This window comes from Notamacropus eugenii, chromosome 4 (assembly GCF_028372415.1).
Source record: "Notamacropus eugenii isolate mMacEug1 chromosome 4, mMacEug1.pri_v2, whole genome shotgun sequence".
In the NCBI taxonomy this organism is placed as follows: Eukaryota; Metazoa; Chordata; class Mammalia; order Diprotodontia; family Macropodidae; genus Notamacropus; species Notamacropus eugenii.
In genome coordinates, this window is record NC_092875.1 from 91,069,480 (window position 1) to 91,213,658 (window position 144,179).

The 144,179-nt window shown below is 39.4% G+C and overlaps 1 protein-coding gene across 5 annotated transcripts; it reads left to right on the forward strand.

The window, feature by feature from the left end:
• Positions 1-2,166: 2,166 nt before the first annotated feature.
• On the forward strand, positions 2,167-117,054 carry LOC140500386 (maestro heat-like repeat family member 5). 5 transcript variants are annotated; one of them, XM_072602904.1, is made up of 27 exons: positions 2,167-2,501; positions 7,679-7,836; positions 11,733-11,881; positions 20,123-20,215; positions 26,611-26,727; positions 28,823-28,942; positions 30,454-30,600; positions 34,456-34,578; positions 43,547-43,626; positions 44,855-44,990; positions 46,350-46,445; positions 47,584-47,688; positions 61,224-61,356; positions 63,478-63,581; positions 67,698-67,847; positions 77,870-78,024; positions 80,360-80,513; positions 84,050-84,234; positions 91,060-91,197; positions 92,054-92,165; positions 95,550-95,693; positions 97,527-97,703; positions 104,130-104,285; positions 105,127-105,249; positions 115,650-115,752; positions 116,162-116,236; positions 116,861-117,054. In XM_072602904.1, exons 1-27 carry the CDS (start codon positions 2,416-2,418, stop codon positions 116,956-116,958), a joined length of 3,417 nt encoding a protein of 1,138 aa, XP_072459005.1. In that variant the 5' UTR covers positions 2,167-2,415; the 3' UTR covers positions 116,959-117,054. The 5 variants fall into 5 exon arrangements, with proteins under 5 accessions (XP_072459005.1, XP_072459006.1, XP_072459009.1 ...); XM_072602907.1 differs by having other exon boundaries at positions 2,168-2,501; positions 116,166-116,236; positions 116,861-116,947; XM_072602906.1 differs by having other exon boundaries at positions 2,426-2,501; positions 7,665-7,836.
• The last annotated feature ends 27,125 nt before the right edge of the window (positions 117,055-144,179 follow it).

The following is a 144,179-nucleotide window of genomic DNA, read 5'->3' on the forward strand; positions in this document are numbered from 1 at the left end:
GATGAAGGAACTGAAGCTTAGAAAAGTTATGTGACTTGATCTTACTAAGCCTATAAAGTATAATAACTTACAATTATATAGCTTTCCTTATTACAAAGGGTTTATGTAATTTAATCTTTACAACAACCTTATGAGATGTTGGGATCCACCCCCATTTTACATACTAGGGTTGGCTGAAGAAACAAGAGATATTTTGTCATAGACAGAAAAACATGATCAGTTTCTTGCAACATAATAATGGCAGATGTGGAAAAAAGCCATCCAGAATAAATATGGTTCCAAAGGGCAAAACTAGGGCCAAATGAGTATAAGTGAGTGTCTGATCTCAGACAGATGGAAGAACATACTTGCTACACTCAGAACCATCTCCTTGTAAGTATTCTGTAGTGGAGGTTGAATGACCACTTTTCAAGCATATTGCAGAGTGCATTACTGCATGAAGGAGAAGGTTGGCTTAGGATAGGTAGCCAAGATCTCTGCAAATTCCCTTTTCTATGCTTCTACAATAAAGAAGAAAGATAAGAATGAGTGCAGGAGAAAGAAGGGACCAAAAAATATGCTTGGTATTTGTTCAGCTATTAATTAACTGTGTGACACTGAGTGCATTTCTTAGCCTCTTGTAGCTCGATTTCCACAGCTCTAAAATGTCGCTAAATAATTCTTTTATTGCTTGTCTGACAAGGCTTTTGTGAGATACAAATGAGATAATGGATAGGAAACCACTTTGAAATCCATAAGGCATCATACCCAGCTGAAGAATTATACTTCAGTATATTTGTGATTTCACTGATGTGCGCCCACTCTCTGCCCATGTACTGATCTCAAACCATCCATGCTTTCTCACTCTGTACAATTCTTTTTTGAGTCATCTCCCAAGCCCTTCATAGAGGATTTCCATAATACACTGGAAGCCCTACTTGCATCTCAGCTCTTTACACCTATCTTTTAAAGCAATTTCCTCTTCACCTTTCTCTCTATTCCTCCAACTGCTTTTCTTTTTCCATGTTGATACTCATGGCACTCACAGCTAGGATGGGGACAGTATGGGGCAGGCTCCCTTCTCTTCTCCTCCTTCTTCTTTCTCCCAGCTGCCTGCCCTGCTTGCTTCTTAAGCTCTTTGTCTGCAGCCAGGGTTTCAGCAGAGAAGGTGCTGTGACTATTAAGCTTTGCAGTTTTGGCACATGCATTTCAAGATCTCTGGGAAGGCAGCTGAGTTCTGGATCAGGGCTGATTTGTGATGCTTTATGGTGTGGATTTGGGGGAAATGCTTCAGAATGAAAGTACAATATTGACTCAGCTTGCAAATTACCCAGATGGAGGGCAGATGGACTCAGTCACCAGTGAGGCTAGTTTCCCAGAACATTCAACCATAGTACAGTCTCATGACTTTGGGTATTTAGGGGCATTTGATTCATTTGGGAATGCTCCTCACCCCCTCACCTTCTCTAACTCTCTCAGACCAAAGTACTTAAGATTTCTATAGAATGCAAGATTCTTGAGGGCAAAGATTATTTCATTTTTTCCCTCTTTTTCCATCTCCTTCTCTTCCTTCCTCTCCCATTCCTTAATTCCCTTCCCCTTGTCTTCTTTTTTCTTTCCCCTCTTCTTTCTTTCTTTCATTCTTTCTCTTTTCCTTCCTTCCTTCCTTCCTTCCTTCCTTCCTTCCTTCCTTCCTTCCTTCCTTCCTTCCTTCCTTCCTTCCTTCCTTCCTTTCCTTCCTTCCTTCTTTCTTTTTCTTCCTTTCTTCCATTTTTCCTTCCTTCCTTCTTTTCTTCCTTCCTGTCTCTCTCTCTTTTTCTCTTCCCCTTCTCTCTTTCCTCCCTCCCATCCTTTCTTTCTTTCCCCCCTCCATCCCATCTTCTTTCTTTTCTTTCTCTCCCTCCTTTACTTTCTGTCTCCTCAGAACCTTACACAATGCCTAGAACAACTTAGCAGCTTAATACATATTTTTGAATTGATTTGATTGTGTCTCAGTATGGTGCAGTGGCGAAACAACAACAACATGGGACAGGGGATTCTTCAAAGACCAGGATGCTCCAAACTCCCTGCTTTACCTCAGGCGAGTCCCTCCCTTCTCTGAGCTTCAGTTTCTCAATCTGTCCAATGGGGGATTGGATTCTGTGATCTCCAAGATCCCTTTCGACTTTGGTTCTCATGTCCCTGAGCTATATGAGTTTCTGCTTATCTAGAACAAGGTCATCAAACTTGGGGCATGGATAAAGGAACAAGTTGTCTGGCCAAAGATTGGGAGCATCCTGTTAATGATGGGAGAAAAAGACTAGACTACCTCTCAACACCTCCCTCTCCTGTTTACCAAACGCTGATAAATCCTCCCTCGTGGGTCCTGGGGATATTTAGGAAGCATAGATAGATGAATCCATCCTGTGGCCGAAGGCTATCCCAGCTTCGGTTGCTATGGAGACCACAGAGGATAGGCTCTTCCTCCTCCCTCCCTTGGGAAATGAATCTTCTCTGCCTGCCTCCTCGGGAGAGATTTCAAGGTAGAGAGAATGTGTTTCCAGGGGTGGGTTAACAGAAGGTGTCTCCTGTCTGTGAAATCCAGTATTTGAAAGCCATGGAGGGAACAAGGTTTTAATGAACATGAGTCTTCACAGGGAATTGGGGACCTGAGGTGGCAGAGCTGTATTTTGGAGTGAGGAGCCTCAGCATAGCCATATGGGATACTTTTGTTGGTGTGTTGAGACAGAAGAGAGGAGATGTCATTGAAGGTCTGGAGGTGGTTTAGAGAGAAAGCAAGCATTTAAATAAGAGCCTGGGGGGCAGAGTACATTGGGGCTGAGCGTCCCTCAGGATTTCCATAAAAAAGGCCTGTGTGAGCTCACTTGGGGAGAAAATGTGTGTGTTGTGAGGGGAAGGAGGGGAAAATACTGTTGTTTTTGTGGGTACACGAGGAATTTTTGAAGGGAATGTCAACTTCTTTGAGGAGGGAAGGCTGGGCTCCCAACAGGCCTGTTCTTTCTCACCACAGGCTGAGGTAAAATGGGGCCTTGTTTAGGCCCTGATGCCTAGCTGGGGCCCTGATCCCAGTTTAAAATTCTCCTTAAGGTTTCTCAGCAGCTCTTCAGGAACTTAGAAGCAAAGTAAGGAAAATGATTCTTCCCTGCCTGCCTCAAGGTCTGTGGTCTGCCTTCTTCAGACTATTGGTCTAAGATATTTATTTTTCTTCAGGCCTTTACAGTGTTACCTTTAAAAACCAAAAGTAGTTTCATAAACTGGTAGCATATTGTCCCTGGGTAGAGAGGCAGCTTTGGTAAGTGGATTCGAGAGAGCCTGCATAATTGAAAGCCTGGTGTCTCCAAGTCCCAGGGTCACCAGTGAAACCCTTTATTTTTCCTTTTGAAAAAAATTTTCCTGTCATTTCAGTTACATTCAATTCCACTGAGGCCTCATCTATTGAGTTTCTACTGTGTACAAGGCCCTGTGCCAGACACTAGGGATATAAAGATAAGAAAGGCAAGCTCTTTTTCCTCTTACTGCTTTAATTCATAAGACATGGACTCTTCTAACTGTAATTCAAAGGGACAGTATGTAAGAGAGGTGCAAAGGATCATGGGAACTCCAAAGATAACGGCATTTCTTTTGACTGAGGGAATCAGGGAGGTGGGGGTGGTGGTACTTGAGCTGGGTCTTGAAATAATAATAATAATAATAATAATAGCCATTCACATTTATCTAGCATTCTAGGATACTTTCAAGTAGCTAGCTTAAGTTTTATTATCTCCTTTTTATGAATGAGAAAAGTTTCAGAGGTTAAGTGTTCAGAGTCATATAGCTCGTGTGAGCCAAGATTCAGACAACCAGATCTTGCTGAACTCCAAATTCAATATTCTTTTTGCTATACTGGGCAAGCTTGGACTTGGATGAGGTGGGAAGGACATTTTAGGTATAGAGAATGAGTTTATTAGTGTCTACTCATATCATTTGAAATAGGAAAGAGAAAATATGGCTCCTACCCTAAAGTAGCCTACAATGTGGTTTTAGAGTTGAGATGATAACATATAAAATTTTTGGAAAACAGTCTAAGATAATTCCCTGTCTGAGGGGAACAAATTTTAGGGATCCTCTCAAACTGACAAATTCATGAATATTTTATCTGGAAACAAAATGTTTCTGGCAGCCATTGGCTTTCTCACAAACTCTTCGATTTTCAGTGTTCTTTTACTCAATATGTCTTGTACCCTTGTTGATCCTTTTTTTTAAGCAAACAAATAAACAAAAATTGTGTGTCCTAAGGAGAGCTGAGGTCTGGGAGAAACTGGGAAGAGGAATGTTGGTGGACATGTAAACAGAGAGCAAGGGCTGTATGGTATTCATACAAAACAGAAGTAAAGCAAACAAAAAAGAACCACCGTACTTGGAATCTGAAGGCCTGACTCAATGCAGCTCTGTTACAGTATGGCCATAGACTAGTTGTCTCACCTCTCTGGGCTTCAGTTTTCCCATCTGTAAAATGGAGATAATAATACAAGGGTAAGGCTGCTTTGATAAAAGTCCTGAAAGTCTTATATAAATATGAACTATTATGATTATGCTGTGCTGAATGTTATTTACAAACCTGAATCATAAATCCTTGATTCAAGTAAGAGGTTTTTAGTGGAATGTCCTAGGAATTTGTCCTTACCAGCAGCAGACCTGTGGTCCTTTCAAATAGGGATTGTTTCATTCATTGTATTTTATACACGTATAACCCAGTGTGTGGCTTATAACAGGCACTTAATTATTGACTGATTGACTGCTGTCCAAACATTTTTAGCAATGACGTGAATGAAAACATAGACAGCATGCATGCAGATGACAAGACTAACTAATTAGCAGGTTGGATGAAAGTCAGGATCCCAAAAGAGCTGGACTGGTTAGAAAGATGAGCTGGGATTAGTAGGACTAAATTTCTCAGTGATAAATATAAATTCCTGTGCTAAGGTTCAAAAAGTCAACTGTACAAATCCAGATAGCACAGGTGAGGCAAGATAACAGTGTAGGTGAGAAGGACCTAGGGTAATAGTGCTACGAGCTCAGTCTTTGGCTATGTTAGTAGATGAATAGTTCCCAGAATAAAGGGCTGAGAATCTAGCTGTTCCCTGTACAAGTCAGACTTTATCTAGAATTTCATATTCAGTTCTTATTCTTCTTAATACTCTATTTTATTGAAAACTTTTACCTTTTAAGAATCACAGTCATTTTCCAAAATATTATAACTCCCTGAACTTAATCCTCCCTTGTAACAAACAAAATAAGTTATGCAAAATCAACCAACATAGCAACTGTGTTTGACTCCATATGTAACACTCTATGCCCATCCTCCTCCTCTATTGTGTTCAACTTGGGAAACCACAATAGGAAGCCCAACAGACAAGCGGGAGAGTAGCCAGAGACTATAGTTCCTAGGATGATGAGGGAGAGGACCGAAGACAATTTAATTCAATCCAATGAACATTGATTAAATATCTAATATGTGTAATCAAATTGATGCTTTGTATGGTCATGCCATACAATGGTCTACTGAAGGAATTTAGGTTGTTTAGCCTGGGGAAGCATGACAGCTCTTTTCAATGTTTGTAGGACTGACACACGGAAAGCAGTTTAGACTTCTTTTGTTTAATCTAGGGTAAAGAATTATGAAAAAAGAAAAATTTTGGAAGATTTCTAGCATGGACTATAGATTTCAGGGGGTGTGTGAGAAAGAAAAATTTTAAAATAATCATTTGTGATAATCCCATGTACTTTGCTTTATGCATTTAAAATGTCACTATCCTGGGAAGGAATTCTTATGCTTTATCACACTTCCAAAGGAGTCCATTACAAAAACAAAGGTTAAAAAATTCTGGTTTAGAGAAAGGATAGGAACCCTTTTATTAAACTTTTGTGAGAAAAAAAAATACCAGGGGGATGGAAAATTCTCAAGAAAAGAATTCTAAAGACCAGTCCAGTTCTACTGAGAAGTAGGAACTGATTGACAAAATTGATATGGATGCATAGGGAATTCAAGGACCAATTTATGTTTTAAAAAGACCTGTGCAGAAAAATAACATTTGAATGGTACTGTCAGATAAGAATGCTAGGTCAGTGTGAGCTGTGGCCAGGAAATAATGTTAAAGATGGCAAAAAAGAGCAGTGGAATTTTGGTTGGTTGAGTTTTTTGTTTTTGCTGTACTGGGAAAAAGAAGTGCATTCAAGAAGGGATAGGACTCTTAAGTCAGGGTGAAGATTACACAGTGGTGAGAAGACAGACCTACTTAGCTCTTACTTTACTTCTATTTTGTCTGCCAAGGAAAATTCTCCTTAGACTGGTAAAGTCAGAACAAGGAGAACAAGAGTTTAAATCTAAGATGAGGAAGAAAGTACTCAGTATGTTTATATGATTTTGTCACCATGAACCTGACAAACTGCATCAGATCTTATCTGGGCACTATTTAAGAAGGCTAAATATACTGGAGAGTACCCTGATGGTAATCATGGTCTTGAGATCACACCATAGGATGATCATTTAAAGGAATTAGGAATATTTAGTCTGGAAGAGAGAAGACTTGGGAGAGTATCATAATTGTTTTCAAGTGTTCAAAGGGCTATCATGTGGAAGAGAGAGATTTGATTTGATCTTCTGGATTCAGAGAGGACAATTAGGGGGAATTTGCAAAGGGAGAATAGGGGAGAAATTGCAAAGAAGCAAATTTAGACTTGTTTTATGGGAAAAAAACACTCCCTAACAATATAGAGCTGCCTTAAAGGAAAATGGGTTTCCTTCAGAAACAGTGGATTCCATTTCTATTCATGACTTCAGGTAAAGAACAATTTTAATCCCTTTCACACATGACAACCCTTCAAATTCTTAAAAACAGCTATTATGTATTCTCCTGAAATCTTCTTTTCTCCACTTGCCATCCATGTTATAAGGTTCATCCTTATTCAGCTTTGGGTTGGTCTCTGAGGTCAGTCAGACAATCAGTCAACAAGAGGTTTTAAGTGTACTTGGTAATTATGTGTCAGTCACTGTGCTAACTGATAGAATGTAAAAATTAAAAGAAAGATAGTTACTGTCCTCTAGGAGTTTATATTTTAAAGGTGGGAGCAACACAGAAAATGGAGAAGAAAAAGTGGGAAAGGGGCACGAGTTAGGGCAGGTGGTGGGAGTGGGGTGGAGAAATCTTGAGTGGAGCACATCTTGGAGAGGAGTGAGACCTGGCTGGCCCAGGTGGCCTCCACTGGAAGCTTTAGGAGGAGTCATTCCATCAGAGGGAGAGGCTGACCAGGCAGAGGACACTTCCCATGTGTGAATCCCAGGGCTGGAGTGAGGCTTCAGGATGAAGGAGTGAGTCATGGCAGAGGAAGTTTGAGGTGCAGCCTGGAAAGGAATGAGGCCATTGCTTTGTCCACCATTGTATTTCTTCGTTGGAGCAGTCAGGTGGCCCAATGCAGAGAGCAGTGGATCTGGAGTCAGAGAGGCTCACCTTTCTGAGTTCAAATCCAGCTTCAGACTTATACTCACTGTGTGACCCTAGGCAAGTCACTTAACTCTGTTTATCTCAGTTTCCTCATCTGTAAAATGAGAAGGAAATGGCAAATGGTGGATGATCTTTTCACTCAGCTAGAAGCATAATTTCTGGATCAACTCTCTCTCATGTAATACTGCACTAGCCACTTCTCAGCTCTCTGTCTGCAGGCCAACAGGAAAACTTTCAACAATGTTGACGACAGCCAGTGAAGTTCCACAACCATCTCATTCCCGAAGGAGGTTCTGCTTCTGGAGGTCCAGTCGTCCCTCTCCCACCTTGGAAATGGAGCAGGAGAAGCAGCAGGAGAATGAAGTTGCGGATGTAGGTAAGAAGTGTGTTTGTGTTTGTGTCTGTCTGTGGATGTGTGCTGATCTCTTCAAATATCTGAAGGGTTATAATGTTGAAGATGCCATGCTTGCAGTTTTTTGGCTGATGATGCTTTGTTGTGAAATTCTGTCCTAGAGAGATTTTTCTGATGGGTATCTTCAGTATCTAGGCAGATTAGGGAGACGCTTAGGAACAGGTAGGTTCTCTCAAATCAAGACCACATTAGGTTAGTGATATTTCCTGGTCATTTTTCATGGTTATTTGACTGACTCTTGTCTAAGAGTCATCAAAGGGTAATTTGAAGCATTGCCCAACTGGCCACCAGGCACTTAAATTTCCTCTCTTAGAAACTTGCCCCAGACTAAAGGTCAGGAGATTTGGATTCTCATCCTTACCATGCTACTTTCTAGCTTGGAAAAGTCACTTGACTTGTCTGGATATCAGTTTCCTCATAGAGTTATGAGTTAACTCGTAAGGTTCTTGTAAACCATAAAGTAGTATAGAAGTGCAAGTGATTCTATAATCCAGTGATAGATTGATTGCATGGAGGAGCAGCCTAAGTTCAGAAAACTTACCACTAGTTTGGTCTCATGGGATTGAAGTTTTCGATTGTGGTAACTCTCAAAAACATATATATCATAAGTGTCTTGTTATATTAGAGAGGATACCAGCATCAATTAAATTATAGAATCCTAGGGAAAGAAATAAATACTATTACTACTCTTCACAACAGGCTTCTAGAATCATTTCATGAGTAAAGTTATAAATCCGAGAGGAGATACCCTCCCATGGGACTGTGGGAGGCAAGGGGGAGCTGTTTGGGGAGAGGGTGTCAGAGTATCTTCTCATAGACAGCTAAGCACCTCAAGTCGCCAGAACCAGTCCATGACAAAATGATGTAGTCAAATGTTTTCTGTCGGCACCCCTTTCTCTTTGCCACAGTCACCCTCATCTACCTTCATCCACCTCTATCCCCATCCAAACCTTCTCTCAGGAAAGACCCAAATGTTGCTGTATTCCCTAGAAAATATTAAAGGATCTAGAGGGAAACTTCCCGTGTGTTCAGTCAAATGGCTGATGGAGAATATACAGGAAGAGATGCATAAAAATCAGATAGGATAACAAGGCATCTCTGTGTTACAGTCTGTACTGGTAGATTGTTAAAATTCCCAGATCCAAAGAAAGCCATCAAAGTCTATATTATTATGTACATTCAAAAGATGGTCATCCTCTTCATTGCTGTTGTGATCATTGCCATCATCATCAAGTGTTCTCTTTCTCCATGAAGTTTAGGATCTTAGGAAATAGTATTGGGAACGGGAATGGACTTCAGAGATCACTTTATCCATTTTCCTTCTTATCGAGACTGAGGTCTATTAATGCTGGGTGACTTTTCTAAGGTCAGAGCTAGGACTTGAGCTTTTACCTGATTCTAAATCCAGTGACCTTCTCGCTGTATCACCTCAGCTGAAAATGGTCTCTCCCTCTCCAAATTTTCCTCAACACTTTACTTGGATTGTTCCTTTGCCTTTATCACATCTTAACTTACATCATACTTATTTTGCCTTTCCAAGAAATTGCAAGACCCATGTCTCACCTGAACTATATGTTCCCTTAGTGTTAAGCCCAGTGCTTTGGGCTTTCACTCAATATTTTTCAAATGACTGAACTGTAAAATCCTTAAGGGCAGTCACCAAGATATTTTGTGTCTTTCTACTTCCAGCATAGGCAAGGGTCTTACACAAATCAATAACTGAAATAACTCTGATCTAATAATAATATTAGCTTAACTTTAAGGTTTGAGAAGCACTTTGCAAATAATTTCTCATTTGATTTTCAAAACAACCCTGGAAATAGATTCTATTAATATCTCCATTTTACAGATGAGAAAACTGAACCAAACAGAGATTAAGTAACTTGTCCAGGGTCATACAACTAGATAGCTGTCTGAAACTGAATATGATCTCAGGTCTTCCTGACTCCAGGTTCTATTCTCTATGCACTGCACCAACTAACTGCTTCAAATTAATTGCAAGATAGAAATAATGTAGTACCTTGTGTAATTTTGCTTGTGAAAGCCTGCTCATTCCTTTTCTATGTATGTGAGTGCTTGTATTATATATGTATATATATGACTATATAGGTATATAGGTCTGTAAGTACTGATGCACTTTCAGTCACCCTTTTTCTGCATCAATGAGGTCAAAAGTTTTTCTATCCCTTTGGCATCTTTTCCTCCTCTGTGAGGGCTTGCTGAGCCCTTGTTAGGACTGCTCATCCATCTTTAGTGTCTGCCTCTCACCCCACTCTGACCTGTGACTTCAAGAAGCTGTAGCAGGCACAGCAGCCACACCCCAGTAAAAGCATCTCAGCAGATGAACTAAACCAGGCTGAGGGTAACTGATGGGTTTGAAACCCATAGATGAATTAGGAAGATGTATACATCAAGTATGTGAAGATTTCCCCCAGCGGAATGGGTAGATGAGAACAGTTTTTTCCAATGGCTGCGAAGGCTGCTGAAGCAGGGGCAGTAGAGTGCTTAGAGCTGGTCAGGCATCAGAGATGCTAATGTCATCCACTGCTTCTGGGGCCATTGCTAGCTGTCTTTCTTGTGTTCTACCACTGGACTTGGATGACTCTGGAAGAGAAAGTGAGGCTGATGATTTTGTGCAGCTCTGCCTCACTTAAATATAATTCACATGCGCATTTGCATCACCACAGATGTCATTGTTCTTCTTCGATAATAAGCTCAACAACAACTTTCCCATATATTCCTTGGCATCCTCACTTTTTCCCACCTTTGCATGGAAGTTATAAAGTATCAGTGGTGTTGACTTAATTTGGGATGTTTTACGTTCTTTGTAGAATTTCTCTACCCTTTCATTTTAAGGAACAGAGGTGCATAAACTGCAATTATTTTCATGATGGTATTTTTGCAAATATGTGTCATGAGTGGTGCAATCTGTCATTACCAAGTGTCCGAGGAAGTAACATGTCTTGTAGTTTTTGAGTATACAAACCCCACCAACTCCCTTATTTGCTTCTCCAAGGAGTAGCCATGAACCATCCTTCCATTTAGCTTCTACTTCCTTTTTCCTTCTGGTTTCATTTATAGCAGGAGTGTCAAAGCTAAAGCATTCAACTACTCCATTGATTTATCCACCCATTCCTCATTGAACAAAGATCTTACCTTTAGGGTACCAACAGTCAAAGTGAAGTTTTTTGATAAGCTAAAACTAATATGATTCTTATCACTTTATGTTACTTTTTCTATCACTCTGCCACCATCATAACAGAATGTGGAAGAACTGTACACAACTATAGGTCATTTTAATAATCATTTAAAATTGTTTTATGAATTGGCATGATCAAAAAGTTTCATCATTAGGTGACCAGCCTACTAGAGATATGCCCTTTCTGTAAGTAACTAGGTTGGTCCTTGGAGAATGACTTGGTTTATTCCTGGGGCTATATTCAAAACTTTTCCAGCATGATAGAACCATGATAGAACCAGCATGGTAGAACCCAGCGTAGAGCTTGTGCTCTAGTAAAATAGCTTCCTAGAGCCTAGGGTCATCTCCATCATAACATGATGAGGCATCAGAGTAGGATTTTGTGAAAGCCCTTGAACATAGCATGTGCTTAATAAGTATTGCTGAATTGGTAGTAATGTTTTAGTGGGGAAAATGTAATGAATTTTGAGTCAGAAGACCAGGGTTTTCATACCGGATCCAACACTTGCCAGCTGTGTGACTAGATGAGTTTTATCTACCTCCCTGGCTTTAATTTTTTTTTATTCTGTAGAATGAAGGGATTGAATTAAGCACAAAGGCCCCTTTCAGCTTTAAATTATGAGTTATTATTATTGTTATTATCAATGTCTTTCTGCTTCAGAATTGGATAGCAAATCATCCTTTGAAAATCTGTTCAATGACCAGCCCTCCTGGGAGCAGTTACTGGTGACTAAAATTCAATCAATGACTCATATTGAGAAGACTTTGGTGTTGAACTCTATCCGGCATCACTTAAGAGACTATCTGCAGGTAGGATAAAGATAGTTTGGCTTGGGATGACTAACCTTTCTTCCCTGAACCTTCCTTCCCTGAACCTTCCTTGGCATATTCACGAGTTGCAGACTTATTCCTCTTCCACTCAAACTTTTCTGGCCTTTGTCACAGCTTTTCTGTACATTTTCAGTTATAGAATAATAGCTATGGTTAGCATTTATATAATTCTTTAAGTTTTGCCAAATGCTTTACAAATATTATCTCATTTGATCCTCAACTCTGGGAGGTAGGTGTTATGACTATCCCTATTTCACAGATGAGGAAACTATCTGCTAGAGGTTAGATGACTTGCCTAGGGTCACATAGCTAGTATCTGAAGTGAGATTCAAATTCAGTTCTTCCTGATGCCATATTCATCTATCTGCTGCACCACCTTGCTGCCCCTAGAGTCCTAGAATGCCAGGGATTACTGGGAGCTCAGGAAGCATCTAGTTCAATTTTTACCCAAAGCATGAATTTGATTTATGATGTGCCTAATAAGAAGTCATCCCCCTTCTGCCTAAAATCCTCCAGTTATGAGGAATGAGCTTTGGATGGAAAAGCTTTGCTGATGAACTTCTGGTGGCTGGGAGAGGTTACTTGTAAAATCATAGCCCTCTTGAGGACTTGTTTCACTAAGTATAGCTTATATTATTACATTGGATCATAGTCTTATCTGTGCTGTTTCAATCACTGCTCACAGCGCTCTCCTCTGGGGTTAAGTACAACTGGCCCAATCTTTCAATATAGCACTCCTTAAAACACTTGACAATATTGGTTTCTAAGTAATATCGAGAGACTGGGAAGTAGAGGCTGACGTGGAATGCTGAGTCGGGGAAGCCCCCCTTTGGAGGCAACTGATACTGGGAGAGGATCCAATGAAAGAAGAGAATGTAAGTGCTGGGAAGACTTTTATATTTCCTTTAGTCAAGTGTCTGTATTTTATACATCAAGAATTTAAGGCCCAGGGAAGGTAAATGACTTGCTTTAGGTCACATATTCAATCAACAATTTACTCTGACTAAACAAGGGAGTTGGGTTATATAGTCTCTGTTCTGGAAAGGACCTTGGAGAGCACCTAGTACATCCCCCTTATTTTACGGATGAGGAAACTGAATCTCAAAAAAGATTAAATCACTTTCCCAAGGTCTCCTGGCAAGTTAACAATATTTGCCTCATGCTTTCCCCCCAAATGCGTGCTACCTTCCCAACAGAGCAACATCATGTCGAGAATTCATCATAGAGCTAATCCTTTTAAAATTCCATCATTCCCCAGGCTTGTTTCTTCAATCAGCACTATTTAAAATATATTTTGAACACCCTTTGTGAAAAGGGTGGCCAAAGAGGAGAGAAAAGGAACCTAGCCCCTGCCTTCTTCCCATTAATTCTTTTAAACCTTGTCTGTAATTAGAAATGGGGAGCATTTGTGTGACCTTGTGAAAGGCCTTTTTCCCTCTCTGGACCTCGGTTTCCTAATCTAAAAATGAAAGGGTTTGGACAAGATGACCTCTAAGGTTCCTTCTAGCGTGAAATCTGGTCATGAGATTTGAACACAAATTCAGTATTTCAGATGATCCAGCCCTTTTCTTCTCCTTTCAATTATCTGTACCATCGTCCTTAGCTCCTAGAGAGAACTAAGATATGACCAGCTCTGAGCCAATTGAGAAAGGACATTACTTCATTTCAGCACACTTCCCGTAAGCTCAACATCAGTCCATTCTCCTTGGCTCATGTAGAAGGATCACTGTCTGCAGTCTTTTGAGTTCAAATCTTGACTGACACATTTTAACTGTGTGATCCTAGATATGTCATAGAGCCTTTCTGAACCTCAATTTCCTTATGTGCAAAATGGAAATAATATTTGTACTGCTTGCTCCACAGAGTTTTTGTGAGGATCTAATGAAGTATTATATGTAAAGCTCATTGTAGTCCTTAAAGCACTTTCTAAATGATAAATATTATTGTTACTATTATGGTAGTGACCCTGAATTCTTAAAAGGCTATGCCAGCAGCAGATTGTAGACCCTGTTAGCAAGTCAGTTGGGGTATATAGGGTGTTCAAGGAGGACTAGAATCTCTGGTGTGAGAGCTGCCAAGCCTTGTTTCAGGTCTGCCCATCCACCTTTGGTGTCTACCTGCTACTCAACTCTCACCCGTGGCTCTGCAAAATTGTAGAATGCTCAGGGGCCCACAGCCTGGTAAACTATCTCAGCAGACAGGCTAAACCAAGGTAAGGGTAACCGAGAGGCCTCAAACCCTTCAGTAAGTTAGCAGGATGTCTACCCCAAGCATCTGAAGACTTTCCTAGCAGAATGGCAGGTGAGAACCATTTGTTCCAGTGGCCGTGAAAGCAGCTGAAGCAGGCATTGTGAAGCTCTTAGAGACTGATCAGACATCGAAGTCGCCATGGTCATCTACTGTATCCCAGGACATTGCTTAGTTGTCCTACTTTCATCTTGTCATTGGACTTCAACGACTTTGAAAGAGAGAGTGAGATTGATGGCTTTGTGCAATGTTTAAATCTAATTCATACAGGAATCAAGACATCAGCCTATGGTGTCCTCTTTGAAAGCAAAAGACAACCAATAAATCAGTTATTAAACATTTACTAAATGCCTACTATGGAAATATAAAAAGAAAAAGCAACAACAACCACAAAAAAACCAAAACCAGAAAGACAAACCAGTCCCACCCTGAAGGAGTTCATAATCTAATGCCAGGGACGACAAGCAAAGAAATGTGTGTAAACAAGCTATATACGGGATAAATAGAAGATAACTAAAAGAGAGAAGGTGCTAGAATTCAGAAGGGTTGGGAGAGGCTTCCTATAGAAGATAAGATTTTAACTGAGTCTTAAAGGAAGCCAGGAGGCAGAGACGAGGAAGGAGAGCATTCCAGGTCAGAGAAAATACCTGAAGCCAGGAGATGGAGTGTCTTGTTTGTGAAACAGCTAGGAGACCAGTGGATCAAAGAATATGTGTCAAGGGATCAAGGGTAAGAAAACTGCACATTTAGGAGGGAATAGGTTATGAAGGACATTGAAAGCCAAACAGAGCATTTTCTATTTGATCCTGGAGGCAACAAGAAAACCACTGGAGTTTATTGGGTGAGGGCTGAGTGGGAGGAAAAAGGAGATCAGACTTGTGTTTCAGGAAATCACTTTAGTGACTGAATGGAGGATGGATTGGAGTGGGAAGAGACTTGAAGCAGGCAGACCCACCCACAGCTATTGTAATAATTAGTCATGAGATGATGAGGGCCTGTCCTAGAGAGGTGGCAATATCAGAGAAAAGAAAGGGGAGTAGTCAAGAGATGTTGTGAAGGTGAAATCTACAGGCCTTGGCAACAGATGGGATTGGGGCATCAGGGTGAGAGAAAGTCAGGAATCTGGGATGACCTCCATGTTGTGAGCTTGGGGCACCAGGAGGATGCTCTTCCCTTCTACAGTAGCAGGGAAGGTAGCTGGGGGAGAATGTTTTATTGTTAATGTTGTTCAGTTGTGTCCAACTCTTCATGATTCCATTTGGGGTTTTCTTGGCAAAGATACTGGAATGCTTTACCATTTCCTTCTCCAGGTCATTTTAGAGATGAAGAAATTGAGGCAAACAGGGTTAAGCGATTTGCTTAGAGTCTAACATTTAGTAAGTGTCTGAGGCTGGATTTGAACTCAGGTGTTCCTGACTCTAGCCCTCACAGCCTATAGGTAGCAACTACCTACCCAAAGGAGGAAAGATAATGATTTTGGTTTGGGATATATTGAGTTTAAGATGTCTACTGTACATCCTGATGTCTAAAAGGCTGTTGGAGATATGAGATTAGAGGTCAGTAAAGAATTTGGGGCAGGAAAGTTAGATTAGAGAATCATCATTAGAGATGTTGATTAGGAGCTAATGAGATTACCAAGTGAAGCAGTATAGTAGGATAAGAGAAGAGGGTCCAGAACAGAGTCCTGTGAAAACACTCATGGTTAGACCTCTATGAGGTGATTGCCAGCTCTCTGAAGATCATCCTAGTTCATTATCAGAATTTCACAACTAGGTAATTAATTTTTATGAGGCAGCTAGATGACTCGGTGGCTAGAGTGTTGGCCCTGGAGTCAGGAAGACCTTCACTCAAATCTGACCTCAGGAACTTACTCACTATGTGACCCTGGGCAAATCATTTCACCTCTGCTTGATTCTGGAGAAGGAAATGGTAAATCATTCCAACATCCTTGCCAAGAACACCCCATGGTATTAGCATAATATGGTCCATGGGGTGACAAAGAGTTGAACATAACTAAACAACAATTGACTTTTTGGCCTTGATGACCATGAAAACCAAATGACCCTCTATCCACTTGTATAAGGACTATGGTAGTATGGTAGGAAAGGGAATACAAGTGGCTACCACACCATTTTTAGATTGTACCAATATTAATTTAACTATGAGTACAGTAGGTATGTGATCTTTGTCCAGAGACTAGCAAGTTGATAACTGTAGGAAATGAGTTGTAGCCATATTGACATTCTTGCCATAAATAAATTCAGGAGACATCCAAGTTGTAGCTAAACAGAAGGACAACTCAGTGGCTGTCATATAGGCAACTAAAGGACAGAGCAGGGTCTAGAGGAAGGAGCTCAGAGAGTTGGGTTTGAATGCTAGTTCTCCTATTTACTGCTTCTATCACCTTGGGTAAGTAATTTCTCCCATCTGGGCCTCAATTTTGTCATCATAAAATGATGGGCTTGTATGATTAAATGACTTCTAAGGTACCTTCCAATTTGAAAACTATGCCTTGAATGTATGGCTGTTTCTGCCTCAGATGGTACTGGATCCCATCTGTAGAGGACAACTTGATTAATTAACAAGCATTTATTAAGTTCCTTCTATGTACCAGATGATAGACACTGTGGGATAGTGGATAGAGAGTTGGCCTTAGCCTTGGCCTCATATTTGAGAAGACGAGTTCAAGTGGCTAATTTGAAGCACACTGACTGTATAACTTTGGGCAAATTCCTTAAACTTTTAGCGCCTGTGATGCCAACTAATATAAGCCTATAAACTGCAAGAAGTTTGTCTTGGTAGAAGTAGTTTCTTCAATGGGAGTTCTAATCATGAATGAAATTATAGTTCTAGACACCCATCTTCAAATGTTAGGCATTAGGGATGCAAAACCAAAAGTGAGACAGGAGTTCCTTCTCTTGGTGCCAAATAGAATGTTTGCAGGTAAGGAAGAATAAGTGCATGGAAAACAAACAAACAAATAAAAAATAAATCAATGAGATGCAAAGAAAATAAATAAAAATAAAGCAATTTCAGGGTAAGAGTACTCAATTATCTATATTCATAAAGTAAAGTCATTGTGTGGATAATCCTCAGAGGTATAATATTCAGTCATTTCACAGAATCAAGGAGGAAAGGCCCTCAGAAAGCTATGTCATCTAACCCCTTACCTTCATGGAAATAAAATATTATTAGTCTCATTTTATGGATGATAATAACTTATGTAGCTTATTAATATATACAGATTATTTTTTCAATAAAACCCGGTGCTGTAAGTAGTACAATATTAATGTCCCCATTTTACAGATGGAGAAATTGGGGTTGTTAACTTAAAGGGACTTGCCCAAGATCACACAGCAAGTAAGTGGAAGAACCAAAAGTGATCCACAGCCGGTGCTTTTCCCTCTAGACCAGAGGTCCCCAAATTTTATTTGGCCTACTATTGACGAAAAAAAAATACTTAGAAGCCCTCCCCTGAAATCTACTTTCTTTAAACCTTTAACAGTTTTTTTAATGAAATTTGTGTAATTTTGAAAAAAATGTAAAATAATTTTTAGAAAAATGATGTATTTTAAGTTTAATAATTTATTGTAAATTTGTAGGTTTTTTCCCTGCATCGAAATATTGATGACCCAATATTGCATCATGTAATCATATAGTATCATATTGTAAACAAGTCATTACATGCACATATTCCAGCCAGTGCATACTGGACGTCCTGACAATGAGCTCCTTTGCCTGCCAACACTTGCTTGTTAAGACCTGTCAGCAGACATGATCACTGATAGGTTATAATTTGCATTTTGTGTGTTTATTTGGAAAATAATGTAATCACTATGACTTCAACTCTCTTACACATCAAACAAAACATATACAAATGTTTTTCAAAATTTTCTTATCTTTCCTTCTCTCCTTATGCTTCCATCACCCCCTTATTTTTATTCAATGCTACTACCACCCCCCTGGATCTTTCTAGCACCCCTGGGAGGCAGTACTACCCACTTTGGGAACCTCTGCCTAGAATATACTCTCCTCAAGCCTGTACTAAAGTGCTCTAACATCTCATTATGGCATGGAGTTGACCCTGAGTTTTTGAAGGCTGTTGTGTCAAGTGATGTTAGGTCAAGGTGGAAAGACATAGGAGTCTGTGTCTAGCAGCATAGTTTGTGACTGTCATTTGGGTACCAGCCTTGCTAAGTTAGACAGATTTGTTCCCTCTGTGATGACACTAATAAACTGAAGTTTTTTGTTTGTTTTTGTACTTGTTTTGGGTAACTTTATAAGTCAATAGTATGATATGCTAGTCAAAGAGCAATATGATCTTGACCTGAGGGATAAGAATAGTTTCCTGGGATAAAGAGATGGTGGTTCTGCTATACTTTGCCCTGCTCATACCACATCTGGAGTATCAAGTTCAATACTGTATGCCATGGTTTGACAAAGAGATTGATATACTGGTGAGTGCCCAGAGGAGGGGGTTTTAATGAGATTCTTTTTTTCAGGAGTACGTTGGACTAGAAAATATTTCCAACTCGAAAGTTCTATTTTTCTCTAAGATATGGTCTTTTAGGGTCCATTATAAGCAATTCATCTCTCTTTATTATCTCATTATCTCTTTTTGTTGCCTTATTACACTATTGACTTGGATTGAGCTTGTAGCCCACCACAGTTCCTAACTCGTTTTTGTTATCTAAACAGTCTCCTCTTGTCTTCTACTTGTGAATTTGATATTTTGGATCCAAATGTGAGACTTTACATTCATTCTTATTAACTCCAGCTTGATGTTCTTGCCCATCAATATCTTTCAGGATCTTGCCATCTGGTGTGTGAGCTATCTTTCTGAATGCATTAGGGTAAAAGAACTGCACCTTGAAATAGCAGGCAGAAGGGAGATAATGGTTTATGTGGGCTAGTAGGCACTAAGCTGTCTCTTGGAACTGAATAAGGATCATGAGACTGAGTGTATAGGGTATGACAACATTTATGTGCTTTCCCTCCTCTGCATCTCCTTCATGAACTAATAAACTTTCCTATTGTTACCCAACTCAAGAATGTTGAGTGTTTTTCAGATTAAGACTAAGAAGTGGCACAGCAAGTCATGTATAGTGTGTTAGAGTTGGTGCCAGAATACTTGACCTGGTGTGCCTATCTTTGGAGCAAGTCACTTCCCTTTTCTGGATCTTAGCTTCCTCTCCCCTTAAAATTATGGAGATTGGGCTAGATGACATCTTTCCCAGATACCTTTTAGGTCTCATACTTATAGTTCTTAGGGAATAAAGTGATGTTGGACAGCTAGGTCATTTAGTGGATAGAACACCAAACCTGGAGTCAGGATGACCTATGTTCTGACATCACAGACACATACTAGCTGTGTGACCCTGGGCAAATCACTTAACCCTGTTTGTCTCAGTTTTTTCATCTGTAGAATGAGCTGAAGAAGGAAGCAATAAATCATTCTAGTATCTTTACCAAGAAAACCCCAAAAGGGATCATGAAGAGTCAGAAACAACTGAAAACAGCTAAACAAAGTAGTAAACAAGGAGGAGACAAAGTAGGCACTTTAGTAGAGAGAGAGAGAAAACTTGAAACAGGCAGCTTGACTTTGCATAGCCTCCCAGAGATTCCTAGTGATAGCTAAGGCTCTATAGTACTTGCTTAATAGACACCTTAGTAGGCACCTTAGTAGAAACCAGGGTAGATGGAGTAGAGTATAGATCAGCGGTCTCAAAGCCCTGACTTCCAATCCTGTTTCAATGACTTACTAGCTGTGTGACCCTGGGCAAGTCAGTTAATCTCTTTCAACCTCTTTTTCCTCATATGTAAAACTGGGATAATAATAGAACCTTCCTCTCAGGGTTACAGTGAAACTCAAATGGGATAGCGTACATAGAGCATTTTGTAAATGCATGTAGCACTAACGTTATGTAAATATCAGTTATCATTATTATTATCAGGTCTGTGCTTGACCCACAGGTAGAATCACAGTGCTTCTCGTTAGAGGCTTTTGACACCTATCTCCAGGATCTCATTTCCATAATGACAGAATCTACAAATTCCCTGGACAAGGTAAGTGGTAAGGCTGGAGACCTGATCAACCATCAAATGGTTGAGAGTCTCCTGTGTGCCTGGCCCAGGCCCTATGCTGGGAAATGGGGGGACTGGAAGACAAAGGAGCTTAGGAAGAAAGCATGGAGAAGAAGAAGGCCTGAGTCCTACCCTCAGGAACTTGCCAACTTATCTAGGAAGATGAGGCACATGCTGAAAAGCAAGGAGAGAACAATAAAGGTAGGACGTGATGTGACATGGATTGTAAGTGTGGTGGAAATGATGGACACAGAGGGTCATCAAGAGAAGTTGTAGCCTAAGAAAGCTTCTTGGGGAAAGTGAAACTTGGGGCCGTGAAGGTTAGCTGGATTTAGACAGAGGGGAGAAGGAAAGGCATTGTAGTGGGCAAAATCAGGTGAGCAGAGGTACATAGATGGAAAGAGTGACAATATTATATTAAAGTCAGAAGGTCTGAGTTCACAATTTTTTGGCTGTTAATTTGGGACAAGTCAGATTAACTTCTCTGAGCCTCAGTTTCCTCAGATAAAAAATGTGGATAATAATACATATACTCCCTACCTCACAAGATTGTTGAGAGGAAAGCACTATGTGAATCGGGATCCCTGCATAATTTTTGGTTATTACTCAAAATGTGTGTGGGTAATTGCCAATGACCTCTTAATTGTCGAGTTCAGCCTTTTCTCAGTCCTTATCCTTTTCAAACTGTCTGCAGCAACTGGCATTGTTGAGCATTCTTGCTCTTTCTCTCCTTTTCATACATTTATTTTTTTCTCCCTCTCACTTCTCCTTATTTACAAGAAAGAAGAAAAGGAAGGAAGGGGGAAAGAAGGAAGAAAGAAAGGAAGGAAAGAAGGAAGGAAGAAAGGAAGGAAGGAAGGAAGGAAGGAAGGAAGGAAGGAAGGAAGGAAGGAAGGAAGGAAGGAAAGAAGGAAGGAAGGAAGGAAGAAAACTTGAATCATATAAACATTACCAAGCAAAACAAATGTCGGCGTTGACCACACCCAAAAAATGCATTTATTCTACATATTAGACCAATCTCTCTCTGCTGCAAAGTAGACCATGCTCTCTTCAACAGTCCTCTAGAATCATGGTTGATTATTTGGCAGAGCAAAATTCTTAAGTCTTTCAGAATTATTCATTTTTTACAATACTGATGTTACAGTATAAATTGTTCTGGTTCTACTCATTTCACTCTGCATCAGTTTATATAAGTCTTTCCAGATCTCTCCGAAACTATATCTTTATTTCTTATAGCACATTCTTTCTTCTCTGGGTCATCATGGCACTAGCTTCCTTTGGATCTTCAACTTATTTGTCAGCCTCCTTTGCTGGGTTACCTTTCATATTATGTCCCTGTCTGAGTGTTCCTCAAGGCTCTGTCCTAGACCATCTTTATCTTTTCTTTCTACGCATTCTCTATTAGTGACTTCATTCACTATCATTTAATATCTAAGCAGAAGACTCCCAAATCTATATACTCAGCACTAGCTTCTCACCTGACTTCCTATTGTTAATTTCCAATTGCATGTTAGATATTTCAAACTGAGTGTCCCACAGGTATCTCAAGCACAACATGTCTAAAATTGAACTAATTTTCATTCTCCTTAAACCTACCTCTCCTCTGAACTTCCCTGTTTTTATTAAGGGCACCACCATTCTTCCATTCACACAGGCTCACCGTCTTGGCATGATCCTTGACTTCTCACTGTCCCTCATTCCACATTTACAGTTCCTTGCTAAATATGGTTCCTTCCTCCACAGTATCTCTTGTATCTGACTCCTTTCTCTACTCACATAATGACTATCCTAGGTTAGGTCCTTTTTGTCCCTTACCTAGAGATTGAAATGGATTCCTAATTAGTTTTCCTGCCTTAGGTCTGTCCCTACTCTTTCTTACACTGAGCTGCCAAAATGATATTCTTAAAACTCAGATCTGTGCCGCTCCTCTATTTAGTAAACCTCAATGGCTCTGTAATGCCACTAAGATAAGCTGTTTGGCTTTTAAAACCCTTCTTAACCTGGATTTCCAATCTTACTAGACATTACTTACCTTTGGGCATTCTATGGCCTGGGCCAACTGGGCTGCTTGTTGTTCCTGATACTTCACACTCCTTCTTTTGTCTCTGTGTCTTTGCAGTGGTTGTCTTCTATGCCTGGAATGCATTCCCTTGTCACTTCTACTTCTTAGAATCCCTTGTTTCCTTCAATACTCTGCTTAATTCTGGGTCACATCTTCAAGCAAGAAGGAGAATTAGACACTTTCTTCAAACTTCACAATGTCTCAAACCTCTCCAAAATAGGAACTATATGCAAGAGATAATACAATATTTGATGTCTCCAAGGCTATGAAATCAAGAGCCCTAAAGAGGTAACAACACAATGAACCAACAGTAGAGAGTAATTCTCAACCCCTAATTCATTCAATCAATACCTTCTCCCCTATCAACCTCTACTTGCTGGCAGGATTGAACAAGTTGAGACAAAGGCTTGTAGGTTTGCAACAGCATTTAATTTTGCTCACATAAATTTGCTCCCCTCTTCTAACCTCACTACTCACCCTCAAATCAGAAAGGTGTTGAGCAGGGTCAGACTTGTGCTTTAGAACAGCACTTCTTAAACTGTGGGTCACAACACAGTAAAAGGTTTCTGAATGCACAATTACCAAAAATTAATTAAAAATCAAATGTGTAATGAGTCCAAGGTGCTTCTGGCAGGACTTGCCTGTTTTGCCTCATAACTTTATTGCAGACCTTGGTTCTGAACACACAATGTGTGTACTTTCTACTGTGCATGTTGTCACAACATGCAACACCAACAAAGACTGCCCAAATGCAAAAAGGGGTCTCAAGTGGAAAAAACATAATAAGCTCTACTTTATTTTTTTAAAACACATTTTTACATCGCTCATGTTGCACAGAAGAATCAAAACGAATGGGAAAAATCATGAGAAAAAAACAAAAAGAGAAAATAGTCTGCTTCATTCTACATTCTGACTCCATAGTTCTTTCTCTGGATGTGGATGGCATTTTGCATCGAGTCCTTTGGGAATGCTTTAGGTCCTTGCATTGCTGCGAAGTGCTAAGTCTATCTGAAACAGTCCTCGCACATTGTGGTTGTTACTGTGTATAATGTTCTTCTGGTTCTGCTCATTTCACTCAGCATCAGTTCATAAAAGTCTTTCCAAGTCAGAGGAGGAAAAGATTAAAGAGAAAAAGGCAGATATTATAAGAGTCTGAATGAAAGAGAATGGAGGTTTGAGCTGGAGTGGTAGCTGTGTGTGTGGACATCAAGGGGCAGATCCCGGATAGGTTCTAGATGTAGAAAATCAATAGGATACAATTAGATGTGAGGCAACACAGAAAGGGAATTCACAGATTATTATGAAGTTTTGAGCCCAGATGGCTGGAAGGATAATGGGATCATTAACAGAAACAGGGAAATTGGAGAAAGGAAAAGCTAAAGCGTGGACATGATGAATTTAAGATGTCATTGGAACATCCATAGGATCGGTTTAATTCTAAATGCCACGAATCCTGGGAGAGGCTGAAGAGGCCCAGTCACCCTGAAGAGTCAGTGCCTAAGAAGGGAGTATTTCCTGAGGGAAGACTTGGTTGCAAAATCAAAAACAAAGTGCCTGAATATGGCTGAAGGGTATCATAAGAGAGGGAGAAGATGATGTTCTAGCTATAGAAGGAACTTGCTTTCTACTTGGGACAAGCAGGGAAGGAGCTTTTGATAAGACATTTTACAATAGTTCAACCTTGATTGCAGCTAAAATATATTGATGCCAGGGTTGAGTAATGTAACCTGCTACCCTGAATAGCTTCCTCTGTCCTACCATGTCATTGTCAAAATCTCCCTTATTCCTGGATTGTGACTTCTGCTGTTACAGTCTCCTACGACTTGGGCAGCAAATAAGGCAGCATGGTCTCCTCATGAATTAAAATAACAACTCATATTTAAATACCACTCTAAGTTTGATGCTCTGATATTTCTTTGTGTCATGGAGGTAATCCTGGGTCCTTGAAAACTATGTCAGCAGAGGACACAGGCTCTGGCAAATTGCAGCAAACTGGAAAGTCTTTGAGTTTAGTCCTAGAGACAAATAAAACTTTCCAAACCAAGTCAACATATACCCAAGTGACTGACTTGTGAATATAGGTACAAGACTGTGACAAATAGGTTGGAAAACATGGTTTGGGATTGAGAAATGAAAGAGATGAAAGGCTGGTAGATTACCCAGAAGCCTCACACTTCTATATCTGGAATAGTTTCTTCAAAATCAATAAATTTAGTGCCTACTATGTTCTAGTGACTAAGCTTGAAGTCAGGGATTCAAAGACAAAAATTAAACAGTCTTTGTCTTTTATTAATTTAAATTCTGTAGAGAAAAACAATGCAAGGTGATTTGGGGGAGGGTGGAGACTCTAGTAGCAAAGGGTGAGGGTGGATCAGGAATAGTCTCATGTAGGAGAAGATATTTGAACTGAACTATGAAGGAAAGTAGGGATTTGAGGAGGCACAGGTAAGGAGGGAGTGTGTTTCAGGCAGCCTGTGAAAAGGCAAAGAAAGGGGATGAAATGGTATGTATGAGAAACAGCTGGAAGTCAGTGTAGCTGGGTCATAGGGTATCTGAAGGGGAACAGTGTATACTGTGGCTGCAAAGGTGGGAGGAGGCCATAAAGGGTTTTCAAGACCAAGCAGAAGTGTCTGGATGTTGGAGTTTACTTGGGCAAGGCAAGGCAAGAAAACAGCAATCATTTATTAAGTGTTTCATATGTACCAGGCTCTCTGCTGGGAATATATGGTAAATAGGAACAAAAATAATGATAATTCCTACTCTCAAGGAGATTATCTTCTAATGGGGGAAGACAGCACATAAAAGGGAGCTGAAAAATAGGATGGGTGGGAGAGCAAGAGAGAGAAGATATCTGGGTAGGGGTGTGGGTGCAAAGTCTAAAGGGTACTGGGAAAAAAAATGAATATTCCTGGTCCTATCCCCAAAATGGAGGCACCAGAAAGAACTCATCAGTGAGAGGAAGGAAGTGGCATGATAGTAGAATATTCCAGGATGAGGAGGGAAGTTCCAGGAAAAGATGGTAGCTGAGTCATAGTGTCACAGTATGGCAAAAGAAGAAAGCTCATATTTAGACTAGTACTTAGGACTATTATGCTCACAGCTATGTGGATAATGGATCAGAGAGAGGAGAAACATGAGGCAGGGAGACCAATGAGGAGTAGTCTGAGTAGAAAGTGATAATGGCCATATGAGTAAAGAAAAGGTTATCTATGTGAGAAGTATTGTAGAGAGCTAAGAAGAGAACCAGAAAGTCCTGCCAAGGTGAAAATCCCTAAGAAAACGATAGTAAGCCACTGGTTTCTGATGCTTGAGTTATTTCAAAATCAAGTGTCTACAGCACAAAATTATAAGGACAAAAATGAAAAAATAAGTAATTATACCATCTCCAGACTGACCCACTTCAATGTGTTATGAGCTCAAAAAAAAAAAAATGAAAATGGGATCAAGGTAAAGATAGTTTTCTTTTCTTCCTGACTTCCTCATTTCTGTCAAAGACACCATTTTCCTTCTATTTATGTTACAACCTAGGTGCCATCCTCAACTCGTCACGCCAACTTACCCCACATCTGTTGTCAAGTCTTGCCATTTCTCCCCTCACAATATCTCTTGAATGAGCCTCTTTTCTTCACTCCCATTAGTACCACGAGGGTGGGGTAGGGTACATATCCTCATCACTTCACCCTTGGACTAGTTCAAGAACATGCGGTTGGTCTCCCAGCCTCAAATGTTTCCATACTCAAGCCCATCCTCCACTCAGCTGCCAAAACGAACTTCCTAAAGCACAGATCTGCCCACATCACCCCCAACTCCTATTCAATGAAGTCAAATTGCTCCCTATCAACATATAAAATCTAATATAGCATCTTATATTTGGCATTTAAAGCCCTTCACAACCTTACCCCTTCCCATCTTTCCAGGCGTCTTATAGTCTGTTCCCCTTTACTCTGTGATCCAGCTACACTGGCCTTTCCTGCTGCTGCTCCCACAGGATTCCCTGAATCCTAACTCCTTGCCTTTTCACTGGCTATTCCCCTTGCCTTGAATACTTCCTTTCCTCGCCCTTGCTAACAACTGGCTTCCCTGGCTTTCCTAAGGGCCCCACAGGAATGAGACATGAAGGATAGGATGGGGTATGAAGGGAAACATAATGAAGACAGATAGAAGGGGCTGGTGCTCTTGTCCAATTTTGCCTCCTTTGTGCCTTTTGCTGAACTCCCTCTCATAGAGGTTCGGACTAGAATGGGGTTGCTCATTGGCCCACAACTTGACTAACAGAATCTTCTTACTTGTCTTTTTCTCCTCCCTGAATGTCCAGAAATTGCTCTTTTACTGTTATGGACTGGTCCTCAGAGAGTCCTCAGCGGACGTGAGAGTGAAGAAATGCTTGTTTGCTCTCCTAGAGTTGTCTCACCAGGTAGCCTGCCAACGAGAGGTGAGTGGCAGCAGCGCCTGGTATCAGAGGTGGGACAAGAGGAAAGGAGGGAGGCAGCTGCCCAGGGGGATGCACACAGAGGGCAACAAGGCATGCTTCAGAATGTGATTTTAGGAAGATAAAGGTCCACACCTTTGTCTGCTCAGTGCAGAAAGGTGAGGCTGATGGGTAAGAAATGTGGCATACACAGGTGAAGTAGATGTGTTGGTTGGTTTTTCAGAACTGTCCCCCACCTTGGCTCTTTATTTCAAGGAAAAGTTTGCTGAGTAAGGCACAGGAAAGGGGTGCAATTTTAAAAATGTTATAAAAAACAAAAGAAGTCAATGAAAAGAAGATAAATATACATTCTTTTAATTTCAGAAAATTCTCCTCTCTGTGGTCCTTGTTTTGTGACAAATTGTGTTGAGCACTCAGAGTCACCCATGAATGATGGATCACCCATGATCACTCGCTTAAGGAGTGATCATGTTTAGACCAGGTGTTGTGTGCCCAGGGTATGCCTGGGCTTGGAGGCAGCACATGAAGAGGTGCTGCCACTTATTATCTATAGGACCTTGAGCAAGTCACTACCACTCTCTGAGACTCATATTTTCCTCTTTTCTAAAATGGATATAAAATTTGTACTGCCTTCCTCATAAGATTATTGTGAGAACTATACTTCAAAGTGGGAATGATTATTATTAATGTTTCTGAGAGGTTGTGGAGTAGAAAGTGTTGGCCTTGGAGATAGGTGATAAAGCAGGAACAACACATCATTGGCAATAACTGATCTATCTTGTATCATTTGGACCTTAAAGCAGGTAAAGTATTATCATCATTCTTATCATATAGATGAGTCAAATTAAGGGACTCTGAGAGATTCATTGATTTTCCAATACTTACGTAGTTCTCAAATTCCAGAGAATTTAAAATTAATTTAATTTAAAATTTAGAATTTAAACTTGGAATTCCCTGAACTTTAGCTAGGTTCACACTTCTTTTCTCTATACTTCGTGACCTTCTAAGTCTGAATCCTAACTCCAACGTTCATTAGCTGTGTGGACTATAAGCTAGCTCATCCTTTAATCTCTCTGAATCTAAAAAGGAATAATATTTGCATTCCCTTTCTCACAGTTTGGTGAGGAAAAATGTTTTACAAAACCTTTAAGTATTATATAAATACGAGTTGTCATCATTCTTATTCTTCTATAAAGTATATATATGATTGGTGTCTAAGTACATAAAAGATGGCTTGATTCACATGGGATTTTGATTGATATATGATCTGGGGTCTGGCCTACCCTACTCCAAGGAGCCTGTGATTTCTGTCTTTGCGGGGAGCAGTAGAAGGCTAGGACTTGGTTTTTGTTTCTTCTCTTGCCAATCTCTTCCTCAAATATCTGTAAGCCTAAGGGTGTAATAGGTTTAGCATAAAAGGCACATCCCTGATTGCTCTTAAGAAGAGAGTATTGGAGTAACATTACCAGTTTAACTCCCTCCCACCAAACATTGGGTTAAAAGACCAACATGAATTGTGAGTAAGTCCATTTATCCAATCAAGACAATAAACAGAAGTTGGGGAAGTTGTACGGATTAAACTTGACCAGAAAATACTCAGTAATAAAGGAATTCTTCAGCTGGGAGAGGGAAAAAACACTCCAGCTCAAGGAAGAAGAAGGATCTCACTGAGAAGATGCCTTATACTAAGCTGTTTCTAGGATTTCAAATGCTGGAAATTAAGCAACATACTGGGAAACTAGCTCCCCTGTATGTTGGCTGCTTTGAGGGCTGATCTCTGGGCTGCAAAGTCATTTTCATTGTCATGACCCATTTGTCTCCCAAATACTCCTCCAAAGTTTCCAAACATTCTCCTTTAGGTGGGTATGTAGCGTCACACTCAAAATTATCCTAGGTAGTCAGGAGTTATGCTTCCTTCCACTAAGAAGCATGCAGCTTCATAAGGCTTCCTTTAAGAAGTTCACCCAACTCAGTGATATATGGGTGAAAGTGTTACAATTATTACTCAGAGCATAAAGAAGAATTTCTGGGGAATTCTGAGGAGGGAAAGTGGGAGAAGATAGAATCCTAAAGCTTGTCCATGTTTTATCTTTTGCAGGGCATAGCACTAGCAGTTGGGCTGGCATCCTCCAGCCACCTGGAAGAAACCTGGGCTGTATTGGAGCACTTTGGCCAAAAAAGAATACTGAGACGTGGTCTAAATGTCTCTAGCCCCAAGGTACTGTTAGCTGCAGTCAGCCATCTGGGAGCTGGTGTTGGCCTAGCTCGCCTCTCCCAATGTTCCCTAGTAGAGTATGAGTTACATTAAAGAGATCCCTAAAGGCAATTTTGTTGAAAAGTAGAAAGGGACTTTTGTGTCTTGGATAAATTTTTTTTATAATATACTGTGATTTTTTAAAAGTTTGAGAGACATAATTTCTGGTTAATTTAATTATTTTATTAATAATGTCATCATTTGAAATAAAAAGCCAGTAGCATTCTCAAGCGTCAAAGGTCCTCAAGGCTTATATGCCCTTGGAAGATGTTCCTGAGGGTGGCAATCAACTCTGATTGGTTAACAATTGATGAGAGAGTGAATATTACAATGTGGGGCTGGACCTATTTTAATGAACTTTGATTGTCATTTACTTCTAAGTTAACTCCAGCCTTGGGCAATCTATTTAAAGAATTTATCCCCTACCCAAGCCTGAACAGAAGGGAGTTTCACCTTAGATTATAAGTCTGATCCACATGAGTGGAGTAGCAGTACCCAGAATGAAGAAAATATTAATCCTATCTTCCAACAGCCCTGTCCTTGAGAGACTGGACAAGGAAAAAAAGCTTAGGTCTCCTCAGTTTTAATAAGTAATCATTTCTAAAAATATAAAGAATTTTCATTAGCCTTTGGTTTCCTGCATAATGTATTTTATACCTTTAACAACTTTATTCTGAGAAGAGGTTCATAGGTTTTACCAAACCACCAAAGGGGAGAATCCCTGATAAATAGATGGTACCAGGAATAAAAGTAGATAGGTTAGCTGCAGCTAGATCATATAAGGTGTTGCATGGCAGATTGAGGAGTTTGGACTTTGATCTATAGATAATAGGAAGCCATTGCTTGGTTTGGGGTTGGGGAAAAGCAGAAGCAGAGCAGTGATAGACTACAGATCTGACACTTTCCCCCCCTCCCCCTCAGAATCCCCATATAACTTGTAAATCTTCAGGTCCTTAACCCATCTGCATCATATTCCCAACCTCACTGCAAGCTCTGTGGAACAATCAGGGAAAAGCTATGAGCTTCTGAAGAAATCCATGATCTCATTTGATCCTCAAATTATTCTATGGGGCAGATGGAGTAAGAATTATTATCCACATTTTTCAGAGAAGAAAACTCAGACTCAATGAATTATAACTTGGTAGAAAGTGCACTGGATTTGGAACCAGAAGGTCAGGGTTCAAATCCTGACTCATTGTGTGACCCTGATCAAGTCACTTCTCTTGCTGACCTTTACTTTCTTCTTATTTAAAATGGGAGTGGGGTTGGAATTATAGTGAACATGAGTAGTTTAGAAAGTGAGGTACAGGGTACTTTGAATTCCTTCTAGCTCCACGATTTTGTGGTTCTGTGACTTGCCCACGGCCATATGATGGGTCAGTGGCAGGGCTGGGATTAGAACCCAGGTCTCCTGATTCCCAGTCCGATGCGCCTTCTTCTACTTGATAGTTGTCTGTCTTCTCCTTCCCTGGCAGATCATTCATGATGTTTATTGGAAGTGGGCAAGCAGTACAACACTGCTATGCTACGGACAGATGGCGGTCCATGCCAAAAACAGCATCTTCCCATGGGTGGACAAAATCATCTCCAGAATGGTGTACTACTTCAACTGCAGCAAATATGTAGGCTTCTCTGCCTTCTCCTTTGGGCCAGGGAACACCCCAGTATCCTTTCCCTTCCCACCCCCACCTAGCAGCCAAAATAGTCATTGGGCCCCTGGTGAATAGCAGCCCTCTTAAGATCTATGACTTAGTATTAACAATGGCTTCCATGATCAATTATTAAATTGTTTCTATTACTATTCACAATAACTATGTGACAAGAACTGCTATGATCAAGATGGAAATCATGAGGTTCTGAGAGAGGCACTGAGTTGCTCATGTTCACCCAGCCACTGACTGTCAGATTGTGGCCTTTGTTCAGTTGTCTCAGTCCTGTCTGATTCTTCATGACCCTTTTGTGGTTTTTTTGGCAAAGATACTGGAGTGGTTTGTTATTTCCTTCTCCAGCTCATTCTACAGATGAGGAAACTGAGGCCAACAGGGTTAAGTGACTTGCCCATGGTCATACTGCTAGTAAGTGTCTGAGGCCAGATTTGAACTTGGGTCTTTTAGACTCTAGGTCAGGTGCTCTATTCATTGTACCCAGTTCAGGACATCTGACTCTAAGGCCTTTCCATGGTGCCATAGTTGCCTCTTAGGAAGCGCCTGAAGGGAAGAGACTCAGTTTGTAAAACTCTCTGTTGAGCTTTCTTAAATTTAGAGCTTTTAAAAGGTACATACATATACATATATACACATATATGTGTGCATTATTACATATGATATATGTGTGTACACATATATATTCAGGCTTATGTTCTTATGCTTTAAGGAAATCCATTGTCCCTATCCTAGGGGCTTTCACATCTACATGAGAAGATGGGACATTAAAGAATGAAACACTTATAAAATAATTGACAATTGTATAGGACTCAGTGTCAACACAAGCAGTACAGGCAGTAAGTGCAATAAGAATTCGGAGAAGAGAGTGATCAGTCATTTTGTTGTTCCAGGATGGGTGAACCTAGTTGTGTAACCCAGTATATGGACTTGGAGTTAGAAGACCAGGGTTTAAGTCCCAGTTCTAAAAGTTACTAGCTGTGTAATCTTAGCCAAGTGATTTTGCTTCTAGTTTCCTCATCTCTGTTCCTTCGGATTGTTAGGAAAACTTTTTGAAAAGCTTGAAGTATTACATAAGTGTGACTTAACTTATTGCTCTTCATGGTGGAGATGGTATTCTAGCTAGTCCTGGAAGGATGGGCAGGATTTAGATAAGCAGACAGGTGAAGGGGAAGACATTCCTGGAATCTGGGGTCATGAGAACAAAATGAACAGGTTTGGTCATGACATGAGTGTTGAGGAAAAGTGGAGGAGGAATAGACACTTACTGAACATGATGTAGAGAAGATTTCTATTTGAGCACAGAATGGGTAAACTTTGGGTTCCCTCCCAACTCTGAGATTCTGTGAGAATCATCACAATAAATGGAACTTTCCTCTTGGTGTAGGTACACATTTTCTCTTTCTAGGATTCTTCCAGCACATCTGAGGGGTTCTCTTTCATCCCCCCATGCCCTTGAGCACTGGCCTTCAAACCCTTTGATTGTGCACCTTTATCAGACACCCTAACATTTTTGGAAATGTACCTTTAATACATGCACATTGATTTATTAATAACAGTGAGAAACCATTTGGCATAGTGAATAAAGTTGGCTTCACTTGTGACACATCCTGGGCATCATCCAGTGTGATCTGGGGAAGTCATTTAGCTTCGCACAGCTCAGGTGATTCTCTAAGACTAGAAACTGCATAAATGGTGTCTACTTGCTCTAATAGAGGAAGTTTTCTCTTCTGGGAGTTCCTTCTAGCAATAAAATCAGAGGACCAAGTCCCAACCCCTGGCCTATAATGTACTACTTTTGTATGAAATGTCCACAAAAAGAAATAAAAATGATGGACAAAATGAAATTAACCATATTTTAAAACATCTTAGTTTTATTTATTACTGATATAAAACCTTCTTAATATGATTGATAATGATGAAAATTTTTGTAAGAGTGATATGTTTGGGCATGCTTCACTATTTTTTAAAAAATCTATTCTATGCTTGAGGGATGGGGCAGATTTGAAAATAATACAAATTTGTTAGAAATTAACATTCATTTGATTGGATCAGTGTAGCTCTCTAATTATACAGGTAAAATTTATTTTAAAAGTTAAGCCCTCTTCCTTATAAACAATACAATCATCAAACAATAGGTCGAAAACATCTCCTCTCAATGAGAGTCATTCTAGGAATGATATTCACCATCCACAATACAAAAACAACAAGCAAATATGAATTATTTCTCATTTTAGCTCAGCAGAGAGTTTCTAATTTAAGTTAGTTAGACATCATTTATGTAGTTCTGCTTAGTGGATTAGATTATGCCTTAATTTCCATTTTTGTATGAAGGAAAGGAGCAGTAGGATAACCACTGCAGGAAGGGAAGTGATATATAATGAGGCTGGAAAGTTAGGTTGGGAAAATTGTAAATGTCAAACAGAATAGTTTATCATTGATCCTAGAATGAAGATGGAGTCGCTGGGAGCTTTTTGAGGAGGGGACTGACGTAGATATGCTTAAGAAAAATTACATTAGCAGGTTTGTGGAGAATGAGCTGAAGTGGAGAGAGACTTAAGGCAGAGAAAGCAATTAGGAGGCTATTGTAAGAGTCCAGGAGAGAAGATAAGGGCCTGAACTAGGATGATGGCAATGTGAGTGGAGAGAAGGGGATGAATTTAAGAGATATGGAGATGGAAATGTCAAGATCTGGCAACTACTTGGATATGTGGAGTGAATGAAAGCGAGGAATCAAGGATGACACTAGGTAACTGGAAGGATGGTGGTGTTCTTTACTGAAGTAAGGATTCATAGAAGTGGGATTGGTTGAAAGGGAAAGAATGTAGTAAGATTTGTGATTCATATTGCAACACACGCTTGCCTGCTCATCTTGTGAAACTCACTAGGTTACACTAAAGATGAAAAGGGGTGGGGAATTGAGAAAGGGCAATCAGGGTGCTTATTCATTACTGCTGTGGGTGCCTGGGTCAAGCTTAGGTTCTAAGGTTTCAGGGTACTCATGATGTTCACTATGGAAAGGGCATCATGGAATCTGCAGTTGGTTTGAATGCCAGCTTTGTTACTTACTGGATCTTTGTGATTTAGATAAGTTACTGAATCTCTCTGGGCCTCCTTTTTCTCATCTGTAAAATTAGAAATGCAGAATGCTCTCCAACGTTCTTCCCATGGAGTTTTCCTTATTGTCCATGGCCTCCTTGGGGTATATGCTTTGCAGAGGAATCACTCTCTCAAAGGGTATGGATTTTTAAGTGTACTTATTTGTATAATTCCATATTGCTTTTCAGAATGGTTATACTAATTCAGAACTCCATAACAATAAATTAATATACTTGTATTTCCACAATCCCTACAATATTGATTACTTAAGGTCCCTTCTGGCTCTAAATCTAAGTCTATAAAACTATGGCTGACACCTGGTACAGAAGAAGGGAAACTGAGATCTTGTATAGTTGGGGTGTAGGGCTAAGAGGAGGAAAAGGAGGAAGGAGAAAACTGGAGACTGAGTAGAGGACTAGGTCATGCCAGGTAAAAAGTAGATGAGGGATGTTGGAGACAAGATTTGACCCATCTTTCCATGCTCCAATTGGTTGACCACTAATTTGGAGTCATTCTCTACTCCCATCTTAGGTTCCTTCCATGGTCCCTACTTTGGAGACCACTGTCCTAGGGTACTGGATGTTATCCCATGGAAATGGTTGTTTAATAGCCTTAACCAGGGTCATTGAATGATCACTCATATAATTCCAATATTTCTAGGGCCATCAGAGGTCTGACTCTTTTTTTTTTTTTTCACTCACCTCTTGGATGGATTAGGATGATGTTCTGAAGAGTAGTTTCCTCAGTGCCACAGTCATGATCTCCACAGTACTCAAGGGAGACAATGGAGCAAAGAGCTACACATTCAAACAGCTTCCATGTCTGATTGACTGTATACTGGTGAGCAATAACCCACTTGTACCACTGAAGGTTTTTCTTTTGGGAGGGAGACATCAGTCTTAAGCAGTTGGTCCTGAAGTGAAAGTTCATGGCCTTTCTTAGCCCACAATATATCAGTTACACTTGAAAAGTTGGAAAGTTCACTGTTTAACCTCTTTGGGTCTCAGAGTTGTTGTTTTTAATCTGTAAAACTATATTAATGAAGGCAATGGCACATGGGTGAAAGGACATGTTATGGAACTTGAGGGTATGAATTCAAATTTTGACATTGCTATTTACCGCCTATATGACCTGGGTCAACTCAAATGCATGTGCTGGAGTTGTTTCCTCATCTATAAAAATAGTTAGGAGTTTGGACTAGCAGGGCCCTAAATTCCTTTGCAGCTCTTTGGTCTCATGAATAAATCTATAGCTTAATTCAGCCATTTGTCCATTCATATCTTTATGCATTCTAGTTCCAATGCCTCATTGGGGTATGGATGTGTCTCAGGGTTCTCAAAAGTCCTATCAGGGAAATACAAGCCCCAGCAGCTTCTACCATTCTGGAAAGGATTCCAGGGTAGTTCTACCACCAGGCTCTGTCTGTTTTCTGAGGACCAGTCTAACTCAGGAAAGACTCATTACCAGTAGGGCAGACACCAGGTAATGGAGTTTTTAGTTTTTACAGCCCATGGAAAGGTGAAAAACTTACAATGGTCATCATCTCTGCATGAATCCTTCTACTTCTTCAGCAATATTAGAGTAATAGGAAAAGGGAGAGAGGATGGCAAGAAATTTTTAGAAGCTTGAGTCAGAATAATTAAATTTTTTGAAATATGTTCAAGATTTTTAATGTCAAATGGAGCATAACACAGCAAGATGCATGCTCACCAGAGATGTTTACTACTGCCAGGGAATGATGTTCAGTGCATAATTCAAATAGAAAAAAAGATTCCCTATAAATGGTGAGTATAGGGTTGCAGTTAGTTTCTCCTTGAAATAAACACCATGTCTTTTAAAAACCATTATTCTTTTTGATGTCATGTGGGTGGATATCATGTAGGACAACAAAAGGCCACAACACATTGCCAGTGAAGACTTGCATGAAAGAAATAGAGAAACTGTTATCATCAGAGAAAAACTTAATTGGAAAATGAGATGGGACTGATTAAGATGAGAAAAGATGGTTAAGATCCCCAGAATGGGATAACAGTAGTATCCAGACCAAACAGGAGGCAAGGTCGATAGAGCTTAACAAAACCGTTGAAATATGATGGAAAGTATGGAAACTGACATAAAGTCCCAATCTAAGACCTGAGACCCAAAATAAGAGTAAATAAAGAAAAACTGTGTTTAAGAGAAACCCAAGGAGTAAATGCAGAAAAAATTACTTCACATCAAATATAAACAGAACCTCAAAGAAAAATATTGGTATTGTAACAGGAATTTAAAAAAGTGGATGGAAGAAATGAAGCAAGTGCTAAAAAAATTAAATAGAAAAAAGAGAAAGAAATGAAAGGGGAATAAATACCTTAGAAGAGAAAGTGAAAAACCTTGCACAAATTGTGGAGTCCCTAAAACATGGAGCTGAGAAACGAGAACTCAATGACTTCATAGAGCAATATGAAAAAATAGAACAAAGTCAAAAGGTTGAAAAAATACAAGAAAATGTAAAGTATCTTCTATTAAAACCAACTGATTCGGAAAACAGATCAAGAGGAAATAAACCTTGAATTACTAGAAGAATCATTAAATTCCCTAAAAACTGTGACCAAACAAAAAACTTGGATAGCATACTTTGGTAAATCATAAAAGAGAACTGCTTAGATCTGTTAGAACAAGAAGACAAAATGAAAATAGAAAAAAAAAATGCACACATCACATCCTCAAAGGAATCAAGCTGAAAAGACCCACAGGTGTCATAGTCAAAATTCATTGTTTCTAAGTCAAGAAAAAAAATATTACAAGGAACCAGAAAGAGTTCCATTACCAACAAGCAAAAGTCAGGATTATGCATGACTATGCATAACCTACATACAAGTGAGAAAAACTTGGATTACATCATTCCAACAGGCAAAATATAAAGGTTTATATCCAAGAACAAGACCTTAAAAAACAAGATAATTCCAAATGAGAAAAAAATGAACCTTTAATAGAAAAAGAGAACTTTTAAGTGAAAAGACTGCAGTTGATTTAGAATCTTAAAATGCAAACACAGTAAGCAAGAACTCTGGAATGGTAAATTTATTTCAGTTGTTGGAAAGAGCTCAATGATGATGAAATGTTTACAATCTAATATATTGGGAAAAGAGAGTAGGATCCCGCTGTTTTCAAGGATTACAGAGTGAGTAAAGTAACATACAGATTTGAAATGGTTTTATTCTGTTTGGTTCCGAGAAGAAGAAACAGAGAAAAGAAAAAGGAAAAAGAATGAGAGTATATGATGGCAGGAAATACCCAATTCGGAATCATTACTGTGAATGTGAATATGATGAACTTATCTATAAAAGTGGAATATAAGAAAATAGATTAGAAAGAAGAATTCAACAATAGGCTGCTTATAAAACAGATAACTAAAACATATTCAGACAGAACCAAAATGAGAGGCTGGAATAGAATTTTTTACCTTCAGGGAATTTTAAAAAGCAGGAGTACTCATCATCATATCACACAAGGCCACAGTAAAAACAGATATGGTTAGAAAAATAAGTAGGGAATATAGGGTTTTTCAGTGATGATGGAATAAACATAAATAAAGAGGAAACAAAATTATCTATTTTTGAGGATAACTTCGTGGCTAGAACCCTAGAGATTCAACTTAAATTGAAAATATAGTAGCAAAGAAGTAAAGTAGGGTATAAAATAAATTCCGTAAATCATTACTCTTTCTATATGTTATCTTCTCAAAATACCTAGACTAGGTTAAAAAAATTCTGTTCTAAATAACTATAGACTATATAAAATATATTGGAGTCTACCTACCATGACACACACACAGGAAGCATGGTAATAACACAAGAACCACAAAATACTCTTTTAGAAATAAAGATAGACAAATGCAAAGCATCATATAGGATAAGAAGATTTGAATGGATTATGATATTCACTGTTGAAGAGAATTGTTGTTGTTGTCGTGTTTGTCCTTCATTCTCAAAGAGGACCATGATGTCAAGATGATGACATGACTTGAAGTTGACTTGAATTTGAGTGAGGGAGGGCTGTGCAAGGTCACCAACCTCACTTTCTTCTCCTGAGCCATCTGAGTCCAGTGGCCTGATATTCATCAGGATGGCTGGAGATAGCCCAGGATGCAATGGGAGACCTTGGCCCTTTCAGGCTAAGGTTGCATCACATTCTCGCTTTGAGTGAGATACATCCATTCAATGAATAGGCTTCTTTAAGTTGTTACTCAAGGGATGGTCCCTTTAGTCAAAAACAAAAAATCAAACTGGGAGGGGAAGACCCTTGGGGTTCGTGGGTCAAAGAGAAACAATTACTATTTAGTTGTTGTTGTTGTGTTTGTCCTTCATTTTGGAAGAGGACCATTGACATCAGAGATATGATGAGCAAAAGGCCAAAGAGGTCAAGGTCTTCCACTGCATCCTGAGCCATCTCCAGTCATCCTGATGAATATCTGGTCACTGGATCCAGATGGCTCAGGAGGAGAAAGTGAGGCTGGTGACCTGCACAGCCTTCCCTCACTCAAAACAAAGTCAGGTGCAAGTCATGTCATCATTTCTCTGATGTCATGATCCTCTTTGAAAACAAAGGACTAACATAACCTGTGAGTGGACTGAGCTGCCTAAATGGGGACCCAGCTAGCTGGGGAACTCAGCTCATCCTCTCCCATCTGTCTCCCCCTCCCCTTCTTTCTCCTCTCCAAGGAAGGTAAATTTGGATGGCCAGACATGCCCAGTTAACTTGGGGCTTACCGGCCAGCTTTACTTTGCTCTATTCTCCTGTCCTCTCCTGTCTTGCCCCCTCCTGACCTTAAACCTTAAACCTACTGCACTCTGAAGGTCATAGACTGAGTCCGTGCCCAAACTATTTTGTAATTAGAGAGAGAATAGTCACATCTTTGACATCACCATTCCATTAAAGTATGGAAGTATTCCTTTTCTACAGAACTGCGTTAAGCATACAAACTTGAACAAATATACTTGCAAAAGAATAAGTAACTATGTATGTTTACACATACATGTAAACACAACTACCTACATTCTGTTCAGTTTAATGCAGTATACAAAGCTTAGTCTTGGTCCTCATGAAACTTATAGTTTAATAGAGAGGTTAAGACACTGATGGAAAACCAAAATATATAATAATCCATGATAGCAATTTAGGTCTAGGGTGCAGATGGGTATGAGAAAAGAACTATAAATTCATAAGTGTGAGGAGCTCTAGGTGTGGAAATTCCCTACATCCACACAGCTTAGCAGCTCTTTTGTACTTTATAATCTAGTGAATAGCTAGGAGCTTAGAAATTTAGTGGCTTGTACATGGTGACATAGTTATCATATGTTAGCATTACACCACATTTCTTTTGGGCTCCTAGGATGGCCCTGCATCTATTATGTCATGTTGCTTCTAATTACCATTAGGGAAGGTTGAAATGAAGTGGAATGTGAAATTCAAGGAGGAAGGCTGATACAGATAGGACAGAGAATTAAAAAGAGTTGGAGTTGGCATTTGCGTATTACATGAAAGGATAGTAATTTATCAGACAAAAAAGGAAAAGGGGGACATTCTAGGCAGAGGAATTGTCTGAGCAGAAGCATGGAGTTCAGAGATTGTGGGACATGTTTAGGGGGTAATATGAAATAAGACTGATGGTAGAGTGGTACTAGATTGTGGAGAACCTTGGTTGACTGGCAACGGAGTCTGAACTATATTTGCTAGGATTTAGAGAGTCTTTAAGGTTTTTTAAGCAGAGAGGTTATTGATTAGAATAGCATATCTGAAAGAGTATGGACTATGGAGTGGAAGGGGAAAAGTGGGGGCAGGAATACATTTTAGGAAACTAATTAGCATGAGTTTTCACATGACTTGCAAAGAGTGATACACAAGGCATAACTTTAAAAGCTATAGGGGTATGCTTATGAGGATTGACTGGTCAGTAATTTAGAGCTTGATTAGATAATCTCAAAACCTGACCTGGTCAGATATTTGCCAGCCTTCAAAAGAAAATATCCTGCCTCACTTCTAGTCACTTTAAGGTCCACCTCTTTATCTGGCCCTTGCAATCCATCATCACTTGCAAGACTTCCCATAAAGAGTATGGTTATTCCTTACCATAGAATCTGGTATAGAGTTGGATCAGGCAAAGGGTTGCAGGAAAAGAGGTTCATACTATCTCTACACAACCCCAAAAGGAAGCCAGTGTGTTCAGAGTTCCATTCCTTTCCAGTTTCTAGTTCAACACATGTTTATTAACATGTTTATTAATGTGCAGGGTGCAAAAGTTAGATTGATTCAGGGTCCTGGGTAGACTTGATAGCCAGCTAACTGACCGAATGTTTTTGTTTCCAACCAACTGCCTTTAGTGTCACTCATCTTGACAGAAGGACCTTAAAAGAAGTTGGGGCAGTTTATCTAATTCATGGCAATCAACTGATGGCTAGTAGCAACATTTTCCATGGTCCATGTACGTGAGTCTGAAACTGTCAACATCAAGAAGTAATCCACATAGTTAAAAAACAGTTGCTCAGTGATATGCAAATTCAAACATCACTTTAATTTCACTATTAAATTGCTATCCAGCAGGTCTTTTTTTCAGTTGTAGCTACTTGTGATGATCAGACTTAGAGGGGTTCTGATCTGCTTTGAAGTGTTCACAACACTGAAATCAAAGATTTTTGAAGCACTGGAATATTTATATAATTTAATACATTAATCGATCTCAATTCATACCATAATGTTTGACTTCCGAGAATCTAGGATTTTGTCAATGTGGTTCCTCCTCTCTCCACTGATCCAGGTTTCTACTCTTTGTTTGAGTTGACTGTCTTTGTAAGTTGTCAGAGACAAAATTAAATTTGTCTCCTTTTGGCAAGGAAAGGTCAAGAATTTAGAGATATTTTCCATTTTTTTTTTTACAAGAGAATGTGCACGGTGGAAAGGGCCAGTAGAAGAGTTGATACCAATGGATTAGGCCAGGGGGAGGGGGGCTGAGCTAAATATGGAATCATAATATTGTAGAATTTAGGCTGAAAGCAATGAAGTTGAAACTATGATTTAACTCCCTCAAATTACATATAAGGAAATTGGAGCCCAGAGAGAATTAGTGATTTACCCAGGGTCATAAAACTAATAGTAAATTGCTAATCTGGAATTTGGATCTAGATTTTCTGACACCAGGTAAAGGAATGAATGTAAAAACTTTTAATTGCTTACTACGTACTGGGACCTGGTGATAAATTTTCAAGCAAGCAATATAATGTTTCCACTCCTCTTTTCTCCCCGCCAACCCCCATCCAGGAGCTTATATTTTAATAGGGGAAGACAACAATTTAAGGGGAGTCAGAATTCAAAAGTGGAGAGGGCTGGGTTTGGAACATGAGTATTTCCAGAGTTGCTTGGGAAATGGCTGCAGGTGGAGTGGTGCCCTGCTTCTATGCACATAAAGGTGAAAGTTCACCTATCAATGCTCCGGGTCTCAAGGGGCAGAGTCCTAGTTCTGGTTGGAGGAGGAGAGCTAGAGTGCAAGTGGCACGATTTGCATCCCTTTCCATTGCAAGGATAAGAGTTGAGGAGAGACCGGGACTAATATAGTGATTGTAGATAATAAGAAAGAGGCCAATATGATAGTGCCTATTACTTGGAAGGGGTACATCACTAAGTATGTGTAAGGTGGTGGTGTCATGCTCAAATAGAAATGGATATCACTAAACTATACACACTGGGCAGCTTGGATGTGTAGTGGATAGAGTGCCAGCTTTGGAGTCAGGGAAAGTCATCTTCCTGAGTTCAGATCTGGCCTCAGATACTCCCTCCTGACCCTGGGCCAAGTCACTTAACCCTGTTTGCCTCAGTTTCCTCATCTGTAAAATGAACTGGAGAAGGAAATGGCAAACAGTCCTAATATCTTTGCCAAGAAAACCTCAAATGAGGTCACAAGGAAACAACAAACCATAAGTAATAAGGATTTCCAAGGGCCTCATGTTGGCTTAGAAAAGCACATATTAATGTTATCTATGTTTTAATATATTCTTATTTATTTTGTTACTTATTTGTCAATTATATTTTAATCTAGTTCAGACTGCACTCAGGAGTGTTATGGGAAAAAATGAATGGGGAAAGAAAAGAATATTTGAATATTTTTAACCAAAAATCTGAAATCCTAATAAAATTTCCATCTAAAGTGAGATAAATAATCCTCCAAGGGTGCCTCATGTCTATGTGGAGATGATTTTGGCAAGCACTGGCAGGTCTCACCAAGCCTTGGATATCTTGTACTGGATGTTCCATAGATATCTTAAACTGAATTTATTATTCTCCCTGCCTTCCCCTTCCCCCAACTTTCCTCTCCCAGACTTTCCTATTACTGTCAAAGGCACCAGCATCTTCCCAGCCATGCCTTGATTCCTCTCTCACTCATCCGCCAAGTCATACTATCTGTTGCCAAGCCATACTCTCAATTCTACCTTCACAACATCCTTCATAGGCATCCCCTTGTCTCCTCTGACACTGCTGGTACAAGCTGATGGACCTCCTCATCACCTTATGTATGGACTGTTGTAATAACTTCCTGGTTAGTCTCTTGCCTCAAGTCTTTCTGATCTCAGATCTCACTTCCCTGCTCCATTCGGCTGCTACAGTGATCTTCCTAAGGCACAAGTCCGACTGTCAGTCATCCTGTGATTGCCTATTACCTCTCAGATCAAATATAAAATCCTGTTTGACCTTTAAGGCCCTACCTTTCCAGTCCTCTTATGCTTTACCCCCATCCCATATCCTACAGTCTGGTGATTCTGACCTGATTGTTATTACTCACATGAGACACTCCATCTCTCAACTCTGGGCACTTTTCATTGGCTGCTCTCCAGTCTGGAACTCTTTCCCTTCTGGTCTCTGACTTCTACTTTCCTTCAAATCTCATCTCAAATCCCACCTTCTGCAAGAGGCCTTTCCATGTGTTCTCCCTTACCTCCAGCATCCCCCTTCTCAATTCCTTCCTTCTGAGATTGCCTCCAATTTACCCTGCATATATCTTGCATGCAAATAGTTGTTTGCATATTGTGTCACCTATTAGAATGTGAGATCCTTGAGGACAGAAACTATTTTTGCCTTTCTTTGCAACCTCAGCGCTCAGCACAGTGATGGGAACTTAGTAATCATTTAATAAGTACCTGACGACTTCCCTTGACGGTAAGCCTGAAGAGTATGCGTGTTCTCATTCCACAGAGTAGCTAAGGTCAGTATCAAGAAACCACACACCCGAGGATTAATCACAAGGGGATGGATTTTTGTTTGTTTGGTTTTTGGTCACTGAAATCCATGAAACTACTTACTTAGCCATGGGGTATCTGTGATCTGCATTAATGAAAATGTTTCTACACTGATGAAATGACAGGTTTTGACAAGTGTTTAGGGATGTTGATGACCTTTGCTAGTGGCTAGCTAAGGTATTTTTACTGTTTGGTTGACCCATCCCATTGCACAGAAAACTCCTCTCCTTTCCAATACCAACAATTGAGTGGGGGGGGGGGGGAATTTAGATGGAGTGAGGAGCAGGTGTGATGATGCCTCAGGACCTAGAAGTGGGGTTGATACTACATCCTGTGGGGTGGAATGCCACAGACCTCATCTTTGCCAGTTCTCAAGGTTAGAAATGCCTTGGCAGAATTTTACCACCTGAGTTGAAGTTAAGAAGTCCTCATGGCCTGACCTGCCTGGGTGATGGCTAAGGAGAAATCAGACAGTTTGAAAATGGGCCAAGGTAGTTGGCAGGACTCTGCACTTCTTACCAATTTGGCTTTGTCATTCTCAGATCAGCATTCAGAAGGAACCTCGAGAATTATTTGATACATATTTTCAGCAGAAGAGCCTACAAGTTATCAGCACATTGAGGTATTTATTCCTCCAGGTTAGCAAACATTAGCTCTTTCTACAGAAACTCGAGGCCAGAAACCTCAGCTAGACCCCTGCCCTTCTAAGCATGGGTAGGTAAAGGAAGAAGAAAGATCAGTGGCCACAAATGGGGAGATAGGATTATTGAGGTCCAAGCCTTGGGCTCCGTTCTTGTCTGGACTAGGTGACTTTATTTTCTGTTCTGGACACAGAATGGCTCCTCCATCCTGGCCACTTACTGAGCCATAACCCCAGCTATAAATTTATGTCTAATCCTGCCTGCAGACTGAACCCCAAGTAGGGTCCCAACTTAACCACCCATCCCTGATTTTAGTCCCTGGGTTTATTTTGCTTATATTTTTATCTTATTAATGTGTGTATATGTTGTTTCTACTAATAGAATAGAATCTCCTTGATGGCAGGGATTATTTCCTATTTGTTTTCCTATCCCTGATATAATGACCGACACACAATGGGCACTCAACAAATGCTCTTTGATTGATTGATTGACCTTAGGTAGACCCACAACCTCAGTGATAGATCTGGTCCTCACCATGGTCACAGACTGGACAGAAGGTTAAATGAGCACCTTGAATGACACAAGTCCTAAACCCTAACCCTAGACTGAACCTTGACTTTGGTCTCAGATTTGGCTCTAATCTAGCCCCACCCTACCAGCCATTTCACAAATATCTTGCCATGAATAATCAAAGAGACTTAGGTGGCCAATCAGTAAATTATCATTTATTAAGTGCCTACTATCTGTCCTTAAGCACAGGTTTGACCATGTCCTATTTAATGATAACATTCCTACTTAATGAACTCTCTATTTCTCCCTATTGCCTTTGCTTATAGCTCACCTCCTTTAATAATGATATTAAGTGTCATCTTCATTTTTTTTATTATTTTAATTTTTTATTTTATTTTATTTATTATTATAATATGATTGAAGTTTGTTATTTTTAAAATGGCCCATTTTTAGATTTTAAGTTATTTTCTATTTTAACTATCCATTCCATGACTCACACACATTGATAGGGGCAAATTTCTCATCTGTGAGTTCGCAATACCAGTGAAATCCCTATCCTCATCCCTATTCCGTATCCCTAGCCTCCTCCTTAACCTATACCTGTCTATGTCTCCTAGGTCTTCAGTGAGGCATTATCTTACTTCTGAATATCTTTATCCTCTAATTGAATACATTTTCTTTGTGTGTCTCTTGCCTCAGTTCCCTACAGCCATGTCTCAGTACAAAGGTGAAAACTAAGGTGCTCAATACTTGCTTTGGAAGCTTGTTCATGCTTCCAGCCACAGAGAGGTTGGCAATCAGTCTGCCTCATCAGGAGCCTCCACGTGATGTCAAGGTGATGCCACCCTGCTCCCTGCTAAGGACTGGCCACTGGGAGACACCAAAACTGGAGATGGATGGGACCTGGGGATAGAGTGGGCGCACCCTGGCTAAGGATGTTCTGGCAGCCTCCTTGAGATATTGGAGTTGGAAGTCAGAAAACCTTGGCTGGAATCTGTTCTGCCACCTGTGTTCCCTGGGAAGTCACCTTGCTTCTCTTGAGCATTACTTTTCATCATATATAAAATAAAGGGATTTAATAAGATGACCTCTACAGCCCTTCTGATTTTAAATCCTATACTTCTAGGGTCATAATCACTATAGCTGGAGGGACTTTGGTGAGCAAGGAGAGAGACACTGTGTTACAAGGGCTGAGGGTCAGGAAACCTAAGTTTAGACCCAAATTTGCTTCTTTCTATCTATGAGAAATGAAAATAATGAGGTGCCGTGCAGATGTGATGGATCATGATTATTAGAAGGAATTTTTCAACTGGACACTGAGAGGGCCAACCTGCCAGGCTGGATCCATTTGCCTAGAAATCTTTAAGAAGCATCTGGCAGAGGAAACTGGGCATTCCTATAACCTCATAGGGTTTACAAAGCACTTTCCTTACTAACATCCTTCAGGGCAAGAAGGGTAGGTATCATTGCCCCCATTTTATAAAAGAAAAGTGAGGCTTGGAGAAATTAACTGACTTTTCCACAGTCATACATTAAGTATTGAAGAAGGAATTAGAATCTTGTTCTGCTAAGTGCAAGATAAAATATGCTATATCTCAAAATTAATGAATGATTTTTATAAATCACTCATTCCTTCATTTGACATTCATTAAATTCTTCCTATATTACAGCACTGTACTAGATACTGGAAGGGATATAAATATGGAATGAGAGTCTCAGAGACTATGAGACATTTACAAACAACAGATAACAAATAATACAAGAAGATTGCATAAGGGAGCTACCAAGAGCTATGTGATATTTGAGGGCAGAAAGAACATTGCAAGAATCTATGACTGAACATAAATGTTCTATTGTTAGCCCACAGGGACAGACTAAGACAGGGCTTGGGGGGACTACAGTTGAAGAATTCCTTGAGGCTTCTCCAGAGCTGAAATGGCTCATGGGATCATAGGATAATAGAGTTAGAACTGGAAGGAACTACCTAGTTTAACCACCTTTTTACGGATGATGAAACTAAGACTGAGAGCAGTTAAGCAGCTTCCTTAAGGTCACACAGGTAAGAAGTGGCAGAATTGGGATTTGAACATGCCTTCCATATCTTCCTCTAGCCCTCGTTCTCCCATCCCCCACTGTCTCCCTCTCAGGCCCGACTTTGGGATGCCAGAAATGACTTGTTTTCTTCTGCATGTAGAGCTTGTATGACAAGACTATGGAGAACCTTGATCAGCTTCTTCAGTGTTTCCTCTCTGAGCAACAGACAATGGAAGAGCTCCAATTTCTTCTGGAGGTGAGGGATGGATGTGATGATGATGACATCAGCAACTGACCCATGACCCCTCTCCATAACCCTCCCCCTTCACCAAGTACTCATTGTGTTAATTTAGGGCTTATGTTCAGGCTTTATCTCCTTTTGGATGAGAAATGTCAAATTCACCTTTGCATTCACGTTTCTAAGAAGTCAGAAACTTGGCAATGCATTAGCCAGAATCCTTGAGTGATGGATTGAATACGTTAGTTTTACTTTGGCTTTTTAGTACTGTAAAGATGAGGATGGATAATTCAGGATCTCCATTGTCTGTGAACATACCCTCCCTCCCTACCCCCTTTCCATGTTCCTCCTTGAGAATGACAAGTTCATAGTTCTAGTCTCATTGTCATGGCTTGGTGACCCCACTGAAGACTAGTTGGACCTAATATTGAATTTTTCCATGAAGTGAATGCTATAAATTACGCTTAGAAAAAAAGAAATGTGTTTAAACTGTGTGTATTTTTAAGGGGATTTCTTCAGTGAAGTTTGGATTCAGTCCAAGGGCTGCACTTGAGGACCTAGAGGGCCACATGTGGCCTCGAAGCCACAGGTTCCCTCCTACTAGCCTGTATTACAAAATATTATTATTATTTATTATTAAATTATTATTATTAATTGACTATTATTAATAATAGTCAATTAGCATTTATTAAGCACCTTGCCAGGCAGTTTGAGTGTTGGCTTAGCATTTTTATATCCCTCCAAATGCCTAGCTCATAACTACACACACAATGGGTACCGAATATAGGCATATTCGCTAGATATGACCAGGGAGAATGACTGTAATAGTGGGAATGTAAAACTGGGAAGAAGTATTATTATGTTATTATTTATTATTATGTTATATTATTATATAATATTATTATAAGAAGTATTATAGCAAGTTGAAAGGAAGGGGGAATCTATTCAGGAAATGAGGAGGCTTTGAAGCGCCCCTTGTCTCATACCACCTTGGTGTCTATCTAATTAGCTTGCCCATAGGGCTAGCCATGATCAGACATTCAGTCAAGAATTTTTAGTGAGTATATATGGTAAAGGACTGGGGAATGAGAAAGATAAACCCTCAAGACTATCATGGCTCTCACTTAACCAAATTTTTTTCTTGCTCTACCCGCAGCACTTTGAGCCCTGGCTCATGTCCAATGAGCCTCATGAGAGGTTCCGGGCCCTGCAGACTGCCTTGAAGCTACTCCAGTACTCCCAGGAAAATCTTAATCTGATTGTAAGTTAAGAATCAATCCCTCGTCTTCCCCTATGCTTCACTTTTCTTTCTTACTGATGTAACTAGGGACTTAAGGGAGGTTCTTCCTACTAGAAGCACTCAAAGAAGGTTGGCTGATGGACTAATAAGGACCGAGCAGAAAGGAAAGGTTGACTCAGCAGGTTAGGACATTTGGGAAGCGTGGTCAAGGTGATGGTTACTATCCTCCAGGAATAATCAATCAACCATATTTATCCCTTAGTAGAATAACTTCTAAACTTTTTCATAATTGAGTTCATTAGAGTTTTTCACAATCAACAAACAATACGCACAATGACATTGACGGGGGTCGGTCCTAGGCGCCTGGGCGGATAGGGGCCTCCCCGGGAGTGGCAGCCCACCAATCCGAGGGAGACACGGCTCCCATAGAGGAGTTGTGAGCCCACGGGATTGGTCGGGTGGGCTGGATCCAATCGGGTGGTAGGCCTCGCCCTCGGGGCGGTTTAGGATGGCAGCCCGGAAGAACCTCCCTATATAAGACAACGCCCTGAACTGCTCGTGGGACTCCTCCATGCAATAAAGCTATGAACCTCCTGCGCATTGCCTGATTATTGCCTGCTGCCGTGTCCCCCGGGGTAGGTCTGGAGAGGTCCGAAGCGGTGCCCACCGAAGGGAGATTCTCACTCGAAGGTCCCGGGGACAGACCCGGGACATGACATCTTATGTTCTCCTTTTTCAGATAATTTGTGAGATGGTAAAGTTAAGGTCCATTGTTGAACATTGCTTTTGGAAGTCTAATTGTTTTCTCCTAATAATACCTCCATTGAGGATATTTTTTATATATGTACCGACGACTTTCCTAAATGTTTTGTATAGATGAGGGAGCTGACATATAAGTCAATAGTTATTGATTCCATAGCTGCTGCTATTCTCTTTGTTTCCTATTTTCAATATCAGTATAGTCTGTAGAAAATAAAATCTTAACTGTTTTAGGCATACATCTGCTAGAAACATTTTAAAAATTAATTTAATTCAAAATCATTCTAAGCATCTTCTGCTTAAAGAGAGAAGGTTGTCCAAAAATGGGTAGAATGTCCCCTTGCCTTTGAAAATCTAACACAAGCCCTTTTAGAATCACAATTTATCATATTCTTAAATTTTATTCTAATATTCTAAATATTCTTAAGTTATAGATAAAATTCCACAGTCAGGATTGAACAAGGGTTCATTGTTTAGGTAACAGTCTCAGAATAATAGTAACTTAAAAGGCAGTTACATTTAAAGAATCACTTCCCTAAACCACTGAGTCCCTCTTCAACCACTCTACCAAGGGATTCTGCTTTTTCCACTTGATCAAAGGAGAGCTCAAGAGATACTTCCATTACCTGAATAAAAGACTTTGATCTCTTAGTCTGATCATTCCCCTAATTCAGTCAAAGCAAGGAGGGGATGGGGGGGGGGGGGGTGTGTGGAAGAGGATGCTTCTCTTAAGTGGATCAACCAACTCCCTTCCCCCTAGCCCTCTTAAGTAACCACCTAATTCTCTCATCTAGGAAGTCAGAGTGCCTTAGAGAACTTTATCCATTTTTCTTAAATGGTTAAGTCTTTGGCAAGGGTTAGAAAGAATTTAGTTCAGGAAATTGTTTTGGAAGAATTGATAAGTTAAAGAAACAGTTTCTTACTTAAATTAGATCAAAGACTTCAAACTAATATACTGTCTTAATATTACTTTGTAGTATTATAGCCTAAAGAGGGAAGGAGGGACAGGAAAGGTTGGTCAGTATGTTTTCATAGTTCCAAGAAATTTTTTTCCTCTACTTTTGGCTCCTTCTCCAGCCTTCAGATACTTTGTATATTGGTGCCTCGATACTCACAAAATTGTATTACCACCAGTCACATCTCTATCTATACATGGTCCAATGTGGCTACTTTTCCTGGCTTTGTTCTCTTTAGTGTTATTCCTATCTCCTCTATAAGCACCTTGGGAACTCTGATGTCAGGGTCAAAGTATCAGATTTCTTTTCACCTTAAGGGAAAAAAAACAGTTTGTAGAATGATTTTTGCAAATATTTTCCATTTGCAGATGCCAGAAGGGAAATGGCACCAGTCTTAGGCAACTGAAAAGAATAGATTTTGTCTTCATCTGACATTTTCTGTTTTCTTTGGCTGGCTGCTCAACTTGATGAGGGTGGTTTTGGCTTTGCATGAGACTAAAAGTTGCTCTTAGTCTCAGGGAGAGGCTTTCTAGCTACTTCAGGACCAGCTAGCTGCTCCTTCTACAACCATCTGATGTGGTACAATGACTAGAAAGCCTCTCCTTGGAGGAGAGCCTACATTCTCTTGGACTTTCTGTTAAATAAGTTTGCAGTACTCCACATCTGTTAAGGATCATAGGCTCATATCTCCAGAGCTAGAAGGGACTCCAGAGGCATCTAGTCCAATTCCATCATTTTATAGATAAAGGATTTGAGACCCTGGGAGATTAAGTAACTTTGCATACAGGTGGTATCAGTCAGAGCTATCTAGATTTCAGAATTCTATCCAGGACCAGATGAGCTGAACACCAGCAAATAAACACACTATTTTGGGGCATGAGAACATGATGTTTAATGGACATTATTATTCATCATTTATTTGTTAAGGGACACTTTATTATTTATTTATCAAGGTACATTATTTATTAAGGAAATTCTTAGTTCAGAATAAACACAGATCTGGTTTTTTAAAAATCTCTTTTATAATGAGTCCTTAAAATAACCCTAAATATGAGAATGTGAACACAATTATTTCTGAAAGTAGGTTTGTAATAGATTAATTCTCTAGTGCAGGTTTGGGTCTATTGGGGTCTACCTTGATGTGAAGACAAATAGACTTTCAGGCTCTTAGGAGCAAGAGTCAGAAGGAAACCAGAGGGGAGCAGTGTTCTCAAAATCAAAGTGTCAGAGTTGGTTGTTGACATTGTTAGAAGCCGGTGAAAGGTGAAGGAGAATAAGAACTGAGGTGAAAGCAAAGGACAATTAGGCTGTTGTTTTTCATTTGAGAGGATACAGTTTTAGTCAAGTTGAAGTATCAGGAATAAGATTTTGAGGAATTGAAAATTGAATGTGAGATGGAAAAGTAGATACAATTAGCATAGAAAGATTTTTCTCAGATTTTAGTTGCTCAAAAAATTAAAAGACAGGCCTTATTTTGGGGGAAAAGATTGGGGTAAGTAAAATAAATTTTCAATATCACCAAAGCAATTTTCTAAACTTTGCAGCTGTTCACAGCCTGAACCTACCTCATTGTCCCTGGGTAATATCTATCTTAGTTATATACTGATGGATGAACTTTTTGTGTTGTTTATATACCACATACAGTAATCTCAATAATAGACATTCTTCCTGGTTATTCCATTGTGGAAGTTAGACTCTTTTGAATTAGGCTCGTTTAAAAGAGCAAACTTTTTTTTCTCTTTTGAATAATTTTGGACCCCTTTAGGAAATTCTGTAATGTTCCTAGGATTGATGCAGTTACCAATATTATCCATAAACCAAAATATTTGGAGGACCTCAAGATGTATAGGGAAGTCCTTTTCAACTTGGACTCTATGCTGACCTTTCATGACAGTGGAAAATACCATTAGTGAGCTTATATCTGCCTGTTAATGTCATACTTGAAGCCGATGCTGAAGAATCATTTGACAAAGTCATCTCTTTTGTTGTATCATTCAAGTAAGCTTATAATTTTGCATATGCATGGGAAATTCATTGTCAGAGGAGAGAATTTAAAACATTGTTTTGCTTTATCAAACCAAATGTTTTTCTATTTAAACAATAAGCACTGTGGAATCTTGCGTTCTTTTTATCTTTCAGTCAGTTATATTAGGGCAAAGAGGTAGTCTATAAGAGAATGTTGTCTATGAAAGTCTGCCTCTTCCCTTTTAATACCCTCATTAAGAATGTCCTTTATTGTCATAAAAAATTATGTTGGTGGGAAAGTAAATATATTGCTTGGTAGTTACTGATGTTATATCAGTCACCCTTTTGTGGTATTGATGAAGAGAGAGATTATTTATCACACCTTTATATCATCTCCTCCTGTATATACCCTCAGAATCAATCTCACAAACCTCTCAAAAGCTCATCTCCATCACTGACCTCATCTGTTTATCTTTGGTCTGACTGCTTCTTCTCAGTCTCCTCTTGCCTGCTACTTTTCCTGTCTGGTTTTCTTCATTATCATTTCTACTTCCTTTGTAAACTCTTCTGAGACTATGATATTAACGAACAGACATGATGGCTTCACTGTCTGTGAGGGTGAAAAGAGTTTCCTATAACAATCTTTGCAGAGGATAATGACAATCACAAAAGATAAAGTAGGTAATTTCAATTACACAAAATTGAAACACTTTTGAATGAACAAAATTAGTATGCCTACAAAAAGAAAGGACTGCATCATTTGGGGAGAATTTGTAACAAATATCTCTGATAAGAGTCTAATATCTAAGATATATAGAAAATTAAGATAAATAAGATTTAAAAACAGCTCTAAATGAATAAGTGATCAAAAGATGGAACAAACAGTCCTCAAAAGAAGACCAAATTTTTAATGATTAGATGAAAGATTACTACAAATCACTTATAACAAAAAAAAGTGCAAATTAAAACAACTTCAGTTTTATTCCTCACATAGAAAAAGTGGTAAAGATGACAAAAGATGGAAATAGTCATTGTTAGAGGGGCTGTGGAAAGACGTACATTAATAAACTATAAGTAGTGTTGTGAATTGGTTCAACCATTCTGGAATGTTCTTTGAAATTTTACTAAAAAAGTAACTATGATGTGTCTTTGATTTAGAACTTTTGCTGCTAGGCATATTTCCTCCAAGTAGCTCAACTATATTCATATATTCATAGCTGCATGTTTGTGATAACAAAGAATTGGAAACAAAGTCCATTGACTGGGAAATGACTAAACACATTGTGGTATAGCAATGTAATGGGATGTTTTTGAACATTTAGAAACAATGAATATGGAAAAACTCAGTGAAGCATGAGAAAGCATATGAACTGATGCAGAGTAAAAGAGTAGGACCAGAGAAACAACATCCATAGTTACTACAGTAATGGAAATTGAAAGATGCTTATGCCCAAAAAACATAGTGACCAAAATACTTGACTCTGGAGGAGAGTTGAGAAAATCCACCCTCCTACCTTCTTTACAGAGATATAGGATTATAGGTGTGGAATTGCATAGACTTTGGGATGAAAGGTTGGTTGGTTTTCCTGAACTGCTTTTAAAAAAAATTCTTTGTTATAAGGAATAGCTCTCTGGAAAGTGATGGGTGAGGGATGTATTCAGACATGTGATATATGAAAAAGTAAAATATATCAATAGAAAAGTTAAAATTATATTTACAACCTTTTCACCTTTCAATTGCTTTTTTATCTTCCTTTTAGTTTCATGCTTAAATGTATTTTGGGTTGACTTTGCTTATTTTAATTTTTTGCTAAGTTTTCTTTAAATTATTTCACCTCCTTTCCCTTCACCAAACTACTTCTTGCTATTTTGTGGGCCATCAGTGGTAATAATCTTCCAGTTTTCTTCATTTGTATTTCTCTCAACTTAGTAAGGAGATCAAATGTTTGCTGACTAAAGTGGTATTAGGGCTTTTTTGGTCTCCTTATTATAGTAGTTTGATTTATGCTACTTGAGTTTCTGTGTCAAATTACTGTAATTGATGCTGATGCTTTCCTCCATCCCTTTACCTCTTTTCGTGTCAATAACTCATTTAAATAAGTCAAGTTATAGTTGTTGTTTTAGGTGATAGAGAATTCATCACTGAGTGGTAAGCCTACCAGTGATGAGTTTGTCTATCCGTAGCTAGCCTGGTCCTTAGAAAGCAGAGATTGTCTGCTTCCGGCAATATACTTGTAGTCTTTAGGTTAGACCCTGAAAGAGACTGTGCTTTACAGGCATAGTGCCTAGGAATGTGGCATGATCTTCATGTCTCAAGGAGTCAGCAGAATAGGACTTTGCAGAAGAGGCTCACAAAGTCCCACGTTTGTTATATGACTAAAGTCATGAAATACTATTGTCTACAAAAAGCTGAAACTGACGATCATACAAAAGGCAATGAAGAGGCACATGGTGAGCACAAGCAAGTAAAAGGTATTTACCAAAGAAATAGATGAGTGGAAATGAGCTGGCCACATGGTAAGAGTGAGAGATGATGGTGGTTATTCTATGTGCAGTTTCATGAGAAAATGAGGAAGGGTCTGAACACATGTGGAGTAGTATTCATACTCTTAGAATGTTCTCATATGGGGAATGTTTGAGAAAGATTTTTGTTTCTTAGCACAGTGCCTGACACAAAGAAAGTGCCTAATACCTGCTAGTTGGTGAATTGAATGACATAGACAAGGGCCTCTCAGAATGGGCAGATATGGATAAAATATAGTCTATGTCATTGGAGGGTGTGTCACCTTAGTGACATTGAAGTCCATTTGAGTTTGGGGTATGAAATGGGAGAGAAATATAGGAATAAAATTTGAGAGGAGGACAGGGCAGAGATTCTTTTTTTAAGTATAGGGAGATGTCCATCTTTTAAAGCATTGTGGAGTGAGTCAATAAATAAAGAGCTATTGAGGGTGAGATTGACTGTAAGAGCAATTGAGAACTCAGGTTTTTATCACCATGCCTCAATAAGGCATCAGAATAGGACTTTGTGGAAGAGTCCATCTTTTTAATACTAGTATTCTTCCAGTGTTATATCACTGAGAGTCATGAAACACTATAGTTTACAAAAAACCCAACAAATTAAAAATGAAGATCATACAAAGGTCAATGGAAAAGCCTGAGGTGGACATGAACCACATGCGACTCTGTAGACAGAAGGAATGATGGATGGGGCAACTTTCTTGCTCATATGAGTGAAGGAGCTATTATAAGAAACTTAAGGAGAGATAAAAAGATTTTATGAAGTCAGTCTGAAAAATGTGATAGAGAATCAGGGAGGAATAAAAAGAATGCTGTGCAGCCTTGACAACCTAATTAAGATTATACAATAAATTTTTAGTAAACTTAGTAGGGTTATATGATTTTCTTCATCACTGTTCAGCAGCAGGAAAGGAATGGAAAAATGGAATGGTTGGAGTAATGTGACTCAGAGCTTTGGAAAGATCTGAACAGCAATAGAATTATGGGTCAAGAGTATATGGTACAATAAGACTGTAAGGGGAGAAAAGTAAGGCCAGAGTGAGTAAGGAAGAGCAGGGAGAAATGGAGTGACCTCCAGGTCAATTAGTCAACAAGCATTTTAAGTGCTGTTACATGACAGGCACTATGTTAATGTTCTGAGTCATTGTGATGATTAAGAATAGGTTTATGAAGAACGAGACATAAGGAGATCTGGAAGGATAGGAATTTGTAATCAGAGGGGAATTTTAGAATATAAGATTCTGGAGGCAGAAGAATCATGGGTAAAGGTGAAAGCAAGGTTATAACTATCCCCATGGTTTCTCCCATTTGTTTTAATTCTTCTATGCAACATGACTAATGTGAAAATGTGTTTAATAAGAATGTATGTGTATGACCCATATAAGATTGCATGCCATCTTGGGGATAGAGGGGGAAGGAAAGTAAAGAAAATTTAAAACTTATGGAAGTGGTTGTTGAAAACTGAAAACAAATAAATTAAATAAATAAATAACTATCCCCATGGGTAACTGATATGGAATGAAAAATCAGGTTATGGATGATCTGGGCAGTCAGATTGTTGGAGGAAAGAGGTTCATGGAAGTTCTTGACTCTAGGGGCAAGAGTTGCAAATGAGTGTAAGACTGACCCAGCACTTGGGAGAAAAGAGAAAATGATTTGGGAGTCATCTAGATAAAGTGATATATATATAGACAAAGAATCAATCAGTCAACTGATTTTTTTTAAAGAATTTATTAAGGGCCTAATACGTACCAGACATTCTGTTAGGTGCAAGGTATACAAGTACAAAGAATGAATGAAACAATCCCTACTTGAAATAAATGTACATTTAGTTGGAGGAGACAAGTATATCCAAAATATTTCCAGCATAAATAAGTGAATAGATATGAATATATGCAAAGTTGTTTAATGCAAAGTGGTTTGGGAGGGAAGACATTAGCAAATGAGGGATCAGAAAAGGCTTCCTGCGAAAGATGATGCTTGAACTACAAAGTAAAGGAAGAGAGGATGTTATGAGGCAAAGGTAGACAGGAAGTGTGTTCCAGGCATGGGAAACTGCCAATGCAGAGGAAAGGAATGGAAAGATAGAGTGTGAGGAACAAAGAGAAGTCCAGTTTTTTGGAGTCACAAAATATAAAGAGGGGGGAATAATGTCAAATGAAGAAAGGTAGGTTAAGGGCAGATTGAGTAGGGCTTTAAAAAATAAACAGAAGAGTTTGTGTTTTATCCTAAAGATAATAGAAAACCACTGGTTGAGTAGAGGAGTCATGTGGTCAAATCTGCTAACAGGCAATTATTTGGCAGCAGTGTGTAGGGTAGATTAGAGACCTGAGTCAGGGAGACAGATTGGGATACTGTTGAAAAAATTTAGGCTAGAGATGATAAAATCTGAACTATGATAGTCACTATGAGAGTGGACAGAAAGGGTTGGATTTTAGAGGTTTTGTGAAGGTAGAAATAGCAAAATTCGGCAACTAACTGGAGCTGGGTTAACAAGAATGAGAAATTGAGGATAATGACAAAATTGTAATAAATCTGGTAGACTAGAAGAATGGTTGTGCCTTCAACAGAAATTAGAAAGTTTGGAAGAAGAGTTTAGGGGAAAATCTACTAAGTTCAGTTTTAAACATATTAAGATTAGAATTCCTTGGACCATTGAGTTTGAAATGTCTAATAGGAAATTGGTGATGTGGGACTGAAATTCCAAGAGAAAAGTACAGCTAGGTATGTACATCTGGGAGTTGTTTGCACAGAGATAATAGTGAAGCCCATGGGAATTTATGAAGTTACCAAGAGAGACAGAATAGAGATGGAATTCTTAATGATTCTTGTGTAATGGATACTTTGACAGTCCGATACATCTTAAGTAGCCCCTTCTCAGAATATTTAAAAAGAAATATGATTACAAAGAAAATCAAAGATTCATGAAAATAGTTATATTTTTTTTCCTATTCCCATTTAGAAATCACCTAAATGTGTATTAATTGATGCCTCTAAGGGTCTTTGGACCCTAAGTTAAGAACCCTTGGTACTGGGGGTAAAGGAAAGAGGGTCTAGTAGAAAAACATGCACAGTTAAGGAGCATGATATGGATGGCGAGATACTGAAGAATGGTCAGACAGGTAGGTGGCAAATTAGAAGAGAACAGTCATGAAACCTAGAGAGAAGGAAGAGAGGGTCGTCAACAATGGGAAAGGCAGCAGATGAACAGAGAACGATTAAGACTAAGAAAATACTATTAAATTTGGCAGTTATGGTCCCTAATGTATTTTTGGTGGAGCTGTAAATTAGTATAATTCTGGAAAACAATTTGGAATTATTCGGATAAAGTGGATTAAATGTCCATATAATTTGATATAGAAATTCTGCTACTAGATATATACCCTAAGAAAGTCACTGATAAAAAGAATAATAATAGTGTGCATTTAAATAGAACTTTACCAATATTTTCTCATCTTATTTTCATAACTCTGGAGGTAGATTCTAGAATGATCCCCATTTTACAGCTGAGGAAACTGAAATTTGCAGAGGTTGAGTGACTAGCTCAGGGTCACACAGTTTATAAGTATCTGAGGTTGAATTTGAACTCAAGTCTTCCTGACTCCAGATATAGCATTCAATCCACTGTACCAGCTAGCTGCCATTATACCAAAAAATTATAGCAGAACTTTTTGTCTTAGCAAAGATTTGGAAGCAAAATAGATGCTCATTGATTGGGGAACGGCTAATCATATTGTAATACATGAGTGCAATGTAATATTGCTGTGCTGTAAATTAGCAAATGTGGTGAATAAAGAGAAGCATGGAACGACTTAGCTGTACTGATACAAAGTGAATCAGTCAATAAACGTTTTATTAAGCACCTACTATGTGCCAGGTAGGCACTGTGCTAAGTATTAGTACAACAACAACAAAATAATTCATGCCCTTCAGGAGCTCAAAATATAATGGGGAAAACAAAATATACTAACAAGCTATATACTGGTTAAATAGAAAATAATTACCAAAGGGGTGGCACTAGAATTAAGAAGGGTTGAGAAAGGTTTGTTGTGAAAGATAGGATTTTAGTTGGGACTTAAAGCCAGGTAGAGTTAAGGAAGGAGAACATTCCAGAAACAGGAGACAGAAAATGCCTGGAGTGCATTGAACAAGGTTCATGAAATAGCAAATAACCCAGTGTCACTAGATCAAAAAAGAGTACTTGGTGAAGAGTAAGGTGTAAGAATACTAGGAAGGAAGGGGAAGACACACTAGCTTATGAAGGACTTTGAACATCAAACAGAGGTATGATCCTGGAGGTTATAGGGAACCATGATTCCTAGGTTGCAAGCCTGAGGGACTGGGAGGGTAGCTAGGTGGTACAGTAGATAGAGCATGGGGAGTCAGGAAGACAAGTTCAAATCTGACCTTAGACACTTCATAGCTGTGTGACCCTGAGCAAGTCACTTAACCCTGTTTGCCTCTGTTTCCTTATCTGTAACATGAGGTAGAAAAAGAAATGGCAAACCATTCCAGCATCTCTGCTAAGATAAACCCAAATGGGGTCACAAAGAGTCAGACGTGACTGAAATGACTGAACAACTGCAGTAATAGGAAAGATAGAAGTGGGGAGGGTTTAGGAATAAAGGTAATGAGTTCTGTTTCAGATTTATTTAGCATAAAATGTTTACTGGACATTGCCAATGTCTGGAAGGTAGTTGTAGAAACAAGTTTGAAGGTCTACAGAGAGGGTGGGGCAGGGTAGGTAGATCTGGTAATAATCAGCATAGAGATGACATTTAAAGCCAAGAAGGGAACCCAGGGTAGAAGAACCCTGAGGGGTGTTTGTGGCTAGAGGGTAAAATCTGGATGAGAATCCTTCAAAGGAGACTTGGAAGGAAGATAGGTAGGAGGAGAACCAGGAAAGCATGGTGTCTGAAAACTGAGAGAGAAGGGAGCAAGAAAAGAGAGACGATCATTATCAGTGTCAAAGGCCACAGGCAAGTCAAGGAGAATGAGAAGTGAGAAAAGGAGTTGGCCACTAAGATCAATAAGAACTGTGGAGAGAGCAGTTTTAGTGGAATGATAAAGTTGCAAGCCAGATTAGAAGGGGTTAAGAAGAAAGTAAGAGGCGAGAAAGTGGAGGTACCTATTGTAGATCCCTTTTTTGAGTTTAGCTACAAAGGACTGAAGAGATATAGGAAAATAGCACGGATAGAAAAGTTAAGAAAGGGTTTTTTTTTTCAGGATGTGAGAGACATAGACACCTTTGCAGACAGCTGGAAATGAACCTATAGAGAGGGAGAGATTGAAAATTAGTGGAAAAGTGGGGATGACAGAAGGGGTAATCTGTTGGAGGAGATGGAATGGAATAGGATCACTTGAACAAGTAGAGGGATTAGGCTTCATTGTGTGAGAAAGGATTAAAAGAGGAGGTAGTGATAGAAGGCATCTGACAGGAGATGAGGAAGAAGAGGGAGTACACAACAAATGGCCTCAATTTTTTTTCTGTCAAATATGAGGCAAGGTTCTTTACAATGAGTTGTGGGGAGGAGAAGCATGAGAAGTATGAGGAGAGATGAAAAGGTTTGGAAGAGTTGCTGTGGAGAAGGGGATAGTGATTTAATAAGGGAGTTATAGTAAGATTGCCTATCAGCAGTGAGGGCCCAATTGAAGTTATGTAACATAAATTTATGATGAACCCAGTCAGAATAGTGGTGGTTTTCTCCTTTGTTCAGCAGCGTATGTATAAGAGAAAAAACAACGAATGGTAGAAACGATCCAAGACTGAGACTTAGCTGGGTGTAATTGGCAGTGTGGTAAAGGGGATGAGGGAATTCAAGAGAGGAAGATAGTAAAGTTGAACTGGTTGAGCAAGGGGTCAAGATGGGGAGGAGAGGAAAGAGTAGCTAGAGCAGGAGAGATGGCCTGGGAGAGATTGGAGGGGTCAAGAGGTTGGAGGTCATGATGCATGGAGAGTAGAGTTATATAACAGAAGACAAAAGGAGAGGTGAAAACCCAATGAATTATGGTCAAATGGGGATTTCAAAATTCTTGAATATGGAGGTCATATATCTGTGAGTGAAGGCAAGCTCAAAGTCACCTTTGTGTGTGGCTGAGGTGGGGTGAAGGAGTAATGTATGGGAGGTGAGCAGGGTGAGGATCTGAGTGTTTAGGGTGTCTGACAGAGAATCAACATCTATGCGGAAGTCCTCTAGTACGAGTTTGCACTTTTTCCTCAAAGAAGTTCTTCAAATTCTCAAAGACAGTGATTATTTCTGTTAGAAATAATAATACTATTATTATATGATAATATAATTATAATAATAAGACTGTTAGAATAATTAACTTATTTTCAACCCATGGGACCATACAATGACCTCTAACATCCACGTAGTTCTCTGCTCTTCAGCTTTAGGGAGTTTATTTTGGATGAAACATTGAGTTTAGTCATCATTTTTCAGAGCTGCTATTAGGAAAATTCCCAACATTCAGGCAGTTTGAGCTCTCCTCCTAACTTACATTTATATCTGTTTCTAGTTAAATGCTGGCCTCTTTGTGTTTAAGACAAAAGTCTGGATTATATTATATTAGTGTCTCTGGATAAGCACACCCTTGGAGGGGAACGTGAATAAAGAACCAATTATTCTTGGGCCTTTCCTCAGGCTAAGTCTTCTGATGTCTGCAGATCCAATGACTCTTCCTAATATCTCTTTCTGCTACCAAGCTCTGTCCTACGTTTTGTTCCTCAGGCATGTATGTACTAGAAGGTCATACTCCCTCCAACCTGTCTTATGAATCTTTTCTGAATTTCCTTGATGATTTATTGATGATCCTCAGAGCCAAGTTTCCTGAGTCTATCAGTACACAATTCTTATTGAGTAAACCAATTATCCCATGTCCTTTCTTCCTTAGACTTATTTAAACCTTCCTTGGAATAAAAGTTTGGGGTTTTACTTAAGATAATCAAAAACTGTCTCAGGTAATTGAATAGTAAACCAGATTTTGGTTCATGAGTATAGTTTCCTAATAGTCACATATGCTTACATTTGTATAGTAAATTTATTCTTTTCAAAGGATCTTCATGAGGAGTTTTTCATTTGACCTTCAGGACATCCCCTGGGAAGTCAGCAGGAAAGAGATAATTTAATAAAGCAACTGAATTCAAGTGACTTGCCAGAAGTTTCATTGCTAATTAGTAAGAGTCAAGTCTGGAACCCAGGTGTCCTTGTCCTAATCCGGTTCCTTTTTCTATTATGGTCTACAAACTTGGAAAATGAGAAACTTGTGACTGGAATAGAATTCTCATCAGATACATTCTCTCCCTCCCTTCCAAGCAAGCTAATTTTTTTTTTCTTTTTCATCTTTCTTCTTTAGTCTGAGACATCCCTGGCAATGATGGGGCATCAGTTAGCTTTGTTCAGTCTTCTTTGGAGAGATGAGAGTGAAGAAAACCAGTTTTGTGCTCGACAGTGCATTTTGCTCCTCATACAGCTCCTGACACATGAAAGTGAGAACATTAGATTGGAAGAAATTTTAAAAATGGGTTATAGTCTGCTCTAACCATGTGACCTATATGTCTCTTACCTTCTCTCTCTGTGGACATTAGCTTCCTTGGTTGTCAAATGAGGATGATATCAGTTATTCTACCTTCACAACAGAAATTGTGATCCAGTAATGTAATGAATATGACCATGCTTTAAAAGTATTAATTGTTTGGAGGGAGAGAACAACTTTGAATGAGTATATGTTGGCATAAACCCTGGAAGGATTGGAATAAATTTTCTGTCAGCTTTTGTGACTCATTCAGCTACTTTGGGGGACATCCAGGGTCATGGCATCTTTCATTAATGCTTAACCACCTGAGAAAGAGATGAAAAAGATATCCAGGGGTTGGAACCCAAAGCAATCCATTGGGGTTCCAGGATGGAAGTTAGGTGACTTGTTTAATTTGAGGGTGAAGTGTTGGGAAGTGGAAATTAACTGTGAAATTCAATTATTCAAGGCAGGAGAGTTGCCTGTGTGTTTCCTGATCTGATAATAATAATAATAGCTAGCATTTATATAGTAGCCTCTAAGGTTTACAAAACACTTTACATATGTTACCCTCATTTGATCCTCACAACTACCCTGTAAGGTAGATGCTAGTATCTCATTTTCTAAATGAGAAAGCTGAGACTGAGAGGTGTTAAATGACTTGCCCAGTCACACAGCTAGTTAGTATCTGATGCAGTTTGTGAACTGAGGTCATCCAACACTCTATCCATTGAGGTCTCATTCTGCTACCTGACAGAAGAAGCATTCTAAAGTGCCTCTCCTTAGTGGGGGGGGGTGAGGGTGGAGGGTGGAGGTAGGGAGAAGAGGTGGTGGTGGGGAGAGGGAGGATTTGCTTGTTAGATCCAACTTCATAAGGACATCTTTTGGTGAATGGATGTTAAGAAATTCAAAGGAACAAAACTAAGCCACCAATGGGACCACCATTGAACAAGCTGTCAGAATAGGGAGAAAGTTGTAGGTGTGGATGCTTATTTTTAAAATTTTGTGTAGATTACAGTTAACACACAATCTCACAGCTATAAGAGATCTCAGAAGTAGAGAAGTTAAGAGAAGAGACACCACAGAAAGAAGGAATGAAGGTTTTAAGTCAGATTAGATGTTTCTGGAGTCAGTACATCATATTGTAAAATAACAATTCTGTTTTGAGATTTGGGGCACTTTTCTCACAATAAACTTGTGCTATAGGTAGGGTAGATATCATCTCCTCCATTTTACTGATGGTAAAACTGAGGTGCAGATAACTAGGATGACTTACCTGATCAACACCTTGTAAGTACAGCTTGACTCAAGTTCAGATCTCTTGATTCCAACTACAGTGATTTTGTCATCACTTCATGATCCCCTTCATTATAATGAAGCGCTAATCTGATAACAATGGCTACTTTTGTCAAGTTGCCATTAAGATAATTCTGGAATTTTTGAATTTTAGAGTTTGAAGGAACCTTAGTGATCAGCTAGTTCAACTCTTCCATTTCACCAAGATGGAAACTGAATTTCTGAGAAGGAAAGTGACTTTCCTATACGCAATTAGTGTTAGAATCTATACTGTCATAGATCCCCTGAATTGGAAAGAATCTCAAAAGTCACCTAGTACAAACCCTAATGGAATAGCACTTAGAGTATTCCAGGATGTGGTCATTAAGCCTTTGTCTGATGGCCCCATATTGGACCCTGGAGGAAGACCTCCACCATGGGAAACCCACTGCCTCCCAAGGTAGTCTATTCTATTTTGGAACAACTAATTGTTAGGAAACTTCATTATTTTGAAATTAGATGATTTTTTGAAGCTTCTACCTTTAGGTCCTACATTTAACCAGAAAAAATCCAATTCTTCTTCCATATGTCAACCTTTCAAGCATTTGAAGAAAACTATTATGTCATCCTAAGTCTTCACTGCAGGCTAAACATCTCAAGGTGTTTAAACAGTTTAAGTGTGGCATCCTTTCTAATAGTCCCCTCACCATTCAGTTTGCCCTATTCACCCTACCCTTCAATTTGCCAATGTCTTTTTTTCTTCCAATATGGCATCTGAGTTTCTCAATGAAAATATCTCAAATCTACTTCTTTATGCCAGGGATTGAGGAAAACAACAGGTGCCTATACCCATTTAAGCAACTGAAGACTATGGACATGAAGTTCTTGAGGCAAATGAACAAAAATTGCTCCCATCTGGTGAAGGTAAGTATCCCCAGGCTCTGGGGCTTCAGGGAGATAAGGAGATAAGACTACCCTGTTGTGTGGACTCCTAGCCATAGCTCCTCACAGCTTATCAAAATTGGCAGAAATCTTAGGGTTCATCTAGTCTTACCCTCTACCTTGACAGAGGAGAACACTGGGACCCAGAGAAGTGAAATATGTTTCTCGAAGTTATATATAGTGCTTGCCTTAGAATCTCAGATTTGTAAGGAACTTCAAGAGGTTTTCAAGTATCAGCCCTTGACAGAAGCATGAATTCTTTTTATGAAATTCTTACATAGTGGTTATACAGATTCTTCTTGAACACTTTTCCACCTCTCAAGGTAGCTCATTCTGCCTTTGGATAGATTGAACTGTTAACAAGTTATCTTTTTTTATGTTGAGTTGGCATTATCCTTTCTATAACTTCTACCCATTGTTCCTACTCTCAGGGGAGAGGTGAACTGGTGTGTTCCCTCTTTCCTATGATAGTTATTCAGATATTTGAAGAAGAAAGAATAAAGAGCATGTGCCCCTTTCTCCTACTTTCCCCTTCTCTAGGTTCAACATTTCCCCTTCCTTCAACTCACACTTATATGGCATAGTTTCAAGGTTCCTTGTCATTCCTGTGAATGCACAGGTTGAGATTAGACCCTAGGTTATCTGACTCCAAATTCAGTGTTCTTTACAAGTCCTCAGCTTCCTTCAGTTTACCTGTCCCAATCTTCTTCCATTCTGATTAGCAGCATCTTGTAGTAGGAAGTACACCACTTTGAGTCAGGTAATTTACTCTGTTACCTGAGACATTTCTCTCAAGTTTGGTTGACACAGTTTCCAAGGAGCTAGTAAGGACCTTGAAAGTAGGGAACAGCTGAGATTTGATGTTCAGAAATAATTTTCACTGGAAGAGACAGTGAATACAAAACCACATTTAACCACTAGAATACATTGCTGCCCAGGTACCTGAATATTCAATGATGAAGACTAGGGGTTCTCAGAGAACTGGCTACTTCTGCCCCTTTTGTGGGTGACAGGGTCTAGGTATGTCATTGGTCTAGGTATGTGGCATCTGTAGATCTATCCAAATTGTCTCTTGGCTCAGCCCCCATTCACTGGAAACTTTGCCTTCTTCTCTTCATGCTGCATTTCAGTGAAGTCATACTATACATAATTGTATTGATCATATAAGGAAGGAAGGGAACAAAAAGAAAGGGGGGAGGAAAAAAAGTATTTATTCAGTGCCCAGTATGTATACCAAACACTGTACTAAGTGCTTTACAAATATTGCCTCTTTGGATCCTCACAATAATCCTAGGAGATAGATAATATTATCATCCCCATTTTATAGTTGAGGAAACTGTATTGTTTAATGGAAAACAATTCTTTACCAATACCTCAAAAGGAACAAAAGTCACAAACCCATGGATCTACCCATAGCTAGCTAGCCCTTTGCCAATCTGTAAGCATTCCCCAAACCCAGGAATTCCAAGAACATAATTATGGTGCTGAGACTGAGATCTTGTCAGTCACTTATACAGGGAACTAAGAAGTTCTTACAATACCATTCCACTCATGTCCTCCCAGGGGATTAATATTCATTGATTAATGTTATTTGGGACTCAAAGTATTGTTTACTTTTCTGGCCAATTTTTTTGCTCACATGTTGCCACTTGTGATCTCTGAGTCTTCTGCTTTGGTCAGATTTTATAGGACCTTCATCACCCCTCCCTACCTGTTCATCACTAGTACAGAAGTGAATTGGATTAAAGGGCAATCCCAGATACAGAAGCTCCTCCATTACCTTCTATTCTTCTGTCCTTAATCTTTCCATGTCTTTTTACTGCATCTCTTTTTTTATCCTTTCTGCAGTTCTTCTTATGGTATATCCCTGAATAGGGAACTCCTATTTAGAGGATCAGTGACTTAGTGTTTTAATCAGTCTAATAACTACACAATTTTCCATTATATGGCCCCAAATCTCTTTTGGGGGGTGGCATTATTCTCAATTTCTTTGTTTTTCTTAGCTCATTATGAGCTCCTTCCTTCCTTCCTTCCTTTCTTGCTTCCTTCCTTCCTTTCTTCCTTCCTTCCTTCCTTCCTTCCTTCCTTCCTTCCTTCCTTCCTTCCTTCCTTCCTTCCTTCCTCCCTTCCTTCCTTCCTTGTCATTCCCAAAACATTTAACCCATGCACTCTGAAGCCCATAGACTGGACAACAATAGGTCCCTGCCCAAGTTCCACTTAATGGCTAGCTTAGAGTAATTATCAGTAGTAATAGTTTCTGTTTCTCTCCCAGCTTGATTTAGTTATTTTTTTCTTTTGTTCATTAAAAGGGCCATTTCCTGACTCTTCCTAAAGAGACCTATTCACTTAATGGGCATTACCTCTCTCTAAGTGAGTATCTGAAAAGGCCAGACTAAAAAGGCCAAGGACTCCCATTGCATCCTGGGCCATCTCCAGTCAGCCTAATGAATATCTGGTCATTGAACCCAGATGGCTCAGAAAGAGAAAGTGAGGTTGGTGACCTTGCACAGCCCTCCCTCACTCCCCAAAAAATAAGTCAAGGACAAGTCATATCATCATTTCTCTGATGTCATGGTCTCCTTCGAAAATGAAAGATGAACACAAAGTGAACAAAGATTTGGGGCCAGAATTGAACAGCACAGGGATAGCAGACTTTGGGAAACTGCATAGTTCTTCTGATGAATGCAAGCTTCCCTCTAAACAAAAGACTCATCATTTAAGCACTAGTATTCTTCTGGTATATAGCTTCCAGTCATGCTATTCTGTTGTCTTTAAAAAACTGAAATTTAGAATCACCTGAAAGCCAAACAAAAGACAGGTACATGATGAGCATAGGCAAGTTGCAATGCATTTTAAGAAATGAATTACACAGGAAAGGTGATAGAAGAGACCATATCTGAGAAATGTATGGCCAGAATAAAGATGATCAGGTCAAGTAGCAAGGGCAAGGAACAACTAACTGATGGATAGTCCCCATGCCATAGTATCCGCTGAATATGAAGAGTCCCTAAGGAAGGCCCCCATTATGCTGAGTGGACCCTCTGTGGCACTTTTATGGGAGAACAAAGATGAGAGTTACTTGAGATAGGGAAAAATAGAAGGGTTGCCACCTGCATTGTTGGAGGAAATACACTGATAAAATCATGGTGGTACTGAAACATTGGAAAGATTATTTTCCACAAGTTAAAATGTTGGGCTTCACATACACTAAGTAGTTCATTGAAAGGAAGAATGGGGAAGTGAAAAGAACAGGTGATTAGTAGCTAGAGGCCCTGATTTTTAAATCAAACTTTGTTACCTACTATTGGTCTCATGTTGAGCAAATCACTTAAATTCTCTGAGTGCCAGTGTACTCATCTATAAAACAAGCAGATTATACTGGATGATCCCTTCTAGCTCTGTGTCCTATCATGTGATAATAAATATTTATTGGAAATTCAGTGGATGAAAAACATTGTTAGTGAATAATTATTGACTATAAAGAAGCTCAACTTTGGTGCAGAGAGAACAGAGTGAAGATGCAGTGTTTATGTGTGAGTCAGAGCACATATAATAGGACGAGCATTGAATTGTTGCATTTAGGGTTGGTTAAGTGCATTTGTAGGAAGTTTAAGAGAGTGGCATAGTAGAAGTGCTACAGGACTTGTCTTGATTTTCCTTCCCTTTACCATCATTTCAACATATGTATGTATGTGTATGCATAGGTATATACACTACTATGGGTTCTTAGTTCAGGTTCATGGCTTGATAACTCTGTTACCTTCATATGGCTTATACCAATGTACGTATGCATCATGATGTTAGTTATGAGATCACATGCAGTCAAGTACTGCTTATCTAGGTTATGTAAACTGAATTTCTTTGTGATTCTCATTCTGAGAGAACAGTCCTGGGCATTTGTATTATGGATTATATAACAGTGGGACCTCATTGGTATCGCTATATTCTACCTAAGTAAGATTGTTTCAACTTTCACTTATTCTAGATCCTTTGAGAATCAGTAGTTCCTCCTATTACTAGGAAACTTCTAGTCTTTCACCTGGCCCCAGTAGGACTTAGTTCTCTAAAAGATAATTCCTTGATTCTTGGCTTTTATAGGTATTTGGGCAAAACCTCTCAATGAACCAAAATACCCAACTCCTCCTGACCTTCCTGAATGGCCTGAAGAGCAAGAATCAAGTCCGAGTAAATCTGGCTTTAGAGTTGTTCAACCATTTCCTGGAAACTCAAGGACTCAAGATTGAGCAGGTCAGAAGCTTTCCTTTCTGAAAAACAAAATGGAAGGATGGTGACAGGATATTAATCTGTGGTGGGAAAGCTGCCCTAAGAATATTAGGGAAGGGGGAACTGGACAGGAATAGAGAAGTCCCCCTGAGGTCACTAAAGAGTTGACCCAAATAATCATAGACTTCCAGAGTTGAATGGAAACTCAAAGGCCATCTAATCTAAATCACATTCAAAGGGCTTTGAGATTGGGGGTGCAGCCTGGAAAATTTTTTAGATAGTTATTGATGATTTATGTTTCTTTTTATCCTTTTTTTTCTCTTTGACAATTACTCATTTATGCCATTAACCACTTATCAATTGGGAGCCTCTAGATCATGTTATATGCAGATCAATTGAAAGAAATGAGGGCGGTTAACCTGAAGAAGAGACTGTTTAGGAGGGCCATGAAAGTTGTCTTCAAGTGTCTAAATAATTATCATGTAGCAAACGGCTTAGCCTTGTTCAGCTTGGCCCTAAAAAACAGAACTCAGAGCAACTAGTGGAAGTTGCAAAGGGACCATTTTAGGCACAGCAATCCCAGCATCATGTTATTTGCAAATTTGATAAGCATGCTTAGCTATGTCATGAGTGGTTTTGGATAGCATGTGGTCAAGGCTGAACTTTTTGTGCTTTCTATTGGAAACCTCCTTCCAAATTTACATACACATATACATATAAGCATGTATGTATACATATGTGTGTATATACACATAAGTGTTATAAACTTTCCAGTAACCTCCTCTACCCAACCCTAATAAGACTCTCCCTTGAACTAAAGAAATACAGGTAAGCAAGTCAACATTTGCCCTTGTCTGAAAATGTATGCCTCATTTTGTATCTCTGAAAGAATTAAAAGTAAGGAAGGAGTACATTCTAGGCATGGAGGACTGCATGTATAAAATTGGGACATGTTGTCATGTGACTGTTCACCATATCTTTGAATATTTGACTCCCTTCAAGACTCAGTTCAAATCCTATCTTCACAGACAGCCTTTCTTGGTTCCCCAGCTGCTGGTGCCTTCCCCTTTGAGATTACCTTCCTTCTATTCTGTACATATCTTGTATGGTATGCCTATTTATTTAGACATTGTCTTCTCCGTTAGAATATGAGCTACTTAAAGTAAGAGACTATTTTGGTCTTTCTTTGTATCCTTAACACAGCATGAAGTCTGATATATAGTATCCATTTAAGAAATGCTTATTGGCTGAGAAACAGCAAGACTGTATGACCGGATTGTGGAAAGCATGAAGGGGAGGAGTATATAAGTAGGCTGGAGCCAGGTGGCCAAGGACTTTAAATGTCAGATGTAGGAGTTTGTATTTGGTTCTGGAGGTAATAGGGAGCCAGTGGCATTTATTGAACAGGCAAAGGATAGAGTTCGGCCTGTACTTTAGGAAATAATATTGGTAGCTGGGTGAAGGATGGATTAAAGAAGGAGGTAATGAGACAAGGAGACACATTAGAAGGCTGCTGCAATAGTCCAAATGAGAGATGTTGAGAGACAATTATGGACAGAAGAGTAGAGAAAAATGGACGGATGTGAGAGATATTGTATAGCTATAATTAATAAGATTTGGCAGCTGGTTGCATATGTGGGGTAGGTGCGAGAGACTAAAGTTTTAAACCTGGGTGACTGAAAACATAGTAGTGCCTGGAATAGAAATAGGGAAGTTAAAAAAAGGAATGGATTTGAAAGTGACAGATTGTTTGATTTTGAAAATATTAAGTTTGAAGTGCTTGTGGGTCATTCAATTTGAAATATTCAGTAAGCCATGGTGATTCAGGACTAGAGCTTAATAAAGAAATTAGGCCTAAAGCTATAAGTCTGGGGGTTGTCTGCATAAAGATAAACGTTAAATCCATGAAAGCCAATAAGAAGACCACGAAGTCTAGAGAAGAACAAGGACAGTGTTTTGAGGTATTCCCATAGATAAAGGAATGATGAACGAGCAAAGAAGCCTGAGAAGAAATGGTCAGACAAGTGAGAGCAGAACCCAGAGAGAGCAGTCATAAAAATACAGAAGCAAGAGTATCTAGAAGAAAATGGTTAGCAATGTTAGATGTTGCAGAGAGATTTAAAACAATGAGAGTTGAGAAAGGTCAGGAAATTTGACAAATAAGAGATCACTGGTCACTTTGGAAAGAGCTCTTTCAGCTCAGAATGTTGCAGTCACAAACCAGATTACAAAGGGATTACAGCAGAGTTGGAGAAAAGCAAAGTAGACAGATTGGACTAGGAGTTTGTCTTTGAAAGGTGGAAGAGATATAGAGCAATAATTTGAGGGCATGGAAGAGTCAAGTAAGAACTTTTTGTTTGTTTTTAAAGGAGAGGCAACCCGTACCTAGAGAGAGGTTAAAGATGAGAGAAAGAGAGGCAGAGACAAAAATACAGTGGGAGGGACAGAAGGGATGTTTGGTGGGGAGTCATCTGCCAGAGGATCCAGGAAGGGAGAAGATCAAAGGTACAGGCATCGTCATAGACTCTCAGATCTGGAAGGGCCCTCAGAGGACATAGAGCCCACCTCCAACCTATCCAGAATCCCCTCTATTAATATACCTGATGAGTGATCATTCAACTTTTATTTGAAAAGCTCCAGTGATAGTGAATTCATTAACTCTCAATATGGACTCTTCTGAATTAAGCTCAAATTGGCAGGAAGTTTTTCCCACTTTATATCAAACCTAATTTGTTTAGCCATTCTCCAGCTAGTGGGCACCCCTTCAGCTTCCAATTCTTTGCCACAAATCCACTATTTGTGTATGTATGGCTGCTTTTGCATTTTCTTTGTAGTATAGCTGTCAGAGTTGTAGAGCTGAATCAAAGGGTACGTATAATTTAATACCCTCTTGAGCATGTCGTCTTGATCACTGATCATTGACTCCCAAATTGTTCTCTAAAGTGGTTGGACCAGTACACAGTTCTACCAATAGGGTATTAGTGTGCCTATTTTTCAACACCTCCTCTGGCATTTGTTATTTTCCTTTTCTTTCATCTTAGCCAATCTGATGGATGTAAGGCAGTACCTCAGAGTTGTTTTAAATTGCACTTCTCTAATTATTAGTGATTTAGAGCATTTTTTCTTGTGATGACTGATAGCTTTGATTTCCCTCAAAACTCTGAAAACTGCCTGTTCATATCCCTTGACCATTTATCAATTGAAGAATGACTCATCCTTATAAATTTGATTCAATTCCCTTTATATTTGAGAAATGAGACTTTTATCAGAGAAACTTTCAGGAAAGAGTTTCTCCCAGTTTCTTTCTTTTCTTCTAACTTGGCCTACCTTTGGTAGTGCAAAACTTTCAAATTTTATATAATCAAAATTATACATTTACCTCCCATGTACCTCTGTATCTCATGTTTGATCACGAACTCCTCGCCTATCCATAGATCTGACAGATAATTTCTTCCATGCTTAGCTAATTTGCTTATGATATTACCCTTTATGTCTAAATTGTGTATCTTATTTTTATATATATGGTATGAGATGTTGCCCTTTGCCTAGTTTGTGGCAGATTGCTTTCCAGTTTTCCCAGTTGTTTTTGTCAAGTAGCAAGTTTTTGTCCCAATATCTGGGATCTTAGGGCTTATCAAACCTAGGTTACTATGCTCATTTGCTTCTATGTATTATGTACCTAATCTATTCGATTGATCAACCTCTTTATTTCTTATCCAGTGCCAAATTGTTTTGAATGCTTATACCTCTGTAGGATAGTTTGAAACCTTGTACTGCTAGGTCCCCTTCCTTCACAATTTTTTTCATTAAATCCCTTGATATTTTTGACCTTTTCTTCATCCTCCTCCAGATGACTTTTGCTTTTTTTTTCTAGTTTTATATTGATATGGTGCTAAATAAATAAATTAATTTAGGTAGTGTTATTTTTTTATTATATTAACTTGACCTTTCCATGAGCAAATTAATATTTGTCTAATTATTTAGATCTGTATTTGTGTGAAGAATGTTTTGTAATTGTGTTGACATGCTTCTTAAGTGTGTCTTGGTAGGTACATTTCCAAGTATGCTATATTGTCTGTAGTTACTTTAAACAGAATTTTTCTTTTTGTCTCTTCCTGCAGGGTTTTATTGATGACATATAGAAACACTGATGATTTGCATTGATTTATTTCATGTTCTCTAACTTTCTGAAGTTGTGAATTGTTTCCACTAGTTTTTTATTTGACTCTCTAGGGTTCTCTAAGTATGTCATCATATCATCACATAGTGATATCACAAAGTTTTTCTCCTCATTGCCTATGCTTACTCCTTTGATTTATTTTTCTTGTCATTGCTTTAGCTGGCATTTCTAATACAATATTGAATAGTAATGGTGATAATAGACATCTTTGCTGGTCTTTTACCTAGCCTTATTGGAAAGCCTTCTAGTTTTACCCCACATATAATGCTTTTGCTTGGTTTTATGTAAATAATATTTATTATTTTAAGAAAAACTCCATTTGTTCCTATTTTTCTAGTGTTTTTTTTAAACAGGAATGTGCATTCTATTTCATCAAAAGCTTTTTCTGTAACTATTGAAATGATGCTATGATTTTTGTTGTTTTTGTTAGTGATAGGGTCAATTACATTTTAAGTTTTCTTAGTATTCAATCAGTTCTGAGTTTTTTATATAAATCAAGAGTGGTCATGGCAATTGGACTTTTTGATATACTGTTGTAATAGCCTTGCTAGTATTTTATTTAAAATTTTTACATCAATACAATATTCATTAGGGAACTTGATCTATAGTTTTCTTTCTCTGTTTTGTCTCTCTTTGGTTTAGGTATCAAGATCATATTATTCTGTTAAGAAAGAATTTGGTAGGATTACTTCTTTACTTATTTTTTAAACAATTTCTGCAGTATTTTAATTATTCTTTAAGTATTTGGTAGAATTCACTTGTATCATCTGGTCCTGTTCCCTCTCTCCTGCCCCTTATCATTTAGAGAGCTCATTTATAGCTCGAAGCTAGGGTTATTTAAATATTCTACTTCCTCTTAGTTTTACATATTAATTTAATGTTTTTTGCACTTTATTAATCTCTTCTTTAGCTTTTCAGGATTTTTATTTTGGTATTTAATTTGTTATTTTTTAATTTGTTGCATTTCTAGGGTTTTGTTGTGGTGGTGGTGGTTATTGTTGCTGCATGCCAGTTCATCGATCTGCTTTCTCTCTTTTTTTGATACAAGTGTTTAGCACACAAATTTTCCCTTGAGTATTTCTTTGGCTGCCTCCCACACAGTCTGATACATTCATTGTTTCTGTTACTTTTGATGAAATTAATTATTGTTTCTATTATTTGTTTTTTGACTTGCGCATTCTTTGGGACAGAAAACGAACTTTTATTAAAGAGAAGGGATGAATTTAGCTTATGAATGGTGTAAGATACCCTTTTCTATGTGAACAATATGGTTGTTGAAAGGGGCATGAGAAACTGATTAAAAAGCTATATGGGAAAAAGCTTTCCATTAAAGTATGAGAAAAGAGATAAGTCCTTTGGAGGGGAGGGACTGTGTTGTGCCTGTGCAGGGACGACGACTGTAAATACTGCTAACTCTGAATTTTAGATACACAATTTTTATCATATAAAGGTGTCTTGCTAGGCCTATGCTCTGTTGTACTTCATCAGAGGCTTTTTATACATCTATTGATAAAATTATGAGGTTTTAATTTTCAATTTGATAAGCTATGTTTATTGCTTTCCTCTTGTTGAATAATTCTTACATCATTGGTATAATTCCATCTTGATCATAGTGAATTTATATTATATACTATAATATAGTATACATATTATATACTATAATATATAATACACATTATATGCTATAATATATAATACATAGTATATACTATAATATATAATACATAGTATATATTATTTATACATTATATATTTATATATTATTTATATTATATATAATATGATATATAATTATATGTTATATAATATATAATATAATTAGATGCATAGTGAATACATTATAATTATATGCATATAATTTTACTTAATATTGTTATATTATTATATATTACATATACATTATATATGTATTACTAATAACTTAATATGATTAATAGTTGCTATTATGTTTATATTATACCTATAATAATATGCATATAATGTATACCATGTACATATAATATATAATATATTCACTGAAATCTCTTGTTCAAATTTTATATCAATATTTACTAACAATATTGGTTTATAGCTATAATTCTTTACTTTATCCTTCCTTGATTTAGGTATTAGGACTATGCTTTTCTCCTAGAAGCAGTTGGTTTTTTGAGACTAATTTGTGCACTATAAGTATTAATTCTTTAAAAGGTTGGTGTAATGCTCTTGTAAATCCATCTGGGGCAATGTTTTGTCTTTTGGTCCTTCTCCCACTTTGTAAAGGAATATTTCGTTCTCCTTAAATGTCCTAGAGCAATGATGTCAAATGTAAATAATAAAAGAGGCCACTAATCCATAATTAGGATCATTGTGGGCAGCATATTGACTTAGTTTTAAATTGTAATGTTATATAGATTTTATTGTATTTTTATTTTTGTTAAATGTTTCCCAATTATATTTAATCTAGTTCTGGCAGCACTCAAGCTCTAGGTCTTGTGTTTGACATCTCTGTCCTAGAAAGTGGGGAAACCCCTCTACTTTCCTTTGTAGGAGGGTGGTCTGCCAGACAAACATCATACACCTTGCCCTCCATACCTGCTGGAAATGGAATCCTTGGTCCTCCGTTTTGTCATTTTTGATAGCTCTTATGAACAATTCCATGGAAAATTGCTGTGTCAGACTGCTTGTTGGACTTGCAAGGAACATGAGAGATACAGAGATGATTAACGATGATGACGATGATGATGGTGATGGTGGTAGTAGTGGTGATTGTAATGATGTTGATTTTGGCATGGCACCAAGTGGTGCTCTGAATTGAGTTCTGGACTTGGATTTAGGAGGACTGAATTCATATGTTGCCTCAGACACCTATTATGTGACCTTGGGCAAGTTGTTTAACCTCTGTCTGCCTCAGTTTCTTTAACTGTAAAATGGGGATTATTATAGCACAGTCCTCACAGGTTTATTGTAAGGATAAAATGAGACATTTAAAAAGTGCTTTGCAAACATTAAAGGGCTACATAAATACTATCATCATCTTCCATTTCCATTATCCTGAAGAGTTTATAAAGCACTTTTCCCAAAAATCTCTATAAATTGTCCAAGGATTACTGGCCCCATTTTACAGATGAAGAAATGGAAGCATATAAAAGGCTTAAGTGACTTGCCCACAAGCAAATATTTTCATCCAGAAAGACAGGGAGAAATAATGGAAATATTCTTGGATTTTAAATAAGTCCAAGAGTTTCAATCCCTGTCCAACCACTTTCTAGATTTACGATTTGTGGTGTTGACCTGAAAGTTTGGCTAAAGGAGGCAAACAGACTAGGTGACATGTAAATTCGTATTGTTTATTCCCTTAAAGATAGCCTAAGCTAGCAAGCTTGTACATAAGAGGAGCCAAAATACAGGCAAAGATGACTGATACATCAATGATCAGATTTAAATATGTTTTAGAACAATCCCAACTCAGCATGTCTATGTCACTCAAATTTATGATTTCCATATATGATTAACCATATTATGAGAAAGGAATTTTCTTAATTGAATAGGTGGTAAGTACAATAAGATAAGAGAGTTAACAAGGTATCATTTGAAATTACCACCCAGGATATCTGTGTTTTCTTTACTGTTAACATGCCATAATAGTATATATCCACAAAATATTAAGATATGGAAAAAGTCCCATTATTCAAGATAGTGTGTCAGGTTAAGGGGCTCATCCTTAATGGCTATAAACAGAGAAAAGAATGCATATAAGGCAGCCCCATCTGACTTTGTTGACACAGGAAAAAGAAGTTGTTAGGTCTGGGCTCTTCTTCTGGTTGATTAATTCATGCTCTGGCCTTTATTAAGGTCCAAAAATGATATTAAATGATTATCAGTGGCAAATCCCTTAATTTCTCTGAACCTTAGTTTCTTCATCTATAAAATGGGAGAGTAATGTTTATAATACTTATCTCATAAGATTATTTTAAAGATCAAATGAGTTAATGATTATAAAGCACTTTTGTAAACCAAAAAAATCTAATGTTAACATGAATTATTATTGATCAGAATGACATGTAAGTTGTGATTCTATAGTAATGAGAGTTTTTAGAAACTAGACCTAATGTATATCTCCAAAAGCATGCTGTCACTTTCAAAGGAGTCTCTTTGGGAAATCATACATTAATCCCCCAAACCCTACCATTTGGTCATCATTTGGATTCCCTTTTTGGAAATTTCCCTGAGAACTGGCAGCAGATTCTTTGAACTATCCTTGGAAGAGTCACAAAAGCAATTCTTAATACTTTAGGCTTTTATTTGAGTTTTGGAAACAATCAGTAGTTAAGATCATAATCTTTACACGGAACTTTAAGGATTGCAAAGTATTTCAAAATGTATTTTCTATCTCATTGGTTCCTCGCAGAAGGTGTTGTCATTGTTGGATCATTTCAGTCATGGCTCACTCTCTGTGTCTCCATTTGGAGTTTTCTTGTCAAAGATACTGGAATGGTTTGCCATTTTCTTCTTCAGCTCATTTTATGGATGAGGAAACAGGCAAACATGGTTAAGTGACTTGCCCAGGGTCACACAGCTAGTATGTTTCTGAGGCTGTATTTGAAATCATGAAGATGAATCTTCCTGATTCCAAGCTTTATCCGCTTCATCATCTAGATACCCTTTGTTAGATAAGCATCACAAATATTGTCATTTCAGAAGCCAAGAGGAGTAAGTGACATGACCAGAGGTCAATAAATCAGTAATGGGAAGATAGACAAGTAGCCTGAAAAGAAGTCAAAGCAGAAGTCATTGTTAGAGGAAGAATCAGGTGAATACCAAAAATTCACAACACATTCTGCAAAAGAAGATAAGAAGAGATGAGATCCGGGTTTCAGGCTTCAAGATTTCAGTTTCAGAAAGCAGACAAGCTTTAGTACCAGAATTCAGTTTGTCACACTCAAGGCACTCAATGTACCTTGATGTTAGAGGGTGGCTGGCTCTCTTTTCTTGATTTAGCTAAAACCCCATTGTTTGGTGAGCTCCCTTTGTCATAGCCACCTTCATTAACCTTTGTGGAATCCATGGAGTGGCAGACACTTTACAGCTCAAAGAGTTTATGATCCTATTATCACATATCATCATAGGTTGTGGAGAGGCTGGATATCTTCCTCAACAGTGATGGGACTTTGGGCTTCGTGGAGGAGAAGAGAAGCCTAGTCTTTCCTGGTCAGGGATCAGAGGATGTGAAAATTCAGGAGCAGGAACCAGGTGTTATATTCAAGGCATAATCTAGGAGGCTACTCAGAAGCCCTAGGAGTAAAGTAAATGTCCTTAGAGACAAGTTAGAAGGGCAGAGAGCACCTGGATCCCTAGGAAGGAGATAGAATCATAATTGTGACAGTTGAAAGCATTGTATCAAAGAAACAGAAAACCAAGAACATCTAAAGTAAGGAATTAGAACAGAGTAAAAACACAGAAATTTCATTTGATTAAGCATATCTTTGCATGCTCACTGGAGCTATCCTTACCTATCAATCGGCATACATTTGTCAAATACCTATTATAGTCCAGACATCATGCTGTCTAGAATATCTAGGATTTTTGTAGTTACTTTAAGATATAAATAATGCTTTACATTTACTATCTCACTAGATCTGTGTTTGGAAGATGGAGATTCAAATTCTAGTCTGATACTTTACCAGCTATGTGACCCTGGGAAAGTCATATCACCTCTGAGGCTTTAGTTTCATCATCAGTAAAGAGGGAAATAATAATACTAGCTGGAAAACATTTGGTAAACCATGAAGTGATAAACATTGACCATCCATCGTGACCATCGATGCCATCATCATCCGAAGAGCTGGCATTGTGGTAGTAACTTACCTGAAGTATTTCTTCTCTACAGGTGGCAGAAGTGTTTCAGGGCATGTACAATGTGCTCCCCTCTGTCACATTCTCGAATGCCCGGCAGTCCCTTCTAAAAACTATCCCGAAGTTGGGGCAACAACACACTCAGGAGGTGGTTGAGATACTCCTGTCCTTCGCCCGACCAGTAGACAGGTACCATCAAACCCTTGGGGCAATGGGGAAGACTGAGTCTGCTGTCTGAAACTTCTGCATGCGTCCTCAGAACCAGACTCTGGGCAAGTCATTTCTTCTCTGTCCTTCTTTCTGTTTCTTCTCCTGTGAAATGTATGGATTGGACTGCATGATCTCTAAGTCCCTTCCAGTTCTAACATGTAGAATCTTATAACCCTAAGTCTGGTCTAAGGGATCACTGAAGAGGTGAGCCAGGACATACTTTTGCCTTTGGAATTCCTTTAGAAAAGGGAGCTCCACAGGCTCTCGGAGTCACCCATTACTTACACTCACTGTGATCTTGGGCAAATCCTTTCTCTTCTCTAGGCATACCTTTGTCCCATGTTTAACACAGAATCACCCATCACCTGGGAAATGAGAAGAGTTTTTAACCATCCCAGAGGTTGTCCTTTTCTGTTCCACTATTTATTGAGTAGTGATTAACCACTCCAAACTCTTAATATGTCTTTGTTCCTATCTGTCATGCTACAAGTAGCCTGATTAGTCAACCTATCCCAAGCAATCCCTTCTTCCATAGATTTGTCGACTGTGAAAGTGACCTTACAACGTAGAACATGAAGACCAGAGCTGGCAGACACCTTAAAGGGTAGCTATTCTATCCTCCTCATTTGTTAGAGGAGAAAATGGGGTGTCAGATATGTTACTTTCCCCAAATTGCCACTGTAACAGGCTACAAATCCTGATATGGGCTTTCCCCCAAGACCACTGAATTTGAAGACTGAGGACCTGAGTTCAAATCCTGTCTCAGTTAATTGCTATCTGAGGGATCTTAAACAAATTATTTAACCTCTCTGGTCTTTAGTTTCTACGTGAAGGAATTTTACTCAGCAACCTCTATGACCCCATCTCTCTCTTTAAATCTGTGACCTGGGATGACTTTGTAAGGCATCAAAGGAAAGCAGATAAAACAAAAGTAAAAGTATATATCTCAGGATTGTCTAGCAATTGAGCCCAGCTATTTCCTACTAACAAGTCTTTAATCTGGTCATATCAGTCAATCTCATCGATTTCCTAGGATAAATCAGGAACTGTATTTGTGTACAGTAGTATATCATCACACCTACATATAATATACAATCTTACTTCCATCCAGTCATATGCTATCTTACCTAACCTATAATAACACATAGTATAATTTGTAAAGGAATAGCCAAACCCAGAAATATACAATAATACTCATACATGGCAATACATAAGTAAATATATATATATGTATGTATGCACATATGCATGTCCATCTGTGGTAGTATTATATCATAATATACACGCATCCATCTGTAGTAATATTCAGCTACACCAACCAAACCATAACAATATGTGGTCACATTCATATATAACAATGTTGGATCATGCCTACACAGAGTAATATTTATTCATAGCCACATATTATCAGTCAACAAACATTTATTAAATGCTACTATGTGTCTGAAATAGCCCTTGGTTCTGGGGATACAAAGAAAGGCAAACACATTCCAATGGAGAAGACAACATGCAAATAACATACAAAGTATTTATGAAGTAGATAGAAGGTAATCTCAGAAGGAAGGATTTTAGCAATTGAAGGGAAAGGTTTTCTGTAGAAGGCCAAATCTGAGCTGAGCCTTTCGAGGAATACAGGGAAACTAAGAGGCAGAGGTGAGGAAGGAGAGTATCCCAGGTACAGGAGAAGACCATAGAAAAGGCACAGATATGGGAGCCAGAGTATTCAGTACAGCCAGATCATAGAGTGCATGGAGTGGGCAGTAAAGTGTAAAAAGTGTAAAAAGATCGGAAACTAGGAAGGGATCAGGTGGTGAAGAATCTCAGGGATGGGGGAAAGCCATTGAAAAGACACAGATATGAGAAATAGGGTATTCAGTAGAGCCAGATCATAGAGTGCATTGAGTGGGCAGTAACATATGAAAAAGACTGGAAACTAGGAAGGAGCCAGGTGGTGAAGAACTTTAAAGACCAAACATGTGATCCTGGAGGTACTGGGGATTACTGGAATTCATTGAATAGCAGGGTATTTGGATCGGTAATTGCATATGCTCTTCAAGAAAATCACTTTGGCAGCTGAGTGGAGGACAAATACTAACTATAGTTATCTCCACCTATAGCATACCCACATAAAGTAATCTCCAGGTATGCCCACATAAAATTCCCTCCAAGAGGAAATGGAAAGTTACTGCTTCACAGTTTTGTGGAAGCATTTTTTTTCCCTCCACCCTCCCACACTTCTCCAGTGAAGTCTTCCTTGAACTTTGGGCAGAAGAGGAATGGACACAGCGCGAAGTCATCTGGCTATACTTTTTAGGCAGGTCATGGAGATGTGGAAGATCATGTCTGTGGATAAAAACCTAATGAAGAGACTGATGACCCTGCTGTACCTGAAATTGAAGATTCGGCCATCGGAAGAAGATATTATTTCAAAAAACATAGTGGATAAGACAGAACTGACGTCTATAGAGGTAAGCAGGAATGCTGGGCACTCTTCCCATAACACTTCTTATAAGGAGGCATCTTAACCTCTGCTTTGGACATGTAACAAATTATTGACTTTTAGAGTTGGAAGAGACCTTTATTTTACAAATTAGAGAATTAAGACTCGTAAAGGGAAATAATTTGTCAAAAGTAACACAGAGACTCTCTTTGTCTCTGTCTCTCTCTGTGTCTTTCTCCATCTCTCTGTCTCTCTCACTCTGTGTCTCTCTCTGTCTCTGTCTTTCTCTTTGTCTCCCTCTCCCTCTGTCTCTCTCACTCTGTGTCTCTCTCTGTCTTTGCCGTTCTCTCTGTCTCCCTCTCTCTCTCTTTCTCTCCCTCTATCTCTGTCTCTGTCTCTCACTCACTCTGTCTCTGTTTCTCTCTCTCCCTTCCCCCATCACCCTACTTAAACTTCCATTGTTAGAGTGCACATATATTTTATAGGGCTTGACTCATGAAGCTCTCTTGACTGTTCACATTTTGGGGGTTGCTCATCCTACTGTCCCTATACGCAGGTTTCTCAAGAGATATACCCACAGGGCGGCTCTAACCAAATGAATGAGGGCATTGAACTTAAATCCAAGAGATCTGGGTTTGAGTGCTGACTTATAAATTTAACAAGCTGTGTGACACTGGGCAAGTCATGGGTAATCATAAGATTTAAGGTCCCATAGAAGAGATCTTAAAGATCATTTAGTTCACCTCCCCGCTTATTTTACAGATAGAGAAACTGAGAGCTATATAGGTATCATAGAATTCTAGATTTAGAGCTAGAAGGGTTTTTAAAGGTCATCTAGTCTAATCCCTTTTTTTCACAGCTGAGGATGCTGAAGTTTAGAGAAAAAAAATGACACCTAAAATCATTCAACTAGTAGGTAAGGGAACCAGAATTTGAAACCAGGTCTCTGGCTCTATATCCAGCGTTCCTTCTGCTATATCACTCTAACTTCTTCACTATATCTTTCTAAGCCTCAGTTTCCTTTGTAAAGTGGGAATCATGATACTTGTCCTACCTTCTTCACATAGTTGTGAGAAAAACACATTGTAAGTTACAAAACACTACAGAAAAAATGGATTTTATTATATTTTCTGGATATAGCATCTTCCCTGAATCCCTACATGCATTCCTGTGCATCACAGAAGGCATCCTGAGATTTTTTTTCCTGGACCTACATCTGATCTTAAGCAGCCAGTATCCTGTTTTCTCTCTTGTGGACCCTACCCTGAGTCCTCTTGGTTCTTTAGAGCTAAAGTGTCCTTTCAAGGAGAAAAGCTGAATAATGACTATTTTTTAAGGAAGTTTAGTTAGCACTTTCTCCTCCTTTCTAGGCAGAGAAGAAGACCTATCTCTACCTCTTGTTAAAGTTTATCTCTTAGACCTAAACTAGGGGTGTAGAACCAAGACCTCTAGGCCCTAGAGGGCTGCATGTGGCCTCCAGGCCCCAGGTTTCCCACCCCTGCCCTAACCCTTCCCTATTTTCAGTAGTACATTTAATCCCAAAGGCATCTCATTTCTCTTAGCTGTCTTCAATCTCACCCTCTCCATCTCCATTGCTTTCTTGCCTTCAGACTCTAAGGATGTTCAAGTCTCCCCAATATTTTTTTAATTACTTCTTTAGCCTTTCTAACTCATTCAACTAAGGATCCTTTTCGCTTTCACTGCCAAACTTCTTGAAAAAAAAATTTGTCAACACTCAAAATTTCCACTTTCTTACTTACTAATGTTTCCTTAACTTCTTGCAACCTAATTTTTGTCTCCACGATTCTATTGACCTTGATCTCTCTTAAGTAATATTTGACTTGACCTCTCAACCAATGACTTGCCCATTATCCAATCCAACAATTTTTTTTCAGTCTTCTTCTTCTTTAGTGTGGTTAGGTGGCAAAGTGAATAGGGCACTGCTGGCCTGGAGTCGGGAAGACCTGGGTTCAAATTTGGCCTCAGACACTTACAAGTCATGGGACCTTGAGCAAATCACTTAACCCTGTTTGCCTCAGTTTCTTCATAGCAAATCATTCCCAAATGGGGTCACAGTCAGGCAACAACTTCCTCATCAACTGATCTGCAACATTTGATACTTTTGATCAGCTTATTCTTCTCTATATTCTCTCTTTTTGGTTTAAAATACTCCATTCTTTTGGCTCTCTAAGCACCCTTATGTCTCGTGCCAGATCTGGCTCCTTGTCCTCTGCATGGCTCGTTAAGGTGGGTGGTTCCCAAGTCTCTGTTGCTGTAACTCTTCTTTCTCCTTAGTCTCTTTCTTGTCCATCTCTTTTATCTCCTTGACTTCACTTGCCAGCTCTACAGAGATAACTGTGGTCTTTTTTTCTAGCCCTGATCTCTTTTCTCCAACTGCTTAAAGGGTGTCTCTACAAACCATTCAACTCAACCCCAAGCCTACTTCTATGTCTGATACTTCTATTCATGCTTGTGGCACAATCATTCAACTTGTCTTTCATGGCATGGTTTAAAAAAAAAGAACTTTAGCCTTGGAGTTAGGAAAGAGCTCGATTTATATCCCACTTCAATCAATTAAACTCTCTGAACCTTAGTTTCTTCATGTGTAAAATGGAGATAATACTTGTGGTAACTATCTCAAGGAATTATTGTATGGATCAGATGAGACAGCATATGAGAGAACCCTTTGAAAATATGTTTTTTTTTAATCACATACATATTAGATATGCTTGAATCCTTGGTATTACTTCCTGCCCTTCCACCTTCCTCACTTCTCATATTTAGTTCTAATCCTTAACAACCTCTCTTGGGTCTTCACCTCTTCCCCATTCCCATAGTCAGTCCTCTGTTTTCAGCCCTGAACATTTCAACAGCTCCCTAGCAGGCCTTCCTTGCTTCACTATTTTTCTCTTTCAAACTACTCTTCCCACAGCTTCCAGACTTTTTTCCTGCCAGACCCCTGCCCCAGACTCTTCAAGAGCTCCCCATTACCTAATGAATAAGTTCAAACTCTTTAACCCGACATGTAAGGCCTTCCACAGTTTATTGTCACTTCATCTTAAAGAAGATATATGTGTGTGTGTGTGTGTGTGTGTATGTGTGTGTGTATGTATGTGTGTATTTCCTCTTATTTTAAACTCCAAAGATTAACTTATCTAACTTGGAAGTTTTCTCAAGATCCTGAGTTGTTTATTTCAAGTTACATTTAAAAAATACTAGATAATGAAAAAATCTTTCCAGTTGTATTTCCAGTCTTCACATGGCCTGTGCTCCAGTTCAGTGGCACAGATCACCATTCTCCATACATGCCCTGAATTTGTCAGCCTCAGTGCCTTTTCTTAAACTCTTTCCTACTGAGACATGATACGGAAAGAAAGCTAATTGGGCAAGGTGAGGCTAGATGATAGAGGTCCTTGAACCTAAAGATTGAGAGGCTGGACTTGATTGGAGAGGTGGTCATGAGCCATGACTGGCTTCTGATCAGGGAAGTATCCTGATAAAAGTGGCACAACTTGAAGCTGTGTCTTTTTTCTTATCTTGCCCCACCCCCCACTCCCTTTGTAGGCACTGAATACAATGTATGAGCTCCTCTACATCCAGGAGTTCCGAATAACAGTCCATTGGGCCTTTTCTGGTATTCTTTTGGGCCTGTTAACACAGCTGCACTACCTTTTTGAACTGGACATGGTTGACAACTCTCCGGACCATTTTGAAGATACCTTGAAGTTGGAGTATCTCAGTCCTTTCAGGTGAGAGCCTCAGGCCTCTGAAGATTACCTTTTGTGGGCCTTTACATATGTTTCACCCTACCTGACTTCCTGTTCCTGAGACAGGAGGAGAGTTCCAGTATCCAAGAGTAACAGAAGGGGCAAACTCTCCCACTCAAGTCTTTGCTCTCCCTTTTCTGTAATTTTAATCCTGACTTGTCCCCCAGAGTTTGCATCTTTCTAACCAGTCAAGGCAACTGGTCCTGAGCAAGGTAACTTGCTTTCATCCATGGCCCTAGGCTGGGCCCACAGCAGAGACAATGGTAGACAGGAGAAAAATACCAGAGGATACTCATGTAGGGAATTGCCTTTTTTTTTTTAACTTCTCCAGTTCGTTCCTAGTTCAGCCACCTTAGGCCATATAGGTTTCCTCTAATCTGTGACAGTCTTAAATACTTGGAGGCAACACCTATCTAACTTTTTCCCTTTTACAGGTTAAACATCCTGTTTTCCTCAAATAATCCTAGTACAGCATGGTTTTGAGTTCCTTCCCTATCCAAGTCCCACTCCTCTACATGACACCCCATGACATAAGGAGGCCATCCTGCTAGCCCACAAACATTCCCCATGGAAAAGCACCTTCAAAGACAAGGATCTCCACCCAGGTTTTTTCAGACCTAAAGCAAGGGAAAGGAGGAGGTCTTTAGTCCCAAACCATAAATAAGTTCTAAAAGAATGACTTTGTGAGTGGTTATCCATAGTCAGTCCATAGCTGCCCAGGCTTCTTCTGGAACCCAGAGAAGATAGGGCACTGGCCAGACTGGAGAAGGCCACAATTTAAATTCTAAGACTAAAGATATGAAAAACAAAAATAATAAAGGATATCTTTGCATTAGGATGGCAGGAGATACTGCTCAAACGAGCAAGCACTATGCTCAGCTTTCAAAAAATTAAGCTGATTTGTCTGGAAGGTTTGTATGGTAGTAAAAGCATGGTGCTCCCCTTCAGCAAAGAAACAGCAGCAGAACACAGACTCTTAGTCACCCTTGGCATACTTGAATGCAGCAGCCCATCAAGGCTACACTCTTGGGAGCCAGGAACAATTAATTAGGAGAGATAGAGCTGCCTCCGGCCCTCCATCCCTGCTTCTTCAGTTCTTTCCAGGGGGCATCCTCACCTGCTGGTGGAAGATAGGACCCACAGTGACTCAGCCTTTACGCCTCTGTCCTTTGGGGGGCCTGTTTCTGGAGGTGGTATTACTGCTGCCTCGGTTTGCAGTCTCCACTTTGAACTTTCCAGCATTTTAATTGGTGAGTAGACAAAGTGTCTACTCCTCCATCTGCTCCTAGATCTTTACCCTGAGGGTCTTTAATACCATACTTAGGTGAGGGAATAAAAAGCAGCTGCCCGACTTGTGGTTGGTGTTGAGCGTTACCCTTTACAGTACATATCATGCAGTGGGGATGTCTGCTTTGCACAGGCTTGCACATGGCCCTTCACTCATAAAAGAGCTCAGTTTTAATGCCAACTCTTTGAGAAAGCCTGATTTTCTCTTCTCCTTCCCCCTGCCACTGTCACTACTGCCCCTTCCCTGGGAGATATTTAGTATCTACTTTGCAAATATTTTGCATTTAATTTTCTATGTACGTATTGTTTCCCCTCAGTAGAAAGTAAGCTCCTTGAGTAAAGGAACTGTCTCATTTTGGTCTTTAGATCTCAAGGACCTAGCTTAGTGCCTGATGCATAATAGTAGCTTCATAAAAGCTTGTTGAGTAGACTGAATGAATGCATGCATTCACACACACACACATCTGTATAAAGGGAAGGGAGTGCTTATACAGTGTGGCCTAATTTAAAAAAAATATTACAAGCAAGCCAAAATGGTATATGCTCCTAGGATGCATGTGTGTGTTATTTAATAGCAATTGTCCTGTCTTGAGGTCTCCTAGGTAGAGGCACTGACAATGAAATTACTTCACACATATGATCAACATTTATTACTGACTCAAGTTGCCCATTTTGGTTATAACTTTACCCCACAAAGGGCATACGCAACCAGGCCGGGATGGCCGGGTGAGAGTCAGCTGTCAGGCTGAAGATAAACAAGGAATAGATGTACACTAGCATGAGGCAGGAGAAAAAGGTGGGATGTCAGAGCCAGAAGGGAGAGTCAGGGCTGAGGTTCAAATCAAAGAGATGAAATTGCCATGCCAAAAAGAAAGCAGAAGTGGAATTGGAGAAGTATAGGCTTGGTCTGATACATAGACGTGAGAGAATGAAACTGAGCAACTGGGACAGGATCACCACAGAATCATACATTTAGAACTGGAAGGGACATTAGAGGTCATTGAGTCCAGCCTCCCCATTTTACAAATGGGTAAACTGAGACCCAGGTGAATTAGGTGATTTCCCCAGGGTCATCCAGTTAGTGTCAGGTGGAAAATTTGAAGCTAGACTTTCCTGACTCTAAGTGATGGGAGCCAGGAAAACAGACTAGAGTAGATATAAGTAAACTCCCATTTCCATAGTGATTACCAAATACTTTCTTCACAATGGTTCGATGAGATAGGAAAAGAAAGTATCGTAATTACCCTTTTATAGACAAGGAAACCTAGCCTCAGAGAGGTAAAGTGATACCCAAGACCTCATGGCCACCAAATAGTAGAGTCAGGATTTAAACTCCGTTCTTTTGACTTGGAAATCTTTATACCATATCAGTGTGCTCCCTCTCCCCCTCTCCTTCAAGCTAACAATCAATTGATTCAGTACATTTTCTAGAAGGATATTTGGAGGTTTTATCCATTCTCGAGTAGTGTTTTCAGTTCTGAGTACTAGATATTAGGAAGAACATAGATAAGTTTTATCATCTCCAGGGGAAGCACCAGGGTGATGAAAGGATTGTAAGTTCTTCCTTGATGATCCATATGACCGTCTGTCCTGAGCCCTCTGCATTCCGGGATGGGCAGGGATGGGTCTAAAGTACCCTCCAAGCTCTCTTCCAGTACAAGGACTTCCTAATTTTACATATTTCCTTACTTTTAGAATGTGTCCCATCATTGTTTTTCTTTTAAATGCAATAGATTTGCCTTTCTAATTATGTTTGCCTACGGCTAACATGAATTCAATTTGGCTGAACCCCAAACTCTTTCCATGCCAAGCCAAAAGCTCATGGCAGCCAAGGACAAAGTATGCTTAAGTACAAATTCATTTGGAAAATATCACAGCAGAAGATATAGAGCAATTACAAGTAGAGTCATCTTGTAGGAAAAAAAGCAACAACTGAGAAATAGAGTAGTCATGTAGAAGAGTGGAGGAGAGAAAGGAGACACAACTGCATGCTGGCAACAGTAAAAGAGACTCTGTTTCCCTGAATGTTATGATCCAAAGGCACAGGTTAGAAAAACCCTGACTGGAAGAATAAGGGATCCTGGGGAGACAAAAAGGAAGGTACATACCACCCAAAGAAGAAAACTTCCAAGATATGGTAGTCAGAACCAATGACTGACTTCCGGTGTATGCCAAGGGTTCCTGGGGCAAGTGAGGAGACTATGAGAGTTGTCAAGGTAAGGGCTGAGACAGCTGGAGAATGGAGACAGAAGTGGCAATGACAGTAGCTATAGACAGCAGAGGCAGAGCATCCAGCAGACGGGAGGAAGGAAATGTACCTTCCATTCCCCTCCCTTTCCTATCCTGAACCCTTTATGATCCAACTCAACTCTGAACTGTCCTCCACTCCCGATTTCTTTACCCCCTTGTCCTATCACCGATCACTCTTTGTCAAGCCCTAACCACGAATCACCCCACACCATCCTCCTCATTTGCATCTTTTGCACCTATTCACATCCTCCTGAATGAAGCTGAGGAAAATCACAAAAACATTCTGATCGAGTCCACTACAAATTCACATTACTTATCACAACCAACCCCGGACTGCAGCAAGACAAGTGCTCAATTTTTCTCTCATTGATTTACCGTCCAACATCTATCCCACCACCTGCACCCACCTTTCCATGTTTGCTAGAAGCCTACCACCACAATCCCTTCACCCACCCTCTCAGGCAAGGACTTCACCTTATATTTCATCAAAACATTTGATTGTCATCCTCCAATAGTTCATCTTTTTCCATTTTCAGCTCCCAAAATTCAGACATCTTCCCACACTATCTCCTCCTTCACCCTGGTCTCAGATGAAGATAAAGAGATGGGCCTTCTCCTTACCAAAGCCAACCCCTCCTAACTTCCCCAACAGATTGTCCCCACAATAATTCCCACCGTCTCACTAATCTTCAGTCTCTTGGTATCTAATGACCCCTTCCCTGCTACCTACAAATATGCTCCTATCATCTCATTTTTAAAAAAACTCTCACTAGATCCTATCATCCCTGGTTTTGCTTGTGAGCAGGAGGGTACGTGGATCCCTTGGAATATGAAATCTTACACTTGAATATTCTCATATCTCTCTCATCCTTAAAAAGCCCTCACTGGATCCATCCTCACTTTGTTGTTGAGTCATGTCTGACTTTTTGCGACCCCATTTGGGGTTTTCGTGGCAAAGATACTGGAGTGGTTTGCCATTTCCTTCTGTAGCTCATTTTCCAGATGAGGAAACTGAGGCAAACAGGGTTGACTGATTTACCCAGGGTCACACAGTTAGTAAGTGTCTGGGGCCAGATTTGAACTCAGGAAAAGGAGTCTTCCTGACTCGAGGCCTGGTGCTCTGTGCCACCTGGCTGCTCCACTTATAGTCTTATGCTTCTGTAAAGAAGAGGGGAAAGGCAGTTCTCTTAGGTTCTTTGGGGTAAAGTTTGGTCATTATAATTTCATAGCATTCAGTTCCAATTGATTTGTTTGTTTTCATTCTAAATATGTTGTGGTAGATAGTCTTCTTGCTTTTACTTGCATCACTTTGTGTCAGTTTACATAAACCTTCCCATGTTTCATGTTCTTTGTGTTCATTTCTTATAGTACAGTAATGTCCCATGACATTCGTGTGTCATGTTATGATGTACCATTCCTTAATTGATGGGCATCTACTCAGTTTCCACTTTTTTGCTGCTTTAGAAAGTTCTTCTCTAAATAAATATTTTGCTAAACATGGAACTTGTTTTGGTAATTGACCTCCTTGGGCTATATATGTATATATATATATATATATATATATACACATATATATACATATGTGTATATATATGTGTATATATATATATATATACACACACACACATACACACAAGCATATACACATATGTGTATGTATATGTATGCAATACATGTATATGTGTTTATACATGTATCTGTGTGTATGTATATACCTGAGATGACACTGATATATATGTATATCATTATATATGTGCACATATACACATATGTACATATACACATGTACATATATGCATATGTGCATATATACACATACATGTACATATATAATATGTACACAAACACACATGCATATATACCAATGTCATCTCTGGGTCAGAGGGTATGGGTGTTTTCGTCACCTTCTTTTAATTTCAAATTACTTTCCAGAATGGTTGGACCAACTCATAGCTCTTCCAGCACTGCATTCATGTACTTATCTTTTCCAGCATTTATTCTATAACAATTTTGCAGAAGCATTTGCTCTTCTGTGATATGTATGCTAAAGTCACAGAAGACTTTCTAATAGATGGAATTAATAGATAGTTTTGTTCAATGAGTGTTAAGACCAAGCTACGTTTCAAACAGACGTAGACCCTCCCCCAAACTGTATGCCGGTATTACAGATGTCCTGTGCAGATTCTAAACAAAAGGTTTCTTTGCTTCAAGGAAGGTCTCCAAATTCAGGGATGGACAATACTGCATCAAGACCGAAAATAATTATACTGATTCTGGAGTGAAATCTATATTAACTTAAAAGAGATAAATCTAATCCTACATACTTCAGAAATCAAGCTGGAAAAAAATGGACCTTGCCTAAACTGCAAGATTATTAAGTGAACTTGTGTGGACAATTTCTTGAGTTTTCCCATACAATAATAACAGCGACAGTGACAACAGCAGTGATAGTAGCACTTATGTAGTGCTTTGAAATTTTCTGAATGATTTACACATCACATTTGTTCCTGAAAACAATCCTGTGATATTATTATCCTCAGTTTACAGATGAGATGAGAAAAATGAAACTGAGAAAGGTTAAGTGACTTGCCCAAGGTTACCAAAAATGTCTGAGCTGGCATTGGAATTTAGGTCTTCCTGACTAAGTCTAGCACTCTCTCTATTGCCTGGGCTACCTGCTTCACACACACACACACACACACACACACAAACACACAAACACACATGCCAATGAACAAGGCTCAGAGCTCAGTAGGACCAGGGCATCCTGCAGAATCACTTTTGATTATTTGCGCAGTGTGTTCAACTTCTCATTGCTATGAGAATTTGAACCCTTGGCTTCTGTTCAATGGAACAAAACTAAAAAGATCAAAAATGCAACTTCCTGAACAACAGTAGATTCACTTTCTTGGGAGGCTGTGGATTCTCTCTCACTGAAAATGTTCATGCAAAGGATAGATGATTATATGTTGGATGTTTTGTAAAAGATATAAAAATAGATGAACTGAGAAGTGCTGCCAACTTGGAAGTTATAAGAATCACCCAGGATGAACAGGCAAGGAGGAGGTAAATGCCACCGTTCATCCGCCATAGTGAAGGAGAATGCTTACACTGTGAGAAAGTCTCTCATCTGCCAGTTGTAGTCATCAGTGGGTTTGGTAGGGATTAGTGGAGGACCGCCCAGGTGAACAAATCCACATAAACACATTCCAGAGTCAGGAACTGGGAACTGAACTTGAACCCTCTCACATTCTTTTGTCTGCTCCACAGGACATGCCTGGAGGCCCTGAAAGGTCTCTTTTGGATCACGGACAACTGGGAGGTATTTGCCTACATGAAGCTACAACAGGGCTGGGACCTTTTCACGGAGATGAATACGTTCAAACAGGGTGTGACCCTCCTGACTAGGTATCCAGGGAAAAGATACTGGGGATAGGGCAAGAGGGAAGATTTGGGCCATGCTTTCCTTGAGGTATGTTACCCCTTGGGGGATGGATCCCAAGAGGCATGCCTACAATATCTTTGAGAGTTTGCACCCAATGTTTCTCCCCATTTCCATGCCCAGAGACATTCCTCACCTTATTTCCATGGTCTTCAAACTGCCTCTGGGTCTATCCTGTGCAGGTTGGAGGTGTCTGAAAACTCCCTACTGAGTGGTTGGGCACTTTAAATGAGAGTCCAGGAAGGAAAAGGTGAAACATAAGAGTGATCCCACTGACAAATGACAGTGGATGAGAGACATACATGCACACACACAGAGAGAGATAAAGACAAAGAGAGACACATACAGAGAGACAGACAGAAGTTTATATATTTTTAGTATATCTGTGTGTATATGTATACATACATATATATACACACATAAATACATGTACACATGCTTTGTTTTGTTTTTTACTTTCTCCCTACATTGATTTATTGAGTTTTCTTTTTTGGAAGAAGATAATATATAGTGTAAGGAAATGTTGCATTAACAGTAAAATTTCAGATCCTGTGACAGAGTAGTGAGGGAGGCATTTGGGAGTCTGTGTCCTTTGTGTCCATCAAGTTGGATTCCTTAAATGGCTGCTTCCTTAACCTGTGGATAAGTCCTATGAGCCAGCACTTAGCATAGTCCCTGGTATGTAATAGACAGTAAATGCTAGTTGAGTGACCTACTGAACTTTTCTTTCCCAACTTTGACCCTGGTTCCCTATCCCCCATTCTCAACTGGACAAGTCCATTATCGGATTAAGAGTTTTTCCCTGTTTATTCCTCCCCCCAGGGCCATTACTCACTACAAGTGTGAGATCAAGAGCATTTTAAATCATGCTATGCACAGCCTGAGGAGTCCATATGAGCGGGATCATTTGGTAGGCATCCTTGTTATCACTGAGGTAAGGCTGTCCAGGTAAAGTCCTACACCTATTCTGTAGGTAAGCAATGGACTCCAACTTTCTCATTCATGACCTCAGGATAGGACACTAAGAATCCGGAGCCTTTCCTTCTCTGGAAGGTTGTGAGGAGGCACTCATAAGGCAAGGGCAGAGGAGCAGTTTTGTTCAGATGAGTTTTGGTCTAGTGATGCATATGAAGAGGTCCCCCTGATGGTAGCTGCAGGCAAAATTGTATACACAATGGGGTACTCTATGTGCTAAGCAATTATCTCCTTCATTCCTATCAGAGCAGGAAGAGTAGACGACAGAATCACAGAATCTCAGAGTTGGCAGGGATCTTGGAGAGCACCTGGTCCCGCTTACACTTTAACAAGAGTTCCCTTCTCAGCATCCCCAACAAATAACAATCCAGCTTCCAACCTCTGCCAATGGAAAATACCACTTGTGACAGCCCATTTCACTTTTTGATAGCCCTTATTTTAAAAAGGTTTTCCCCCTTTCACTGAGCCTAAAATCTTCACAACGTTCACCAACTATTCCTAGTTCTGCCCTTTTGAGATCCAGCAAAACGTATCTATTTTCCACATGGCAGCCCATCAGATATTTTAAAGCAGCTGTCATGTTCCCTCTAAGTCTTCTCTTCTTCAGCTGAAACATCCTCAGTTAGCTCAACCCTTGTAGAGTTATCCCTTTCACATCACAACTTTCCCCTTTGTTGATTTTGATATATCATGGGTCAGCATAAGAAATTAAATGGGAATTTCCTGAGAGTATTGCAGAAGCCACAGATAACATGCAAAGGCCAACGCATAACACAGAAAAAGTTTAGAAACTCAGAAATACATAAAATATATGTATAGTATTGTATAATATCAACATATTTTATATACCATAATAATTCAGACTTCTTCACCCCAGAATTTTATGTGGATTTTTCAGATCATGGGGGTGCCACATCCTAACCCCTGTGATGTGGAAGGAATAACTGAACAGTATAGTTTCCAGGCCCTTTCTGTACTAATTTACCTCCTCTTGATAGACACTGGTTTGTCAATTTATTTCCTAAAATGTGGCATCCAGAATTGAACACTTTACTCCCAGTAGGTTCTGGGTAGGTCAAAGGATATCAGGACTATGAACTCACTCATTCTGGATACCCTCTCTCTCTTAATGCATCCTCAGATTTCACTACAGTTTGGGAGGTTGCTGTGCCACACTGTTGATTCACTGAGAACCCAAATTTTTTTCTAGAGAATTTATTGTCTAGTCACACCTCTCTTATCCTGTATTGTGTAGTTGTTGTTTTTGTTTGTTTTTAACCCAAGACTTACCACACGTGAAAGAGATCTTCTTAGTGACATATCAGGCTGATAAAACATGGAACTAGTCCAGGGTAGAGAACTTGCAGCCTTGAGGGCACATGTGACCCTCCAGGTCCTCAAATGCAATCCTTTGACTAAATCCAAACTTCACAGAACAAATCCCCTCAATAAAAGGATTTGTACCATAAAACTTAGACTCAGTCAAAAGGCTGCACCCAAGGACCTAGAAGGCCACATGTGGCCTCCAGACTGCAGGTTCCCCATCCCTGAACAAGACCAACCAAAAGTAGGCCTAAGATTAAAGGAGGGGAGGGAGTCCTGTGAGGTTCAAATGAGATGATACAGATGAAAGCAATAATGAAAATCTTAATGTATGCTTTGAAAATAGAATACTATCCACAGGAAAGGGTTTCATATTTGTGGTCACAAATCCTTATCATTTATATTTAGAGCTTTGTAATCTATAAACTTTTTTCACTTCCATTTTTGTCATTTGATTCTCACATCTTAGGGGACAGACAGGGTAAGATTCATTATTCTTGTTTTATAGAGAGTTAAACGGAACTGCTCTAGGAATTTGAGGGCCTTAACCAAGATTAATGCTATTTACCAGAAGACTGGGGACTCAAGTTCATGTCATCTGTCCACCATGCTAGTCCTCTTTACCTGGAGAGAAAATACTTTGAGAGGGTGACAAAGTATATGAAATCTTTTTCCAAGTATATAGCAGGATTATATTTCCACATGGTTCTAAAATGCAGAACTAGGAAAGAATGGATAAAGGTGGAGATTTAGACTTGATCTACAGAAAAGCTTTCTAACCATCAGAGCTGTCCAAAAATGGAATGAGCTGCCTTTGGAAATAATGGGCTCCCTATAATAATAATTTACATTTCTGGAACACTTTTCTATTGCACAACATGCTTTTTCCCAAAACAACCCTGGGAGAAAAATTGTCAGCAGTTAAGTGATTTGTTCTGGAGCATATGTACCCAATCCAATCTAGGCATCTATTGTGTTCTTTATGTACAAGGCACTGGGGATATAAAGACAAACCAAGACAAATTTTAAAAATAAAAACAATCCCTTCCCTTAAGCAGATCATGAATTGGATGAGATGGCTTCTTAGTGACCTTACCAGTCTGAGATTTGTGAATCTGTGATCTCTGGTTCTTTCCTCCGCCCTTGAGTAAGATTTAATGAAGGATGTAAGTAGGAAGAAAGGAGGAGGATGAGCCTCATTGTGGCCAAGTATAAGATAGCATAGTTAGGAGAAAATATCCCAGACTTACAAACGGGAAGCCTGTGTCTCAGAGAGGGGATGAGACCTGTTCAAGATAACACAGGCAGTAAATAGCAAATAGCCAAGCTAGGATTAAAGGTTGGGCCTTTTTCAACTTGATAATAGTGCTGGGCCCAAAGAGTTGGCTGGGAAAGGTCAGTTACATGATCCAGGAGGTGAGTAGAGAAGCTCTTAGAAGTCAACTGAGAAAAAAGGACATTTTCAGGTCAAATGACTGTCATTGAAACAGATCAAATCCTCTAAGTTTAGGAATAAGACAGAGAGCTATTGCTCAGACATTACCTAATCCCTGGATACTGACTCTCAGGGATTCCTCCCTGACACCTGAGAGAAAGTTCAAGCCTAGGCTTTCACTGTTCCAACATTGAGTTTTCATGGGGATCTCATTCCCCAAGAGAGGCTAAATTTAAGAATAAAAACTGGCCACAGAATGGTGGGGAATAGAAACTACCAGAGAATGGATCTCTGACAGGACATTGAGGTCAACGATCAAAGTTCTAATGAGTTTGGAACACCATCCCGCTACGTAAAGAAGAGGGTAGAGAAGACTGTCCCAACCTTGGCCGCACTTGCCCTTGGGGCACATTCAAACCAAGAACCTGGGATGGGGAATGGGTATTTGTCATATTCTTGGCAGGGCATAAGGTTGTTTTTGGTGCACATATGTGCATTCCTGTATCCCTGACATGGTTATTGATGGCCAGAGTTTAGGGCCAGCTTTGCATAATGTGAAAAGCTCACTATAAGAGCCCTGTTCAGCTTCTCAACAGCACAGAGGTCCCACGATATAAGTCTCGGCGGTCTATTGGGAACTTCCTAACTTCATCCTTGAGTCATTCCAATCAGGTGGTACAGACTATGAGTTTGCAAGGGTTGGGCAGCCTTCTACTTCAACCTGAGAAGGTAAGAAGGGAAATACTGTCAATACTATTGATGGAAAATGTCCCCCAAAAGGATATCCCCACCAGTTCAGGATTCAAGGTTTAAGGCCATGACTGTTTCTTCCTGCCCTCCTCCCTTTCCCAGACACCTTGTAAAAAAAGTCACTTCACTGTCCTTTCATATTCTCCCTGGACACATGCTACTCTCTTATTTAGCATCATCAAAAGTCCCTCTTCTCTTTTATCCTATTTTTTCCACCACTGCCCCCCAACCTCCTCCAAACATAGAACCACAGATCTCAGTAAGTGCCTCAGAAGTCATCTAGTTCAGTACATACCTGAACAACAACTTAGATATTCACATTCTAAATGGATTTTTAAAATCTCACCAATTCATATGTTCCCTTCAGCAATCCAGATTGCAACCCTTTTCTTCCCACTCAATCCTATGTTACTCTTGTGCATAACTCCCAAGAACTTTTGCACAGTTGGTTCATCCAACGTGCCAGAGGCCTCCCTTGCATTTTTTTTACATAATATTGATGGCAGCAGAATACATGAGTCGCTTATTGTCTATTTCCTTCTCTTGCCACATGCCCATCCCATTTTTCCCCCTCACTTTCTTAGATGATATCCCTTACTCTAGTTTTTTTCTTTGTACTTTCTTATTTGTTATATGCTATAGACTAATCAAACCTACATATGCCTCTGCATTGTCCTATGAGTGGTATTCATTTTTAAATCTTCAGAAACTATTATAGTTAGTGACTCAAAGCTATACAACAATGCTGACAGAATATTACTAGTAAAAAGATGGACCTGTGTTTAAGGGGCATTAAAGGAGCTTTGGAATTTCTTGAAAGTGATTTAGCTCACTCTCTCTTTTAATACTGAAACAAATTATTCACTGTCAGTATCTATCTAAGAAGTCATTACTGATAGCTGCTCTATACATTGTTCCTATTACTATTTGTCATAATCTGGACAATAGAGACTATTCATCCACTTAGTTTTTCGTATATGAATGTTTAAACCAAAATCTTTTGAGTGATCATGGCTCTTCTCTAGAAGGCTATGTAGTATTTCAGGGTTTTATGAAAATTAAATCTTGTCATCTGCAAAGAGGAGCATCTGGAGGACTTCACCATTTACAGAGAATTACTCTTCAACTTAAAATAGATCACTTCCATTAAAGTGGAAATAGTTGATAAAAGTCATTATCATATCCCTTGTCTGGTATTAATCACCAAAGGATCATTGAATAAGGCTGTCTCTGTTGGTATATATTTCAAGAAATCTTGAAAAATTTTGATATATGTATGGAAGGTGCCTTTTAGGTGGCATTTTGCTCTACTGAACCAATATAGCCAATACATAGCAAGCCAAGTGAATTTCACCAAAAGATATTCTCCAGTCTAAGTATTCCTAGCTCCTTCAACTGATCTTTATGTAATTTGAGTTGTAGACCCCTCCCCATCCAAGTCACCTTTTGCGTAAACTCTATTTTGTCAATATTTCTCTTTCAGTGCGGTACACATGCCACACTTACATTGTCTCCATTTCTTCTGTCCTCCAGCTTAGACATCCACAGTTCCTTCAATTGGCTTTCATAAGACAAGGTTTCTAAAACCTTTCTCTGTCTGACAAGGGGAGACACTGAGGGCACACAGGCAAAATTCTATCCCATTACTCTTTTGTTAAAGGCCTGACAGATCAGGGAAAAAATTCTGAGCAAGTTGGCGTTTTGGGTGGGAGAGGTCCAGAAGACAGTTTTCGCTTTGTAGAATATACAGATCCTGGCAAATTCTTAGGAGTACCCTAAGGTGTTTCTCCTTTTCATCCTTATCCCTTGCAGGGAGATCTGCTCCGGAAGCAACTGTCAAACATGATGGAAAGATTGTTGCTTAAGGAAGAGGAAAACATTTTAGTACTTATGAGCATCATTGGTGAAATCCTGCATCGTCTGACTTTACAGGGTGCTGGTTCCAACAGCCTCAAGATGGCAGAACAGCTATATGATCTCTTTGATGATGTAGGTGTCTGGGCTAGGCACCCAGGGATAGGACTAATGGGAAGTATTCAGCTCTTAACCTGGGGTCTTGCTATATCACATGAGCTTCCTGGGACACTCATTTAGGGCTGGTCTAGAATACTTCACCTTGGCCACAGGGTGTTACTTTGAAGTACTTTTTTCTTCAAGACAAATCAGAATATTTTATTGATGTCCTATGTCTTTACATCACAGTCCTACCTGAAGGAAAAAAAAACACAACACACTCTACTTTTCCCATGAATTTTCCCTTATAGGAAAAAAAAAAACAGAAAAAAAAGCCAGATACTTTTGATAGAGTGATTCTGCATAAAGCCTTGTCATCATCTAGTCCTCTGACTTTCTTCCATGAGGAAGAAAATATGCTTCCAGTATCTGTTTCCTGAGGACTTCATTGGTTTTCCTATTACTAACATTATTACTAATAGATAACAATAGTCTTTGTTCACTTATTTAATTTATAATTTATATTTGTATATTATACATAGTATATGCATTTATTAACATTTATGAAGTTTATATAGTGTTTTACAGTGTATAAAGCACTTAACATATATTATTACTCAATATTTACTTCCTTTTAGTTATCTTTTAACTTAGGTAGTGGTAATCATTATGTATGTTATCCTTTGGTTTCTCCTTATTTCTCTATACATCAGTTCATAATACATTTGCCATATTTCTCAAGAAGTAGAAGAATTCCTTCAAAAGGAGGAGAAAGATTTAAACTAAAAGAGAAAGATTTATAAAAGATCCCAAGAAGCAGAACAAGAAAGATACAGAATAAAAGCAGAGGAGAAAGGGAAAGATGGGTATGACTGTGGAAAGGAAAGAAGGAAAGATGAGTATGATTATGGAGGTACTCAGGAGGTGAGAAAGCTGAGTTCAAGATAGGCACAAGCGATTTGCCTCAACAGTTCTTCAGAATAGCCCCTAGCAAGAGCAACAAAGAATTGCAAAGCTCACTTCCAGATCTCGTTCAGAGCCTGGTGAATCTTGAAGTGATCTGTATAGAATAGGCAATGGTTTCATTTCTGTGCCTGTTATGTATGCAGAAAGAATGAGTTACTCTTCCTCCTAGAAGAGATGCTAACACTAAAAGGACTTTAATGACACAAGACAAAGGAACAAAACCATTCCTTTCAGATATTCTTGAATTTCAGTCTTTCTATTAAAGGAACTTATCAATGAGAATGAAGTGTCACTTAAAAAGAAGAACCAAAAAATCTTCACTTTTGAATTTTTTTATAATTTTTTAATTTTTCATAAAGTCATTAGCTCCATTCTAATCTTTAAAGAATTATTTTCTTCAGTGTGCTTTTGGATCTCCTTTTCCATCTGGCCAATTCTGTTTTTTAGGGTATTCTTTTCTTCATTGGCTTTTTGGATCTCTTTTGTCATTTGGGTTAGCCTATTTTTTACAGTGTTATTTTCCTCAGCATTTTTGGGGGTCCCCTTTAGCAAGCTGTTGACTCATTTTTCATGATTTTCTTGCATCACTCTCATTTGTCTTCCCAATTTTTTTTCTGCTTCTTTTACTTGATTTTAGAAATCCTTTTTGAGCTCTTCCATGGTCTGAGACCAATTCATATTTTTCTTGGAGGCTTTGGATGGAGGAATTTTGACTTTGCTGTCTTCTATTTGCATGTTTTGGTCTTCCTTGTGACCAAAGTAAGATTCTGTAGTCTGATTCTTTTTCTGGTTTTTGTTCATTTCCCCAGCCATTTACTTGACTTTTGAGCCCTTTGTCTAGGTAGATCTCTGCTTCCAGTGAGGGTGGAGGGTGTACTGCCAGCAACTCTATTCCCACATGATCTGTGAGCCATCTGTGGGCCTAGAGCTCCAGAAACAGCCCACTGCCTCTGCCTCTGCTGCTGCTGTGGCTGCCTTAGATTCCTCCTTCCCCTTCCCTCTCAGCTACCCTGGGACTGGGGCCAAACCACTCCACTCTCTCACAATGGTACCACAGGCTTTTTTCTACTGACCTTCCAATTTGTCCTCAGAGTTTTGAGGTTCTGAAGTCTGGAAACTGCCACAGGTGTGAAAGATTCAGTCTCCTTAAGGCCTGCTCAGGTCCTGTCTGTGCCAGTGCAACCCATGCTGGACTGCACTCTGCTCCCAGCATGGCATGATAGACACTAACCACAACCTTCCAGGCTGTCTTGGGCTGGAGATTTGCTTCACTCTGTATTCTGTGAGTTCTGCAGCTCCAGAATTTGTTTCAAGCCATCTTTTACAGGTATTTGGCTGGGATTGGGGGCAGTGCTCTAGAAAGTACATGCTGTTACTCTGCCATCTTGGCTCCACCCCCCTTGAATTCTTTTTTTTAAAAAAGGGATAAAATTAATCTGAAGAGGCAAAAGGAAATGATGATTGCTGTCAAGAAGTGGGAAAGTGAAGGAAGGTGACAGAAGAGAAAGAAGAAGAAAGACCCTGAAATGCTTGGAGATAAGTAATCAATATGAGGAATGTCTCTGGGAGGATGGAGCTGCACCCTCTGCAGAAGAAACAAACTATTTGTCTTCAAAGGAATGAGGTGTACAGCCTCAGGTGTACTTGGAAAAGTTGATGAGAGGAAGAAGGAGGATCAGTAGAGGTTGATGACTCTTGTCAGAGACAACCAATCTCTGAAATGACAGCAACATTAGAGAAGTCAGCTAACCTCCCGTGTAATCCCAGATGTGAAGGAGAATCTCTAAAGACTTGCTAAGATGTATGAATGCTGCACACTTATGGTCATTAATTTGAGTACAAATGAACTCAGAGGAATCGAGAAGACATTGTTAAATGTTTCAAAATCATACCCAAGAAAGTGATAAATTTCAGGGCACAGATGGTGTTTTCTTCAGAAGGAAAAGACCTATTTTAGAAGTGAATAGTTTGATAAAGGCTATAATAAAGGGACATACACCCCAGATTTTGAGAGAGTAAATTCAGAGAAAGGATAGATAGGATCTCATGACTAAACTTCTACAAAGGAAGTTACACCAAGAGGAATGGGAAGCTTTCAGTAATGAAATACCAAAAACTGAAAGTAAGGCAAATCCCACTAGGAGAAAAAGGAGTTGTCTAAAGGAAGCTATGTTAAGTGTAGAAACTCACTCACCAATTCAGATTTTGAAAAGTCATGCAAGAAAGCAAGGATAGGTGACTTGAACAAGAAGGTAACTAAGTATGACAAGGCCCTACAAGAATACTACCAGCACACAAACTCAGAAGGAGCTGAGTCTGTTGAGGAAAAAAGGACCAAAAAAAGGGGGGGGGGATATTTTTAGTTATATTAAGGGTCAAGAGAAAGAAAGCAGGTGTAAGTTTGCTATTTGAAGGGCCTGGAATGACGATAACTGATAATGGAGGTGATTTAATTGATATCACTACTATGTCCTCTGTCAAGGTTTTTGTAGTGGGAAGGAAAAAAAATGAAAGAAAACAAAAAAGCCAGTAGGGAGTAGATATATAAGGTAAGTGAGGAAATCGTAAGAAATCTCCTGCTGACCTTGATGAGTTCAAGTTAGATAGCCTGGTGGCCTACAATCTAGAGTACTGAAAGAACTGGCCAATAAGATTGCTCAACCATGCTCAGTGGTTTCTATTAGCAAAGACAGTATACATACAGACATTTATACACATGTATAACACACACACACAAATATTTACCAATTATATATGAAAGAAACAGCAAAGTAAATTAGGGGGAGCACTAATAGTTTCATTTAGATAAGGGATTCTTCACCTTTTTATGTCATAAATTACACCGTTTGGCAGTGTGGTGAAATCTGTAGGCAGCTTCCCAGAATAATGTTTTTAAATGCATTAAGTAAAAATGCGTAAGATTACAAAGGAAATTAATTACATTGAAATATAGTTATTGAAATATTTTTTAAAAAAAATTAACAAGTTCATAAGTGCCGGGCTAAGAAGCTTTGGTGCAGAGGTTGTTGTTTGAGGAGAGTTTTGAAGGAAATAAAAGATTCTGAGAAGTTCAGGTGACCTTGGGGCACATTCCAAGCATGGAGGGACAGTAAGTACAAAGACCCAGAGTTTAGAGATGGGGTGTCATGTGTGAGGAACTGCAGAAGGCTAATCTGACTAGACCATAGAATGTGAAGGGGGAGTCATATATAAGTAACAAGCTTAGAAAGATAGGTTAGAGCCCAACTTGTGAAGGATCATAAATCCTAAAGAGTTTATATTTGATCCTAGAGGCAACTGGAAACTCTTGGAGTTTATTGAGTAAGGGAGTAAAACATGGCAAGACAGTTGCTTCAGGAAGCCCACTTTGGCAACAATGGGGAGGATGGATTGGAAAGGGTAGAAAGCTGAGGTAGTGAGATCAACTAGGAGGCTAAATTTATGGAAGGCAGATAGGTGGTGCAATGGATAGAGTGCTGGACTTGGAGTCAGAGACCAGAATTCAAATCTGGCTTAAGTCACTTACTAGCTCTGTGACTCTGGGCAAATCACTTTACCCTGTTTGCCTGTAAAATGAGCTGGAGAAAGAAATGACAAACCACTTCAGTGTCTCCACCAAGAAAGCCCCAAATAGGGTCACGAAGAGTCAGGCATGTCGAAAATGGCTGAAAAATGACAAATCTTAATTGAATGAATTATAAAATGAATGCCTAGTCCAGATGTGTTATGGTCATGACAGAGCAAACCCAACGGGCCTATTACCTCCTCATTCTTGGAAGCTATGCTTTTTTTAACTCAAGATTTTGTGAGTTATTTTACTGCCATCTCATATATCTAGCTCATGTTGATCTTGCAGTCATTAAAACCTCCAGATCTTTTTCAAACAAAACATTTTCTAAATATGTCTTCCCCATCTTATATTTCTGAAGGAATAGGAATATATATATTCCTATCAAAGTTCATCTTATTTGATTCATTCCAGTGTTCTAGTTTGTAAAGATCTATATTTTCTATGTTGTCTATATTTTCTATTATGTTAATAGTTCCTTACTGTCGATTAAAACTTTGCTAAGAATGTCATCCATTCATTTGTCAAAGTCACTGATAAAATTATTAAACATCATAGAGCTATGCAAAGATTCCTGGAACACTCTACTTTCCAAATAGATGTTGACTGTTCTTTGAGTCCAATTTTTCAGATAGGTCCAAATCCATCCCATTGTGCCAGTATCTAGTTTATGGGCACACCCAAGGCTTTATCAGTAAGTGGATCCCCCATCCCCAACTAATTTTGATCTCAAAGTTAATGGGCAATGTGTGTTCTTATATTACACAGTGTTTTCCAGGTCACCATTTGCTTTTCCCATAATGACCATCATTCAAATCCCTAGCTTCCCCCAATGGCAAAATGGATCCTGGGAACCTCATGGTCCATTCTTTTCTTATCTTCTCACAGAGACACAGCTACACTCTGAATGCAAAACTCATATGCTAACTCAGACCTCAAACAAATCAACGAGGATGAGACCATCTGCATTGTTCTTTATTCAAACAAAACTACTGTGCAGAGGAGTTGAAATAGAAGCACCTTTGAAAAGAAGAGTATCTATAAACCTCCTACTATTTATAGGGCCTTGTATGAGGTTAGATAGGATCCCATAAACACTGTTCTCAAGAATCTTGCAATCTATGAGAAAGGAAAGTCATACAGAAATAGACATTCCTAAAAGGAGAGTAAGAAATATGTAAAGAAGATATCCAAGGAAAGAGTTATGAGATGTTTTCAGAGGGAGAGATTGTTAAATGGAGCTGAAGTCTACCTTTCACCATTTCCATTGAGCTAGAACAAATTACCATAATTTACATAATTATAACTGTGAACTGCACAAATTTGAATATATGTGACCACTTTACAGAATTTATTATTCGCACTAATCAGAACATAGCTGTATACCCATTTGTCCTAGTACTTTTCTCTGGAGCCAAGTGAAACAAATTACTTCCTTTTCTACATTTCTAATAATTTGAAGACAGCCATCATGATCTCAAGATGTCTTCTTTCTCCAGGCTAAACATCTTCTATGGTTTGGTTTCCGGTCCCCTCTCTCTATTGGTCACCCTCTTCCAGTCATGCTTCACTTTATCAACATCATTCCTAAAATTTGGTGTCCAGAACTGTCCATAATTCTCGAGTTATGCTCTGAACAGGGCCAACAGTTGGACTATTACTTCCATTTCTGTCTAAGAAGACATTTTTTTCAGCTGCCATGTACCACTGTTGACTCTTATAACTTTCAGTCTTCTAAAGCCCTCATATCTTTTCCCCTGTGAAGCATTGCTTAACCATTATTGTAAATCAGTTTTTGTTTTCTCAACACCCAGAAAGAGAAAAATCCTACCTGTCAATCCAAAATTAAGCTGAAAGTTCATAGATGGCATCATTTTGTCTGTTCTCTCAAACCTAATGTCCAACTTTAGTGGGTTTGTCCTCCTCAGGAGAGAGAAAATGTTCGAGGAGAAGCCATCTTCCTCTACGGAGACGTGATCTATAGTGGTGGGAGGAAGTATGAGCAACAACTGAAGATACATGCTTTTCAGTGCCTGGTTCCTCTCCTCTTTCATCTGGCTGACCCATGCCCAGAGGTTGTTGTGGTAAGAATGGATCATTCACCTGGGACTATCTGAGAACCTCTTATGAGCCAACTTATGGGCTCAGCTGCTCTGTGGGGGAGATAAAAAGAGGGGGAAACAAAGTCTCTGTCACTGAGATAATTCAAAGCTTACATGGGAAGAGGAGATTCACCCACAGACAGCTGAGAAAGGTCCATCATATATTTAGTTGTTGTTCAACCATTTTAGTTGTGTCTGATGCTTTGTGACCCCATCTGGGGTTTTCTTGGCAAAGATACTGGAATAGTTTGCTATTTCCTTCACCAGCTCATTTTACAACATCATATATACCAAAATTCAAAATGTTTCTCATCTACTCAAGGAGTCTATACACAAGAGTCATTATGGTGGGTCAGAATAGTAAGGGAAGAATTCCTAACGGATATTGGGTAAGCTTTTGGTTGAGCAATGGGAAGTCATTCTAGATAGAGTAATGGGAGATCATGAAAAGGGGAGGGGTTGTGTAAACCAGAGCTAGGGAGCTGATGACAGAGACTTTTTCACTTGAGGGAGCCAGCTTCCTCCCCTTACTGTGTTCTTCCTTCCTGCTCTCCCAGTCACCTATTAGAGTCCCCTCCTGGGCCTGAAGGGAGACCAAATAAACCAGGCTCCCAACAGTCACTTGGTGTCTTCGGGTAGTACTTCCTGTCATATAAACTTTTTCATTGTTAGTTTTTCAAGTGTGCTCAGGAAGGGGATAGGGAGCATGGAAAGTGGCCCCAGAGTCTCCAAGACAGTTGGGAAGCTGGGGCTGGGGGGAAGATGATGGTAAGGTCTGAAAACCCAAACTCTGATGTGATATTTCTTTGCTTTTTCCTGGTAGAAGACTAAGTCTACGTTCATGCGTCTAGCCATATTATTCAACTGGGGCTTTCGGAAGGAACTGTTCACCACTCTAGCCTGGCGTGAGGGTCTGGGAGCTGAGAATGACATCTTTCTCTACATGGTGAGAGGAGTAAACTTTCCTTCTGGAATTTGAGTATCTGTGTGGTTGAGGCTGGGGGTAGCTAGGAGCAGCAGGCCAGGGCCATGGATTTAGAGACATGATTTTCACCATGAAACATCTGATATTCTTCTGCATGTGGAGGAAACAGTATAGGACAGAGTTTAATAGGACTATCTTGTTTCCCTTTAGACGCTACATCTCTCCTAAAGCAGCCTTTGGCTGCTGTTGGCTTATTTTGAGCTTACGGTCCATTAAGACCCTCCAGATCTTTGTCTCATGTAGTCATCTCAGCAAACTTTCTTCATCTTTTTCTTATGTGAGTAAGCTTTGAAGTCAAATGTAACATTTTCCATTCTTCTCCATTAAATTTCATTGTATTTGATTTAGCCTATCATTTTTTTTTTTTTGGTAAATGTCTTTATTCATTTGAAACTTGAGAAAAGAAAGAGAACATTTCCATGTACACAGCAGACTGTAAGAGAGGATTCAATACGAAACAATAAATGTCCATCTAAGGAAAACCTGTATAATAAATACTATACATTGTTTTCAAAGCTACCCAGCTATTCTTTGCTTCCTTCTAGGTTTTCTTTTATTCACTGCTGTGTACTTTTTACCTTATTTTTCCCTCTCTTCCCTCATACCCTGCCCTAAAGAAGGCTACAATTAAATGCATATATATGTATATATATACATATATATATAAACATTCACATATACACTCCTATACATATATGTAAGACTGTACCATGCCTATTTCCACTTGTCATCTCTTTCTCTGGAGGTGGATAGCATTTTCCTTCATTGGTCCAACTCTTTCCTTGTTTTTCTAAATCAACCATCTCATCATTTTCTTCACCCCAGCAGTATTCCATAGCAATCACAACCTGTCTGTGAGATTGTTTTCCAATTTTATGCATTCCTTCTATTCTTGGCTATGTTGGTTTTATTTATACAAGAAAATGTTAATCTAAAATAATCAAAATTATCCATTTTACACTTCAACAATGCTCTTACCTTATAATATAGTTTAAAAGTCTGATGATACTGCTGAATCTCCTTCTTTTACATATTTTTCTTATTTTTTAAAAATTCCTGAACTTTGTTATTGTTTTTCTAACTCAGTAAGATGATTTTTTTTAGCAATTTAATTGGGATGATATTGAATACATAGATTAGTTAGGTAAAATTGTCATTTTTATTATATTGGCTTTACCTATCCATGAACAATAAGTATTATTCTGATTATTTAAATCTGACTTTATTTGTTTAAAAAGTATTTTATGTTTATGTGCATGTACTTCTTTTGGCTCTTTTGGCAGGTATACTCAAGTATTTTATACTGTCTAGTTATTTATAATGGTCTAAAACAAAATTGAAAAATATTGGTGACAATATAATTTCCCTTTCTTTTTTAATTAAATCTATTTTAACTTTAACTTTGTCTGAGATCATGATAATTATCTTTGCTTTTTTGCATAATAAACTCTACTCCAAACCTCTGTTTTATCTTTGTGTGTATCTCTCATTTTTATTAAGTTTCCTGAAAGCAAAATATTATTGAATTCAAATTTGTTATCTGTTATTTATTTCCATTTTATGGGGAAATTAATCCCATTCATATTCTATGCTATGATTACTTCTTATCTATTTTCCTCCTTCCTATTTTTCCTCACCCTCTTTCTCACCCTATTTGCCCTATTCCTCCTTACTCCTCTAATTTATTTCTACCAGCTACTTTGCCTTCTTATTCCTTAGCCTATCCAACCCTCTAAGAGTCCCTCCCTTATATCCTTTCTCCCAACACTAGCCCCAGCCCTCTTATTTCTTTCTGAATTTAGTAGACTTTTATACCCTTCTAAATATGTATGTTCTCTATATAGCCCACTCCTGATGAGAGTAAGGTTCCAGTACTACCTGCTCACCCCACCCTCCCACTCGCTTCTTCTATGTCTCTTTTTCTCTTCAGGCTTCATTTGTATGAAATAATTACTCCTTTTTATCTCTCCCTACACATTTTTATTTTTTTAGGCTCACCCCATCATACATAGTTCAGCCCAAGCCTTTCTTTCAAATTATCCAAATAATGATAGTCATTAGAGTAGTGATAATATTTTCACATATAAGAAGTAAGCAATTTGACTTTATTGGGAACCTTTTAATTGGTCTTTAATGTTTACCTTATATTTCTCCTGGATCTTGTATGCCAAACTTTCCATTAATTTCTGCTGTTATGTCATAAATACCTGAATTCTGTTTGTTAAATGTATCTTTTTTCCTAATTCAGGATTATATTTAACTTTGCTGGGTAAGTTACCCTTGATTGCAATCCCAGCTTTTTTGCTCTCTGAGATACAGTATTCTAAGACCTATGTTCCTTCAATGTAGTGGCCACTAGATCTTGTATAATCCTCGTTGTAGTTCCATGATATTGAAATTGTTTTTTTCTTCTTGCTCGAAATATTTTCTCCATAACCTGAGAGCTTTGAAACTTGACTATGACATTCCTGAAAGTTTTCCTTCTGGGATCTCTTTCAGGTGGTGATTGGTGGATTTTTTTTTTCTGTTTCTGCTTTGCCTTCTTGTTCTAGAACTTCAGGGCAATATTCCTTGATAATTTCTTGTAATAGTGTATCAAGATATTTTTTATTTTATTATTGTACCTTTCAGGGAGTCCAACTATTTTTATATTGTCTCTCAATACATTTTCGAGAATATTTGTTTTTCTGATGAGATATTTCACATTCTCTTCAATTTTTTCATTCTTGTGATTTTGTTTTTATTATTTCTTGTTGTCTTATAACATCATTTATTTCTCCTTCCCTAATTCTAGTTTTCAAGGAATTACTTTCTTCCTTAAGTTTTTGAGCCTCTATTTCTAGCTGGTTGACTTTCTTTTCACAATTTTCTTGATTTTCTTGGATTGCTCCTTTTGTTCTTCTAATTTTCCCTTGATCTCTCTTCTTTGGTTTGTAATGTCCTTTTTAAGTTCTTCCAAAAACTCTTTTTGGGCTTGGGACCATTTGATGTTTCTCACTGAAAAGGAGTGGGATTTTTAACTCCACTATCTCTCTCTGAATATGAACCCAGATCTTCTCTATCCCCACACTAACTGTCTTTGGTTGAGTTCTTTCTCCTTTACTTACTCATATTTATTTTTATTTTGTTCTTAACAGCTATTAATATAATCAAGTTCTAGTCTCAAGATGGGGAAATGATGCCCTAGGCCTCCAATTCTTCTTACTGCTATTTCTTGGGCTCTATCCTGGAGCCCAGCCTTGGGTATTCCTCTCCACCCCAAGGTCAAAGCTAGAGCCCCCAACCACATTGTCCTGCAAATATTCTTGCTCCCTGCAGCCCTTCTGGTGGCTGCAAACTACAGCTGTCCTCTCTGCCCTGGAACTGAAACCAGGGTCTCTGCTGTCCTGCAAATACCCACAGCCAGCAGGTTCCCCACCCCTCTGCTACCACATTCACCAGGCATCTGCTAGCTCCTTCCCCACAACCACCTCCCGGGATGTATCAGGTAAGCTGTGCTTGGCCTCCCCAGGCAGTGGAAGGTCCTTCAGTCTTCTCCTACTCAGCCATCCAAACCCTTGAGCAGTTCCTGAGGTGAAAGTGTCTTGAGGCTGAGGTTGCCCCCCAACCCCAGCTGCCCCAGGGCTTATTGTCTGTTTATTCTGCAGTCAGTCTGAAGGTGTTTGCCCTTCACTGAGGTCAAACCTCTGGAGTCTTCTCAAGTTGTCTTAGGAGGACAATTGCTTTACCCTGACTCCTATTTATTTCTGCTACTCTACATTCACTCTGAGGTGATGCTCTGTCTTTTTTTTCCCCCTTTTTTTTATGGAGAAAATTTGGAAAGCAAAAAGTGTTCTCACCTATTTATCCATCTTCCCAGAATCCTCTCTGATTTAGCCAACCATTCTCATCTAGTGAGAACTTGTTGGATTCTCTGGCATCTGTGTTAACTCTCCTGCTTTATTTTATGTCATTTGTAAGTCTGATAAACAGCCATTTATGCATTTATTCAAGTCATTAATAAAAATCACTAAATTTTAGTAATAAAAATTACTAGTCTCAAATCTATCATTGACCACCTGCATAACTTTGAGGAAGCTACTTTGTATAGCTAGTAGCATCATCCATGATCTCCCGGGATTGTCTTGGGTCAGGGTGAGATAATGAATATGAAAGTCCTCTGGAAACTGTAAAGTTCTGTACATGTATGAAGGATTGCTGTTGGAACAGAGCACTGAATATGGTCCAGTCCAGACTTAGTTACTGTGAGAGATACCCTATGCTTCGATGCTAGAGGAGGTACAAATATAAATAGGATAAAGTCATTGACTTCAACAAGCTTATCGTCTAGTACAGAAATATGACATGTGTAGATAAGGATGATCAAAATTAAAATGTGGCAAGTACGTAAAACAATGGATAGAGCACTTTGGAATCAGGAAAGGTCATCTTCATGAGTTCAAATCTGACCTCAGACATTTACTAGTTGTGTGACCTGGGCAAGTCAATTAACCCTGTTTGCCTCAGTTTCCTTATCTGGAAAATGAGCTGGAGAAGGAAATGGCAAACCACTCCAGTATCTTTGTCAAGACAACTCCAAGGCAGGGGTCAGAAAGAGTTGGAAACAACTGAAACAGCTCAACAGCAACCAAAAAAGTACATAAAGGGAAGGTGAAGTGCTGGGAGATGGGAGACATCATTTACCTTGGTGGGGAGAAGGAAACGTTGAGGAAGAGTCACTTGCTTCACTTGAGCTGTGCTTTGATATTGTGATTTCCCACTGAGAAGTCTAAGAGTCTGTGACTATAAATTGTGAAAATGGGTTTTTATACCAAAAAATGGTGGTAACAATTATGTGACAGGTCCTTTTCCCCCCTTAATCTATTTAATTCAATAAATATTTTTTATATAACTTTTATAAGCAGAGTACTACGTTGGACAACGATGGTGGCACAAAGTTAAGATGTCTTTGCCCCCATAGAGTTTTACTGTCTGAGAAGAAAATAAAATACAGAGATAACTAGAGTATACAGTAATGCAAGGCATATGTACTAGAACTGTGCAAATAAATGTGAAGTGTAATAGATTTTACTCCAGCTCATTATCTGAACTCCATATGAATCTTTATGTTTCAAGGTATGTCTTATAAACAGCATGCCACTCTATTTTGCTTTCTGTTCCATTGTGCTATCCTCTTTTTGTTTTATGGATGAACTCATCCTATTTACATATGAGTTATAATTATTAACTATGCATTTCTTTACATCATATTTCTTTATATTTTATCATCTTTGTTCCTTATTCTGTCTTTAAAGAAAAAAACAGGGAGGTGGGAGAAGAGTGTGCTCAAGACAAATACTCTAGGATTGATTAAGGCAGCTTCTGTTCCCTTGCCCCTCTTCCCTAATCACAAATTCTTACCTTTCTTTATTTTCTTTTAAACTGCTTTTCACAACTTCCCCTCCAATCTTAAATTTTATTTTGCTTAGGACAAATCCTTTTCTTAATCCACCCTCTAACTTATTCCTCCCTTTCCTCTCCCAGTTCCTTCCTTTTACTCTATTGACTGTATTTTACATCAAATTATGTGTGCTTGTCTGCTACCCTCCTTTGGCAAGCTCAGATGAAGAGGTTCAAATGACACCTAATCCCCACACCTCTTTCCTTATTTGTATAGACTTCTTGTGTCTTCCAATTACTTGAGATGCTAAATTCCCTGACATTTCTTCCCCAGTGTACCCCTCTCTCCCTTCTCTTTGCTTTCTTCTTTTAATATCATCAAACTATAACAAAAACACTACAATGGTTTCTGTCATATTTAATACTTTATATGACCCATAATGATATTAGGGTTCTAAGGGGACATTTGTATCATCACCCTTCACCCTCGTAGAGTCTCTTCTCATTGCTCACTTGTATTTACTCTTTTCTGTTTCTTTTGACTCCTATGTTTTGCACTTCAAGATTTCTGCTCAGTTCTGATATTTTCATCCTGGAAGCTTGGAAGTTTTCTACTTCATTGAAGATTCATCATTTCCCTCTCCTCCCCTTTTAAGGATTATATTTAGTTTTGATGGATAAGCAATTCTTGGGTGTAAGCCTTTCCCCTTTCCCCCTTGAAATATCTTATTCCAAACTCTTCACTCCTTTAAGGTGATAACTGTTGAATCTTGTGTGTGACTCTTGGATTCTTTCTTCTGTTTTGAGCACTTTTTGTTTGATCTGGCAACTCTGAATTTTGATTATAATATTCCTTACAGTTTTCCTTTTATAGTTTCTTTCAGGAAGGGAATAGAAGATTCTATTTTCATAATGACCTCAGGTTTTATTTCTTTTTCTTTTTTTTTTGCCCTCAGGTTTTAATAGGTCTATACATTTTCTTTCATGATTTCTTGAAATATTATAAACATTATATAATGACTTTTGGGTAGTACAGTGATTCTTAAATGATTTCTCCTTAATCCATCTTCTGGATTAGTTGTCATTTTGTTTTTTAATAAGAGATACTTTACATTTTCTTCTGTTTTTTTCCATCTTCTGACTTCGTTTCTTGTTGCCTCATGGAGTCAATAGCTTCTGTCTTGTCCATCCTAATTTTCATGGAGTCTGTTATGTAGATAATGTTTTGTATTTGTGTTAATCTTTTAATACTCCTTCCAGTTCTACCCTCCAAAGTGTCCTTTCTTTTCCATTCCTTTCCATTAACTATGCCATTTCACTTATAATATAAATTTTACAAAAAAACAAACTCTTGCTTCATATTTCTGTGAATTCTAATTGACATCATGGTCAAGTTGCTTTTCTTTAAGGCTTTACTCACAGGTGCTTTGGCGTTTTTCTCTTCCTTGTTTATGTCTTGGTAACTCTTGGCATCTTAATAGAACTTTGTGATATGAGTCTTGTCTTTGTTTATACATTCTTCCAGTTGTATTTTTTCAGGTTGAACATTGAGGCAAGGTCAGGCTGTGTGCACTTCTAGAGGGAATGTCATGGCTTATATGTTCTGGGTCTGTTTTATATGGAGTCTTGCTACTATATTGCGTGTCAGTTGTATACTTCAGGAATCACAGGGGCAGCTCAGGCCAAGGAATCACACATTTTAATTGGGCCTTGTGGATTTGATCTAGGACATAGTTGGTTTGCTCTTCTTTTGAACTTTCTACACTCTAGACCCCAGTTTGGGTCTATAACCTAACTACAAATTTGCCACTCAGTGACTTCCAGCATACAATTACTGACCCCAACCCCTGTCAGCTATGCTTGTTGGCATTGAAGATTCAGGGTAGAGCCATAGGCCTAATCCTGGCAAGAGCCCAGAGGCTGAATTTGAGATCTCTTTCTAGAATCAAAGGAACAGAGCTAAAGACCTAATCCTGCTTCACAATTCCTGATCTGGTCTCATGCCTGAGGGCTAAATTTATCTTCTTGGGCTAGAAGAAAATGAACCATTTTGATGTTTTTTTTTTCCTTATACTTCCTGATTCCTTACTCATTCTGGCACCCTTCTTGGATCTTTGTTGGAATAGTTGTGGACTGTATTACTTCATTCTATTCTGCTGTAGTTTCTAGTTCTTAAGGGGGGAAAGATTCTTACCAACAAGGGAGGAGGGCAAGGAAAGATTTCTACAGCCAGTGATGTTGGAAATATGCTTTAAAGAATTGATAGAAATTGGTTTCTTATGGTGTCAGTCTGTATGGCCTGTTACTGCTTGGTTATTACCCCCTGGTATGGTCATAGACTGGGTCTATCATACCCACTCCTGACTCAACCATGACAATGAGACTTAGTCATGGAGGATTAGATGAGTCTCATGGATGAGAAGGATGAAAAGACCAATTTGGTGCATATGGGAGAAGTGAAGGCAAGGTAAGTTGGAGCCCATTTGAGGAAGGTTTTGAATATGAGGTAAACATGATTTAATTTCCCTCATCACCTCACCTTCAGGCCCCTTCCTGGTGCCTTCTCACTTTTTCTACAGTGAGCATGTAGTGTCTTCAGCTTCCCAGGGTTCCCCAAACTAGGTAGTGACTTATGCCCCAAAATTATATACCTCCAGCTGCCCAAAGTTTCAACCAATCAGTGATAATAATAAACATTTCTAATATTTTAAATGGTTTGATAATTTACAAGTTACTTCCCATTCTTTCCCAACAGCTCTATGAAGGAGAGAGATAAGAATTATTAACCCAATTCAAATGAGGAATTGAGGCACAGAGAGAGGAAACATTTTGCCAAAAGCCACGTAGCTCTTGTCAGTGGGAGAATAAAGACTGATGATTTAATTTAACAAGCATTTATTAGGCACCTGCTGTGTGTCTGATATTGTTAGACATTGCAGTTTCAAAGAAAAAATGAAAAACTTATCTACTCTCAAGGAGTTGGATGACAATAATAATAGTGACTCATATTTTTATACTGTTTTTAAATTTACAAAATACCTTTCTTTTTCACACCTCTGTGAATGATGTAGTTTATTATTTCCCCCACTTCACATGTAAAAAAATGGGGCCCAGAAAGGGGATATGTCTTGTCCCTACTCACACAGCTAAAAAGTAGCTGGGCCAAGGTAAGCCTGTCTTCTAATTGCTTCTATACCACACTTCTCTTTGTTCTAGATGAAGGCTACTGATAAACCTAATAATATTCAGGTTTGGATAATTGTTATAATATACATATATGTCATATATTATCATAAGCCATTGTCATAGCTTAATAGGCTCCCTCTCTGCTCATGGGGATTTGTATTAAAAGAAGGGTATAGAGAGGAGTATATGCATTTCAAAGAAATTAAGTGCTAATAGTTGAATTCCTAGCTTCATATTTAGGGCAAAGCCTTTGATATGTCCCTTCATTTTGTCATCATTTCTCTGATGTCATGATTTTCTTTGAAAACAAAGGACAAACACAACCTGTGAGCAGACTGAGCTGCCTGAGTGGGAACCTAGCTAGGGAGAGTATACTCTCCCTTCTGTCTCCTCCTTCCCTTTCTTTGGGGTTTACTGGCTAAATGCCTCCTCCCTCCCTCCCTCCCTTCCTTCCTTCCTTCCTTCCTTCTTTTTCGTTCCCAAAACTTTAAACCCAGTGCACTCTGAAGCCCATACACTGAACAACAGGGGGTCTCTGCCCAAGCTCCACTTAATGACTGCCTTACAGTGATTATCAGTAGTAACAGTTTCTGTTCCCTCCCAAGTTGATTTAGATATTTTTTTCTTTTGTTCATTACAAGGGCCATTCCCTGACTAATTCTTAAAGAGGCCTATTCACTGAATGGGTGTTACCTCCTTCTAACTGAGTACCTGAAAAGGCCAGACTAAGAAGGCCAAGATCTCCCATTGCATCCTGGGCCATCTCCAGTCATCCTGGAGAATATCTGGTCACTGGACCAGATGGCTTAGGAGGAGAAAGTGAAATTGGTGACCTTGCATAGCCCTCCCTCACTCAAAACAAAGTCAAATGCAAGTCATGTCATCATTTCTCTAATGTCATGGTCTTCTTCAAAAACGAAGGACTAACACAACAAAAACTTTCATCCCATAGAAAATATTCCACCTCTTGATGACAAGGCCAACTGGGTTTAGAGGCAATGAAGGATTTTCAACTATGCATCATCAGTATGGAAATAGCCTTGAAGATGAGGGAAATGGTTATCTCTTTTGAGGAACTGAGAACTCTCTCCTGTTCTATCTGTTCATCCATTTGACTGGGGCTTAAAGTTATAGAGTTATAAACTGCTAGAACTAGAAGGGACCTTGGAGGTCATCTGGTCAAAAGTGTCACATAGAATTGAAAGGGATCTCAAAGCTGTCTACTTTTACATAGTCCTAACTAATAGGGAGGGAGGAGGAAAGGGCATGCACATTACATCCTAAGGCAGCTCATCCTACTTTGGGGTCAAACACTTTATCACTGGAATGCTTTTTTCTTACATCAAACCTAAATTTTCTTCCATGTAATTTCCCCCATTGCACCTACTTATGCTCCATGGGACCAAGAAGAACAAATCCAATCCCTCTTCTTCTGATATCCCTTTATCATGTTGCCTCAAAGTCTTTTCTTTTTCATGAAAAGTGTCCTCACTTCCTTGTCCCAGAGTGAGCTTAATTCAATACCCATATGGTTGTATAAATTTTGACAAAATTCAAAGCTTTAGTTTGACAAATGGAGAAAGTGAGTCCCATGGAGGCAAATAAACTTGCCTAAAGTTACACACAGTTGGAATTTCAAGTGGGAACATGTGTGTATGAAAGATGGGGTTGAGTTGCCTCCTCCCCTAGGCTTGGGGAAACCAGAAAAGAAGAGCTACTAGTCTCATATGCCACAAGCCATTGATCTCTCTCTTTAGAGAGAGATCTTTAACTTCTCATCTTTTTTTTCTTCTCAGGTGGAGAGCAATTTTGGGGACTACCATTTGTTCCTCCTGCAGGCTTTTATGTATGTCAAGAGCCCTCAGAAGAACATCCAACGGGCTGCCATGAAGTTTATTGGTAAGCTGCATACAGCTTTGATCATCTTGGTTTGTAAGTCTATCACCTATCCCCTCAGGATCTCCCTAAAGCCCTCACTGTCTCTGGTCCTTCCTGGATTCTGAGGCCCACTGAATACATGCATCTCCCACATCCCAACCTTGGTCTATACCAGCATCAATTGTGCCAAAGCTGAAGTGGGCAGAGATGTGGTCTCCCCAAGAAGCCAGATCCAGCTTTCTCTCAAGGTTAGAGCTAATGCATATATCCGTAACTGGGCTGGGAGCACAATCCTTGACTGAGGTCCCTGGCCCCAAATCTAGTCAGGCTGCAAGAGAGGGGTGCCTGGCTCTAGCTCCTAGCTGGAGAAGTGGAAGCCTGGACTTGCCTTCTCCCTCATATCTAGACTATTTTCTTTCTTGTGCTTTAGGTAGAATGCTTCTGGAGTATTTTTCTGATCTTTGTTTTTACTTGAACAAGTCAGATGTGAAGCTACTGACAAAAAGTAAGCTGTAGTCTCAGAATTTTAATGTCCAAGTTTGGGGTGGGGGTAAGATACTCTGACAGACCAGACACAGGAATCAAGTGAAACCAAGAACCTCCCCACATGGCAGGTTATGTCTCCTCCTCAGATCTTGGACCCTGTGGGCAAACTCCCAGAGGAAAGTAATGAATAGAGTGTCCCTAAGAGATGGGTCTATGTCTTTCCTTCAGACCAACAGTTTCTATAGGATAGCGCTTGTGTTTCCCTCTTGTAACAAAGGCTTCCACAGGACAGGGACATGAACCTCTCTCAGATTAGAGGCTTTCTAAGGACTGAGACTGTGTCTCACATCCTCAGACTATAGGCATGGTCTTGAGTGTTCTCTCTAAAGCTATGGGATCCCTAATAACAGGGGCCATGTCTCATCCTCAAATCTAGGGTTCCCTAGCAGTAGAGACCATCTCCTTTGTTGTATTTTCTCCCAATAAAGTCTTGAGCATCCCTCTCCCCTAGCCTTCCTTTCCAAGTGTTTTTATATTCATTTCCCCTTATGCTCAATCATCATCAAATCTTGTTTCTCTCCACCTCATCCTGAGAAAGTATTGAAGTTCAATTTTCTGCCTCTTCTTCACCATTCCCTTTTAGAATTTGAAGAGTTGCGAAGGGACAAAGACCCCAATATCAGAAAGTTCTACCTGAATTATTCAGGAGATATCTATGAGCTGTCCCAATATGTGGCTTGAAGCTCTAGACATTTGCCTTTTGTGTTTTAAAAAAAAGTCATTCGTTTTACCTTTCATTCAATAGTAACAAAATAAAAATTGCGTTTCATTCAACAAGCATTTATTAAGGACTTACATATGTGACCAGCACTCTATTGGGTGATGAAAAAATGCCAAGGTATTGATGAGACATTAGCCCTGGTGTCATGAAACTCACATTCTTGTAAGTAGGCTATAACTGGACAGATGGTATAAACAAAGTACATAACAGGTGTGTCTCGGAGGCACGAAAAAAAGGCATTATGGAGCTCAGGGAAAATGTGGCTGTTACCAACCAGGGGAATCAAGGAAGTCTTCCTGGGAGTGGTGGCATTGATTCAGGTCCCAGAGAATGGGTGGAAATAGAATGGACAAAGCAGAGAAGGGAGGGCATTCCAGATTGTGGGACCTATCATAAGTTCAGCATAAGGGGGTTCAGGACCCTCCCTCAGTTCACAGTCTAGTACAAGACATGTGTACATCTACCTATAATACAAGTAATATGATAAGTGCCCTAAGAGAGGGGCAGATACAAGACACAAGAGTTAAAAAGACAAAGATGTTCTTTTTACCTGAGCAGAGGAAGTTCAGTAATACCTCCTTAAAAGGTATTACTTGAGCAGAGTTTGGTCTTGAAGAATGGAAGACTTCCATGTGCACAAATGGCTCCCAAAGTGGATTAGGACATTTCAGACAAGGGAAAGGGATTTGGTAAGTATGTTCAGAAGAGAGGCAAGTACAGGATATATTTGGGGGATGGCCATGACTCCTGTTTGTCTAGGGGATAGAATATGTATGTGAGGAGTAGGACATGATGTTGGAGAAGTTAGCTGAAGCCAAATCATGGTGGATCTTGAATATAAGGCTAAAGAGGATGGATGTTTCCTGTGGGTAGTGGGGAACCACTGTGGGTTTCTGAGGCAGAGATACAATGATGGGATTGCTTTCATTCTCCGCCTCTCTAACCTTACACCATTCCTAATCACTTTGCATGGATGGGGGAAGCAGGGAAGGGAGAAGAAGACGGTTTAACAAGTGGAGTGACACAGAGACAAGCCTTGAGTTTTCTGGGACTTCCCATCTGAAACAGATAAATCTACATTTGCATAGCACTATATCTCCTTGCAATGTCATGTGCTATAAGTGTGGGGACTAGGAGAAAAGTTGGGAGGTTGTGGAGTCTTCTTTGTTGTCTCTATTTTCCCCCAAATACCTCTTTTTCCTCAAACCTGTGTAATGGATCACAGGGATGCAGAAATCATCGGGTTCAATCCCCTTACTTTACAGAAAAGGAAACAAGTCATTACAGATGTCATGCTTTTTGGAGGATCCATGAAGAATGAAATAGATCAGCAAGAGCCAAGGAGGGGGGAAGGTGATGGGAGGATGAGAGGGAGAGGGAAGGGATCCTCTGGGGAAGAAGGACTTTTCAGTCATTTGGGCAAAAGGCAATTGGAGACTGTATTGAACTGGCTGTTATGGGACTTTCTCTCTCTCTGAAACCAACTTATAATACGGAAACCTTCTTGGAGGAGGATGCCATCTGAAATCAAAGCTGGTTGATAGTTTGCCCAAGGGTGGCCTTATCTAAGACCCTTCAGGGGATAGTGAAAGTTCCAACAAATGTTAAATTCGGTTGGCATTTAAAATATTCTAGGAACTGTGGGGGGTGGAGAGGGAGGACAGCTAACCTCCTGGATTACCAACTGTAATGGATGAATGGTCAGATCCACACATCCAGGCACCCTTTCAAGGCATTGTTACTAACTGCAATTGGCCAGCTGTCCCTTTGCCCCAAGGGTCTGGAGACACATATCCACTGACCTGCAGTTTATAGTCTAACAGAATTGTATATGGCACCAAAACTTTAAGGGGCACACAGCTAGGATGAATCATAGGAAAAACTTGAATTCCAAACTTTTTGACCTCAAGGCTAACCCTCTAGCCCCTATGCCACACTGTCTCCATATTCTGACCTTGTCCTCATAACCACTCCACCACCCAGGTAACAAAGTGCCCAAGAGTCAGAAGAGGGCTACAGGGAATGAGATTACTCTGATAACTCACATCACTCCAGCACTGTCAAATTTTACAGAGCAGGAAGCCTTTCTCAAACCACCCCCCCTGCTTATTCTAATACCTGCCTTCTGTTAATTATTCCAATTTATCTAGTCTATTGCTTGTTTGTACAGAAGTGTTTACTGGGTCACAGGCCACTGGACCCAGATGGCTCAGGAGGAGAAAGTGAGGCTGGCGACCTTGCACAACCCTTTCTCCCTCAAATCAAAGTCAAGTGCAAGTTATGTCATCATCTTGATGTCATGGTCCTCTTTGAGAACGAAGGACAAACACAACCAACTGTGAGCTCCTTCAAAGCACGGATGTTCATTTACTTTTGTTTGTGTCCTCAGCACTTAGCACAAAGTCTGGCATATAGCAGGTGCTTAATAAATGTTTACTGATTAGCTTTTCCCCATAAGATGTCTATGAACCAAGTTGGAAGTGTATATTTGAGAGGTATTGCATTAAAATGGGGTGCATTTAGGGTTTTAGGGTCTTTAGGGTTAAGGGACCCCCATTCCAACCCTACCTCAGATATTTACTATGCGATCATAGGTAAGACATTTAATGACTCAGAAGGTCAGTTTTCTTATCTGTCAAATGGAGACATTAATATTTTATATTATGCACTCACTGGCTTTTTGTGAGGAAAATATTTTGCACATCTTACTACGTAAATAGAAGCTTTTATTTTATTGTCTCTATTTGGCAGATGAGTAAACTAAGGCTAGATGGTGGCTTTCCCATAACCATACAGCTACTATGGGTCAGAAGAAGGATTTGAACTCATCAAGTCTAGTGCTGTTTGCACTTCAGCACGTTGTTAGTCAAACATTTGTTTGAATGTTGACCATGTGCCAGGCACCATGCTAAATGCTAGAGATACAGAAAAACAGCACAAAACCAGTCCTTGTTCTCAAGGAGCTCACCTTTTTGCAGGGGAGAGAACATGTAAGTAACTACATACATGACAGCTGAAGGGACTCAGAAAGGCCTCCTGAAGAAGGTGTGATTTTAACTGAGTCTTGAAGAAAGCCAAGTCAATGAAGTGATGGACCTGAGGAGGTGAGAGGTGGGCTTCACCAGACACAGGCTAACAGCCACTGCAAAGGCATGGAGGTGGGAACCCAAGTATCAAGTGTGAGAAACAGCAGATAAGCCAGTGTAGCAGTCAGACTGTGCGGTGCAGAGAAGGAAGTCAAGTACATGGATGTTGGAAAGGTAGTGAGGGGTCAGGTTATGAAGAGCTTTAAATGTTAATCAAAGACTTCATATTTGATCCTAGAGGTCACAGGTAACCACTGGGGTGATTGGGGGTAGGGAAAGGGCGTGGTCAGACCTGTGCTTTATCAAAATCACTGTGGCAGCTGAATAGAAGGTAGACTGAGGCAGAGAAACTCAATTAAAAGGCTATTACTTTTTCTTTGCAAGGCAGTTGGGGTTAAGTGACTTGCCCAGGGCCACTCAACTAGTAAATGTCAAGGATATGAGGCTGGATTGAAACTCAGGTCCTCTTGACTCCAGAGCTGGTGCTCTATCCAATGCACCATCTACCTGCCCCAAAAGACTATTTCAGTAGTCCAGCTTAGAGGTGATGATGAACTAGGGTGAAAGGTAAGGGTGTAAACTGTGAGGATATAAACTAGACTGTGTGAAAGAAGACATACACAAGAAATGTTGGGAAGTAACGCTGTTTGGCAAGTAACCATGTGTGTGGGATGAGCAGTAGTGTAGAATATGGAGGACATCGAGGTTGAGAGCCTGGGTGATGATAGAGTGGATTTGATGACCACTCTGAAGAAAGGAAGGTCAGTATGTCATGCCTGAAATGCAGAATTGGGGCAGACCAAGCGGTCTTACTCAACTGGAGCTCAGGGTGTGTAAGAGGTAGAAGTGGGGGAGGAAACTAAAGAGTCAGACAAATTTACAACTGCCATGTTTAATCTTTCCTATCCCTCACAATAGTTAATAGTCAATAAACATGTATTAAGTGCCTACTGTGTGTCAGACACTGTGTTAGGCTGTAGGGATATATATAAGAAAAATAGAGTTCCTGCCCTTAAGGAGTTTATAATCAGGAAGCTGAAAAGGATGTGGAGGGAGCACCAGGGCTGGGCCTGTGATATTCATGGAGTGGAAACTAAGCAGAACCACTGGTGGAAAATTAAGCATTACCTGGAAAGTTCTGAAACCTCTATAAAAGAAGGCTTTGGGAAGAGTTTATGGCTCTCCCCCCCACAGCCTGCCACTCATAAGAGAAGCAGTGTGTGTGTGTGTGTGTGTGTGTGATCACTTGCCAAATCTTGTGGATTCTCCAGTCACAAAAGCTTTCATTTCTCTCCCCTCACATGGCCACCATGTTCTGGTTCCTCATCACCTCTCACCTGGATAATTGCAAAAGTCAGTCTTCTAATTGGTTTCTGGGAGGAGAGCCAGGAGGACAGCCTGGAAAAGAAAGAGGACCTGATTAGCCCAAGGCCTCCCCCTTCAAATGAAACTAGAGCCAAAGTGAGGGTGAGGATAATCTCGAGGCATCTCTTCTCTCTTGTGGGGAGCCTTCCGTTATTTAACTCTGAGAGTCATTACCTTTGGCACTCCCATTCAGTTCTCCAGTTTACTTAGTTTGTTGTCAGTTATACTCTCTGTTCCATTTGAGGGCTTGTTCAATGTTTCCCTCTTCAGACCAAGGACTTTCTGAGTCCATAGGGTGTATTCTCTTATCCTTCCCCTTAAAGGAAGTTCCCCTTGAAGGCAAAGATTGTATCTCTGCTCACAGACCAGGAATGACCTGAGAGCAAACATGAATTTTACCCCAAGTTCCAAGAATGGTGCTGTTTCCCATGAGGTCTCAAGAGCTGACAGTGATGTACTTAATGCCAGGGCCTTCCTGCTGTTGATTATCTCCAGTGTATCCTGTATCTAGCTTGTTTGTACTCAGTCATTTGCATGTTGTTCCCCCATTAGACTGTGAGCTCAGGGACTGCCTTTTGTCTTCCTTTGGCTTAACACAGGGCTTAGCACAGTGCCTGGCTCATGGTAGGTACTTAGTACATGTGTCTTGACTAAACAATTCCCAGGTCCTTTAGATGCTGCAGAGGAAATTCATGGGTCATTTGAGACCTTTGGTGAAACATCTGTGTTCCTGATCTCCTTGACAGTCTCAGTGAAAATAGCACAAGGCTGATTAGTCCAAGAGCACCACCTAAAGTGTGAGGAGCTCAAGATGCATCCCAGATACAGAGCTGAGACTCTGTGGACATTGAAAGTGCCCCACTGTGGCATGGAGGAGGGTCCTGGATGGGGAGTTAGGAAACCTGGGTTCTTGGCTCATCTGTGCCACTGACTCAGTATAATCTTGAGAGAGATACTTTTCCACTAAGGCTTCAGTATCTTTATTTGTAAAATGAGGGAGTTTGATTCAATGGTCTCACATCAATGGTTCCTTCCTGTCTTGACAGTCTTTGTATCTTAGGATTATTCCTGCTCTAATACTCCATGATTTTATTATTCTGTGACAAGGAAAAAGAAAAAAAGCAGCAAACAAGCAACATTATTTACAAAACACAGAGATTTTATTCTTTGATAACTCACATTCACACATAATTTATTCTGCTCATCAATGTGATTCCTGCCTCAGCCCTGTCTCAGGAACCCATGACACCCCATTCCCCTATCTCAGGACAGAGTTAGAAGGAAAGGACAAAGAAATTCTTGGGAGAAACCTCCATCACTCAGGAATCTCCAGAAAATGTTATCTCCCTGAGGAAACCCAGTGTCATCAGAATGGCCATGCAAAATAATAACCTTTTACATTTATTAACAGGTCAAACTCCTGGAGAAATCAAATAGTAGTCTTCCCACATTGTCCTGGAGAGTTATCATCATTCCTCCAAGTCATACACACACACACACACACACACACACACACACACACACACACACACACACACACAGAGTCATCTGCATCATTTTTTTTATCAGCACAACAGCTTGACCAGGAAGCTGGTAAAGGTTTCATTCTCCCCATTTTTACATGAGGCCCACAGGGAAAAAATGATTTTCACAAAGTCATTTAATGAGTCAATAACATTACCAGGACTTCAACTCAGCTCTCCAGACTCCTGTGCCAAGGTTCTTTACAGTTTTCAATCACTACACCTGTCTTTCTCCCTCCTCCAGATTTCCAGAAAGCTACTCAAGGTTCAAGGCATTTTTAATGCATGTGGGTCATCTTCCAATCAATACCACAGTTTATGAGACCCCACTGATGTGCTTCTTTTACTAAACCAGGGACATATTAGTTCAAGGCAAAAGATAGTTCATTAAATAACATAGGAAAAACGTTACAAAAATGACCCCCCCCCCCAATTCAAACACCCAGGGGTAGTATACTCTTAAACAAGATGCAACCCCACCAATAGGTGATGTGACATATTCCTTGGTTATGTTTTTAATTTTGTGGTTTTTGAGAATGGATATTATTCCAAGGATGGATATAAAAAGTGCAACTCTTAAAAAGTACATTTTGATGAAGGTTAGAGATAATGCGGTGAATGTTAATGTGGAAATTCAGATAATGAGGAGTCATGCAAGTCCCTAATGAAATATAATCAGTAGCAAAGAAGAAGAAAGGAAAGTGGCCAAAAATGTAAGGAAAAAAACACAATGGATAAAACTATTACTGCAGAGTATCCCATGTGGTCCTCAGAAAACAAAACAATACCAACAAAGATTTTCAGAGGTATCTAGCAGCTAGAAGAATTATTCTTGATTCCACTTGCAGTGCAGCATTGGCTTCTTTTTTTAAAAAAAATTATTTATTTAACCTTTAACATTCATTTTCACAAAATTTTGGGTTCCAAATTTTCTCCTCATTTCTCCCCTTCCCCACCCCAAAATGCCAAGCATTCTAATTGCCCCTATCACCAATCTGCCCTCTCTTCTAACCTCCCTCCCTTCCCTTGTCCCCATCTTCTCTTTTGTCAAGTAGGGCCAGATAACTTTCTATACCCCATTACCTGTATTTCTTATTTCCTAGTAGCAAGAACAATACTTGACAGTTGTTCCTAAAACTTTGAGTTCCAACTTCTCTTCATCCCTCCCTCCCCACCCATTCCCTTTGGAAAGGCAAGCAATTCAATATAGCTCATATCTGTATAATTTTGCATATGACTTCTATATTAGTCAAAGACTAACTATATTTCCCTCCATTCTATCCAGCCTCCTATTGCCTCTATTCTCTCTTTTGATCCTGTCCCTCCCCAAGAGTGTTGACTTCAAATTGCTCCCTCCTCCCATTGCCCTTCCTTCCTTCATCCCCCCCACCTGCTTATCCCCTTCTCCTCCACTTTCCTGTATTGTAAGATAGGTTTTCATACCAAAATGAGTGTGCATTTTATTCTTTTCTTTAGTCGAATGTGATGAGAGTAAGCTTCATGTTTTTTCTCTCAACTCCCCTCTTTTTCCCTTCACTGAAAAGTCTTTTGCTTGCCTCTTTTATGAGAGATAATTTGCCTCATTCCATTTCTCTCTTTCTCCTCTCAATATATTTCTCTCTTACCCCTTAATTTCATTTTTTAAAGATATGATCCCATCCTATTCAATTTACTCTGTGGTGTGTGTGTGTGTGTGTGTGTGTGTGTGTGTGTGTGTGTGTGTGTGTGTGTGTGTAATCCCATCAACTACCCAGATACTGAAGAGTTTCAAGAGTTACCAATATTGTCTTTCCATGTAGGAATGTAAACAACTCAACTTTAGTAAGTCCCTTATGACTTCTCTTTGTTGTTTACCTTTTCATGCTTCTCTTCATTCTTGTGTTTGAAAGTCAAATTTTCTTTTCAGCTCTGGTCTTTTCATCAAGAATGTTTGAAAGTCCTCTATTTCATTGAAAGACCATTTTTCCCCTGAAGTATTATACTCAGTTTTGCTGGGTAGGTGATTGTTGGTTTTAGTCCTAGTTCCTTTGATTTCTGGAATATCATATTCCATGCCCTTCAATCCCTTAATGTAGAAGCTGCTAGATCTTGTGTTATCTTGATTGTATTTCCACAATACTTGAATTATTTCTTTCTAGCTGCTTGCAATATTTTCTCCTTGACCTGGGAACTCTGGAATTTGGCAACAATATTCCTAAGAGTTTCTCTTTTTGGATCTCTTTCAGGAGGGGATTGGTGGATTCTTTCAATATTTATTTTGCCCTCTGGTTCTAGAATCTCAGGGTAGTTTTCCTTGATCATTTCATGAAAGATGATGTCTAGGCTCTTTTTTTGATTATGGCTTTCAGGTAGTCCCATAATTTTTAAATTGTCTCTCCTGGATCTATTTTCCAGGTCAGTTGTTTTTCCAATGAGATATTTCACATTATCTTCCATTTTTTCATTCTTTTGGTTTTGTTTTGTGATTTCTTGGTTTCTCATAAAGTCATTAGCCTCCATCTGTTCCATTCTAATTTTGAAAGAACTATTTTCTTCAGTGAGCTTTTGAACCTCCTTTTCCATTTGGCTAATTCTGCTTTTTTGTTTTGTTTTGTTTACTAACTTCTTGGTTTAACTCATAGTCATTCTTTTCCCTGGACTCAATTCTCTCTTTCAATGAATTATTTTGTTCAGCGAGCTTTTGAACCTTCTCCTCCATTTGGCTAATTCTGCTTTTTAAAGCCTCCTTCTCCTCGTTGGCTTTTTGGACCTCTTTTTCCAATTGAGTTAGCCTCTTTTTAAAGCTGCTATTTTCCTCAGTGTTTTTTTGGTTCTCCTTTAGTAAGCTGCTATCTTGTTTTTTTAAGGTCTTCTATTTCCTGAGCCAAGTTTAAGTCCCCTTTGGAGGGAGGGCCCTTGACTTCCTCTGGCAGTATGTCTTGTCCTTCCTCATCTGAAGGGATGGGGAGAGACACCTGTTCCCCAGGAAAGTAACTTTCTATGGTCTTATTTTTTTCCCTTTTCTGGGCATTTTCCCAGCCACTTACTTGACTTCTAAGTTTCCTTTCCACACCCACCTCACCTCCAGATCCACCCAGCTAGTGCTTAGGGGCTGAGATTCAAATGCTGCTACCCAGCCTCAGGACTTTCGGCAGGGTTGGGGCTGCTATTCAGTGTGAGATTAAGTTCAGGTGCTCACGTGGGGGCAGGGCCACCACACTGGGCTTAGTTCCCTCTGGGGTTTACGCAGAGACCTTCAACAATGGATCTGAGCTCCTGCCTGCTTTGGGAGCCCTTGTCTGCTACTGCCTCTACTGCTGCCTCCCGAGTGGGCCTGAGTTATGGGACACCCTGCTCCCCTCTCGGCAAGCTGAAAAGACCCTCTCACTGACCTTTGGCGCCTGTGGGTGGAGGGACCTGCGTGACCGCTGGAGATTCTGTCCCTGAAGCCTGATTGGATCTGCTCCCCTTGGTGCAGTGCAGCAAAGGCTGGGCTGGTCTCTGCTCCGGGTCTGGGGGCAACAGACCTTTCATGTCGGTTTTTCAGGTCTCTCTGGAACAGAAATCTCCTCTGCTCCATTGTTCTGTGGCTTCTGCTGCTCTAGAATTTCTTGGGAGTTCTTCTTTACAGGTCTTTTATGGGCTGTGGGTTAGGAGCTAGCATATGTGTCTTTCTACTCCACCATGTTGGCTCTTCCCTGCAGCATTGGCTTCTTAAAGCTGGAAGACCATTTAAAAGAAAAAGATTCCATTTCTAAGAAGATAAAATTCTTGTCCTGGGCAGAATCATGCAAATACTAGAATGAAGAAGAGTGGGAAAAGGTAATTTTTTTTTTACATTTTTGATGAAAATCCCTTTTTCATTCAAAACTAAACTAAAACCACAGTCAAAAGAATTCTGTATGAGTCTGTAAGGTCTAGGCACAAGGACCACCCCTTTTCTACTGCCACCCCTAGCAAATGTTTGTCTTATTTTCATTAAGACAATAATGAACTCAGATAAGCATATTGATATTCTGTCCCAGAACTACAGAAATCTGCAAATATGTGCATCATGGCACATATCACAAAATATTAATACAATTTTAGAGATGAACATGCTTCATTGACTTGAGAACTCACTTGATTTAAATTGTAGTGAAAACCTATGGGATATAATCAAGGCTAGATTTGGAGAAATGGACTGTTTGTCAAAAATACACTTAACATCCAATACAATAGAAATGAATTCATGATGGAAAATTAAAGAATGTGTCAAAGTCTTGTGAACTCAATGCCAATTGTCTAAAAAAGTAATGGCAATAAAAGGCTATATCACATATTTAAAGTTTTTAAGGATGTAAAAAGTGTTCATGTTAATTTTATGTCAATACACTTATCATTTAGCTAATCAATAACATTATTTTATATTGTCCTAATGAGTGCATTCAAACCATGGGGAATTACCAGTAAAAAGACAGGAAGATGAAAAATGGAAGGTAGAAGAGGGGAAAAAGAGAGATCAGTTGGGCTGGATCTCAGAATGTGAAAGAAGAATAATATACTTAAATAAGACTGGAAAAATAAGTTGGGATCAGGTTGTAAAAGACTCAAAAAGTCAAACAGAGGAGTTTATATTTTATCCTAGAGGTGATACAAGCCAAAGAGGGATCTGACCAGATCTATACTTAAGGAAAATCATTTTGGTGGCTGTGTGGAGGAGAGAAGCTTGAGGCAGGCAAGGAAGGAGGCCAATTAGGATGGTGTTGCAATAACCTAGGTGAGAAGAGATGGTCTCCTGATCTAAGGGGGTAGCTGTGTAAATGAACAAAGGTATCAGATTGGAAACATATAGTGAAGGAAGAAAGGGCAAGACTGCCTGATTGGCTATGGAGGGTGAGGGAGAGGGTGGAGTTGAAGACAACACCAAGGTGAAACCAGAGGAATGGTGACTTCTTTGAAAGATAAAGGTAAGTTTGGAAAAGAGGTGGGTTTGGAGGAAAAGACAATGAGTTCTGTTTTAGATGTTGAGGTTGATATTTTTATGGAAAAACAAGTCAAAATGTCCAAAAGGAAGCTGGATCATGTGAGATTGAAATTCAGAGAAGAGACTGGAGCTGAATGTATAGATCTGGGAGTCATTAGATATTAATTAAACCCATGGGAGTAGATGAGGTTAGATGGAGTAGATGAAGAGGAGAGCCTGGGACAAAAACTTAGGGAGCCCCCACAGATGGGGTTGTGATATGGATGAAAAGTCTGCAAAGGGGAATAAAGGGGAGCCAGCAGATAGGAGAGGAACTGGAGAGTAACAATTCTCTGTAACATACCAAAATCCCAAAGAGAAGAAAGTTTCTAAAAGGAGAGGGAGATGAGCAATGCCAAATGAAGCAGAGAAGTCAAGGAAGAATGACTGACCAAAGGCCTTCAGGCATGGTGATGAGTATTTTATGGAGATGAAGAGTATTTTATGCCAATAACTTTGGAGAGATCATTTATGGTTGAATAATGAGGTCACAAGTAAGAAGGGGAAGTGCATTCAAGATGGTGGAGTAATCTCTCCCACTTGCTAGTGCTTTCCTCCCAAGCCCAACCAAATACCCACAAAAAATGACTCTAAACAAATTCTGGAGCTGCAGAACCCACAGAATGAAGGAGTAAAGCAAATCTCGAGTCCGACAGCCTGGAAGGTTGACAGGAAGCTTTTATTGCATCACACCGGGAGTAGAGCGCAGTCCAGCATGGCCTGCACTAGCACAGATGGAACCTGAGCAGGCCTGGAGTGGGAGGGGGTATTGAATCTCTGGCACCTGTGGTAGTTTCCAGACTTCATGACCCCAAAACACTGTGGACAAATTGGAAGGTCAGTGGAAAAAGCCCGTGGGATCTGTGTGAGAGAATAGAATGGTCTGATTCCAGTCCCAGGATCATGGAGGGGGTGGAGGAACCCAAGGCAGCTGCAGCAAGGGCAGAGGTAGTGCAGTGGCAGCAACTGCTTCTGAAGCTCTAGGCCCACAGATTGTGGGGGGATCAAGTGGCTGACAGTACACACACCTCACCCACTGGAAGCAGAGAACTATCTTGACAAAGAGCTCAAAAGTCAAGTAAATAGCTAGGTAAATGAGCAAAAAGCAGAAAAAGAATCAGACTATAGAATCTTTCTTTGGTAACAAGGAAGACCAAAATATACAAACAGAGGACAACAAAGTCAAAACTTCAAAGCCTCCAAGAAAAATATGAATTGATCTCAGATCATGGAAGAGTTCAAAAAGGGTTTTGAAAGTCAAGTAAGAGAAGTAGAGCAAAAACTGGGAAGAGAAATGAGAGTGATGCAAGAAAATCATGAAAAACGAGTCAATTGCTTGCTAAAGGAGACACAAAAAAAGATACTGAAGAAAATAACAGTTTAGAAAAGAGACTAACCCAAATGGCAAAAGAGATCCAAAAAGTCAACGAGGAGAAGAATGCCCTAAAAAACAGAATTGGCCAGATGGAAAAGAAGGTCCAAAAGCTGACTGAAGAAAATAATTCCTTCAAAATTAAAATGGAGCAAATGGAAGCTAATGACCTTATGAAAAATCCAGAAATTATAAAACAAAACCAAAAGAATGAAAAAATAGCAGACAATGTGAAATATCTCATTGGAAAAACAACTGACCTGGAAAATAGATCCAGGAGGGACAATTGAAAAATTATTGGACCACCTGAAAGTCATGATAACAAAAAGAGCCTAGATATCATCTTTCAAGAAATTATTGAGAAAACTGCCCTGATATTCTAGAACCAGAGGGTAAAATAGATGTTGAAAGAATCCACTGATTCCCTCCTGAAAGAAATCCCAAAAGGAAAACTCCTAGGACTATTGTAGTCAAATTCCAGAGCTCCCAGGTTAAGGAGAAAATATTGCAAGCAGCCAGAAAGAAACAATTCGAGTATTGTAGAAAAACAATCAGGATAACACAAGATCTAGCAGCCTCCACATTAAGGGATTGAAGGGTTTGGAATATGATATTCCAGAGGTCAAAGGAGCTAGGATTAAAACCAAGAATCACCTACCCAGCAAAACTGAGCATAATACTTCAGGGGAAAAAATAGTCATTCAATGAAATAGAGGACTTTCAAGTATTCTTGATGAAAAGACCAGAGCTGAGTAGAAAATTTGACTTTCAAGCACAAGAATCAAAAGAAACATGAAAAGGCAAACAGGAAAAGAAAAATCATAAGGAACTTACATTCCTAGATGGAAAGATCATATTTGTAACTCGAGACTTTTCTCAGTATTAGGGTAGTTGGAAGGATTATATACGTATAGACAGAGGGCACAGGATAAGTTGAATAGGAAGGGATGATATCTAAAACAATAAAATTAAGGGGTGAGAGAGGAATATATTGGGAGGAGAAAGGGAGAAAAAGAGTAGGGCAAATTGTCTCTCATAAAAGAATCAAGAAAAATCTTTTTCAATGGAGGGAAAGAGAGGGGAGGTGAGAGGGAAAGAGTGTGAACCTTACTCTCATTGCATTTAGCTTAAGGAGGGAATAATATGCACACTCAATTTGGTGTGAAAACCTATCTTACACTACAGGAAAGTAGGAGAGAAAGGGATATGTGGGATGTGGAAAGGATGATAGAAGGGAGGGGAAATGGGGGAGTAAATAGAAATAAACACTGTTGGGGAGGGATAGGGTCAAAAGAGAATAGAATAAATGGGAAGCAGGATAGGATGGAGGGAAATATAGGTAGTCTTTTACAACATAACTATTATGGAAGTCTTTAGCAAAACTACACATATATAGTCTATATTGAATTGCTTGCCTTCTCAGTGGGGATGGGTGGGGAGGGAGGAAGGGAGAGAAGTTGGAACTCAAAGTTTTAGGAACAAATGTTGAGAATTGTTTTTGCATGTAAGTGGGAAATAAGAAATACAGGTAGTGGGGTATAAATATCTATCTTTCCCTACAAGAAAAGAAAGAAGATGGGGATAAGGGAAGGAAGGGGTGTGATAGAAGGGAGGGTAAGGAGAAAGGAGTAATCAGAATGCACAACGTTTTGGGGTGGTGGAGGGGAGAGATGGGGAGAAAATTTGAAATTCAAAATCTTGCGGAAGTGAATGTTGAAAACTAAAACTAAATAAATAAATGTTTAAAAAAAGAAGACTTCAAAGAAAGTAGGAGTTAATGAGAGGAAAGGAAGTGGAGGTACCCAGTGAAGACAACAACGATGCAGACAGAAAGAACAATGAAATTGAAAGCTGCAAAATTATAATAACCAAGTTTGCCCCCCAAGAAGATGTGAGAGTGTTCCTTTCTCCATTCTTTGCAGAAATCGGGAACTATGGAGACTGAACAATGCATATCATGTCAGACTTAGCTACTGTGTTATTTAGTTTTACTGAGTTGTTCTTTTTTTTTTCTTTTTTTTCAATCTTTGTTATAAGAGCTATGGAAACAAATGATGCTGGTTAGAGCTGGCCTCAAGGTCCTGGGAATCCTGGGTTTAAATCCTGCCTCCAACACATAATAGCTACATGACTCTGGGCAAAGCACTTAACTTCGCAATGCTATAGGCAACTCTCTGTGTGCCTAAATTCAGAGAAGGTGATGAACTGCATTGGTAGAAATAGTTTCCTCATCTGGCATCTCTCTCTATAGCAATGAAATCACAGATCCAGTCCCTATTCCTCTAAAAGCTATCTCTCTGGAAGACGGCGAAGGGAAGGTTATCTAGGGAAATATAAGTGGCGTAAAAACGAAAGATAAATACACACATGTACATATGCACACATACATCTATGTAGAATCATTTTGTAAAATGCTAAAAAAAAGCAACATTATGATAAGGCTATATAAGTGTATTCTTTATTGGTCATCACATAATTATGTAGATTTTAGATTTTATATATCATATATTATAACCTGTATATAATATTTAATAATATGTATGAGTTCTAACATTTGATTCGTACTGCTGTATCTAGTTAAAATGCTGGCTGTGGGTCTATAGTGGCAGGGTAGTATTTGAATAAGGGGGGTAGGAAGTGTGGACTTGGTACACACATACATATATATATATACACACACACACATGCCTTTTATTTTTGGTACTTTTACTGGTTAGCCTGAAAGTTCTGTGTGTCATACTGCAGGGTGGGAGTGGGAGGAAGGTGAAAGTTGGGTTGGAAGGCAGTAGTTTAGCTTAGGGGTGGTGGTAAGGGGCTTTTAGTCATGATGACTGACATTATGTGTAGGTGATAGATATATGTAAGGTATTGCTAACAACTGGAGTGGGCTACTTTTCCATCTTGTCCTTGGAGGTCTTTAAGTCAAGGCTAGATGACCACTTGCCTAGGTATTTTAGAATAGAAATTACTTTCAGTTGTAGGTTGGAGTTGACCAGTGCTTAATTCCCTTCCATCTCTCTCATTCTGCAGTTCTATGAAAAAGGGGTTGGTCAATGAATAGGCAGAGGAGGATATGGAAGAGGCATTGGTGGCAATATGCTGAATGCTCCCCCTTGTCTTGTGCTGTGTTGGGGATAGTGTCTACACATACATACATACATACATACACATATAATATATACGAATGCATGTGTGTGTGTGTATATATAGATACACCCACTATGTGTGTACATATATATTTACTGAGCAAGCTATAGATGATAGAAATCCATGATTTTATAATAAATATTTGTTGTTTCATATTCTGCTCAACTTTGTATATAGAAATTCTCCTTTTCTCTTTCTCTATTTCTCTCTCCCTCCCCTCTCTCTGTTTCTCTGTATCTCTCCTCTCTCTCTCCCTTTCTCCAACACCCTTTCTTTACTAAATGAAGAATTAAAGCCCCAAATTTAAAAGAAGATACAGGGAGTACTCATGGAAGCAATATATTGGAAGGGGGAATTTGTTTATGTTAGAATAAGAATTCTAGAGTGCATGGGCTAGAGAAGGGTGAGAATATGTGAATTAAAGGCATCAGGGAAAGGCATCTTCACCTTGTCAGATGATGAATCTGTATCCCAGGCTCCAGGTTAAGAGGAAGTGGGAGCCTGCAAGGCCAGATGGAGGTAGGAGGTGGATGGGTTTCTCAGTCCCACAAAGAAGATGCCTTTAACCCTAGAGCTACTGGTTGGCCCATCAGATGCGACTGGATATCCTGCAGCATTTTCTATTCCAGAATTGCAGAATATCAGACTCACAACATTTCAGAACTTCAGTGTTGGGGGGGGACCTCAAAAGTCATCTGGTCCAGCCTGCATCTTCAATTTTCTCTGGACAGTGCTGGCACCCTTGGGCTCTCAGCTGCGCCTCTCCAGCTCCTGATAACAGATCATCTCTCCTCTTCTGGAGGGAGCAGAGAGAAGTTGGGGCACAGGAAACTGCAGTGTGGGATTGGCATCTCCTGCCAGCCAAGACTCTCATGAGTTTTCCCTGTGCTATCTTCTTTGGGGTACCGGAAGTACGAGAAGATTCTGGAACACACACCTCTTTCAGAGGAGGGACTCCAGGCGCTCACGCAAGAAGATGAGCTCAGGTTGGCTGGCGTATCTCTACATCCCCAGCTGCCTTGTATGGGCACGGTTTCCGCTCCCCTCTGAGTGACTGGCACGTTCCCCAGCTATTTAGAGATGTTTCCACCCCATGTTATTTTTAGTCCCTGGAAAGACTTCTCGGAGTGCCAGCAGTACCAGGAACCCTCGAGAAGGCTGATCAACCTGGCACGGGATGCGGGGGACGATCAACAGGCAGGAGGCTGACAGCTGAGAGAGGGGGCGTGGGAGGAACTGGGGAAAAATACAGCCTATTTCATTCAAGGCTTCTGCTCCACAAGCTTCCATCACCACCCCCCTGACCCCAGCAACTTGCTCCCCTATCTCTATCTACTCCCCACATCTCAGGGTAAAACACTGGCTTTGGAAGTGGGCATCCTGGGTTCCCTCATTCCCTCACCCACTTAAAACTTGAGTCTTCCTGGCTTGGAGATCAGCCCTCTAGTCCCAATGCCTCACCCTGTATGACTCTGGGAAAATGACATCACCTCTCTGTACCTCAGTGCCTCCTCTGTAAGATGAAGGGGTAGAATTAAATCAAAGTTTTTAACTGAGTGTCCATGGATCAGATCTCAGGGGGTCTGTGAATTTGGAAAGGGAAAAAAATGACAGCTATTTCAATGTAATTGATTTCCTTTGCATTCCTATAGTTTTATTTTGTGCATTTGAAAACATTCTTTGAAGGTATTTACAGACTTCACCAGAGTTCCAAAGGGCTTCCTTGACCACCAAAAATGCTTAAGAACCCCAGGATCAGATGAACCCCAAAGTCTCGTCCAAATCCAAACCTTGCCATCTATCTTGTCTAGACTCCCCATCTCAACTCACCTTGGGTCAGCATGGTAGATAATTCCACCCAGGCAGGAGATATGAGGTGCTGCTTTCCTTCCCCTTCTAAGGAAATTAGTAACCTCTAGTCTCAGCTCTGCCACTGACTTTCTGTGTGGTCATGGGTCATTCATTTTTCCCTCCTGGGACTCAGTCTCCTCCTGTGTAAAATGGGAAGGCTGTACTCACTGGTCTCTCTGACATCTGATTCTGTTGCCCTTTGGAGGACCCTATATTGATTTGCCTAGAATAATCCAAATGACCCACAGTCTACATCAGTTTCAGACGGACCCACTGAGAAGACTGGAGAAACTAGCAGGTTGTTGACTTCTCACATGCCCAGCCACAGGTTCCACAGATCAAGAGCTTTTCTTGCCATGTCCTTTTCAGAGAGCCTCCCCTACTGTACACATCACACTCCGTCTAGTCTGATTTGGAACCACTGACAAATCTAAGTATGGCCTCCTCAAAGTCAAGGCCTCACTTTCCAATGTCTACTCAGGGGTGGGGAACCTGCAGCTCCAAGGTCACATGTGGCCTCCTAGGTCCTGGGATGCAGACTTCTGACTGAGTCCAAGTTTTACAGAGCAAATATTTTTATTAAGGGGAATTGTTCTATGAAGTTTGGATTCAGTCAAAGAGCCACCCTTGAGGATCAAGAGGGTAACATGCGGCCTTGAGTCTTTAGGATCCCCACCCCTGGATATGCCTCCTCCAGAAAGTCTTCACTAATTGACCCCACTTGTTTACCTCTGTTAATTTCCTGTTAGTGAGACTTGGCTAGCTGGCATCAGTCTGAGTGAGGGAGATTTTTTCACATGGAAGATAATACTGATCCTTGACACTAGTCACTGTTGGGAGCCAGGTGGAGGATGAAATGGAGTGAGCAGGGAAGATCTGAGTTCAAATCTAGTTTCAGATTCTATGTGTGTGGGTATGTGTGTGACACTGGACAAATCACTTAACTTCGGCTTGCCTCAATTTCCTCAACTGTAAAATAGGGATAAGGACAGCATCAATAACCCCCCCATCTCTCCACGTTGTTGAGAGGATCAAACGAGATGATTACCACAGGGCCTGACACATAGAAAACACTATTTAAATGGTTTTTGGTTTTCTTTTTTTAACTTTCCATTCCCCTCAACAGTTACTAAAGAGGGCATCATCCCATGCCTGCGCTGTCTGCAGGTAGCAACTAATTATTCAATAACTTCCCTTGCCTCTAGCTAAGCTCTTCTCGCTGTTCCTCATGAATAAAGCTCCATTTCCCATCTCTGTGCCTCTCTGCAGGCTGTCCCCTGTACCTATAATACCCTCCCTTCTCACCCTCACCTCCTAGAATTCCAATTTTAATTCAAAGCACAGCTCAAATGCCATCTGCTATATGAAACCTTTTCCAGTTCCCTTAGCTGTTAATGCCTCTGTCTCCATCCCTTCCCTCCCTCCCTCACGCCCACGTTACCTTAGAGTCATTTGGAAAATACCTATAAAAGTACCTGTTGTCTCCCCAGATAGATGTCCTTGAGCGTGAGGCTTGTTTGATTTTTGTCTGTGTGTCCCCAACATCTGATATAGTGCCTGGCTTATATAGTATGTACTTAATAAATATTGATTGATTGATTCATTCATTCCAATGCCTAGGCTCTCTATAGGCAGCATTGAAATTTAAGGAGACCCACAACTGCCAGGATAGTATTCCTTATCATGGCTCCTAGAGTGTGGTTGTAGGCTACAATTGTTTATAAGAGAGAATGAAAGATTCAGGGGAGATCTATGGGTGACAAAGTAGGGGATCAGATTACCTTTGAGTTTATATTTGGGTCTGGGTCCCCCTGTGTTGGACAAGACTTTTGTGAATTTTGTCTGCTGGGCTGTGAGATGCCTAGGGTCTTAGGTTCTGAAAATGTCGGTAATCTAGGGACATGATGACCCTTTGTTTCTAAGTCAGAGCTAGTTGTTCCATATTATCATAGTATTGTCAAATTTAGATCTGGCAGGGAAGTTAGAAGCTATTCTGTTCATCCTCCTTATTTTATAGATTAGGAGGTAAAGCAGGCCCAGGGATTTTGGAGAAATTTGCCAAAGTTGCACTTGTAGATTGCAGAGGCAGGATTCTTCTGGGTCTTCTGATCTCAAAGTCTGTTGCTCTTTCAACCACAATACATTACTTCTTGAAAGGTCGATACCATAAAGTCAGAAAGACTTGACCACAGTCTATCTATGTGAAATCTTTGGACCAGCCTCACCAGGTTCAAAGTGACTCATCCCCAGAGGACCTGCCACTACAGAGTGAGTTCTTTGGACCACAGGTAATCATGAAAACTTTCTCAAAGCGTGGACAAGTTTTTCATCTGAATCAGCAGGGAGACCAGGTCAATCATTGACCTTTTGGGGTATGAAATATGTACAACAGCCACATATCTCTTTAAACTCCACACTTGAAATGGTCTGGAGCACTGGATATATAGATGTAATAGACATAAAACAGATATAAAGGGAAAATGGACACAACATGTTGGTTATTGTCAAAAGTTCAGGAAGCATTCAGGAATCCTTCAGTCAGAATGCTTTTGACTCAGTCTCTAAGATGCTGCTGTAACTGATCATCCCAAGGGGTCAAAATTTAACTTCACTAGAGAACTGTGGCTCCCTTTTTGTCTCCTCCTTTCCCCTCTCCAGAGTGGATTCTCCTCATTTGTGTTTTTCCTTTTATTGTCCTCTCTTCCTCTTTTCTATCTCCTTCCTTCTCCCCTGATCCTGCTATATCCGTTGCTCATTTACCACTTACACGGCCCATCAATCTTTATATTCATTTTCTTGTTTCTGCTGGTTCATTCTTTCATTCAAGCAACTAATGACCTCAGTGCAATCCCTTAACACAGAAGGGTAGGCGGGAATAGGAACATTAGGCAAGCCTTGAACATTTGCTGTTGCAGGAAAGGCTAAGTCCTCAAAGGCATCTGGTCTATGCTGTCAAGATGGAATGATAAGAGGAAGTAAATCTCAAAGGAGATAGAATGCCTTCTAATAAATAGAAAGGGCACTGGCCTGGGAGGTGTTTAGCTTATAGGGTCTGGCATAGCATAGGTATTTAATGAATGCTTACTGCCCGACTGATAAAAGGCAGGGATTCTAACTAGCTATGTGACCTTGGGATCAGAGAAGGGGCTTCACCTGAAGGAACAATTAAAATTTCTGGGCAGCATTGGAGACAGGGAAAGGATTCAGGGAAGTATAAGAAAAATACTGTTATCAAAGATCTAGAGGCAGGAAAACCTAGGGTTTATATAAGGGATGAAAAGTGAAAGAGGTTAGGCTGGAATATAAAGTAGGTGAGAGGGAATAGTGGAAGATAAAGCTAAGAAGGTGGTTGGGACAAAACTGTGGAAGGCCTTGGAGTATGGAGTGTGGACTTTATCCTATAGGCAATAGAGAGTCATTGATGATATGATCAGAGTGGGTGCATCAGGAAAGTTAATATGACTCTATGCAAAAGGGAACTGGAACTACTCACTATTCAGTAGGGAATGTTAAGTGTCCAATCTGTTTTAGAGTAGGGGATTTGTTGTTTTGCCTCTGCCCCAGAAAAAGGATTAATATTCAGCAGGATTTAAGTTACTCATAAAGAAAGTGTCACAGCAGTAGTTGTAAAATTTGAGGTGCAAGTGACAGAGGGTGTCTTTAAAAATAAACCTTCCAACAATTAAGAGAGACACCTAGCTGCCTGGGGTATTTTAGGGAGATGTTAGAGGTGTTAGAGGGGAATGATGGAAAGAGGACTCAGTCCTTTGTTTCTGATTTGGTTCTGCCATTGACTTGCCTTGTGACCTTGAGTTGTCTAATTCTCCCCTTCTCTGGGTCTCAGCTTCTCTTTACGTAAAGGACTTCAGCCAAGTGACCTCCAAAGTCCCCCCTAAATAAACTAGAGATGTAGTGAGAAGAGAGAGGCCTGGGTTTAAATCTTGGCCCTGAAATTTACTATCACTTTCCCATAAATAAAACCAGATAGCCAAAACTGCAGAATCTCAGATAAAATAGAATAATATTTATAAAGTGCTTAGCACACTTTGAGCACTAAATAGCTTCATTATTATTTTTCTATCTCTGTCCTTCTATGTTCTATAATCTTAGTTTCCTGGTCTGCCATTCCATGAGTCTAAGATTTCCTTCTTAAAGCAGGATTAGTTTATCAATCTCTCAGCATTTTCTTTCCTCTTAGAATTCCTTGACTTGTGAAGACATGACAAAAGGAAAGTTGAGGACCTGTGAGTCAAAGAAAGGCTCCCCCTAGGAACCCTGGAACCTAGTGACAGCAAGTGTGGGTGACTCATTACCACTGCTTCCGAGAGGGAGGATGGGTGACGCGTCACAACGCCTCTGATTGCTCTCGTCAGTTCTTCCTTGAGTGAATCCATCCTCAGGATCACACGGAAGTCGCCAATCAAAGACAACATTCTCCCCTCTTTAGGGAAGTACTGACCCTAAATATTTCCAACAGAGCATCACAATTGTTACTTCATCATCACCACCACCATCATCACTGTTTCTGTCACCAACATGGTAACCACTGTCACCATAAACACTGTCCTCATTTCCACCATCATTAGATTTTGTTTAGCCTGAGAAAAGGAAGAAAGCACTTGGAGGAACATGAGGATCATCTTAAAAGATTGTCGTATAGAAGATTTATTCTGCTTGGTCCCAGAACAAAGGGTGGGAGAGAGGGAAATTTTGACTCAATTAAAGGAAACATTTCCTAACCATTAAAGCTGATTTAATATGAATTGGTTTGCCAAGGACTACAAAATGTGGCTATTATAGGATAGCTTTGTTTCTTCCTCTGAAAATTGTCTATTCATATCTTTTATCTGTTTATCAATTGGGGAATGGAACTTATTCCACAAATTTGACTCAGTTTCCTATATATTTTAGAAATTAGATCTTTATTAGAAAAAAATTGCTGCAAAGATTCTACCCCACCCCCCATTTCCTGCCTGTCTTCTAATTTTAGCTGCATTTGTTTTGTTAATGTAAAAGCTTTTAAATTTATATAATCAAAGGAAGTAGGACAGCTAGGTGGTGCAATGGATAGAATCCCAGATCTGGAGTCAAGAAGACTCATCGTTGTGAGTTCAAATGTGGCCTCAAATACTTACTAGTTGTGTGACTCTGGACAAGTCACTCAACTCTGTTTGTCTCAGTTTCCTCATCTGTAAAATGAGTTGGAGAAGGAAATGGTAAACTGTTCCATTATGTTTGCCAAGGAAACCCCAGATGGGACCATAAAAAGCCAGACATGACTGAAAAATGACTGAATAAAAAAGGAAGTGAGATGGTTATGGGATGACATATCTTGAACTGTAGGGGAGCTTGGAGGCCTTCTGGTCCAATGACAATATTATACAGATGAGTAAACTGAAGTCCAAAGAAGTGACTTGTCCAAGGTCATCCAATTAAGAAGCATTCAGAGGGAATTTGAACACACATCCTCTGACTTTAGTATCCGTATCCTTTCCTGTACTACATACCCTTTCATATAAGGTTTGACTGTGTCAATGTGTGGCTGAAATGGAGTGGAGATTGTTGAAGCTGAGACCCAGATCAGTGGTTAATAATAGAGCCAGAATCTGAATCTTGATACCAAATCCATCTCTCTTTCCACTGTCCCATGTTGATTTGCCCTGCAGTCATAAGTAGATTGCATGGATTTCAAAAGAGGAAATGTCCTTGACAGTTGTTAGTGGCAAAGGATACAGAAGTCAGTCTTTCTCCGCCCCCCCCACCTCCAATTTATCTTCCTCACAAACGTCAAAGAGATATTCCTAAGGCACTGGTCTCACCTTGGGGGCATGAGGGTAGTACCATGCTCAAGAAACTTGGGTGGCTCCCCATTGCCTCTGGGGTGAATTAAAATTTCTCTGATATTTAAAACCATTTGCAATCCATCTGAGCCTTTCCGTTTAAGCTGGTTGCATATTATTTCCTCCCACTACCTCTACATTCTAGCCAAAGTGGAATATTTGCTATTTTCTGTTACATGGCAGTCCATCTCTTGCCTCCATGATTTTTTAGGCTATCATCTCCATCTCCAAGTTTGTTTAAACAAATGCTCAGCCTAAGTGCTCCCTCATTTCTTTAATCACAGATCTTTCCTTTTTTTCTGTTTTAAGTTCTAAATCTTCTCCCTCCTGTCTCTCCAAACCCACTCAATGAGAAGACAAGAGAAACAAAACTTATTACAAATATCTATCATTTGTGGGGGGGAGGGGGAAGCAAGAAAATGAAAGAAGAAAAATATGCTTCAGTCGCTACTCTGAGTTTATCACTTCTCTTTCTGGAAGCAGTTAACATTTTTCATCATGAGTCCTTTGGATTTGGGGTTGGTTGTTCTGTTGAGTTACTAAATCTTTCCCCCAAATTACTAAATCAAGATGATAATCTTGATTATCTTTATAATAGTGCTGTTACTGTATAAATTGTTCTTCTGGTTCTGCTCACTTCACTCTGCAGGGGCAGCTAGGTGGTGCAGTGGATAGAGTGCCAGGGCAGGAGTCAGGAGGACCTGAGTTCAAATCTCACCTCAGACACTTGACACACTTACTAGCTTTGTGACCTTGGACAAGTCACTTTACCCCAATTGCCTCATCCTGGGTCATCTCCAGTCATCCTGATGAATATCTGGTCACTGGATTCAGATGGCTCTGGAGAAGAAGTGAGGCTGGTGACCTGCACAGCCTTCCCTCACTTAAAACAAAGTCAAGTGCAAGTCATGTCATCATTTCTCTGATGGCATGTTCTTCTTGGGCAACGAAGGATGAACATACGTACACATTTCACTTTGCATCAATTCAGACAAGTCTTCCTAGGTTTTTCTGAATCCATCCCCATTATCATTTCTTAAGGCATAATAGCATTCTATCAAATTTACAGACTGTAATTTATTTAGCTGTGCCCCAATTAATGAGGATCCTTTCAGTTTCCAATTCTTTGCCACCATAAAAGGAGCTGCTATAAATATTCTTGTACATGTGGGTTCCTTTTCCTCTTTCTTTTATCTTCTTGGGTCATAGCTCTTGTAGTAATATTGCTGAGTCAAGGGGTTTGCATAGTTTAATAGCCTTTTGGGCACAATTTCAAATTCCTTTCCAGATTGCTGGACTAGTTCACAGCACCACCATCATTAATGCATTAGTGCATTTGTATGCCTGTTTTCCCGCATCCCTTCCAATAGTCATCATTTTCCTTTTTTGTCATTAGCCAATCTGATGGGCATTTCAGAGTTATTTTACTTTTGTATTTCTCTAATTATTGGTAACTTCACACATTTTTATGACTATTGATACCTTTGACTTATTCCTCTGAAAATTTCCTATTCATATCCTTTGGCCATATATCAATAGGAGAATGTACTTATTCTTGCAAATTTGACTCAGTTCCCCATACATTTTAGAAATGAGACCTTTGTCAGAGAAACTTGTAGCAAAGATTTTCCCCCAGTTTCCTGTTTTTATTCTAATTTTAGTTGGTTCTAATTTTAGTTGCATCAGTTCTGTTAGGACAAAAATTTTTAAATTTAATATAATCAAAATTATTCATTTTACCTCTCATGAACCTCCCTATCTCTTGTTTGATCATGAACTCTTTCCATATTCATAAATCTGACAGGCATTTTTTCGCCTTCTCCTCTAATTTGCTTATGACATCACCCTTTATGTGTAAATTAAGCACCGATTTTGAACTTAACTTCATATGTAATGTAAGATGTTAGTCTTTTCCTAGTTTCTGCCAAACCAATTTTACCAAACGTTTTTGTCAAATAGTGAGTTCTTACACTGATAACTGGTATCTTCAGGTTTATCAAACACTATGTCACTGTGTTAATTTGATTCTGTATATTGTGTACCCAATCTTTTCTACTAATCAATCTCTCAATTTCTTACACCATATCATTTTTTTATGATAAAAATTTTGTAATATAGTTTAAGATCTGGTACCATTAGGTTCCCTTCTGATTTTTTCTTTGATTCCCTTGATATCCTTTACCTTTTGTTTTTCCAAATGAATTCTGTTATTATTTTTTCTAGCTATATTAAATAATTCTTTGTTAGTTGGTATGGCACTGAATAAGTAAATTAATTTAGGTAGTGCTGCCATTCTTATTATATTGGCTTGACCTAAACATGAGCTAATTATTTAGATCGGTCTTTGTGTCAAGCATGTTTTGTAATTGTGTTCATGTAATTCCTGTGTGTGTCATGGCAGGTAGACTCTCAAATGTTATATATCAACTGTAGCTAATTTAAATGGAATTTGCCTTTTTTATCTCTTCTTGTTAGATTTTGTTGGTAATATATAGAAATTATAAATTGGGTGGATTTATTTTATATCTTACAACTTTGCTGATTGTTTCAATTAGTTTTTGAGTTGACATCCTAGGGTTTTCCAGGTAAACCATCATATACCTGGAAAAAATAGTGATAATTTTGTTCTTCTTTATATACTCTTATTCCTTTTATTTCTTTTTCTTGTCTCGTCACTATGGCTCACATTTCTAGTACTATGCTGATGAGTAATAATGATAACGGACATCCTTGTTCCATTCGTCATCATACTGGAAGAACATCTAGCTAATTCCCCTATCAGCTAATGCTTGCTCTTGGTGTTAGAGCCTACTTATTATTTTAAGGAATGCTGTTTATTCTTGTACTTTTTAGTGGTTTTTTTTTAAAAATAGGAATGAATGCCTTATTTATGTTTATTTATTTTTGGTATTTATTGGGAATAGGTGTATTTTGTCAAAAGTTGTTTCTGGTGTAAATTCAACCTGGTCATGGAGATATATTGTGATAATATGATATTGTGAGATATTGCTTTAATCTTTTTGCAAGTATTTTATTAAAACTTTTTGCATCAACATTCATTAGGGATATTGGTCTCCAGTTTTCTTTCTAGGTTTTGACTCTCCCTGGTTTAGGTATCAAGACGCTCTTTGTGTCATAGAAGAAATCTGATAGGACTTTACTTATTTTTTTCAAGTAGTCTGTGCGGTATTGGAATTAATTTTTCATTAAATATTTCACAGAATTGCCTGTAAATCCATCTGGTCCTAGGCTTTTTTTTCTTAGGAAACTCATTTATAGCTTGCTCGATTTCTTTTTTTCGAAGACAGAGTTTTTTTAAGTGTTCTATTTCTTGTACTGTTCATCTGGGTAATTTGTATTTTTGTAAATATTCATCCATTTCATTTAGCTTGTCAGTTTTATTGGCATTTAGTTGGGCAAAAAATAATTCTTAATAACTGCTTATCTTTTCTCTTCATTGGTGGTAAATTTAACTTTTTTATTGATGAGACTGGTAATTTTTTTAGATGTACATGTACACATGTGTCATGAGTACAGACATATGTGTACATAGGACCAGGCATGTGTCCAGACATGCATGTCCAGATAGGTGTTACTGAGCTCACATGTCACATTGTATATGTTTGACTAGACTTATAGCACATGCATGCATGTAGGTCTAGAAAGATGACCTATACTTCTAGAAGGTGGATGTGTGCATGTGTTATAAGTTCAGAAATATGTCTGGAAGTACATGTGCACATGAGTACAGAAGCACATCTAGATCTACATGCGCATGCATGTTATATGTTTCTAGATATATGTCACAGTCACATGTGCATTTATAGGTACATGTTTCATGAGTTCAGGCCTCTTTCTAGAGTATACTCACAGACACATCATGAATCTAAACTTACATGTCCTTCATTATTAAAAAGGACCAAAATTATATCACTATGTTAGAGTCAAGTTGTACATGTCCAGGCATACATATGTACAGTACATGTCACAAGTAAAGGCACATGTCTCACAAA

Coding starts and splice junctions, on each gene's coding strand:
- LOC140500386 (XM_072602904.1), top strand. CDS start 2,416: ATGGAGACCACAGAGGATAGGCTCTTCCTCCTCCCTCCCTTGGGAAAT. Junction 2,502..7,678: donor TCCTCGGGAGAGATTTCAAG/GTAGAGAGAATG, acceptor CTCTGTCTGCAG/GCCAACAGGAAAACTTTCAA. Junction 91,198..92,053: donor GGTGTGACCCTCCTGACTAG/GTATCCAGGGAA, acceptor TCCTCCCCCCAG/GGCCATTACTCACTACAAGT.